This window comes from Microtus pennsylvanicus, chromosome 8 (genome assembly GCF_037038515.1).
Source record: "Microtus pennsylvanicus isolate mMicPen1 chromosome 8, mMicPen1.hap1, whole genome shotgun sequence".
NCBI classification, from domain to species: domain Eukaryota; kingdom Metazoa; phylum Chordata; class Mammalia; order Rodentia; family Cricetidae; genus Microtus; species Microtus pennsylvanicus.
Genome location: NC_134586.1, coordinates 31,354,648 through 31,494,220, shown reverse-complemented (window position 1 = coordinate 31,494,220; position 139,573 = coordinate 31,354,648). Strand labels below are relative to the sequence as shown.

The 139,573-nt window shown below is 49.4% G+C and overlaps 5 protein-coding genes and 1 non-coding gene across 16 annotated transcripts in view; 2 read left to right on the top strand and 4 right to left on the bottom strand.

Moving 5' to 3' along the window:
- The window catches only part of Cand2 (cullin associated and neddylation dissociated 2 (putative)), a 29,552-nt gene extending 10,317 nt beyond the window's left edge, over window positions 1-19,235 (top strand). Inside the window, exons 6-15 of the mRNA XM_075983091.1 lie at window positions 1,375-1,480; window positions 1,653-1,795; window positions 4,114-4,406; window positions 5,883-6,024; window positions 6,355-7,857; window positions 10,777-10,872; window positions 12,551-12,720; window positions 14,523-14,687; window positions 16,010-16,117; window positions 18,183-19,235. Coding sequence (XP_075839206.1) covers window positions 1,375-1,480; window positions 1,653-1,795; window positions 4,114-4,406; window positions 5,883-6,024; window positions 6,355-7,857; window positions 10,777-10,872; window positions 12,551-12,720; window positions 14,523-14,687; window positions 16,010-16,117; window positions 18,183-18,410 — 2,954 coding nt within the window. The 3' untranslated portion in view covers window positions 18,411-19,235. The remainder of the gene's footprint in view (window positions 1-1,374; window positions 1,481-1,652; window positions 1,796-4,113; window positions 4,407-5,882; window positions 6,025-6,354; window positions 7,858-10,776; window positions 10,873-12,550; window positions 12,721-14,522; window positions 14,688-16,009; window positions 16,118-18,182) is intronic.
- A 1,293-nt stretch (window positions 19,236-20,528) lies between these two features.
- Rpl32 (ribosomal protein L32) lies at window positions 20,529-24,338 on the bottom strand. Of its 3 annotated transcripts, none has more exons than XM_075983092.1 (4): window positions 24,206-24,338; window positions 23,332-23,432; window positions 21,958-22,139; window positions 20,529-20,724 (listed from the first exon to the last, which is right to left on the bottom strand). In XM_075983092.1, the coding sequence occupies exons 2-4, from the start codon at window positions 23,425-23,427 to the stop codon at window positions 20,595-20,597; spliced, it is 408 nt and encodes a 135-aa protein (XP_075839207.1). In that variant the 5' UTR covers window positions 23,428-23,432; window positions 24,206-24,338; the 3' UTR covers window positions 20,529-20,594. The 3 variants fall into 3 exon arrangements, with proteins under 3 accessions (XP_075839207.1, XP_075839209.1, XP_075839208.1); XM_075983094.1 differs by lacking the exon at window positions 24,206-24,338 and adding an exon at window positions 24,123-24,197; XM_075983093.1 differs by lacking the exon at window positions 24,206-24,338 and adding an exon at window positions 23,562-23,684.
- Window positions 23,501-23,640, bottom strand: LOC142856616 (small nucleolar RNA SNORA7). Its single transcript, XR_012911664.1, has one exon. It is a non-coding gene; the product is annotated as a small nucleolar RNA SNORA7 (small nucleolar RNA).
- Window positions 24,339-26,270: 1,932 nt separating the features above from the next.
- Efcab12 (EF-hand calcium binding domain 12) lies at window positions 26,271-47,316 on the bottom strand. Its single transcript, XM_075983101.1, has 9 exons — window positions 46,671-47,316; window positions 42,368-42,819; window positions 40,727-40,912; window positions 35,406-35,562; window positions 32,212-32,408; window positions 31,217-31,430; window positions 29,279-29,435; window positions 27,611-27,667; window positions 26,271-26,735 (listed from the first exon to the last, which is right to left on the bottom strand). Exons 1-9 carry the CDS (start codon window positions 47,023-47,025, stop codon window positions 26,477-26,479), a joined length of 2,034 nt encoding a protein of 677 aa, XP_075839216.1. The 5' UTR covers window positions 47,026-47,316; the 3' UTR covers window positions 26,271-26,476.
- Window positions 47,317-51,923: 4,607 nt separating this feature from the next.
- Mbd4 (methyl-CpG binding domain 4, DNA glycosylase) lies at window positions 51,924-62,010 on the bottom strand. 5 transcript variants are annotated; one of them, XM_075983087.1, is made up of 8 exons: window positions 61,743-62,010; window positions 59,489-59,710; window positions 57,980-58,758; window positions 54,936-55,010; window positions 54,718-54,852; window positions 53,979-54,128; window positions 53,509-53,612; window positions 51,924-52,290 (listed from the first exon to the last, which is right to left on the bottom strand). In XM_075983087.1, exons 1-8 carry the CDS (start codon window positions 61,826-61,828, stop codon window positions 52,213-52,215), a joined length of 1,629 nt encoding a protein of 542 aa, XP_075839202.1. In that variant the 5' UTR covers window positions 61,829-62,010; the 3' UTR covers window positions 51,924-52,212. The 5 variants fall into 5 exon arrangements, with proteins under 5 accessions (XP_075839202.1, XP_075839205.1, XP_075839204.1 ...); XM_075983090.1 differs by having other exon boundaries at window positions 61,295-61,996; XM_075983089.1 differs by having other exon boundaries at window positions 54,936-55,007; window positions 61,743-61,996.
- A 71-nt stretch (window positions 62,011-62,081) lies between these two features.
- Ift122 (intraflagellar transport 122) lies at window positions 62,082-135,516 on the top strand. Of its 5 annotated transcripts, none has more exons than XM_075983081.1 (30): window positions 62,191-62,333; window positions 71,998-72,064; window positions 73,611-73,695; window positions 81,102-81,180; window positions 82,932-83,008; window positions 87,696-87,762; window positions 88,562-88,708; window positions 89,742-89,918; window positions 91,674-91,749; window positions 94,600-94,791; window positions 94,934-95,072; window positions 97,289-97,491; window positions 98,761-98,898; window positions 100,169-100,333; window positions 102,549-102,746; window positions 108,472-108,612; window positions 111,738-111,791; window positions 115,367-115,528; window positions 120,871-121,037; window positions 123,114-123,285; window positions 124,560-124,662; window positions 126,512-126,652; window positions 127,788-127,882; window positions 130,324-130,424; window positions 131,953-132,118; window positions 132,783-132,894; window positions 133,253-133,378; window positions 134,307-134,386; window positions 134,665-134,829; window positions 135,059-135,516. In XM_075983081.1, the coding sequence occupies exons 1-30, from the start codon at window positions 62,293-62,295 to the stop codon at window positions 135,146-135,148; spliced, it is 3,726 nt and encodes a 1,241-aa protein (XP_075839196.1). In that variant the 5' UTR covers window positions 62,191-62,292; the 3' UTR covers window positions 135,149-135,516. The 5 variants fall into 5 exon arrangements, with proteins under 5 accessions (XP_075839200.1, XP_075839198.1, XP_075839196.1 ...); XM_075983080.1 differs by having other exon boundaries at window positions 127,785-127,882; XM_075983085.1 differs by lacking the exon at window positions 89,742-89,918 and having other exon boundaries at window positions 62,082-62,333.
- Window positions 135,517-139,573: the final 4,057 nt, after the last annotated feature.

Below are 139,573 nucleotides of genomic sequence, written 5' to 3'. Positions count from 1 at the left end.
AGAATGTGTTCGAGCCTCTACTTTGACAGGCACACCTCAACCTGTGAGCCAGATTTAGAATCTTTAAGCTTTTATTGAGAATAATAGATCTAGAGTTAGCCACACTGTTTAAAGTGTACGCCAGCACACACTTGTGAGCCCACGTCTCTGTCAAAACTCTCAGCATTCCCACCATTTCCGTCCCTGCCCCTGCTTTGCCCTCAGGCAACCACCTCGGGCTTCACCTGGAATAAGACAGTGTGTAGAGCGTGAGTCAGCGCCTCCCAACTCCTGGCTCTCTCCAGGAGGGTCCAAGCTACTCCTTGGCTTCCCTCAGGAGCACTGTTTTGGGAAATAGGCGGAATAGGCCTAGACTAGGGCCCATGTTTGGTTTGGCAGGAAACTGAGGTCCCATGGACCCCCCAAAAAGTCTAAAGGAGTGTGCAAAGAGTTGGAGAGATGGCTCAGCAGTTAAGTGTGTTTGCTGCTCAGTCATGAGGACAGGGGTTCAGATTCCAACACTGGCATCAGGTTGCAACAAATGCCTAGAATTCCAGCTCCAAGGGATCTGATGCCCTCTTTTGGCTTCTCAAGGCAATGTATGTGTGCACACACATAAATAATAAAATTAATTTAACATGGATGTTTAGGGGTCTCTAGCTTAGCATGTTCCTTCTTGCACTGTGGGAAGGTTATGGCTGGAAAAGAGCTAGTGTAGCCTCGAAAGCAGTGGTCCTTTTTTTGTTTTGTTTGTTTGTTTGTTTTTTGAGATAGGGTTTCTTTGTATAGCTTTGGAGCCTGTCCTGGAACTCACTCTGTAGACCAGGCTGGCTTTGAACTCACAACTCACAGAGCTCCATCTGCCTCTGCCTTCCAGGTGCTGGGATTAAAGGCGTGCGCCCCCACCCACCGCCTGGCAAAGCAGCGGTTCTTAACATATGGGTCGAGACTACTGGAAAACAGATGTTTACATTACAGTTCATAATAGTAGCAGAACTTTAATTATGAAGTAGCAATGAAAATAATTTTATGGCTGGAGTCCCCACACCATGAGGAACTGACAGTATTAAAGGGTTGAAGCATTAGGAAGGCTGAGAACCACTGCTCTAAAGCTTTGGTCCCTCTTGTTCTCCCGTCTGCAGCTCACACTCTAGTGTAGGAATAAGGCACAGCCGTGACGGAGCTAAGCTCTGCTTGCATCATTGTTCATTGATGTCCACACTGTGATGGTCAGTAGCCTGAGTCAGGAAGTCTTCCAAGTGGCCCACAGCCCCGGTCAGCTTACCTCAGAAGCCTCAAAGTTGAATTTGCCCTGCAAGGGAGGAGTTGGGCTGAGGCTGTGGGCTGGTGACTGAGGGAAGATGTGGCGACTTCAGTGACCCTTTGGCTCTATAGGGGCCCACCTGGCTCGCCTGGTGCCCTTGGTGGAGGAGTTCTGCAACTTGGATGATGATGAGCTGAGAGAGTCCTGCCTCCAGGCCTTCGAGGCCTTCCTTAGGAAGTAAGTACAGCAGCTGCACGAGAAAGCAGGCCTGGGAGCTGCATGGGGGGTTCGTAGGGCTCAGGGACAGCTTGCCTGCCTCAGAACAGCCAGCTCTTGGCACTTGTTTTTGGGTCCCACCCTTGCTCTGTTACACTGGATTCCAGTGAAGCCTCCTTTCCTTGTCCCTCAGGTGCCCCAAGGAGATGGACCCTCACGTACCCAATGTGACCAGCCTCTGCCTCCGGTACATGAAGCATGACCCCAACTACAACCATGACAGTGACGAGGATGAGGAGCAGATGGAGATTGATGACAGTGAATTCAGTGAGGCAGGTAGGTGGACGGCCTGGTGTGAGGGACAGCAGGGCACGGCAGCCAAAGCAGGGGCCTAATCTGGCCTGCCGGGCTGCATGCTCTTTTCTAGCTAAACAACCAGGATGAAGAATACTTGGGAAAGACATTTGCCCGTACTCACCATGTAGACAGTGATGTAGTAACTGGCATTAGGACATTTGTAGTATATCAGGTGTTATAAGTGTTTAAGACGTGAGTGGGGTGTGAAGTGCGTGTGACTACCCTCAGATGCTGGTATCCTGGCTCCCACAGGGAGCATTGCTAATCATTGCTTCCTGAGCATCCACTGGTGTTTCAAGCTCTTACCTCGCATTCCTCATAGTGACCCTGAAAACCTAGGGGTGATCATCCTCATATTCCAGACAGGGAAAATGAGGAAACACCAAGAGGCCTAGCCAGAACATGGGCTAGCTCTGACAGACGCTCCACCTCCAAGCTATCATTTTTATGAATGGTTTTCACAATGATGCTTTTAGCCCAGTGCCAAAGCTAGAGGAAGGATGATGGGCACTTGGAGGGGACAAGTCTAGGTGGTGGCTCAGTGGCCTCTTCCCTCTGGGCCTACAGTCCTGTCCATCACTCAGATTTCCTAAAGGCAGAGTGAAAATGGAGACTATTGACTTTGGGCCTCATGGGGTCTTGAAACAAAATCAGACAGGCCTGATAGAGCCTTGAATGCTAAGCCAGGAGCTGGGGCATGTTCTAGCTGGTCATAGAGGGCTCGGGCTATTTCTTGAGGGGTGGCACAGGGTCCATTAAAAGAGGTGTCAGCTGAACTGACCAGGGGGCCCACTGTTGTTTATCTGGACTTCTTTTAAAAAAAAAATATTTATTTATTTATTTATTATGTATACAATATTCTGTCTGTATGCCTGAAGGCCAGAAGAGGGCACCAGACCCCATTACAGATGGTTGTGAGCCACCATGTGGTTGCTGGGAATTGAACTCAGGACCTTTGGGAGAGCAGGCAATGCTCTTAACCTCTGAGCTGATGGAGGTGGGTCTTGTATCTTATCTGTTGCTTTCACTGGTTAACTAATAAAGAAAACTGCTTGGCCTGATAGGACAGAAAATTAGGTAGGTGGAGTAGACAGAACAGAATGCTGGGAGAAAGAAGCAGAGTCAGGCAGTCGCAATGATTCTCCCACTCCAGACAGACACAGGTTAAGATCTTCCTTGGTAAGACACCTCGTGGTGTTACAGGGATATTAGAATGGGTTAGATCAATATGTAAGAGCTAGCCAATAAGAGGTTATAACTAATGGGCCAGGCAGTGTTTAAAAGAATACAATTTCCGTGTAATTATTTTGGGTAAAGCTAGCCGTGCGGGTAGCGGGGCGCCAAAATCACAGCCCGCTGCTCCACACAACAGAGTGGCGCCGCAGCTCCTACTACACTGAGCCATCTCTCCAGCCCCTTATCTGGACTGCTTTGCTGTATGAGTCTTAGTTGTCAGCAGAGAGGCACAGTGGGCACACGTAGTCTCAGATTCAAGATAAAGGGGTGCTCCTTGTCACCTCTGACCCTTCCATTCTGCCCAGTGAGATGGATGGGATTGAATCTCTGAGATCTCTCACCCTCTCTGAGTCTTGGTCTTGGCATCTATAAAATGGGCCATTAGCTCCTTTTCCTAGCAGTGTTGTGGTCTGCTGACTCTCAGGCCTATAGAACAGAAGGTCACACATACCCATTCTTTCTTTGGTGTTTGTCTCCCTTGAACACCTTTGAGATCTGGGCCTTTAATTGACAGGGACTGGGTTAGCACCAAAGAGAAAGGAGGCCACCCTTTCTCTTTGGAAATGGCTAGACCTGAAGCCAGAGGATGGGCCTGAACCCCAGAAAGCTTTTCCATGTCTCCATTGCAGATTGAGTCCATGTCATTCTTTCTTGGAGGAGGGCAGAGTCTCACTAAGTGTTCTAGGCTGGCCTTGGACTCACGATCCTCCACCCCATCTCTCAATGCTGGGCTTACAGGCCTATGCCAGCCTATCAGCACGTTTCTTCCTTGATGTGGTCAGACAAGGAGCTGGAGGCAGGAAGGGCTGTGGCTGAAGTGTAGACGTTTGTACATTGGGTCTCTAGGTCCTAGTTCTGTTCTCTGCGGATGATCCTTGCCCCACAGGAGAGACTGTGATAGAAGGGCATGGTACCATCCTGGGCATACCACAGAGGTTCACAGAGTGTGGTGGCATGCTCAGTAGGCTGTGAATACTGATCAGAAGGTAAAGCCCAGGGTAGGGCTTCCACTGTCTTCTTCCCTGAGTTGCACATGGCTGTGTGTCTCACTCCTGCCCCAGAGAGTGAGGACGAGTACAGCGACGATGACGACATGAGCTGGAAGGTGCGCCGAGCAGCCGCCAAGTGCATGGCAGCCCTCATCAGCTCTCGTCCTGACCTCTTGCCCGACTTCCACTGCACGCTGGCGCCAGCGCTCATCCGCCGCTTCAAGGAACGGGAGGAGAACGTCAAGGCGGACATCTTCGGAGCTTACATCGTGTTGCTGCGACATACGCGGCCCCCAAAGGGATGGCTAGAGGCGGTGGAGGAGCCCACCCAAACTGGCAGCAATCTCAATATGCTGCGAGCGCAGGTGGGCTGTGTCCATCCCTACTCCCTCCTTCTGTTCCTCCTCCCCATCTCTGCGCTGGCTGAGGGGTGTTCAGATGGAGCCCTGCCTCACCTTGGTCTGTGTGGTGCAGGCTTGGGACACACGGGAGGCAGCACGAGAAGGGCTTCATTTCATTCCAGGAGTGTGCAGCTACAGGAAGGGGGTGGCAGAGTTTGCTTCACTTGAAAAAATTCTGAGCTGGGCAGTGGTGGTACACGCCTTTAATCCCAGCACTCGGGAGGCAGAGGAAGGCAGATCTCTGTGAGTTCAAGGCCAGCCTGGTCTACAGATGAGTTCCAGGACAGCTAGGGCTGTTACACAGAGGAATCCTGTGTAACAAAACAGCAAAAACAAAACAGAAGTTCTTCTGGCTGCCGGGTGGGGAATGGACTGTGACAGGAAAAGCGTCATGGCCAGGAACCAACAGGAGGGCATTGCAGCTGTGTTCAGGTGACAAGAGATGCTGCCTTCAGCTCAGTAGAAACAGAGTGATTGCCTGGCCTTGCAGCCTGAGAAGTGGGTTTTAGATTGAACCAGTGGACCTTACTGATAGATTGCTTGTGTCTGAGATAGGCAGGTATCAGTTGATCTCTTAGCCTCCTGGGATAGGGAACACTGAGGAGGAGGGGACATCTGCATCTCTGTACATTTGTGCTTGAAGTCCTCACTGGCTTTAAGTAGTGAATTTTCTGTGTGTGTGTGTGTGTGTACACACACACACACACACACACACACACACACACACATATATATATATACACACATAATGCCAGAGGCTGGGTTCCTACTAAGAAAAGAGGCTTATTTAATTCGGGTTTGAAGAGTCCAAAAGAGCATGGTCCCTGCCTCGGTGTGGATTGCCCTGACTCTGTGGCAGCTTTGCAGATAGCATGACTATCCAGATAGAAGACATCCCATGGTAAGACAGGAAGCCAGAAAGATGAGACTAAGCCCTTATTTTATAATAAACCTGTCCTAACACTGCCACCTTTTAAAGGGCCCTCCTCTTCCTAGTACCACCACTATACTGGAGACCAAGCTTCCAACACATAAGTCCTCATGGGACACAAACTTTATCCAGACCGTAGCAGATTCCTAGGTTGAGCTACTAGGGAAGCAGAGAATGTGCAAGCTGGATCGGAGATGCAGATCAGAGTAGCAGTAGTGCCGCTGGATTCAGGAATACATGGGGAGTATATCTAGGCAAAGAAGAGAAGGGGCCATATGCTGAAGACAGCTAGGCCTCTGCTCCCTAGAGACAGATGACAGCCAGGCTTCTGGCTCACCTTGAGCCAGTTCCTTGTCTGCATCTGCAAGAGGGAGGCAGCCATCACTCTGTTTGCAGAGTCTGAATCAGGTGACTAGTAGAGACTGGTGGGCACTGGGTGTCCTGTCTGTGTTGGAGTCCTCCTTGGGGAGGCCTCCTGGCTGGCTCCTGAGCTCTCCACCTGCCCGCAGGTGCCCCTGGTGATGAAGGCCCTGCAGCGACAACTTAAAGATCGGAATGTTCGGACCCGCCAGGGCTGCTTCAACCTCCTCACCGAGCTGGCAGGCGTCCTCCCTGGCAGCCTGGCAGATCACATGCCCGCATTGGTATCAGGTACGCTGGGCTACAGCTGGCTGTCTACTCTTGGGTCTCTTCTAGAACACAGATCCCTACCCTCTCTGAGCCCTCAATCCCTGAGGGCCCAGGCATTATTTCTGGGCAGAGCTGTGTGCAATGATAGCCCACGGAGGTTCCCCTCTGGCCACAGGGAGAAAGGCTGCTTCCAAGCCTTCTTTGTGGCTTCAAGTGACTTTTGGCCTTGTTTCCCTCAGCTCTGGTGACCTCTGGGAGCTTTGGATACTTTGGTTCAGTGGCCTTCCTTGGTCACTACATCCCCAGACTGAACCACACAGAAGGGCTCCTAACCTTCGTTCCCACCCACAGGAATCGTCTTTTCACTGGCTGACCACTCCAACTCCTCCACCGTTCGTATGGATGCCCTGGCCTTCCTGCAGGGGCTTCTGGGTACAGAGCCATCAGAGGCCTTCCACCCACACCTGCCTACCCTCCTACCACCTGTGATGGCCTGCGTGGCTGACCCTTTCTACAAGGTGGCAGCTGAGGCCCTACTGGTGCTCCAGGAGCTGGTGCGGACCCTGTGGCCACTAGATAGGCCTCGTATGCTGGACCCTGAGCCATATGTTGGAGAGATGTCCACGGCTACCCTGGCACGACTGCGTGCTACTGACCTTGACCAGGAGGTGAAGGAGCGGGCCATCTCTTGTGTAGGCCACCTTGTGGGTCACCTTGGTGACCGACTTGGGGATGACCTAGAGCCCACGCTTCTGCTTCTTTTGGACCGCCTCCGGAATGAGATCACCCGATTGCCTGCTGTCAAGGCGCTGACGCTGGTGGCTGTGTCCCCATTGCGACTTGACCTGCAGCCCATCCTGGCTGAAGCACTGCCCATCTTGGCTTCGTTTCTGCGCAAGAATCAGCGGGCATTGCGGCTGGCCACGCTGGCCGCCCTGGATGCTCTGGCTCAGAGTCAGGGCCTTGGCCTGCCTCCACCTGCCGTGCGGGCTGTGCTGGCTGAGCTGCCGGCTCTGGTCAGCGAGAATGATATGCATGTGGCCCAGCTGGCTGTCGACTTCCTCGCCACTGTGACCCAGGCCCAGCCCTCCTCTCTGGTGGAAGTCAGTGGACCTGTTCTGGAGGAGCTGATGCGCTTGCTGCACTCACCCTTGCTGCCTGCTGGGGTACTGGCAGCCACAGAAGGCTTCTTGCAGGCGCTGGTGGGAACCCGCCCCCCATGTGTGGAGTACTCTGAGCTCATTAGCCTGCTTACTGCCCCTGTTTACAACCAGGCAGAAGATGGAGGGCCTGGCCTGCACAAGCAGGTGTTCCACTCACTGGCCCGGTGTGTGGCTGCCCTCTCAGCCGCCTGTCCCCAGGAGGCAGCAGGCACTGCCAGCCGCCTGGTCAGCGATGCCAAGTCGCCCCACTCAAGCACAGGGGTCAAAGTCTTGGCGTTCCTATCACTGGCTGAGGTGGGCCAAGTGGCTGGGCCAGGCCCCCAGAGAGAGCTGAAGACCGTGCTTCTGGAAGCCTTGGGGTCTCCCAGTGAGGACGTGAGGGCTGCAGCTGCTTATGCCCTAGGCCGTGTGGGTGCTGGCAACCTGCCTGACTTCCTGCCGTTCCTGCTGGCACAGATCGAGGCAGAGCCCCGGCGACAGTACCTGCTGCTGCATGCACTCAGAGAGGCCTTGGGGGCCACCCAGCCTGACAACCTGAAGCCCTATGTTGAAGATGTCTGGGCTCTGCTCTTCCAGCGCTGTGAGAGCCCTGAGGAAGGCACTCGGTGTGTGGTGGCTGAGTGCATTGGGAAGCTAGTGCTTGTGAACCCTCCCTTTCTCCTGCCTCGGTTCCGGAAACAGCTTGCTGTAGGTAAGGGCGCAAGGGTCCAAGTTAGCCCAGCACGAGGTGGGCACTCGGTCTCCAAGCATCGACACAACTTTGCACATGACAGGAGATGAGAGTCACATGTCTGTTAGTCCAGGAAAAGAAGCCAGATAGAAACATGCTTTTCAGAGGTACAGGCTTCCTCCTGCATGGTCTCCGGGGGAAGAGGGACAAGGTCTTTTGTCTTTCTTCAAGATTTATTTGTTTTACTTTATGTGTATGGATGGGTATTTTGCCTGCATATATGTGCGTGCATATACATGCAATGCCCTCAGAAGCCAGAAAAAGGCATCAGATGTCCTGGATCTGGGATTACAGATGGCTTTGAGCTGCCACATGGGTGCTTGGAAACAAACTCGGGTCTTCTGCAAGAGTGGCCAGTGCTTTTAACTGCTGAGCCACGTCTCCAGCCCAAGGGTTTTTGAGTGCCCTTACCTCAAACAAATCTCTCATCCAAGGGGTCTGCACCATAGATTCAACTCACATGGATCAAAAATGTTCTGGGAGGGGCTGGAGAAATGGCTCAGTGGTTAAGAGCACTGACTGCTCTTCCAGAGGACCCGGGTTCAATTCCCAGCACCCACATGGCAGCTCACAACCGTCTGAAGATCCAGTTGCAGGGGATCTGACACCTTCACACCAATGCACACAAAATAAAGTTAAATAAACCATAAAAAATATTTTTAAAAAAAATGTTCTGGGAAAATAATGCATCTGTACTGAACATGTGCAAATTTTCCTTGTTCTTATTTTTTTAAAAAACGGCATTGAAGCCGGGCGGTGGTGGCACACGTCTTTAATCCCAGCACTTGGGAGGCAGAGGCAGGTGGTTCTCTGTGAGTTCGAGGCCAGCCTGGTCTACAAGAGCTAGTTCCAGGACAGGAACCAAAAACTACGGAGAAATCCTGTCTCGAAAAATCCAAAAAAAAAAAAAAAACAAAGCAAAAAATGACATTGACCAGGCAGTGGTGGTGCACGCCTTTAGTCCCAGCACTCAGGAGGTAGAGGCAGAGGCAGAGGGATTTCTATGAGTTCAAGGCTAGCCAGGTCTATGTGAGCTCATTCCAGGATAGGATCCAAAATTACAGACAGAGAAACCCTGTCTCAAAAAACAAAAAACCACATTAGTGTGTATGTATGCACGCATGTGTTGCTGTGGCATGCATGTAGAGTCACAGGACAACTTTTGGGAGTCAGTTCTCTCCTTCTGTCATATAGACCCCAAGGACTGAACTCAGGTCATCAGGCTTGGTAACAAGTGCCTTTATAGCAAGAGCCATTTTACAAGCTCCTTTTCCTAAACAGTATAGATTGATTAGTATTGACATGTTTCATGTAAACAACATAGAAAAGATTGGCAGTACATGGGAGGGTGTGCCTAGCTTCTGTGTGGGCACCATGCTGTTTTGTGGAAGGGGCTTGGTGTCCTTGGACTTAGTATCCAAGGAGATCCTAGATCCTGTCCTCTGAAGATACTAAGGGGGTGAAAATACAATTTAAAGTTTCATGATGGCATTAAGCATATGGGATTATAAATATGTAACTCCGTAACTAGGAATGTATCCTAGCTACTTGGGAGGCTGGGACGGGATTATGACTTCGAGGCTTACCTGCTTATGGAAGTTGAAGGCCTTCCTGTGCAATTTAGTGAGACTTACTCAAGAAAAGGAAAGAAATAAGGGGCTGAGGCTGTGACTGTCACTAGGTGGTCCTGGGGTTCTATTCCTAGCACCTCACACAAATGCTAAGTAAATAAGAGTGAAATAGTTGTGTACACCTTGATCCTGGCACTCAGGAGGCAGAGACAGGAAGATCTCTGTGAAATCTAGATCAGCCTGGCCTGCATACTCAGTTCCAGGGCTGCATCGAGAGACCCCCGTCTTTAAAAACACCATCATCAAAATAAAACCATATGATGTCATTTTATAACCCCTGCTGTGGACATGCACCATAGGAGTTACCCTTCTCACTGCTGTGAGAAAATACCTGATGGAGGGCGGCTTCAGAGAGGACCCCCATTAGGAGGGGAGGGCATGGTGTGAGGAGTCATGGCGGAGGAGCTTGCGGAGTGGCTCGTTCACATCTTGGTGGATCAGGAAACAGCCTGCTTTCAAAGGCAGTGTAACCATCAAGGCTTACCATCAGCACCCTGCTTCTACCAACTGGGCCCCAGTCCCAAAGATCACACAACCAATTCGCAGCTGGGGACCAAGCTGGTCTGTGAGCCATGTCCTGTCCTGGTGTTACCCTCCATCCTTAGGGATCTGTGTGAACCCTCATTTCTCCAGCTGCTTTACTCAGCAGCAAGAGTGAAATAAAATGAGTCCTTCATGACTTCATGTTTAGGGGACTTGAGTTCTATGGGAACCCATTGGCCTCCAGCCTGCCAAAAGCTCCCCTGACCTCTGCCCTGTGGCCTTAAATGTGAGCCTCTCTGAGACCATCTTTCCTGTGTGAAACACAGACTGATAGTCATTCATAATTCTGTTTTTGAGACCGAGACTGACTTTGTAGCCAAGGCTGACCTCACACTCCTGGAGATAGTCCTGGGCCCTCGAATGGCAGGTCAGCACTACCACACCGGCTTCGTTATTTTAATTAACATTCTGTCATTATGTGAGTTTGGATGGAGAGGGTGTCAGAAAAATGCAGTGTAGTGTTGGCCCGAGACAGGACTTTCCCGGGTCCCAGTGTTGCATTTGCACCTGCAGCGTGGTATCCAGACCCAGCCACTTAATGTCCTAGCTGCAGGAGGAAGAACTGGGCAGGTTCAAGGCTGCAACAGGGACTACTCACACGGACTTTCTAGGAGGAGGGTATTTCTCAAATAGGGAGAAGGTGTACTGTGTTTCGCTACCATAGGCCTACAGGGTCCCCCACCTCACACTGTCACCTCTCTTGCAGGTCAGCCATACACCCGGAGCACAGTCATCACTGCGGTCAAGTTCCTCATTTCAGACCAGCCACACTCCATCGACCCCCTCCTGAAGAGCTACATTGGTATGTGTCCCCCATTCCCTGTCTCGGCTGCAGCTAGTCCCCACACCCAGGGTCTGGAGCTTGGTAGGACGTCTTACAAATTAGGCAGCTCTCTCTGTGATGGGCATCAGGGGCAGACTCTTGAGTGAGGAGATCTGCTTTTGGATCCCTTTGCCACCAGCAGGCTCTAGTTGTCCTCACACGCCCCTTCTTCCTGACAAACCTTGTTTCTGTATCTGTCGAGTGGCTATGAGAAGTTTCTGAGAAAGGTTTCCTTGAAAACAGCTTACTGGGGTGGGAAGTGCCCTCTCCATGGCTCTGAGGATAAAACATAAGTCTGAGCTGGTGCGCCCCCCACGTGACCAAGTCTGAGGGTGCCATTGCTGGAGGATCCTTGGTGGGGTAGGTCAGGCCCTCCCTTGGAACCTCCTGCAGGACCAGATTTCTTGCCTTCAAAGCCCAGTGCTTGCACCTTCTCAGGGGGCACAGCAGCATCCCAGCCCTCCTCACCCAGAGTCAGCTCCACGGAATGTAGAGGGAGATGAATTCCCCAGCGTTGGCTGTGAATACTGACTTATGTGGGCAGGCCGTTTCAATCTCAACTATAAAATGGGGTGCTGTGGCAGACCAAAGGGCCAATGGCATGACCTCTTGAGTAGAGAATGTATCCTTGTCTCAATCATCTCATGGCCTGACCTGGATGCCAGCCTTGGTGAGGTGCTGTGGTTGCATGGCCAGAGGCCACCAGTGGTGTCTCTGTTTTGCCTGATTATGGTTTGTTTTGTTTTGATTTTTATTAGTTGGTGTGTGTGTGTGTGTGTGTGTGTGTCTGTGTGTGTGTGTGTCTGTGTGTGTGTGTGTCTGTGTGTGTGTGTGTGTCTGTGTGTGTGTGTGTCTGTGTGTGTGTGTGTCTGTGTGTGTGTGTCTGTGTAAGATTGATTTGTTTTATGTGTAGTGTTTCACTTGTACATATCTGTGCACCATGTGTGTGCCTGGTGCCTGTGGAGATCAGAAGAGGGCATTGGATCCCCTGGAATTAAAGTTCCTCCCATTGGGATACATCAGGGGTCCCATGACAGCAGCATGCCTGCCCACGTGGCTGGTGATTTTCTCTCGGGTCACGTGGCTGCAGTGGAGACTATCACGTTTCTGTATTCCTGTTTTTCTGGATGAGGATGTAGCACGTGTGCTCAGCATGTGCCAGGGTCCTGGGTTCCATCCATACTATCCATACTATCCCAAATAAGTAAAACATCGTCCAAATTCCCAAATTAAACCTCTCCAAAAGACCTAGTCAGAGGAGGCTGGAGTCCAGGTAAGCTCCTGTAGCCACGTCAGTTTAGCACTTCAGATCCTGTCCTCTAGGTGGCGCTCACTTGTCATCTGCACTCAGAGGCCAAGGCAGGAAGATGATGGAACTGGAACTATCCAGTGAGGACCTGTCTCAAAACAAACCGTCCTTCTGTGCCAGCCTCAGCCCTGTGTTCCGAAGCTGCTGCCATCTCATTCCTAAAAATCCTGCTAAGGGGAAGCCACGCATTCAAATGTGTCCTGTGAGGGTGGCTGTGTGTCTGGCTTAGGTAGATGTCCAGGACGTGACTGCCCTCCAGCCTGCACAACTCACGGTGCCTGGGTCACCAGGTATAGCATGGAGGTGGCTTTGTGTCCTGCTTCTATGTCCTTCTTTGTCCCTCTGCAGCAGAGTTCATGGAAAGCCTACAGGACCCAGACCTGAACGTGCGCCGGGCCACACTCACCTTCTTCAACTCGGCCGTGCACAATAAACCATCACTAGTCCGGGACCTCTTGGATGACATCCTACCCCTTCTCTACCAGGAGACTAAGATCCGCCGGGACCTCATCCGAGAGGTACAGGGCCCGTGGACACCTGGCATGACCTAGCCCCTTGTTTGCTGTCCCTTGAGTCTCCTGTGCCTCGCTGTCAAGGTTCACTGAGTTCTAGGAGTGAAGCTCACACAGGCGTCAGGGTCACATGACTCCCCAGCTGTGACCTAGACAGGGCAACCCAGTGCCCCCCGAGCATCAGTTTCCTCTGGAGCTAAGTGAGGACAACCACCATGCCTGTACCACAGGAATGTGCCCGAAGCACTTGGCGCAAGCTCTGGTGCTTAGTGGGGCATGGTCAGCATGAGCATCCTAGTCCCCAAATGTGCTGCCTCCCGTGACATCCTGTGACAGGTTCTAATTAAAGTGTAGGCACCCTACAAATATTATCTGAAACTGTCTTCAGGCATACGAAGAGGGGCTTATTAGACATAAATAGATAGAGTGTGTGTTTAGATTCAGGTCCCTTCTCCAGGGTGTCTCTTTGAATGAGCAAACGTTCTGAAATCCACAATCTAACCAAACCCAAGCTCCTGAACCTCAGGTGTCAAGCATGTAGGATTATTGGGTTGTAATGTCAGCAACTGTTGTCAATCCACCAGAGTCTCAAGTTCCAGGACTCAGACAGCTACCCTGTAGTTGGCTTCTGCCACCATGGTGCTCAGCTTGGCCTCCAGTAGAGAGGGGGTTAGAAGGGCCAGACTGGTGGAGAGAGCTAAAGGGGTAGGGAGTTGAGGTGATTGACAGCCAAGTCATCCCACAGCACACTGTGGAGGGCTGAGAAGGAAGCAGTGCTCTCGAGAGGGGTTGGAGAAAGTTTCTATAAGAAGGGCATTTCAGTGGGGTTTAAGGCAGAAACTTTACTGTCAGAAGCCAGATCTCCTGGTTAAATCTTCAGAGGACTTGGTTCTTTGAGTCTGGTTCTGATTCACCAGCTGTGTGTCTTTGAGGACATCGGTTACCTCTCTGAACCTAGTTTCCATGTCTGTTGAGTGGGATTGTTAACAGCATCTTCTTCCTAAGGTTTTCACTATGTTCTGGAGACAGAGTCTTATGTAGCCTAGGCAGAGAATGGCCCTGCACTTCTGCTCCTCCTGCTTCCACCTCCTGAGTGCTGAGTTCCAGACGTGTGCCATCATGTTCTGTTTACTCAGTGCTGGGGATCAAACCTGGGTCTTTGTGTGCTAGGCAAGCCTTATCCCCAGACCTTCCTAAGACATCCTTAGGACTCGAGTAAGATGTCATCTGTCAGGCAAAAGTTGCAGCTCAGTTGCAGAACATGTGCTCAGTGTACTTGAGGTCCTATGCCGCACACCGTGGCCCCTGTCTGCGCTCTATGCGCTAGAACCCAGTTCGTGAGCTTGGGGCAAAGGGCTGGAGGTTGAGAGTACACACACAGAGACAGACCGACACACAGACCTTCAAACACTGGTACCAAAAGCTCCTCTTTAATAGCACCATGGAGGCTTAAATACCCTGCAGTCAATGGCCAACAGGTGAAAATCCCATCCTCTGATCATCTAGGCAAAGCACAGCTTTTAGTAACTTCCATTAGAAGGCTCTAGACAGGGAAGAGCAGCTGAAGGCCAGGACTCCAATTGGTCCCAACAGTCTACACACACATGCACACCCCACAGGACCTGACTGCCTGCTCAGGGGTATGGCCTTTGGGAGAAGGGATGCTACAAGCTGAGCTGATTCCTGAAACTCGCTAGCGTGAGGCATGACTTGGGGCCAAGACACAATGCTGAGCAGGTGGGGTGAGTTGCAGAAATTAGGAAAGGGGCTTTGCACCCCCAAAACCTCTGTGTCCTTCCTTGCTACAGGTGGAGATGGGGCCCTTTAAGCATACGGTGGATGACGGACTGGACGTGAGGAAGGCAGCCTTCGAGTGCATGTACTCGCTGCTGGAGAGCTGCCTGGGCCAGCTGGACATCTGCGAGTTCCTGAACCACGTGGAAGATGGGCTGAAGGACCACTATGACATTCGAGTAAGTTGTGCCCTTCTAGATGCAGGCCCAGCTCAGAGCAAGGGGAGCCAGGCACCATTGGGCCCCTGCCTGTTTGTCCCTCCTGCTGGCACCCCATGAGAACACCACTTCCTGTCAAGAACAAGGAACCAGGTTGTAGATGTTTCTCAGGGTGTGCACTCTGGGTACACTAGATCCAAATCTGCTAGTATTGAAATGGCTTATGCCATTTTTGCTTTGTATCGTTTCAGTTGTTACCAACATTTAAAAATTAAGGAATTTTACATGAAAAATGGTTGTTCCTTTTGAAAACAATCCTTAATGCTAGGTAAATTCCCAGATTTCCATTGGACTAGTCTGTTTTCTGGTTTTTATTACTTAGTTTGTTTTTTTTGTGGGTTTTTGTTGTTGTTGTTGTTGTTTTCCAAGAAAGGATTTCACTGTGTAGCCCTGGCTGTCCTGAAACTCGCTCTGTACATCAGGTTGGCCTTGGACTCAGAGATCCCCCTGCCTCTGCCTCCGGAGTTCTGGGATCAGAGGTGTGCACCACCACAGCTGACTGTTCTCTGTTACTATAGAGAAGAAATAAGCTGTGACTGGGTCTTCTTAAGAAAAGGAGGCTCAGAGCCTGGTATTGGATCTGCTTGACTCTGGTGATGTCACAGGGCAGGCAACTGAGTCGGGCATGAGGATGCTCATTTTATCATTCACTTTCGTGAGAACCCAGGTCCTCTGAGACCCAAATTAACGCCTTCCAACAGTACCATCTCCAGTAACGTAGCCACTGCTGAACTCCTCTCAGCATTGCTGTGCTGGGGATCGAGCTTCCAGCACACAGGCTTTTGTGATGCACACTCGAGCTGTATCTAAATGCAGCACATCCAAGCTAGTGTCAGTGGGAGCTGAGGAGCTGCCGTGGTCCATGCCAGAGGCTTGTGAGCATGGGAACTGCCCCTCCCTGTGTCTTTTGTTATTCAGTCATCCTCACATGGCTAAGAGTGACTGGCAAGATTCAGCATCACCATTTATATCTTTTTTTTTGTTGTTTTTGTTTTTCAAGACAGGGTTTCTCTGTGGCTTTGGAGCCTGTCCTGGAACTAGCTCTTGTAGACCAGGCTGGCCTTGAACTCACAGAGATCCGCCTGCCTCTGCCTCCCGAGTGCTGGGATTAAAGGCGTGCGCCACCATCGCCCAGCACCATTTATATCTTCTAAGACCCAAAGAGTGGGAGTCTTGAGCAGGGCCCTGGAAGGACTTAGTTGTGGGTTTGTGGGGTGCAAGCCTGCTCTTCCCTTGGGTCTGGAGTCTATCTCACTAAGAGTTCCTTCTGCTTCCTTGGGCAGATGCTGACCTTCATCATGCTGGCCCGGCTGGCCACCCTCTGTCCTGCACCAGTCCTGCAGAGGGTGGACCGGCTCATCGAGCCACTCAGAGCCACCTGTACTGCCAAGGTATGCCTTGCCCCACCCTGCCTGGGCCCTGAAGTGCCTGGCAGGTCTAGTCCCTACTCACTGTGCCATGCGTACTGAAGTGGTATGCTACTGCTTCCATCACCCCTGAGGCTCAAGAATGTTCTCCTGTTATCAAGGGCTAGACAGCTTCACAGGCTCAGAGTCCTTCGTTAAAACCTCCTGGGTGCTGGCTGCACATGATCCCAGCTGGGGAGCTGGGCCTGACCCCTGTGAATGATCCATTGATTTGATTGATTGGCTGGCTGCTCCAGGGCAGAGCCATTCCTTATAGGGAGTATCTCGGGTCTTGAGGGGAATCTGGGGTGAAGGTGTCGTGGAAAGTTGTAATGTTGGTAACATCCTGGCACATTCAGGGTCCAAATAAGAACTTGGGTGTGTGTGTGACTTGTTTCTAGGAGTTGTATGTCTAGAGGTCAGAGGTTGACTTCAGTTGTCTTCCTTGATCTTGCCACATTTTTTTTTCATGTGGTTTCACTTTGTAACCCTGGCTGTCCTGGAACCATGTAGACCATGGCCTAGAACTCGAGATCCACCTTCTCCGCCTCCCAAGCGCTGGATTAAAGGTGTTTGCTACCACACCCAGCATTTTGTTTTTGTCTTTTGAGACAGGGTCTCTTGCTGAGCTTCTGGGTGTCCATGAGCTGCAGGGATCTGCTTGCATCAGCTCCTATGTGGGATCTGAACTCAGGTCCTCTAGCTTGTACAGCAACTACTCTGCCAACTGAACCATCTCCCTAACCCCACCCTTTGAGTTTTGAAAGAATAAGATTTAGCCAGGAAGAGGGCCAAGAATTTCAGTTTTAAGAAGAAACTCAAGAGTAGTGGTTTTGTTTTCCTTAAAAAACAAAAAACAAATTAAAATCTGAAAAAGGGGGGGGGGCTGGAGAGATGGCTCAGTGGTTAAGAGCATTGTCTGCTCTTCCAAAGGTCCTGAGTTTAATTCCTGGCAACCACATGGTGACTCACAACCATCTGTAATGAGGTCTGGTGCCCTCTTCTGGCCTGCAGGCATACACACAGACAGAATGTTGTATACATAACAAATAAATGATTTTTTTTTTTTAAAAAAAACAACAATCAAAAAAAACTATGATCCGTAGGTAGACCTCAAAGCGATTCCTTCCTCCACTCTTGTCTTCCATGTAGCTGGGACTACAGGCCTGTGCCACCAGGCCCGTTATTTTTGTTATTTTTATCATTTTCTTTTCTTTCTTTCTTTCTTTCTTTCTTTCTTTCTTTCTTTCTTTCTTTCTTTCTTTCTTTCTTTCTTTGTTTTGGTTTTTCGAGAAAGAGTTTCTCTGTAGCTTTAGAGCCTGTTCTGGAACTAGCTCTGTAGACCAGGCTGGCCTCGAACTCACAGAGATCCGCCTGCCTCTGCCTCCCGAGTGCTGGGATTAAAATTATGTGCCACGGGCTGGAGAGATGGCTCAGTGGTTAAGAGGATTGCCTGCTCTTCCAAAGGTCCTGGGTTCAATTCCCGGCAACCACATGGTGGCTTACAGCACTCTGTAGTGAGGTCTGGTGCCCTCTTCTGGCCTGTAGACATACACACAGAATATTGTGTATATAATAAATAAATATAAAATCATGTGCCACCACCGCCCGGCTATTTTTCATTTTCTTTGTGCGGGTGGGGAAGGGGAAGGCAGAGGAAGGGGAAAGGACAAGAGACGAAGAGGGGAGACAAAACACAGACACTCCTGTAGCCCAGGCTGGCCTTGAGCTCAACATAGAGCCAAAGATGACCTGACTTGTTCCTCCAGCCCGTGCCCCCACTGTTGGGCTTACCTGCTGTGTACCACTAACCAGATTTATGTGGTGCAGGGACAGGTCCCTTTTTCATCAAACCTGGAGCTTTGTGCATGCCAGGTAAAGCACTCTGTCAACAAAGCCACATATCCAGCCCCAAAGTTGTGATTTTTTTCATGTAACACATTAGCAGATAAAGATGAAATCTGTGTCAATCAGACTGAAATCAGGCCTTCATTAACCTGAAACCTGTGTGTTTCCAATGGCTCAGTGAGGACGCTGTCTCCCTCTGCAGGTCAAGGCTGGTTCTGTGAAGCAGGAGCTGGAGAAGCAGGACGAGTTGAAGCGCTCAGCAATGCGGGCAGTGGCTGCCCTGCTGACCAACCCCGAGGTCCGGAAGAGCCCCAGTATGGCTGACTTCTCTACCCAGATTCGATCCAACCCAGAGCTCACTACCCTCTTCGAGAGCATCCAGAAAGACTCAGCCTCTGGCCCCAGCATGGATTCTATGGAGCTCAGCTAGCTGTCCCCACCACCAACCTCCCCTCCCACCCCAAGGGCCTCGGCCTCTCTTGTCCTTCCCAGCCAGCCTCAGTGCCTTCTAGGGCCCAGTGCCAGAGCTGGGCCCACTAACTCAGGACAGTCACTCACGCTGGGGTGATGCTCCACCACTTTTACACTGCACTCCACCCCCCAGTTCAGAGGCGAGCATCCGACTGTAGGGGTTGGCTTCCTACTTCACTTTGGACTCCAAATGCCAGAAATTAGCACCCTGGCCAAGCACAGGGCTGTGTAGAGCCAGGCAATGGGCCCGAGAAACTCAGAATGCCTCATTTCTAGTTAGTAAGAATTGTTTCGCTGGGCAGTGGTGGCGCACGCCTTTAATCCCAGCACTCGGGAGGCAGAGGCAGGCGGATCTCTGTGAGTTCGAGACCAGCCTGGTCTACAGAGCTAGTTCCAGGACAGGCTCCAAAGCCACAGAGAAACCCTGTCTCAAAAAAAAAAAAAAAATTATTTCCAGGGAAGATGGCGTGATCACTAGACAGGCTTGGGCCCACTGTTTGAAACACCTCTCACCTCACCAACTAAGGTGTGTAATGGTTTGTGTTCTTCCTGGGTGTGTAGTATTTGTACTGAAAATTCGAGCCTGACAGGCCAGAACCACCCCTAACACCCCCCACCCCACCCCCAGGGCAGCATTTCTGTGTAACCCAGGCTGTTGTGGAACTCACTCTGTAATCAAGCTGGCCTAGAGATCCGCCAGCTTCTGCCTGGGATTAAAGGTGTGTGCCACTACCAGCTGAGGCCAAGTTTTGTGATTTGAATTAAAGAACAGATGTAAAATTCTCACATGATTTTTTTTTTGAGACAGGGTTTCCCTATGCAACAGCCCTAGGCATCCTGGAACCCACTTCATAGACCAGGCTGGCCTCAAACTCACAAGAAACCCACCTGCCTCTGGTATGGACCACCATGCCCTGCTTCCTCATGATTATTTCTGTTTCAATAGTTTCCAGGCTGACTTGGTCCTGAAAATGCAAGAGCAAATGCTCCAGACCCATTACACCAGCTGTTTAGGAGGCTGAGGCAGGATTCCAAGCTCAAGGTCATAATGAGCAAGTTAGTAAGACCATGTGTAAAAGCTACAGTCAGAAGAAATGGCTGTCACAGGAAGAACCCTTCCATAGGACCTAGGTTCAATCCCCAGTCCCCATGGCAATAACTCCTGTCCCAAGGGATCTGAAGTCATCTCAGGGAACAGACATCCAGGCAGGCAAAGCAGATTAAAATATCTCAATGGAGCTGGGTGGTGGTGGTACACGCCTTTAATCCCAGGCAGAAACTGGCAGATCTCTAGGCAAGGCCAGCCTGGTCTACAAGAGCTAGTTCCAGGACAGGCTCCAAAGCTACAGAGAAACCGTCTCGAAAAACCAAAACAAAAAACCAGCTCAATGGTGGAGCACTTGTCTGCCATGCACACTACCTTAGGCTCAACCCAGACTACAGCACGGGGAAAAGTCCTTAAAACAACCAGTTCACGCCACAGCTGTTTGTGGGGATTAATAGAGCTGCTAGTACACTGGGCTCTCAAAGGAGTTGTAAGGCATTTTCAGTGGACAGGGTCTAATCTAGAGCAGCCTTTCTAAAGGTGACAGAAGAGAGGCTACAATGCATTTCTGTGTCCCTTGCCACACCCCTTAACAGTGGAGGACTGGAGACACTGTGTTATGGAACATCACCTTAAATCAAAACCAGATTACCCCGTGACTGCCCCTCTCCAGCGTCTCATGTGGCAGAAATACACCTGCCAGTTTCATGAATTCTCAATCACTTTGGCTGTCAATCCCGAGTGAGGAGCCCTGTTCCACAAAGCTTCCTCAATCACATCTTAGGACATGCTAACAACTGGGATGGTGAGAGCAGAGGGGGGGTCGGCCCCCAGACTCCTCACTCCACAGTTTCATTGGCTCTGAATTCCCAAATGTCGCAGACCCACAGCTTGCCAAGCCCTTTCCCCTATTCCTCACACCATCTTTGAGCAACCAAGGCTAGTATGGGATTTCCTGAGCCCCGCTTGACTGTGCACAAATTGGAGGTCCCACCGGGGACTAAGAAGGAAAGACCAATCTCCAAACAGGCAGAAAATACCAAGTCGGCAGTTTTTGTGGTTTTATTTAAACACAAATAAAACGTGCACGCAAGCCATTTACTCATTCTCTTCGCTGCGCAGCCTGGCGTTGGGATTGGTGACTCTGATGGCCAGCTGCGCTGCTCTTTCCACGATGGCTTTTCGGTTCTTGGAGGAAACATTGTGAGCAATCTCAGCACAGTAAGACCTGAAAGAGAAGCATGCCAGTGAGCAGGGAGCACACCAGAAAAGGTCACCAGGGAGACAGTGACCTGCCCCTTGCCCCCCACTCCTCCGCCAGGCAGAGAGGCCCTGGCAAATGGCTCAATGAGCCCTGAAGGCACCAAGGCTTCTGCCATGGTCTATGGCAGTGACAAGACTTAACTGGTCCTGAGGGGAAGCTGGATCCTCACCAGCCTGCGGTTCTTCCCCACACCTGCGCGACTAACCCACAATTCTTCCACCAGGAGCCCAAAGGCTTCCATTGCAACCACTGGGAGGAACACAGGTTCAAGTAGAGTGAGCAATAAACCCTGCCTGTGTTACCCCAGAGTGCCCACAAACTGTCCTGATGAGCACATTCCCAGTAATGGAGGTGACCACGAAATCCCAGACAGGCAGCTGGACAGCAAACCCTGAGTCCAGATAGACCCCTCACTTCGCAGAGATACAACACTGGAGGTTGTATCTGGGGGGACAGAGCCAATTACCCCTTTGATCATGAAGCCCATGTACCTTGCTTCTTGCATCCATAACCATAAGCAGCACACACCCACCATGACTCTACCATCCAGAAACTTTGTTTTCAGTGGGTTTTTCTATTGCAACTGCCTTTCAACTTCCCCTTCTCATTTACACGGGGAAATGCCCGGAGTATGCAGTGAGCAGGTGCACCTGCTGGCTTTGATAAACAATGCCAAGCTGCTCTCAGGCAGATGAGGTGTATCCACAGGAAATGCAGCACCAACAGCTGCACCCACCGAGACAGAACACTGCCACCAACCTGCCTTCTGTACACAACTCCAAATGCTGATTCCCTTCATCTGCCTTCCAACCACCTCAGAGAACAGATCCTTATTGTCTGCATATCTCTATGGTCGGTCCTTTTCTCAGCTCCAACATACCTGCATCACTGTGCAAATGCCCTTATCACAGCAGAGCCAAGCAAGGCTAGACTCCTCCCTCATCTCACACCACTACAGCTGGGTTCCAGACAGGACCATAAAGCATGCGGAACACCCACTGCATCAAGGGAGCCCCTCCCTCTTCTCTTGTCTCAGGTCTCAAACCTGAGCACACATGCCCCACTCTCAACCAAGGCAACATTTGGACTCCCTAACGAGCATCCTCTAAGCTCCCACAAAGAGCATGCCCACTCCAGTGCCTCCACGGGCCTCTCGGAAGGCAGGCGCACTCCTACCCAGGCCAGAGCCCAACTCACTTGTTGCACATCAGCAGCACCTCCAGCTCCTTGACGTTGTGGACTAGAAACTTCCGGAAGCCGCTAGGCAGCATGTGCTTGGTTTTCTTGTTGCTCCCATAACCAATGTTGGGCATCAGGATCTGGCCCTTGAATCTTCTCCGCACCCTGTTGTCAATACCTCTGGGTTTCCGCCAGTTTCGCTGAAGACACACAGGCAAGTTAGTCTCTGCGAACTGCCAGCTCTTACTTGGCAGAAGGGGGCTAAATTCAAAGGGGACATGCCATACAGAGGGCACACTTGGTAACATTGCCTTCCTACTTCTTTATACACTTTAACATGCATGGGGTCTCTGTGTAGCCTGGCTGTCCTGGAACTCGCTCTTTAAACCAGGCTGGACTTGAACACAGAGATCCACCTGCCTCTGCCTCCTCAGTGCTGGGATTAAAGGCGTGCGCTTCTTTACACACTTTTAACAAAAAACCCTAAAAGCTCCCAAGGCTGTGGCTCAGCCAAACTCAGACACACACGGGTCAAAATAGGACAGGACTGTGTGCAGTACAATGACTGCACACTCTTCTAAAGACCCAAGTTTTCTTCCCCACAAAACACACACACCAAAGGCTGAGGGTGTGACTCAGTTGGTACAACTTTGTCTGGCATGCATGAAGCCCTGCTCTTCACCCCTAGCACTCAGACCGGAATTCAGCAGAGCTTTCCTTTTGTGATTGTTTCAAAGAAAAAAAAAGGCGGGGCCCTGCCTAAGACAGACGCATCAGGTAAGCGTCGGCTGTGTGAGCCCATCCAGCCAGCGACTGGCGACCCCTGGGCCCAGTGAGATGTCCTGCCTCATAAAATAAGATAGATATGGGGCTGGAGAGATGGCTCAGCAATTAAGAGCACTGGCTGACCTTCCAGAGGACCCAGGTTCAATTACCAGCACCCACATGGCAGTTCATAACTGCCTGCAACTCCAGTTCCAGAGGACCTGACACCCTGACATAGGCACACATGAGGAAAAAGAACAATGCAATTAAAAGGTTTACAAGAAAAAAAAAGACACTGACTGCTCTTCCAGAGGTCCTGGGTTCAATTCCCAGCACTGCCATCTGATATGCAGGCAAACACCCATTCGCATAAAATATATACATAGACAAATATATCTTAAAAAAAAAAGTCAGGTGCAGAGATGGTTCAGAAGTGCCTGCTGCCAAGCCGAAAACCCAAATCCGATCACATGATGGAAAGGAGACAATCCCCGGACCGTCACACACAGGAAAAATGTCATTTTAAAAGCAACTTTAATCAATAGACTGCCCAGAACAGGCGACACCAGAAATGTGTGCTTAAAACTTAACCTCCGCACTCTTTTTCCCCACAGAACGCACACATACCTTAATCTTGACATATCGGTCTGACTGGTGCCGGATGAACTTCTTGGTCCTCTTTTTGACGATCTTGGGCTTCACCAGAGGCCGGAGGGCAGCCATGATGCCTATAAGAAGAGGCAGATCCACGTTATCGAAGAACCAGGGAGGGAGAGCTGCTTGTCCAAGGCCGGAGTGATGTTGCAGAGTGTCTTCCAATCACCAGCTACTGAGCCAACTGGGAATGGAATGGGTACCTCTGCTAGGCTTGTTCTCCCTCCTGTTTCCGAAGCTGGCAGAATACTAGTCACTCTCCAGACGCGATCTCAAGAGGTCGGGGTCACCTCAGTCACTTTGGCCTCAATGAATGGCAGCAGCTGACCTATCACCTACAGCAAGCCACTCTGGTGGGCAAGGGGCAGCAAATCCCACCCCACTAAAGCCCCACAACCAAGCGGTCGTTAAGCTAGACCACCCTTCCTACACACCACCAGTGCGTCCCTCCCGGATCGCCTCGGGGCGCCAACAGAAAGGTTCCTTCTCTGTTCCCTCCACAGCCTGCTTGGTCAGGCACGTACTAAATACCCAGCGAAAACACGCTCAGCCGTCATCTCTGCTCCCTGGCACCTCGGAGGCCGGAGAGCGGCGGGGAAACGGCGTGCGGCACCCCAAGTCCACCGGCCGCATGGCGCAAACCGGTCCCCGCTGCTGCCTGGCCCTAGGCGGACTCCGTAGCAGCGCGAGCGGCCAGTAGGCCCGGCCCGTGCGCGCTCGCCTCTGCGGCGCCAGCGCCGAGTCCGACGCCGAGGCTGCCCCACCTAGCGATGCTAAGGCCTCTCCTCCCGCCGACCGGGCCGTGCCGAGTCCACAGACGGGCGGATGGCCGGCGATGCAGACTCACCGCAAAGGAGATGGCAGCCACCTCACAGGTAGCGCCGAGGAAGAAGGAAGGGGCGGTGACGCGCAAGGGGTGATGGGAAGGAGCCTCAGGTCCTGGAAGGGAAAAGTGAGGCACTTCCGGCTCTGGGTTCGCCAAAGGACCCTAAGATGTCTCTCAGAAGTAATGCTGGACAAAGCAAACCAATGTACTAGAGTTCTGTAGTAGACATTAACATCTTGGAATGAACTAAAAATGTACCTTTCTCTTGGGACTACTTAAGAAATGTGGAATTCTTTCTGAGATAAGACCTGCGTGGTGAGCACCTACTTCCGCCCGAAGTGGCAGCTCACTCGGTTTTTAATATGTTTACTTTGGAGTGCGCCTCTTAGTGGCTAGGAGGTCGCAAGCAGATACTTCTTTGACGGGTTCCCCAGGGGCTGGTTGAGCAACCTAAGACCTCAGAATATATAAATGCTCAAACTTCTGGACTGTGAAGTGCTACGGAGCCTGCCCGCATCTTTCATATGTTTTAAATTATCTCTCATTATGGTACGTACCTAGGGAAATGTATTAATAAGTGCTAGATTGATATATTGCTTAGGAAATAATGACAAGAGAAGCACCTGGGAGGCAGAGGCAGGCCGATCTCTTTTAATTCAACACCTTGGGAGTTCCAGGCCAGCCAGAGGTACACACACACACACACACACACACACACACACACAGAGTCTGTGTATTTAATACAGATGCGGTTTTACTTTCAATTATTCTCATTCTTCAGTTGGTTGAACTGTGAAGGCACCTGCGGGACTTCGGCTAGGGAGGGCCAACTTTACATCTAAAATGAAGCTCTGATAGCTAGCCCTCCACGGCAGCGTATGTCCTTGCCACGGCTGTACGCGGAGACTCCGGTCTTTCCTTCGGAGACTCCGGTCTTTCCTTCGTTTGTTATGCAGGAGAAGTGATTCTGGGAGACGTGGCTCCAAGATCCATGCCTCCAACCATTCAGCTGCCTTGCTTTAAAATTGTTCCTGGTCTATTTTGCTTAGTTTTTGTTTTTCAGATCACTGTGAAAAATCTAATTTTAGGAGGATAGAAAAGCAAACCAAGGGCTGGAGAGATGGTTCAGTGGTTAAGAGCACTGACTGCTCTTGCAGAGGACACGGGTTCAGTTCCCAGTGCCTACATGTTGCCTCATAAACGTGTAACTCCAATCCCAGGGGATCTAGTGCCCTCTTCTGTAAGAACTGCATGCATGTGCACATACACATACATACAGGCAAAACACTCAAGCACATAGAATAAATGTTTCTCTGTATAGCCCTGGCTGTTCTGGAACTCACTCTGTAGACCAGGCTGGCCTTGAACTCAGAGATCTGCTTGCCTCTGCCTCCTGAGTGCTGGGATTAAAGGCGTGCGCCACCACCACCCATCAAGAATAAATCTTTTTTTAAAAAGTTAAAACAACCTTGATTGTACAACAGAACAGATGTCACTGGTGATCTTGACAGGAGATGGGAACAGATGCTAGATTGGATGTTTGGCCCCGACAGAAAGTCGGGATGAGAGCGGGAATGCTGACCACTCACTCCGAGGTGCTGCCTGGAAAGGAGAGCAGAGACCCAGAGAAGTAAAGTATCTTTACTTCTGAGACGCCCAGCTAGCAAGAAGCTGGGTGGGACTGGAGCTTTCCTGTGCCGGTGGCTCTCCACCCCTTCCAAGAGCTGCTTGTCCTACAGGCTGCTAAAGTCAGTGGCTCTTGGAACATGGAAGTGCATAGCCGATGGCAGCTTACAGAATACATTTCACAAAGCGGAGAGTCTAGCGAGTGAATCGTAGGGAAGGCCCATGAGCCAGAGTATGGCTCTGATTTCTGAAGACCCACAGGGTTTGGGGGCCTCGATCTCATGGGGAGGTGAGAGCTGCTGCTGCCTCATTTTACGGAGGATACTCTGTCTGTTGCACCCATGTGGGCACTAATGTCCCAGGATGAGAGGTGGGAGGTGTCCTGGGGAATCTGTGTCTCGCATACACCTTCAAGTTTCCCAGCCCTGTAGTTGGAAATCAGTTCAGCTAGGCTACAGGTCAGCTCTAACCTGGTTTATTTCAGAAGGGCAGAGGTCATGACAGGGTAGACACACCCACACTCCCAGGCACTGGACACTGGCATCAGGGGACACAGCTCCAGACCGTCCCTGGGAATGTTTCTTTTGTATGGCTCTTTGATCTCTCACGTCTGCAGCTGTGGGCCCCTAGCTGCCCGTCTTCTGGCTCAGCAGCCCCCAGGCCACTCTAATCGATGGAGTACACCTTGTTTGCATCGTAATTAGCAGGGGTCATATAAGCCCAGTCCTTCATGGGCCACCAGTCTTTAGAGTGGTACTTGGCCGGGTAAGCATGGCGCGTATGATCCACACAGCTGAAGATTGCCTGGCTCTGGTCCCTGGCCACAGTGGGCAGGTAGAGCCGCAGCTTGTCCACAAGGTGACCAGGCCAGAAGTAATTGGGGTGGGTGTATGAGGGACCACTGATGCTCTTGGCCTTCAGCTTCCTGGAAAAGGAAGACACAGGGAAGGTTGCTGTGACAGGGAGACCAGGCAGGACTCCTTCTCAGCAGATCACATGGGCTGTGAGCATCCTCTGCAGTGTGGAAAGCACTGCACACCTCAGGTCTCCTCACAGTGAGGACCCAGAGGTCTGGAGGTCAAGGTCACACATCCAGTGAGTGGCTAAGTTCAGGCCCCAGTCATTGCTTCTTAAATCCAAACTTAATGTGCACGGTTCTTGTGCTAGATCAGTGGTTCTCAACCTTCCTAAGGATGCGACCCTTTAATACAGTTCCTCATCTTGTGGTGACCCCCCAACCATTAAATTATTTTTGTTGCTACTTTGTAACTAAAATTTTGCTACTGTTATGAATCATAATGTAAGCAAGCATCTGTGTTTTCCAATGTTCTTAGGTGACCCCTGTGAAAGAGTCGTTTGATCCTCTAAGGGGTCACAGGCTACAAGTTGAGAACCACTGTTCTAGAGGATTTGCCCCTCCCCCATCCCTCCACCTCACCTGTCCCATGCAGTGCTGGGCATAAAACCCAGGGCCTCATATGCTCTGGTACCCAGCAGCTAAGCTACACCCAGCCCCAGCCAGAAGCATTTGGATATCATGTCTGAAATCTAGCCTCAGGAAGCAGCCTCGCTGGGTTCAGCTTCACATGTGGGACGTCCAGAGCAACTCAGGCTTGTTGATGACAACGTAGATAAGTTCACTCATAGGAGGCCCCAGCACAGCCCTGCCTGATGGCCCACAACAGTCCTAGGATCTCGTCCCATGTGCACAGGTCTCATGGCTGCCTCTGGTGGGAGGGGAGGCCAGCCCTCTCCTCTTCACCCCTGCCCTCCTAGCAGACACACAGGACCACTACAAACCCCGTAAATTCCTCGAACTCCTCGAAGTGCATTTTCTTGAGTTTCTTTGATGTTTTCCTAGCGGGGAATAGAGAGAGGCATTATTAGGAGAGAGAAACTCCAGGAGCTGGGCAGTGGTGGCACAGACACCTTTAATCCCAGCACTTGGGAGGAAGAGGCAGACGGATCTCTGAATTCGAGGCCAGCCTGGTCTACAGAGTGAGTTCCAGGACAGTCAGAGCTACACAGAGAAACCCTGTCTTCAAACAAAAAACAAACAAAAAAAAGAAACTCCAGGAATAGTCAGCTTTGGGGAGCAGATGGGGGCCAATAAGGCGTGTGTTTCTAAGTCTCAGACCAGAGCGCTGAACTTCTTTGTTTTCTGGGGAGGCCCTAGCCATGCCTCCATACACCAAGGCATTGGGCTTAGCCAGGTCGGTGGAGGGTGGAAAACCTTGACCTCTTCATCTGTGGGAGGGAGGCCTCCGAAATAGCTGATATGTTCAGCAACTGGTAGACACTAAAACCCAACTCCCACTCCCCTTTCCAGAGACCAAGCTTAGTGAGACAAGCGTGGTAAAGACTCACCCTCCATACCTTTCCCAGCATGCATCACTAACTGATCACCGATTCCTTCCCAAGCCCACATCTGGCTCAGAATCTCTGGGGTTTTTTTTTCTTCTGTTGCAAAGGATTGAACTCTGTTCCTTGTATACTCTCTACCCCTAGTGCCTGGCCTTGGGATCTTTTACAGTCTGCCCCCTAGTGGTGAGAGAGAGCCAATGTCTCTCCTTTAGCGAGGGATCACTCTCTTTTATACCTGTGGCTGGCCAAATACAACCAAAAATCTCTTTCCTGGGTAGCCACGCACTTCCTGGATTCATGGCTTAGGAATTGGTGACAGTCAGCCACAGGCTAGAAGGGACACCTCAGAGGCTCTCGAAGCTACTGCCAGCCTGGGTCACGCTCAGCACTTTGCAGGCCACAACTGTCGTGGGCAGACTGCCCCAGTACTCAGAAAACCACTAGAAGTGCAGCGTGACTCATCAGCCGCCCTGTGGCCCTTGTCTGACCCTCGAGGTGTGAGATAGTCTGCATCCACTTTGTACATGGAGACGCTAGGGCTCAGGGCGCAGTAACCTGGCTATTGACTGGAAGCACTGGAGTCTGCCCCAGGCATTCTGCCACACCACCCCATCCCTCTGCAGGGTGCCGTCTCATTCTCCCCTCTGCAGGCACGACTGATGTTAGCCACAGTAGTTGCCCCCTGCTTAGTCCACATCTGATGGGAGCGGAGGGGGACCTGACTTGGGCTCACTTCAAAGGAAGTTAATTTCAGAGAACTCAGGCTAGTCTAAGGGTCAGGGCAGCCTTTCTTCCCCCCAGGGCTACCAGCCTATCTCTTGTTGGAGTGTGCCTGCCACAGGGTGGCAGCGCAGGGAAGGAATTAGTTTCAGCTGCCACCGGGTAGGCTGAACACCCCCTTTTGGTCTTTCCCACTGACCTTATGAGTGTATAAGCCTGTGGTCAGGAGGGTAGCCTGCGGTCCTAAGACATGCACTAAGGGTGACATTTGGGACTGGTGAGTCAGAAGTGACTAGAGAGGGGCACAGACACTGGCGCTACATGACACCACATGCGTGCCCGTGTCCTAGTCCCTGCTGCTGAAGGGACAGCCTGAGACTCAGCTTGTCTGTCTTCTTTGCCCCGAGCTTGTGGAGGCTCCGGGTCCCAAATCCAGGTCGGCTGTGGACAATCATCTCGTCTATATAGTAGCCTCCAGGCTGCCGGATCGGGCGGACTTCTTCTTTCAGAGTAATTATCTTGTCTCCTGGATATAGTAGCGCTGTGGGCAGCAAGGAAGACAGCAGGCCCATTAGCCAAAGTTGCCTACTTTGGGGTCACATGGGAATGACTAAAAAAAAAACAAATCACACTTCTATTTAAAGATTATTTTTTCTGAGCCATCAAGATGGCTTGGCGAGTAGAGAGGCAAAGTGCGTGTGTGGGGGCCCGTTCTCTCTCCATTTCTGTGAGTCTGGGTACTGAACTTGGTCATGAGACTTGACGACAAGCGCCTTTGCTCACTGAGCTGTCTCACTGGCTCTCAGCTTTGTAACATTACACACATTTGCTTATTTATTCTCTGTGTGTATGTGTCTATGAGAGAGAGGAGGGAGAAGGAGAGGGAGAGAGAGAAAAAGAGAGAGAGGACAACTTGTGGAGTTGGAGGAGCTGGCTCTCTCTTCCCACTAAATGAGTCCCAAGAATTGGACCTGGGTCATGAGACTTCCCATCAGAGGCCTTTGCCGGCTAGGCTATCTTGCCAGCCCAACTTTTTATTTTTGGATGTTTGTGGGCTCATTGGGAATTGCAAAACACAACAGGGTATAGAGTTCCCCCAAACTCTCCCTCCTACAGCTCCCTGTAATAATCCAGTTCAGTATCAGAAGGGACCTTAGACAACCCTGCTCACCAGGGGACAGAGCGAAACCAGTCTGTAACAGCAAATTCGGGTGGTATTACTTAGCAAGCCTAGGTTGGAGGCAGGAAGATTCAACCAGCCTTCACTAGGTTAATTGGATCTACTTATGTGTAAGTGTGCTTGCATGAATGTGTGTGTTCGAGTATGTGTGTGTGTGTGGGGGGGGTAAGTAAGCAATCTACCACTAAGCTCCATTCCCAGACCTTAGAACTACTTTGTTAACTTTTTTTTCCCTTGGATTTTCCAAGACAGGTTTTCTCTGTGTAGCTTTGGCCGTCCTGGAGCTTGCTCTGTAAACCAGGCTGGCCTCGAACTCTCAGAGATCCATCCACCTGCTTCTGCCTCGGGAGTACTAGGATTAAATGTTGTAATAGGAGCGGCTGGGCTGCATCCCCAGCACCCCGGCCGCCTGCTAGCTTATGCCCTGAAATAATTACACGGACACTGTATTCTTTTAAACACTGCTTGGCCCATTATATCTAGCCTCTTCTCAGCTAACTCTCGCACCTGGACTAGCCCATTTCTAATAATGTGTAGCACCGAGGTGCGCTTACCGGGAAGATTCTAGCCTACGTCCATCCTGGGTCGGAGCTTCATCGTGTGTGTCTGCCTGGGAGCGGGGAGCATGGCGTCTCTCAGCTCACTTCCTCTTCCTCCCAGCATTCTGTTCTGTTTACTCCTCCCACCTATGTTTTAACCTATCAGGGCCAAGCAGTTTCTTTATTGCTTAACCAATGAAATCAACAGATTGATATAGGACACTCCCACATCAATTAAAGGTGTGCACCACCACTGCCTGCCTGGCCTTTGTTAACTATTTTGATGGAGGTTTTCTCATGGTTTTGAGTTTGTCGTGTGTGTGTGTGTGTGTGTGTGTGTGTGTGTGTGTCTACATTTCATATGGGTGCATGTACAAGTGTGTGGAGGCAGAGCTCCGAACCCAAATCCTCCCCAATCGCATCTCACCTAATGAGCCCATGTGTTTCAGAACCCAGCAGTCAGGCCATCTGCCTTCCCTCCTCCTCCCCAGTGTTCCCACCAAAGGCCACAGTGGTTTGGCATGTATGGGGAAGCCAGTGTCAGGCCAACGCTACATTAGCCATGGCTCAGGCCTCCGGCTCTCCCTCGAAGCAAGCCCCTACCTCTCATGAGGATGTCCTCAGTCAGGGAGAGACCGTAGGACTCACAGAGTTCCCAGCACTGCAGGTAGACCAGGAAGTTATTCGTGCGGGTCATATTAATCAGCTCCTCCATCTCCCCAGAAACGGTGGACGGTAGGCAGTGATCATCAAAGGACTTTGTCCCAGAACGAACCAGGCGGCATCTCTCCATGTATTGGATAGAGGGGAGACAAAGCTGCAGGAGAGGAGAGGATGTCTCTGTGACCTTCATCCTGGCTGCAAGGCAGCAGCACCTCCTCTGCCTCCGTCTGAGAGACCCCCCTCCCCCGCGAGGCTGCAGCTCAGGTTCAAAGGCAGCAGCTTAAAGGTCAAGGTTACCCCTCTGAGGTAACCCCCGAGGGGCTCTGAGCACTTGGCACCAGAGTCCTGGGAATACTGCCTCATACCGGATGTGCCCACATGGCTATAATAGCTGTAGCAGTAGAGCCCCAGAAGTGTCCTGTTGAAAAATAGCCTGAGTCTCTGGGGACTCTAAATCAGGTCTAGCCACTTGTGTGTGTGTAATCCTGAGGTAGAAGCCACCTTGCAGTGCGGAGGGGCTGAGAAGTGTTACCCACTGGCTGTCTTTTCCTTCTCTTTTGCTTGTTTTTTTTAAAGACAGATTCTCAATATGTGGCTCTAGCTGGCCTGGAACTCACTGTGTAGACCAGGTTGGCCTCAAACTCACAAAGATCTGCCTGCCTCTGCCTCCCAAGTACTGGGATTAAAGGCGTGTATGTCATTTGCTTTTTTTTTTTTGAGACAGGGTCCTTCTATGTAGTCCAGGCTGGTCTCAAATTTATAATCCTTTGACTGGACTTCCTGGGTGCTGGGATTATAGGGGTGTTTCATTACACCCAGCTGCATACTGCACAGATGACAGACAAGGGCTGAGGGGAGGTGAGACCCTCACCTCAGTCAGTGCCAAGTCTTGAACCCTGGCCTGCCCAGCCCCTAAGCCTGTGCTAAAGAGGTACCTTGTTTTGCCTCCGCCTCTCTCGGTACCGCTTGCCCACATCCTCCATGTCCTCGTCTGTCATGGGCCGCCCCTCCATCTTTGTATCAACCTCAGGTACCTTTAGCAGGTCCATCTTGGGGGGCTGTGGGGCTGTGACAGCCCGCTGCTTTGGGGGGTAACGCTTCAGGAATGCTCTCTTCCTAGTCAAACTGAAATCTAGAATTGGAAGGAAAGATGGAAGGACTAAGAGGGTGCCCAGCGGAGGAATTCAACCTAATGCCATCGAGCAGATGCCAGCAAGCTCTTCTGCCCCCTTCCCATATGTCCAGCCGGTGCCCACCTGAATTTGTCCCCTCCACTGCTATGAAGTCCCCCATCTGCCTACCCCACACCCCTTCCTGCCCCTTTCTCACTCATTCTTGCCACCTTGTTCCTACCAAGTGGCAAACCGTTATATCATGGTAGCCAGGCATGGTGGCACACGCCTTAATCTCAGCACTGGGGAGGCAGAGGCAGGCAGATCTCTGTGAGTTTAATGCCAGCCTGGTCTACAAAGCGAGTTCTAGGACAGCTAAGACTGTGACACAGGGGAAAAAAATATGTCTCCAAAAACAAAAGCAACAACAACAAAAATGTAAACAAGATCAACTCACGATCCTGTCTTCCCAGGGAACTCAGACTCATTTCCCTGGACCACAAAGACCTGCTGGAACCTGCTTCAGCTGCCATCCCTCATCCCCTGGTCACCCCTCACCCATGCCACACTCACCTCCTGTACCCCTTGGTCTCAGGCCCTTGACCTGGGCAGTTCTTCCAGCCTTGGGTCCCTTTGCAGACACTGACGGTGTAGACTGACACCTACCATTCAGGGGCTTTGTCTGACTACCATCCTGGCCCTCCCTCCAGTTGTCTCCCAGGCATCCATCCCTGTGGACATCACCTTGTCACGTGCCAGCGGATGGCGGCAGGGTCTGGGCTAGTCCACTGCAGTCTCCCAGTTCCCACAAGTGGGCCTAGCTTTTGGAAGATACTTCCAAAGCGGGGACCAATGAAAGGATTTGGACACCATGCCATCACCCTGGTGGCAGCCTCATGCTCAGGTGAAATCCTGGCCTCAGCTCCTCCTGACACTCCAGACAAGAAGTTCAGACTCTCTAGACGTTTGCTTATGCAATGGAAACCAAGCATATCGACCTTAACCTCCAGACAGGCAGGATACTGTGTTGTGCAAATGTGACCAGCCCATATGGTGCCCGGGAAATGCAGGTTCCTCCTCTTCTTTGAGTCTAGGTGCCCAGAGGCTTGTTCTTTTTGATAAACCGAGAGACCACTAAGTCCACCTGTCTTGCCCACTGCCACCCTCCAGAAGCATGTGTTCTGACTATACTGAAGCAGCACCAGCCAATAGATAAATGCTGCCCGCCTTCAAGTCAGGATAAGGGGGATTTTTTTAATATTTATTTATTATGTATACAATATTCTGTCTGTATGTATGTCTGCAGGCCAGAAGAGGGCACCAGACCTCATTACAGATGGTTGTGAGCCACCATGTGGTTGCCGGGAATTGAACTCAGGACCTTTGGAAGAGCAGGCAATGCTCTTAACCACTGAGCCATCTCTCTAGCCCCAGGGGGATTTTTTTTTATAAGCATGGTGGGAGGGTCATCTGTGTGTTGACATCCTTTGACTATAGACAGCTATTATTGCTGAGCGCTGTGCTCCAGTGACTCCAGCTAGCTGTGAGATCACAGCCGCTCTGGACATTCATAAGATTGGGAGGAGAGGGGGTAGGGGAGTGCAACCCAGAGGAGGTGCTGACCCTGGGCCATCAAAGCTGTGGAGGTGGGGGCTGGAGAGATGGCTCAGAGGTTAAGAGCATTGAAAAAAGCTGTGGGGGTGCTTGGGTTTCCTGGGTTCTCATGGGCCAGGGACCCTCCTAGGAGTGGAGGTGGGGTTGGGTGCCAGTGTGTCCACAGGACAGCCTTAGACGGGAAGTCTGAGATCAGAACTGGGGCATTCTCACTATGCAGGAGCCACCCAAGGGGTACCACACTAGGGAGGGCACTGCTTATCTTTGGTATGGCCATTCACCCCAGCTCTAGAAATCTCGCTTCAACTTGACACCCCTGCAAGGAAGACCCCCGCTTCCTCAAGGCTTTAGTCCATCTCAAAAGGAACAGAAAAAAACCCACCCCTCCCTAAAATATGTCTGATGTTAATTTCCTGCCAGCCTGGTGGAGAGGAACAGAGTGAGACCCATTCCGCTTAAAGAAATGATGATGTTGCTCTATTTGAAAGGAGCTGGAAGCTGGGATAAGGAGTGTTGCAGTTGTCAGTGGTTCCCCGGCCTCCATCCTACAATAATAAACTAAAAAAGAAGAGGACCTGAGGGGTATCAATTAGTTGGTAAAGTGCTCACCTAATGCACCAGTCTCTGAGTTTAGCACCAGCACCACATAAAAACCAGGCATGGTGGCATATACCTGTATCCTGGCATTTGGGAGGCAGAGGCAGGCAGATCTCTGTGAGTTCCAGGCCAGTCAGAGCTGTGTAGAGAGACTGTGTCACAAAATGAGCAAAAAGATACAGGCATGTGTTGTAAATTCGTGGCCCACATATTAGAGAGTCCTTTCTCGTTTGCCTCTTGCTGCTTTTGGACAGAGGTTGCCCACAAGCACGTGAGGGTGAATGGGACGAGCACGGCATCCCTGCTTACAACATCCGTGATGACAGAAAGCCCACACCAGCTAACTCCAAATGTCTTCGTTCAGTTTCCAAGCAAGACATTTTAGTTAACCTTTCCTTTTTTGTTCCTTTACTTTCTCAGATAAGGTCTCCTGCATCGCACACTAACCTCAACCGCTCTACCAAAGCCAAGGATGACCTTGAACTTCTGATTCTCCCACCCTACCCGACTGCTAGAATTGTGGATGTGTGTCACCATGCTTGGTGTATGCAGTGCTGGGGATGGCATCCAGGGCTTTGAACATGCTAGACAAGCACTCTGCCAACTGCCCTGCATTCCCAATCCTGTTTTGTTTTAAATCAATCATTCATGTCCCTCTAAGGACAGAGGCTGGGCCCTTGAGAAAATGTCTGCTTCCTCATTGACAAAGCTTGGCAAACCTATGGCAAGCCAGAGGAGGAGGTGCGCCTGAGGATGTAAATGCTGGGGAGAGCCAGCCTGACTCTGAGGGCAGAGAGGACACGCACACTCCCTGGCAGTGGTCATGGTACTTTTCTGCTGGGACAGTGACCACTGCTTGTAGGTGCTGGCCAGGGCATCGGTGGTGATGGCGTTCTGCTTCCCGAGAGAGCCGAGGTAGATGACGATGTCCTCCAGCTCCTGGTTCTTCAGAGGAACTCCCATCTGAGGAGGCACAAGAGCGTACTGAGGCCCACCTCACCCTTACCGACAGGCTTGGCCAACCGGCTCAACCTCCAACTCCTTGCTGCCACAGGAGTGCAGAGCCCTTGCCAGGTCCTCAAGTGTACTCTGCAATTTATCACGTCCTGGTTTTGCCCACGCAGCTCCCTCCTTCTGCCTCAAAAACTCCTATCCCTCCTTTAACACCCAGGCCAGATAGGCCTCCATTTTTACAAAGTCTTTTTCAGTTGATTAACATACTAGATAGGATAAAAGTCATACACCCATCTTTCTCCATGGGGAACAAGTATGCCTGCCCCGACTGAAGTATCAGAGACCTATACATCTTTTTCTTTTGAGGATGTGATGGCTATTCTTGTTGTCAACTTGACTACATCTGGAATTAACTTGAGTTTACCCCAAGTGGCTGGGTACACCTGTGAGGGATTTTTATTAATTGAATCATTTGATGTGGGAGGATACACAACCCCAATCCAGACCTTTTGAGGTAGGAAGATCCACCTTTAATCTGGGCCACACCTTCCCTGACAGCCTATATAAAGGACATAGAAGAAGGAAGCTTGCTCTCTCTCTGCCTGCTTTCCCTTGCTCTCACTGGCAGGTCCATTCCTTCACTGACTTTAGAGGCTACTTCATTTTTTGGAATTCTGGCATATACTGAAGACCAGCTGAGATGCCCAGCCTTGCGGACTGAACAACCACTGGATTACTGGACCTTCCATCGGGAGACTATTGGAATAGCTGGACTATAACCTGTAAGCTGCTCTAACAGATACCGTACATACATATATATTGCTCAGTTCTGTTTCTCTAGAGAACCCTGACTAATACAAAGGATAATAGACAACCCTGGAGGGATGCAGTGCCTACCAGAAACACCAAAGGTTCAGAAAGAAAAGTTTGAAAGGAAACGTAATTGTGAGTATGATTTTGTCTCGTTATTCTCTTTAGACAATAGTTAGTCATTGTTGAACTGTCCTTGGTCCAGCTCAGAACTGTCCTAGTGCTAAGGGACTTCATCTTTAAACATTTGAAAAAGATTAGCCAGGTGTGATGGCTCATACATTTATTTTATTTTTTTTAATATTTATTTATTTACTATGTATACAGCTAGCCAGAAGAGGGTACCAGATCTCATTACAGATGGTTGTGAGCCACCATGTGGTTGCTGGGAATCGAACTCAGGACCTTTGGAAGAGCAGGCAATGCTCTTAACCACTGAGCCATCTCTCCAGCCCCTGGCTCATACATTTAATCCCAGTATATGGGAGACAGAGACGGGAAGATCTCTGTGAGTTCAAGGCCAAGGCTACAGTGAGTTCCAGAACAGCCAGGGCTACACAGAGAAACCCTGTCTTGAAAAAAAAATATTTATTTTATGTATAGAGTGTTTTGCCTGTATGGATGTAAGTGCACCATATGCATGCCCAGTGTCCAAAGAGGTTCAACAAGGGTATCAGATACCTGGAACTGGAGTTACAGGGGATTGTGAGCTGTTGTGTGGGTGTTGGAAACCAAACCTCGGTCCTTTGAAAGAGCAGTAAATGGTCTTAACTGCTAAGCCATCTCTCCCAGCCCAGGATTTAATATTATACTGATTTTTTTGTTTTGGTAGTTGAAGACATTTACTTTTAAAAAAATGTTTTGGATGTTCATATAATTGTATTTCATAAAAATGTTTGAACATTGGTTAATTGAAACAGTAAGTCAGGATATATTGTTCAGTAGTAGCAAGCTTGCTAGGATATGCAAGGTGCTGAGTTCACGCCCCAGCTGGAGAGACCAAAGAAGGCCTAGAGAAATAGCTCAGCAGGTAAGAATGTGTGCTGCTCTTGCAGAGGACTTGGGTTTGGCTCCTAACACCCACATCTGGCTGGCTGTTCACAGACATCTGTAACTTCAGCTCCAAGGACCTGATACCCTCTTTTGACTCCTGCAGGCTCCAACACACATGTGCACATGTTCTCACACAGACGCACACGTACACATAATCAAAAATAAGAAAAAAATGGGATCTGGCCAGTGGTAGCAAACACCTTTAATACCGGTACTTGGGAGGCAGAGGCAGACGAATCTCTGTGAGTTAAGAAGAGGCCAGGGGGCTGGAGAGATGGCTCAGCGGTTAAGAGCATTGCCTGCTCTTCCAAAGGTCCTGAGTTCAATTCCCAGCAACCACATGGTGGCTCACAACCATCTGTAATGAGGTCTGGTGCCCTCTTCAGGCCTGCACACAGACAGAATATTGTATGCATAATAAATAAATAAATATTTAAAAAAAAAAAAAAAGAAGAGGCCAGCCTGGTCTACAGAGTGAATTCCAGGACAGCCAGGGCTGTTACACAGAAAAACCCCAAACAAGCAAACAAATAAATAAATGAATAAAATTTAAAAGAGGGCAGGAGAGTTGGCAGCAGTTAAGAGGGCTCACTGCTCTTGCAGAGGACCTCAGTTCTGTTCCTAGCTCCTATGTGGTGGCTCACAACCATCTGTAACTCCAGTTCTAGGGGATCTGATGCCCTCTTCTGGCCTCTGAGGTCACTGTATCCATATGGTGTGAATTAGGCAGAAGTTCATATGCAGGAAATACATGTGAATAAATCAATTAAAAAAGATATAGGTGCTGGGTTGTGGTGGTGCATGCCTTTAATCCCAGCACTCAGAAGGCAGAGGCAGGTGGATCTCTCTGTGAGTTCAAGGCCAGCCTGGTCTACAGAGTGAGTTCTGGGACAGTCTCCAAGGCTACAGAGAAACTCTGTCTCAAAAACAAAAAAACAAAAATAATAAAAAATAAAATGTAACAATGTCTGCTTTTTAAGGGCATTGATGTGAGCCACAGTATTATACAGTAAATGTACAGCTGACAGATTCACCGACAAACCCGCAAGTGTACACTTATGGGGAACCCGATTTGCAGAGCTTCGGGAACACCTGTCTTTTGGATAGTAACTGTCTGTAAAAATCTTGTGAAAGCATAACATTTCTCCCTTCCATAGTGGAATTCATCCCACAATATCCCAGCAGTATTTAAATCATTCTTTAAATTGGACTTTTCCTGTATTGGCAACTGTATACCTTACCCCACACTGTGGGGCCCTGGCGTGAAAGCATTCACTCAGCCAAACCTTTGTTTGCAGCCAAATCTACATAAAGCTGGTCCCCCACAATTATCCTTATTGACAGGACTCACTGACAAGAAAGGAGCCCTAAGCAGAGAGACAGTATGTCTGCTCTCACTGATAAACAGGTCTGAGTGGCCCTAAATTCTCTGGCAGCCAACTCAGGAGAGTATCGCCTACTGGTCTCTGCTCCCCCTTAACACTCTATTAATATTCTGTATTTATTCAGCTTTCATTTGACATAAAGTCTTTTTTTTAAAGATTTATTTATTTATTATGTATACAGTGTTCTGCCTGCATGTGTACCTGCACTCTCCAGAAGAGGGCACCAGACCTCATTACAGATGGTTGTGAGCCTCCATGTGGTTGCTGAGAATTGAACTCAGGACCTCTGGAAAAACAGTCAGTGAGAGCTCTTAACCTCTGAGCCATTGCTCCAGCCCCCCTGACATAAGGCCTCAGTCTAGGAAATTAACTGTTTGTACTTTTACCCCTAAAATATACAGGAAAAAAGTTTGGGTGGCTAACCAGCCCCAGAGGAAAAATTCCTTCTCACCTGGGTGCCAGTGGATACAGCACCCCAGGGCTAAACTCCATCCTTATCCTCCTGGTATCTGCCGGGGAGCTTCACAACCACGCCCCTCCTGAGACATAAGGTGCCTACCTTGTCAGTCTTTTATCCATCCTGTTAGCAATAACAGGATGTGTGCTTGGTATCATTGTTATTTACCGGAAAATGGCTAACTGTCTATGTGGATATAAAAACTGGAAACCCTGTGGAATGGGAAGCACATCGAGGAGGAACATCGAAAGGGAAACATCAAGAGAGCATCGGAGAGAGCATAACAAGAATAAGTGGGACATGCTAAAAAGACCTCCATGGGCTAGTTTATTCCACTTCCACTCAGATCCTATTAGTCAGCTTTCACCCGCTACAGTGATCCTTCTGAGTCCTTAGAGGCTTAGGGGGTTAACTCCCCAGCATAAACGTCAACAGCACATCTTGATTTGAAGATACACATTTAATTCATCTAAGCTGGCAAGCTTTTTCTAGAAGAATCTAGACACGTTTTAGGCTTTGTGAGTCACAGGGCCTCTGCCATTGTAACCTGAAAGTATCCATAGCTGTGCATAGATGAATGAGGGTGACTGTGTTCAATAAAAGTATATTTTTGTTTTTCCAAAGAGGCAGGCTGGAGTTAACGCACGGGCCCAGATCCTGCATTACACTAACAGAACTTTCAAAGATGACAGAAATTTCTACCCTAACTGGTCCAGTCAAGGAGCCACTTACCACATATGGCAGGATGGTTAATATTGAATGTCAGTGTGACGGGATGTGGGATTGTCTAGGAGACAAACCTTCAGGCACACTTGTGAAGGGTTATTTAGATTAAGGTAGCCTAGGGGGCATACCCGTGGGGTATTGTCTTGATTAGCTTAATTAAAGTGGAAACACACACCCTGGAGAGGGAAGCATCAGAAAAGGGTCCTAGAGTTACAAGTGGTTGTGGGCCCCCTGATGTGGGTGTTGGGAATTGCACTCCACTGAGCCATCTCTCTATCGCCAGGTATGGTACTGGCTTTTGCTTGTCACTAGTGGTGCCATGACAGGGCCATGTACATGCTGAACACAGGCTCTACCACTGAGCTGCACCCCGGAGCATCACAGAGGGTTTTGTTGTTTGTCTTCTGTGTGCTTGTGTGTATATTTGTGCGCCACGTGCATGCAGTTCACGTAGAAGTCAGAAGAGGGCATCAGATCCTCAGGCAGTGGGGTTAAGGTGATTGTGAGCTGCTATGTGGGTGCTGGAAATGGAACCCTGGAACTCCACAAGAGCCATCTCTCCCGTTAGCCTGGTGCAGAGGTGGTTTTAAGGCTGTAATCTGACTGTGGCTGTGCCATGTTTCCCAGTGTGGCTCTGCAAGTATAAGGCTGGTCGTGTGGAGCCCTGTGTTTGCCCCTCAGGACCCTAGAGCCTCACGGAGGGAGGACACACCCCAGGCCCAGCTGAGAAGTTCATACTTACTGCCTTTAGAGCCATGATAAATTCCTCCCTGGAGATGCGCTGGTTCTCACCCCGCTCCACCTTGCTAAATACCTCCAGGATCTTGATCTTTCGGGTCCTCAGGTAGGCGTACAAGTCCGCCAGGGTAGAAGGCTTGGGCAGTCGCAGCTGGGGTATAGGTTGATAAATAGGTTTGGGAACTTTGCCCTGAAAGAGGGAAGAACGAGACAGATAATGGGACTGCTTAGATGTACATATTCCTAGCCCTCTAGTTAAACTTTTTTTTTTTTATTTTTCGAGACAGCGTTTCTCCGTAGCTTTTGGTTCCTGTCCTGGAACTAGCTCCTGTAGACCAGGCTGGCCTCGAACTCACAGAGATCCGCCTGCCTCTGCCTCCCGAGTGCTGGGATTAAAGGCGTGCGCCACCACCGCCTGGCCCTCTAGTTAAACTTTAATCTCATTTCACAACCCAAAGAGGGACTGAAGGGGAGGATGTGTTATGTCTTTGTCCTTGTTTTCAGTGTGGCTACATTGAATAAATCTCCTTTATCATGTTCTTTATCATTATGATATTCTTTTTTAAAATATTTATTTATTATGTATACAATAATATTCTGTCTGTATGTTTGCAAGTCAGAAGAGGGCACCAGACCTCATTCCAGATGGTTGTGAGCTACCATGTGGTTGCTGGGAATTGAACTCAGGACCTTTGGAAGAGCAGGCAGTGCTCTTAACCACTGAGCCATCTCTCCAGCCCTCATCATTATGATGTTCTTTATCATTAATCAGGCTTCTTTAATTGACCTATTGAGGATGGGTGACTGAACCTTGCCTCTCAGGGTACAAGTGACTCCGAGTGATTTAATAAATACAGTTTCTGTGTGGTTATTATTTCAGGTCTAAGCTAGCCAGGTGGCTAGGAAGGACAAGGGACCCTTCCTCCTACAGGTAATGACATCAACAAGATGGTCCTCTTCACCCTCACCTCAGTTGTGTCCTCAAACTAGCCCACAAGGACTGGTTAGTACGGCCTCTCCAGCAGACAGGTCAAGACTGACTGCTAGTGTGCCCTAGCTGGGGTGCTTATAAACCCCTTCATGTGTTCTCAGACAGAATCCCTTTCCCATCCCATGGTGCAGGCAGTCCTCAGCAGCTCATTCTGACACGGTGCAATGCCGAGACCAGGGCTTAAGGCACTAGGCCTCCCTGGCTCTCTATTCCGGAAGGCTCACTCTGGGGGCAGCCAGCCTTCTTATTGTGAGGGCTTGTCTGCAGCCTCTGGGAGGTCCCTAAGGGAGGCAGTGAAGCATCTGCACAATAGCCCTTTGAACAAGCTTAGAAGGCAGTCTGTCTTCCTGGACTGGTCAAGTCTGAAGCTGTCTTCAGGTCCACAGTCTCATGATATAGAGACAAAGCCTCCCAGCTCGATTGCACTGAGATTCCAGAGTGACAGACATAGCTGTCTGAAATAATAGTATTTCTTTAAGTCCCACTGGAGTATTGGCTGTGCAGCGACAGGGAACTCATACACCTTCCTTTGGGGACTTGCTTTTGCTCCTTTGAAGAAAAAGGGCAAAGCACCTCGTCCTGTCTAATAAAAGGAAGCAAAATGACAACAGACTCCCAAAGCCTCAGCATCTTCTGGCCATCGGAGCTTCTCACCTTGGGTGTCCCGATTGAAATGAAGGTATCTTCGGAGGCTTTTTGCTCATGGCGGATCATGAGCAGAACCTTGGCCTCTGATGGTGTGATGCTGGGCTTATTCTGCAGCCATGTCTTGACATCACCAAACGACTCCAGCTGCCTCCGGAGCCTTGCCCTCTGGCTCAACCAGACCTTTCTGTCCACAGGTGGCTCTTGGATGTCTTCAATATCCAGAGCTTTGAAGCTAGGTATAGGTGAAGGGGGAGCTTGAGGAGGCCTTGCGGCATGGGCTGGCACCTGGTCCTTGGTCCCAGGCACAATGATGATCCGCCTGCGGCTCTGTGGCAGGTGGAAGTCTTTCTCTTTCAACTGCCTGAAGCAGTGGGCAATGACCAGCTCAGGATTGAAGACAGGATGGCGGCTAGTTTCATAGATGTCCTCATCTATGGAGGTGTAAGACGAGAAGGCCCCTTGGGAGAAGAGGGTTGCAAGTGAGTTCCTTTTAGGAAGAGGACTAACAGGAGCCAGGGAAAGGGAAACTGTGGTAGGTGCTGGCTGTGTATCAGGGTGTCTGGTCCCTGCCTGGCTCTATCACTGCGTCACTATGGTGAAGAAAACAGTGTGTTAGCTAATGTGACCTGCATGCCAACAGATGGAACAAAGACTTCTCACTGTCTCCGACTCTTACTATACTCTGCTTGAGCTCAGAAGATTTGGAACTGGTCTGACCAGCCTAGGCACCACAGCGCCCTCTGGTGGGAGCAAAAGATCTGATTTAGAGAGCTTGGGTCTTAGTGCAGCTGGCCGGCTTTCTGCTCAATCTGCGGCTCACTTTCTTCTGTAAGATGGGGATAATGGATACCTAATTTATTAGGCGATGGAGGTGTTTATTAGAGTTGATTTGTACATAAGTGTGCTGCTATCTATGCATCTATTATGCACACATACATACACACATCTTTGTTCACTACATACAAGTTCTCGTCTTCGTGGTGCTAAGACTTGAACCCAGGGCCTAATGCTTGCTGAAGAAGTGCTGTGCCACCGCTCCACATCCCTAAGCCCCTAACTTGTAATGTCATGGCAGGTGGGTAGGTGAGATTGCTCAGTGGATAAAGGCGCTGGTTGCCAAGTTGGACAGCCTGTGTTCAATCCCTGGAACCCACATGGTAGAAGAACACAGACTCCCACAAATTGTCCTTTGACCACACCTGCACCATGGCCCAAGCCGTCCTATGCCTGTTGAAATAAATAAGTGTGAAAAAACAATTAGGGAGTTGGAGAGATGGCTCAGTGGTTAAAAGCACTGGCCGCTCTTCCAGAGGATCAGGTTCAGTTCCCAGCACCTACATGGTAGCACACAACCATCTGCAACTCCAGTTCCAGAGGGTCCGTCACCCTTTTTTGGCCCCTAAGAGCACGGCACACACACTGTTCTCTGACACACATGCAGGCAAAACACCCATATGCATAAAAGTTATAGCAGCCCCTCTGCTATGGTTAATGGAGACGGTTACATCCTGGGGCCGAGTCATCTTCTTTCCAAGAACGGACTGTCAGAACTGTCTCACGAACCTGCCTTCTGCCGTATGCTTTTCTAGAACCTGGCCTGTGGGGAAGTCTGTAGTGTGTTTTCTTGGTTGATGATTGACATGGGAGGGCCCCAGTTCACTGTGGGTGGTGCTATCTCTGGGCTGGTGGTCCTGGGTTCTATAAGAAAGCAGGCTGAGCAAGCTGTAAGGAGCAAGACAGTAAGCAGCACTCCTTCATGGCCTCTGCATCAGCTCCTGCCCTGACTTCCCAGAGTGATGATCTATAAGCTGTAACTTCTCAAGTTGCTCTTGGTCATGATGTTTAACCATGGCAATAGAACAGTAATCAAGACACCATTGCAAGCACTCAGAGCTACACACTGGTGGCCCTCATACTGTTGGACACTCTACTTAGGAGCCTGGCCTCTCCAGCTTGCAGTGCCTCCCCCCATTTCCTCTCAGCTCAGTTCATTTAATAACTGCTTGAGGGGGGCCTTCCTGTTTGAGAATCCTGATGCAAACGCCTTGCTGTTTTTCTAGTAAACAGCTCCACAAAGACCATGACCTTGTCCGTTGTCTGCACTGTTCTCTGCTGGAGTCTTGGCTCCGCCACAGGCTTACCTGTAAAGGGAACTTAGTAAACAGTTCCTGGATGACAGATGTAGACATGGGTTTGGTGCTATGACTGGCCACATTTTTCAGGTAGAGATACTAAAGCCCACAGAGACCCCAAGTCCCCGGGTTGATTACTAACAGAGCTCAATTAGCCTGACAGACAAGTTCTTTTGTTTCAGGATTTCTTTTCAATTTATGGGTATGAATGTTTTGTGTGAACATATATATATGTGTTCCGCAGGAGTGCAGGGCCAACAGAGGCCAGAAGAAGGTGTTTGGATCCCTGGAACTGGAGTTATAACTGATTGTGAACCTCCATGTGGGTGTTGGGAACTGAACTCGGGGTCCTCTGCAAGAGCAAGTGCTCTTAACCACTGTACCGTCTCTCAGGCCCCAGAGTCAAGCTCTTAGCTAGTTCCTGTTACCCAGCTGTCACTTGATCCTCATATCTCAAGACTTTCATTTCTAAATGGTTTATGCCACCCCCATCCCCCACAACCCGGTGCTAGGGATTCGATACAGAGCACTCTCACTGCCCCCTCGCCTGTATCTGTATCAGCAGATCTGACTGGCTCACGGCACAGGCAGCCCAGCTTACACACGTGTGCCCCCACCCTGCCCCACTCCTCCACCTCATTATCTCTCACTTGCTTTTCAGCCTCCTCAGCTCTTCTTTCCCACTCCCTCGGGTTCCCTCCAGCCCCCACATTTAGTCTCACCACAGCATGGTGTGGGCCAGGGTCTCACCAGGTAGACCAGGATGCCCCACTTTCCCAGATGCTGGGATGGCAGGCTTTCCTCACCAAGGCTGGCTTTCTAGTGCTCTTGGAGTTAACACCCCTCCTGCCATGGCCTAAAGCTTTCACCCCTCTTCTCCACATCATCCCCTTGTCTACACTGCTCCTTTCTGCTAAGCCATGTCTCCTTGCTCCTTGCCTGGCCCCTGGGTTCCATTTATCAAGTTGCTGTGTTCCCCAAAGGGCGTAGCATTCCTTGAGGCTTCCCGCCCTGTGGTTCACCGTATGGGTGTGGTGGTTTAATTAAGGATGGCCCCCATAGGCTCGTATATCTGAATACTCAGTCACCAGGGAATGGAACTGTTTGAAAGGACTGGGAGGTGTGGTCTTGTTGGAGGAACTGTGTCACTGGAGGTGGGCTTTGAGGTTTTTGTTTTGTTTGGAGAAAGGGTTTCTTTGTGTGGCCCTGGCTGTCCTGGAGCTCTGTCGACCAGGCTGGCCCCAGACTCACAGAGATCTGCCTGCCTCTGCCTCCTGAGTGCTGGGATTAAAGGCGTGTGCCACCACTGCTGGGTGGCATTGAGGTTTTAAAAGCCCACACTAGGTCCAGTCTCTCTGCTCGTCCATCAGGGTATGGCTCTTAGCTACTTTTCCAGCATCTTGGCTGCCGGCCGCCATGAGCCCTACCATGATGATAACGGACTAAGCCTCTGAAACGGTTAGCCAGCCCCACTAAATGCCTTCTTTTCTAAGAGCTGCCTTACGAGCTGTGTCTCTCCTGCACTAGAACAGCCACTAAGAGGACAGGTACCAGCCCAGACGCTCACTGCCCATTCTTAATGGCACTTCTTCCTAGTGTTCTTCTGGGCGGTGACCATCCACAGGAGGTGGTCCCTGCAGTGACAGGGTGAGGCTGCCATCTTGTCAAGATGGGGATGGGAAAGCACTGAGTTCCAGCTCCTGCCCAGGTCAAGTGTGCTCTCTGACGTCAATGGCTGTCACTGACTGACTTTGCTTCTGTTTGTACATTCCCAGGGATACAAAAACTTCACCGTGGACCCCGAATGGTGGAAAAGACTCCGTTCGCTGACCCAAATGTGTTTCCCGGGAGCGCCTGCCTGAGGGTCCTAACTGGTCTCAGAAAACACACTCCTTCTTAATGGCTCGCATCTCTCAGCTGCTGCCTCCCTTTCTGGCCACCATCCTGGGCTCCTGTTGTCCTGCTCACTCCGAAGCATCAACGCATTCCACTGGACAGCCACTTTCTCCCACTCACTCTGCACTGAGGACCCCCGTTCCAGCACAGCCATGCATCTAGCTGCTCCGAAAACATCCCACTCCAATAGTTTACAGGGTCGTGGGTGTCCCCTGGTTCCAGTGCCATCTAATCAGGTCCCCCAGACACTCTGTATCTCTATGAAAAGTACCCTCACTTACCAAAGTCTGAGGGTGTCAAGCTGAATGTCACCCGACTGTACCTTTTCTCCTCGGCTTTCTGGGGCTCTCCTAGCCTGGCTCCTCTCTTTTGCTTTCCAGTGTATTTGATCAGGGTTTCTGCCAGACCCTGACTATGTGCCGGGGAAAGATGGCCAGGAGAATCAGCATTACTCTTTGAAGCTTTAGACAGGTCGGGAGGAGGCTTGCTGAGGACTTGGGTCTTCAGGCCCACCTGCCTCACATCTCTTCTCGTCTGTCTGTGTCCTCCACTTTTCAAATTGCAGCTCTTTGCCGAGAACTTTCCTGGGAACTGACAGCCAACTTCTCCAGGTCTCTTCTTCAATATAGGACGCATTGTTGCTCAACCCAGAAATATGCAGGATCCCAGGTACAAAAGCCCCGGCTCTGATTCCAAGCCAGGGGACTCGGCTGCTCCTCGAGCTAAGTCCGGGCATGGGAATCCTGGAAGAGTTAATGACCTTCTCCAGAACTCCTGGCAACCCTTCTGGCAGAGCTGAGACGGCACAATGAGGCTTCCAGCCTTTCCTAATGGCTCTGCTGCAGGGAGTCAGAGGGTTCCTGCAGATGGCGCTGTGGAGCAGGCTACAGGTTTAGCCATTTGGTGCATATCAGTTTCAAGTTTTGCAAAAGGTAATCCAAGTTGCTGAGTAAGCCCCGTTGTCATAACTACAGATGCTGTGAGCCGATTGGCTGAGCGCTTCCACGTGCTGGAAGCAGGCGGGGGAGAAAACCCGGAAGCTGGGAATGTTAAAGACGACTTAGCTCCAGGTTGGCACCTTGTGTGAGGAATCACACCTATACCCCATTCTTCCTGAGGCTCCTGAATCTGAAGTGAAAATTCCCCTATTTTCCTGTTTTCTGACAGATTTTCCCATCTTTAGGCTTCATTTTTCACATTTAAAAAGAACGCTACACTCCCACAGTCCCGGAGGGCTGAGAACCCTAACCAGTCAAGGTCTAATGAGAGACTATTTGGTATTACAACTGGGTGCTATGGTCCGGAACCACAGTTATGGCGGCACACGCCTATATCCCAACGCTCAGAAGCAGGCAGGAGGGTAGACAAAAGTTTGAGGCCAGTTTGTGTTACATGACGAGTTCCAGGCCAGCCAGAGGTACACAGTGAGAACCTATCTTTAAAAATCAAAGCTGGGCAGTGGTGGCACACACCTTTAATTCTAGCAGAATTAATTCAGGAGGGGCTGGTGGATCTCTGTGAGTTCGGGGCCAGCCTGGGCTACAAGAGCTAGTTCCAGGACAGGCTCCAAAGCTATAGAGAAACCTTGTCTCAAAAAATCAAAATAAATAAATAATGATAAAAAGTCAAAACCGGAAACAGAGACTGGGAACCAGTCCTAATAATAAATCTTTGAAATGTCCACCCACACACGGGTGAAATACGGGGTGTGCATTTAAAGACACATGAAATACTTACACGTGCTGCATGGAGGGCTCCTGGTAATGAAAGGAGCCAGATTTAAGAGGCCTCATCCTGCAGGGTTCTATTTATATGGAATGGCCAGAATAGGCAAGTCTCCAGACAGTCAGCTCCTAGTGACCAGGGATGAGTGGGGAGAAAGGATTAGCTGTTAACTACAATGGCGTTTCCTTTTGGGTGATGGGAAGGTTCTGGGATTAGCTAGTGACAGCAACTGTACAGCACCGCAGATGTTCTAAAAACAAAACAAAACCACTTACCTGAACACTTATAATTTTATTTTGGCCAAGTATGAGACACACAGGAGGGTCTCTGTGAGTTGGAGGCCTGTCTGGTCTACATGGAAAGATCATATCAAATAACAAAATTATTTTGCACTGCTGGGCACTGAGCCCTAGGCCTTGTGCAAAACTCCAGGGAAACACAACTGTTGAATTACATCTCTGACCCTAAGTCATTTCTTTCTTATTTATTTATTATGTATACAATATTTTGTCTGTGTGTCTGCCTGCAGGCCAGAAGAGGGCATCAGATCTCATTTCAGATGGTTGTGAGCCACCATGTGGTATTTCATGTTGTATAAGCATCTGGGTAGTCGGAATAATGTTGTGGCCTGATAGTTGCTGGGACTTGAACTCAGGACCTTTGGAAGAGCAGGCAATGCTCTTAACCGCTGAGCCATCTCTCCAGCCCCCCTAAGTCATTTCTAAACTTTATGCTAAAAAAACAAAGACCAATATTTGAACAAAGTTCTCTGTGCTGGGGCCCACCTTCACCAGATGTAACATCTTCTTAACCCTCTACAACTGAGGCACTCACATCATTTAGACTTACAAAGCCACAAAAACAAGGCAGCAGGGTTTCTGAAATATGAGAAAAGGCATGGAAGCCCGGTGATCTTATCTGCTGAAAGGGGAGAGGCAGGCCTGGAACCCTAGCAACCAACCAGGCAGAGCTCCCCTCCAACGAGACCAGGGAGGGGGCCTCTAAATGGCCTTGCCCTGCAGCCTTCCTTTCCAGCCGACTTCTGGGAATTTTGCTTTTCCACCCAACCTGAGCTGTGGCCTAGGAATGTCAAGGTTTCTCCATACTTTGAGCTGCTTGTGCTCACACTTAGCCTTTCTCTTCTCTTCCATTGCTGTCTGCACCTCTCTCACCCTGGGAGGTCTCCACAGAGCCTTTTCATCTTTTTGCCTCTCTCTCCCCGGCACAGGACTCTGTACTTGTCTGTGCTGCTGTGATGGGTTATTGTGAAGTGGAAGGGGAGGTGTGGCCAGCTTTCCTGTTCTTCAGTCAAACTGCATCTCTCTTTACACTTTGTGTCATTATTTTCATGTATGTATACACACTGCCTGTGTGCCCGGCGTCAGAGGGCAACAGATCCCCTCCTTCCTGTGCTCCTTTGTGAGGATGCTGGGAACTGAACCTGACTACTGCCATGGCTGAGTCAGCGCTCCAGCCCCAGCATCCCTCGTAACAGCTGCCGCTTGTTCACCAGAGGGGAAAATCAACTAGTCTGCATCATAGCACATCTGCCTGGGCACATGCTAGCCTGCGACAAACAGCTTCTGACAGCTGGTGTACTTTGCCTTCATCGGATTCAATTTTCAAGCTAAACCTTAGAATGGCAATTGGCAATTAAGAGTTAATAATTTAGGACTTCATTTGGTGATTTCTAAGGCAAATGTTTCGAGGTTAGAACCACGATACTACACCATCTGTTATGGAAATGGCATTAAACATAAAAAGGTCCCATTCTTAACTGGGAGAGGAGATGAAGTTTTACAAAGGACCAGGGTTAAGGGAATGAGTTGCAATAGAGCCACAAGCAGACAGATGTTTACATCCTCACAGGGCTGCTAAGGTCAAATCCAAAGTTCCTAAGAGCCAGTGTGAGTGGTCAAGAACACATGATGCCCAAGGGACCTTTTTAATAAAAATATTTTTATTAATTACCTAATATACAATATACTGTGAAACCTATTTGTACATCAGGTCTGAAGAATTCCATTAAACAGGCATGGGAGCCAGGTGGTGGGGGCGCACACCTTTAATCCCAGCACTCAGGAGGCAGTGGCAGGCGGATCTCTGTGAGTTCGAGGCCAGCCTGGTCTGCAAGAGCTAAATCCAGGACAGGCTCCAAAGCTACAGAGAAACCCTGTCTCAGAAAAAAACAAAACAAAACAAAAACAGGGATGAAAGGTGGTGGTGCACATCTTTAATCCCAGCATTTGGGAGAGGAAGCAGGTGGATCTCTGTGAGTCTAAGGCCAATCTGGTCTACAAGAGCCAGTTCCAGGACAGCCAAGGCTACCCAAAGAAACCCTTTCTCAAACAAAACAAAACAAAACCAGGGATGGGAGGTGGTGGTGCACACCTTTAATCCCAGCACTTGGGAGAAGCAGGTGGATCTCTGTGTGCCTAAGGCCAGTCTGGTCTACAGAGCTGGTTTCAGGACAGCCGAGGCTACCCAAAGAAACCCTTTCTCAAAAAACAAACAACTCCCCCCCCCAAAAAAAAACCCTCAAAGAATTCCATTAAAGAGGTCCACCAGCCACTTATCCAAACATAGTTTTATTTAGTCTAACAACTTTAGTTTGTATTTTTCTTATACAGGGTTTGGATGTACAGCCAAAGCTGCTATCACACATAAGCCAGGCTGCCTTGAATTCAGTGGTCCTCCTGCCTCAGCATTACAAGTGCTAGGAATACATATATGTGTGTGTGTGTGCATACATATACATATTCTTACTGTGTGTGCCACTGGTGGATTTTTAGGTTTTGGTTTTTTTTGTTTTGTTTTGAGACAGGACGTCACCATATAGCCCAAGTTGTCCTGGAAACTACAAAGTAGACCAGGTTGACCTTGAACTTGATCATGACCCTCTCCAAACTCCCACACGTTAGGATTATAGTAGTGTACCACCATGATTAGTATAGGTGAATCTCTGGTACTGAATATATCATAACACAATTTGTTAATGAAAAATGGGATGCAATATTATGCATTATGAGCGGATGTTTGCTGTGAGAAGGGAGAGGCATAATTTGATTTTCAAATTACATCTTAAAATAGTGTTTAATAATCAGGACTTAATTTTTCCATTAGGTTTTCATGTATATGCACATACATGCCACACGTGCGAAGGCACCAATGAAGCTGGAAGAGGGCGTCAGATTCCTAGCAGCTGTTGTGAGCTGCCCGATGAGGGTGCTAAAAACTGAACTCTGGGTCCTCTGGAAGAGCAGCAAGCACACTAAGCTATTGAGCCATCTCTCTCCAGACCATTTCTTAAAAATTTTCTTATGTATGTGATATGTATATGTGAGTTCAAGTGAAGGTCAGAGGTCAACCCACAGGAGTTGTCCCAGGGATGGGACTCAGGTCATAAGGCTTAGCACAAGTGACTTTATTTAATGAACCACTTTACTACCCTGCCCTGTTTGGTTTTTTTCCTCTCTATGTAGTATAGGCTGGCCCTCAACTTTTCATCCTTCTGCCTTAGTCTCCTGAGTGCCAGGATTACAGTGGGTACCACTATGTGTTGGTCGATTTAGTTTTTATTTTCTAAGGTAAATGCGTCACTATTTAAACTATGACACTGTGATATCCATAAGAATGGCAGGTTCTTTCTTCATATGACAGTCGTATACCTTACTACCACTTTGTACAGGAAGAGAAAACATGTTCAGTCTCTCCTCAGCAGGAGTGCGGAAAATTGGCTCTCAGCACCAACACACTGTACATCACTGGAAAAACAAAATGCACTTTTAGGGTCATTTCCCATCAGTTGCTTTTTCTTTTCTTTAAAAAGATTTATTTATTATGTATACAGTGTTCTGCCTTATGTGTGATTGCACACCAGAAGAGGGTACAGATGGTTTGTGAGCCACCGACTTGAACTCAAGACCTCTGGACAACCGCTGAGCCATCTCTCCAGCTCCCAACAGTTACTTTTTCACATTAAGAATATGTCTACAACACTAATTGACTAAGATCAACTTGTGGGAGGGAGCTCACTGTACACAGTGCTCTTAGGGATGGAAGCACAAAGCAGTGCATAGAAAACTCCAGACAGCTGGCTTAAGACAGACTTAATTTCTCATGATTTTCCCACAGCCAGTCATGGTATTTGTTTAACTTGTGGTCTTCAGGGTGCACCTGGAAGAAAAGAAACATATCAGCCATAGACACATTTAAAGGTTGGTGAGGGAGTTTACCATGATAATGTATCTGACTTAAACGGAGAACTTGAACCCAGTAGCAACCATGACTGTCTACAATTATGCCTTACATAACAGGAATCCTTCATTGTTTACAAAGTACTTTCCAGTTCAGAGCTACCCCAGCCCTGGAGCAGAAGGCAGCGATGCCATGAGTCAAGTGTTAGCTCCCTGCTTTTGGAACGTCACAGACCCTGGGAGGCTTCATGGACGGCTCTGGTAGCGTGGCCCTGCAGCGTGGGTTTCTCCAGACCTCACGGATTTAATGTTAGGGCAAGAGGGCAGTGTGCCTGGGTATCCTCCAGTTGCAGGCTGCCATCAGAACACACCAGTTCCGGGCACAAATAATAGGACTCAGATGCCACCCTCCAGTATGAGATACGAGGAGATACTGGTCAACTAGACACTCTAAACCCGACCATTTCCTATGGAGCGTACTGTTTCTGGTGTGTGTACAGGCATGAGACTCAGGCACCTTCTACCTTCAGGAAAGTTGAAATTTTATTAGTTGTGCCATGAGGCATGCCTATGAAGGTCAGAGTAGAAATTAGAGTTACTTCTTTATTTTCACCCTTATGTGGGTTCCAGGGATGGAGCACAGGCTGCCAGGCTTTATAAAACACATTTACCCACTAAGCCATGTCTCTGGTCTACCTTCCACTTTTTGTTTGGGAAAGGCTCTCTCACTGGCTATCTCATCTACGACCTTTGACTGTGCCATCCGGGAGTTTCCAGGCACCCTCCTGTTTCTGACCCCACAGTGCTGGGACTGCAGTTGCATGCCGCCATGCCTGGCTTTTACCTAAGTTATGGGGATCTGAATTTGTTCTTCATGGCAAGCACTTTACCAGCTGAGCTATCTCTTCCCAGCACTAGGGGCTCCTTTTAACAGGAAGAAACCCTGTCAGTGTTAGAGACAGAACACGCCAGGAAAAGACAGCAATAGGGTCAGGAGTGACAGACTGCTCAAGTCAGCAGAGGCCACAGCAAAGGGACTTGGGCGGGACCTGAGGAGTCCCTCCTACAGTTTATAACCTCATGCCCCTGCTGCTCCTTAAACTGAGGGCAAATCCGGTAGGGACGACAGCAGGGCTCCTGTCTCGTCCGTCTTGGACACACTCGTGGACTTACGTGCTATGGCTGGCAGTGGGCTTACCTGCTTCCACTCATTGACACAAAAGATCCGGTACGAGTCGTTGCCGTATTTACCAATCCCGTGGAGCTCAATCGGATACCTCCACTGCTTCGTCAGATATTCATCTGAAGATACACACCCCACACACGTGGTCAGCCCCGGGGAAAACTTGTAACGGGGCAGGACGACCCCTCCCTCTGGACCAGCATCCTTATCACTTGCCTCCTCCCAACCACTCTCTTTGCTTTGCCAGCTAGCCAGAGGAAATGACTTCCTGCTTCTACGCAGAGGGCTACTTTGGTGTTGGGCAAACATTTATGGTTTAGGTCAGCAGGAGTCTGTGGTGTGGGGCAAGCAGGCTGTTTTAAATGTCTTTAGTGCTTGAGCTAAATGACCTCAATTAATAGAGCATCCGGGGGCATTAAAGTTTAAGGTGTGGCTGCCTTCAGTGGGCACAATTTGCTTCTTCCTTTGGGGCCACGGGAACATACCTGAAAACTTGACAATGGTTTTTGCACGGAGATCATAGAGACCGAGAGGCTTAAGAAGTTCTGACACGTCCCTCCAGTCAGCAGTTCGGGCCACCTCGGCTGAAGGGTACTTCTCTAGAAACTCCCAAAGCACAGGGATGGCCATCTTGCCTGGCAAGCAAATCACAGCAGACATGTCTGGGAAGGGCTGACTTAGTGTCCAGGTAGTTCCTCATCTGGGGACTTCAGGCAGGGGCTTCCCTGTTACAGCTTTCTTGTTGAGCACGCTGGGAAGGTTCCACGGACCTCTATCCCCAGCCTTGCTTGTTAATACTGTCAAATCATGACCTGAACCAGTAGCCACTTACAGAGTCAAATACCAACACTGTTAATCTCCTTGATTACCAGTCCAAATTATACCAAAATAAGCCTATTTTTAAAGTAATCAGATCACCAGATAACCACTATATGCATTCAATGAATACAAGCTGGATAGAAGGCGGGAAAATATTAACTGCTCCTTCACTGAAGACCCAAGCTAATCTAGAAGTAGGAAACCAATGACCACCTGGCCCTCAGTATTAAAAAGGATGCTGGCTGTCATTCAGTCTAATGTACCCATAGGTGAAGAGTTCTGTGGGCTAAAAGGGAAAGGCCTTGTCCAACATCATAAACTCAAAACGGACCTTGAACTTGGGCCTCTTAACCAGTTTGGTTCTCTCCCTCCTCACCAAGACACAGATGACAATGACCCACAAACCTGAGGTCCGATTGAGAAATATAGTCGCAATGAGGAGCTTCCAGGGATCATGGAAAAGTGTTTCTTGAACAAGATTAAAAGGTGACCGAGGAGGAGTCCATTTCTTGAAGGCTTTTCGTCGTGGGGGGCTAAGAGCTACAGAAACATAGGGGTGTCAAAGTTGTACTCATGAAAGACTTGGGTTGCCCCCTCCATACTGCATGGGGAAGGGTGGGTACCTTCTTTGTTGTACTTGCTGGAAAAATACAGGCTTGTTTTCCTTTTTTCTACTTGTGTTCGTGGGCTGCTGTCTTCTGAAAAGAAAAAGCAGTTTAGAGAATCTATGTTTATGGAAGGGTGAGGCAGAATAGAGTTTGTGGTTAGCCTGGGTTACATAATAAGCACTTACACAAATTAGTCTACTTCTCTTAAACACCCGGGCAGCTGGGCCTTATCTATCTTATCTCCTTCCCTTTATACATAAGGAGATTGAGGCACAAAGATGCTAAATAAGCCCCAGGGCACTCAGCTAGTGTGAGAGCAACAATGGAAAGCCAGGCAGTCTAGCTCAAGGGCCCGTGCCCTTTACTGATGCCCTGTGACTTACGTGGCCAACTCACAGTAGGGGAAACTGCAACAGTGTGAATATACTAGTCTATTTGTATGATATGGCCATTAAAATGCTTTTGAGATTTTATCACGAATATTTTCCACTGACATTTACTTCTAAATGAAAAAAAGTCAAGATTCTAAAAATGATCCCAATTTTATAAACATGGACTCATATGTCTATGTATGAACACAGACACTGAGAATAGAATTAAATGGTACAGTGGTTGTTAGAAAGACTATTCAAGGTTCTGCGGCTGTATTTACCAAAAAGGCGGATCCAGGAGAGCCTGAGGAAGAGCTGTGAGCTCAAGGCCCAGCCTGGCTTCTGTCTCAAAAAAACCAAACTAGGGCTGGAGAGATGGTTCAACAGCTAAGACTACTTGCTGCTCTTCCAGAAGGCCAGAGTTCAGTTCATAGTACCAATGTTGAGTGGCTCACAACTTCCTGTAACTCCAGCTTTAGGGGACCTAATATCCTCTTCTGGCCTCTGTGGGTACCCACACATATGTGGAATTCGCACTCACCCACATCAATACAAAATAAAAATCTTAGCCAATGTGATCAGACCTCTGGAGTTTCTACAACTGTCACTTAGTTTAAATGGTCATACTTCATACTCCTTTGGCTACACCTTCTGAGCATCAGTTAATAACATCTTACTTACATTTGTATATTAAAAAAACATCTTTTTTCACTTCCCATTTTTACCCCACAGTTATTATTGTTTTGATACAGTGTCTCATGTAGTCCAGGCTCACCTCAATCTGCCACATAGCTGAGGATGGCCTTGAACTCCTGATCTTTCTACACCTAATGCCCAAGTGCTTGGATTACAGACATGTAACACCACAGCTACCTTGTATTATTTATTTTTCATTTATGTGTGGAGGCCAGTAGAGGGCATCAGATCCCTTGGAGCTGGAGTTCCAGGCAGTTAGGAGCTACGTGACATGGGTGCTGGGAACTGAACTCAGGTCCTCTGGAAGAGCAGGAATTGCTCTGAACTGCTGAGTCATCTCACTAGCTAGCTGCCTTCTCTTGTCTTGATGTGAAAAAATGAGACTAGTTAGGCTTATTCCTTAAATTTTCAGAAACTAAGGCTTAACAATTAAATAGTTGCCAGAAAATGATACTGGGGTTGACTAAACACCGCAACAAACATCCAGGTCTCCACATAATGATGTCTGTGCCTTCTGCTACTCTAGTCTGGGCAGGTAAAGCCCAGAAGAAACTATGAAACAGAACAAAGGAAGCTGATCTTAATGGAAACTTGATATTCTTCATGGGTTCCCACACATCACTACCCAGCCTCCTTTACTGTTGTCTTGATATTTCTAGCCAAGCAATTATTGTTCCACTGGGCACCTGGTAACCCAATGGTACTTCCCCTTACACTGAGAACTAGACTTCAGTAGAGGAGGAGCTGAATATATCCATATTTGTCAAGGGGGGATGCTTCTAATATTTAACCTGCCCATTATAATAGCAGTAAATTCATATGACCCGATGCTTCCTTTATGAAGCTCAAAGGACACAGACTGAGGAGTCTCATCCATTCCCTAGGTACATGTGGCATCCCCTGTTAAAGACACGGCAGTCCCAGGCACAGAGAAGGTGCACCATTATGGAGAGGACAGAAATGCAAGCAGAAATCAAGTGTTACCCTGGTTCCACCAATCTGTGCAGCCTGTTTCCCCAACGGAGTCTCAGTAAAATTAAAATTACTGTTCTTTAAGGGATTATTCATTATTGCTGCTGTGGCATAATGAATAACCCAGAGATGCTCAGATCTTTTTATCTATTATTCACTGAGGCATTGTATAGGCAAAACTGCCAAGCCCCGACTCTGTGGGAAAAGCACAGAACAAATAATACATGAACTAAAAGCAATTACACTTTTGAATTATTGAGAGCTCCCAGGCCTTTTAGAGAAGCATCAGGCCGTAACAGGAGATAAAAAGACTGTGATATAAGATGGGATTAAATTGGAGTCACACATCAGCAGTACAGGAGGGGCGGGAGGATGCTGACCACTCTTGGTCAGTTTATGTATAAAAGGAGTCTTACCTACATTCTCCAGAGAAGCCTTTTAATTTTCCTTACAGTCTAGAGATTGCTGTCTAGAAAGAGGAAGGCAAGTGGAGAAAGCTCCGTCTCCCAGCTGCTGCCCAGGAGAGGTGGGAGCAGCCACGTCCTGCCACTGTCCTGCCTTTGCTGGGCACCGTGGTTGTAGCCAGTCGCGTCCCTCTCTGCCATAATAAGGGCTCGATGACCAGACCAGCTAGCTCAAAGACCAGTTAGGGAAGGTGATGTGGCTCAGCTGATAGAGTGCTTGACTACCATGCATCAGGCCTGGGGCCCATGCCCAGCACTGCATTAAAATAGTAGCATCGGGACACACGCCTTTAATCCTAGCACCCACCAGGCAGAGACAAGAAGATACAATTTCAAAGTTATCTTCAGCTACAGTGAGACCCAAGCTAGCCTGGGAGTCATGGAACCCTGTGCCCAAAAATCCCTTAGAGAGGGCAGAGTTGGGATCAACTGGGAGAATGTATCGGCTCTTCTTCACTACAGTCTCTATCTCACCCACACCCAGGGAAAGGAGTACAAGCTCCGGGAAGGTAAACTGGTTACCACACAGCTAACAGCACTTTCATGTGCCAAGTACCTCGGAGTGTCTCAGAAGTAAGGCGTTTCTTGGCTTGGGAGCAGCCGGGCATTTCAGAGTCACCCTGTAAGACGTCGATATGCAAATGCGCCTCCCCCTCTCGGTCTCCCTTCGATCTGATTTCCTCTGCTTCTAAAAAAGTTTGCTCACGGTTCGTATCACCTGCTTCTTCCGTTGAATGCAATTTGTTTGTGATGCCAGAAGCTACTTGTGTGGGATGAAGATCTGACCCTGGACTCGGTGGCTTTTCTGTACCCAGGCCCTTCTCTTCCCCAGCCACGCTGACAGTCCCTTGGCTGGAGCAGGCATCTGCAGGGCACAGACATTCCGGTGGAACTAGCTCACTTTCAGCGCCTGCTTTCTGAACCACAGATTCTCTTTTTCTGGTACTTCGTGCAGAATCCGAGAGACTCTTCCTGCACCTTTGTTTGGTTTTCTCACTTCCAATTCCTTTCAAAACAGCCGCCTTTCTTTTGGGCTTTCTGGAGTTGGACAGTCTGCTGCTACCTGGGGTCTCTGAATTACCACTGGGTGAAGGCAACACATGGGTTTGCAACTTGCTTCGTGTCCTGAGGTTATGGTGTGAGATGCTGCTTTCCTCTGGCTGCTGTGACTGCTGCGAAGTCAGAGCTACCAAGCTTTGGTCTTTATAATCGGATCTGATGTCCCCTTTAGACGGCACAGTAAAATCAAAATCTTCAGGCTTAAGAAAAGTCTCTCCATTTTTGAGAAGATAATTAGCAAGTGAACGCTTCGATCTGAACTTCAGTCCTTGTGGGCTAAAAAAAAAAAGAAAGGAAACTTATGCTAATAAATAGGAGTGACTTTTAAAAAGAACTGAACCACATTTCGGATTTCCAATTAATAGTTTCTAAATGTCACCAAAGCTGTTTGCCATTTTAAAGTAACAAAAAGTGATCAATGGCCCTTTTTCAATATATTTTTCTCTATGACAATATAAAATCAACATACAAATATAGCTTAAATCCAAATGTATCATTAGCCATTGGGAACAGGATCAACAACATGTATATGTAACTGTTCCCAAATCACGTGATAAAGCTAACCAGTAACACTGAAGGAACAATAATGGTTTATAACAAGCTTTTAAAAATGTATGTGAGTGTGGCGTATGTGTGTGTGTCTGAGCATTTTCATGTGTACCTGTGCATGTGGAAGCCTAAAGTTAAAACTAGGTGTCTGTGCTCACTCTCCACTTTGAGACAGTCTTTCTCAATGAACCCAGAGCTCACCAATCCCAGTTAGTCTAGCTGGTCAGCTTTCCCTGAGGATCCATTCTCTGGCCCTGAGGGCTGGGGTTACAGGCAGCTGCTACACCTACTCAGCCTTTTAGATGGGTTCTGGGGATCTGAACCCAGGACTCATGCATGCTTGGCAAGTGCCTCATTCCCTGAGCCATTCCCCAGTTCATAAACCCAAGATTCTTACTAATGTTCCTATTACGGACAAAACCCATTGGGCTGTACTTGTTTCCTCCTGAGTGCTCACCTGATGAAGTATACGTCATATCTGCCTGCAGTTTTCCCAGACAGCCTTTGCTTCACAATTCTCTCCCATCCACACACGAGGGGCTCATGGCGTTCTGTCTCTGCAAGACCGTTAAACTGAGTAGCAGCAGCAGGTTCCTGGGGAAGGGGGCTACCCTCGCTGCTTATCACTGGTTCCTTTCCGTCTTCTGTTCTTCCCAGTCCAGCGGCTACATCCTCCTTGCTGGAAAAACAAAGCCCAAGTGATGAACTCATTTCAAATATCTTTTATGCCAGGTGGTGGCCTTTAATCCCAGCACTTGGGAGGCAGAGTCAGGCAGATCTCAGTGAGTTTGAGGCCAGCCTGGTCTACAGATCCAAAGGACTCTCTGCACATTAACAGTTGAAGAAGATAACACTTTTTTTTAATTGTTTGGTAATCATGCAGCAGGGCTACTATAAAAGGTTTCTGATAACAGCTGGTACCTGACATTCACCTGAGATCAGCACTGCTTAAACTGATCGGCCCTCTCCTGCCAACAAGTAAGAAGAGCACTTCACTGACGTGTGCAACTTTCATGAAACAGTGTTAACCCGCCCCACCCCACCCCCAGGCATATGACTTCTGGCAAGAACTTCCAAATCTTTTGGTCTTGATTCTCATCACTTTGTGAGGTTAAAACTTAGTCTTATTGACAAATTGTGTGATAATGAAATCCAATCACTTGCAGAACTAATACCAGAACCCATGCCTGCAGAACTGTGATCAAGTACTTCTCCCCATGCTATTATGGGGGGGGGGGGGATACGTACAAAACCTTCAGTACAGTGTATCGCTCCCCCCTTTAGAGGAGGATATGGGCACCATGTCCAGGCAGGTGCTGAGGCCAGAGGGGGCTGGAGCCCTTGGAGCTGGGTTACAGGTGGTTGTGAGCCTGGGCTGTGGGTGCTGGGAACAAACCCAGGTCCCATGGAAGAGCAGTAAGGGCTCTTAACCACTGAGCTCTATCTCCAGCCTTGAGAACATGGTATCTTAATCACTAAACTACACATTTTAAAAGGAGAGGGAGGGTCTGGAGAGATGGCTCAGTGGTGACGAGCATTTTCCAGAGGACTCCAGTTCAGTCCCAGCAGCCACATCAGGCAGCTCCTCACAGCCTGCAACTCTAGGTCTGACCCTCTCCTCTGGTCTCCACCAACACCTGTGTACATATTCAAAGACACACGTGAATAAAAATAAATCTTTAAAAAAGAAAGTGAATGAGTCTCTAGGGAGACCATTTAACCTAATTTGCCTCCTTTAAACAGGGAAACTAAGCAAGAACTAATGACTGACCACGGTTAGAACAATGGCACCTGATGGAATTTGGGGTTAATAGCAGTTAGAGAATTTTTTTTTTTTTTTTTTTTTTTTTTTTAGCTTTTTGAGACAGGGAGTCTCCGAGTGTCTCTGGCTGTCCTGGAACTCACTCTGTAGACCAGGCTGGTCTCGGGTCTCGAACTCACAGAGATTGGCCTGCCTCTGCCTCCCTGAGTGCTGGGATTAAAGTCGTGCACCACCACTGCCTGGCTCAGCTAGAAAGATCTTAGAGAGAGTAACTGAAATATGGAGGAATCACCACAAACTCTTAGGTTAACAAACTGGGTGGAAAAGCCAGCTCTGCCATTTATTATCAGCTGACCTTCCAAGAGAAAGACTCTTTGGGCTCAAAATCTCCTTTCTCCATCTGTTAAAAGGAATAATTTTTTAAAAAAGGTTTTGCTGCTGTTGTTTGCTTTTAAGACAGAATCTTATGCACCCCAGGCTGGCCTTGAACCCACCACGTACCAGAGACTCATCTTCTACTTCTGATCCTCCTGCCTCCACTGGCCTGCACCACCACGTCCGGGTATTCGGTGCTGCCGATCCAACCCACGGCTTCGTGTATACTAGGTAAGCACTCTACCAAGTTAGTTAAATGCCCAGACCTCAAGACTGTTTTGAGAGGCCAACATTTAAGACATGCAAATTTTAGCCCCGATACAATAGCTGCTTCCTTTGCGACTTTTCCTACGACCGTTTCTGAGGCTCCCACTTCCGACCTAGGCTAACTAACCTGCTTGCATCACAAAACATCCCTTGTCCTCCAAGTTCCCCGGTCAATTCGGCCAAGGAATCGGGGACGGGGACACCCAAGGGTTCCCACAGTGGGGTAGAAACACCCACACAAGAGCGATTCTCCTGTTTCCATTCTACAGATGGTGAAACTGAGGCTCGAGAGGGGTTAACAACTTGCCAGAGGTCCCAAGGCGGGTCTGGAACTAGGCTCTCTCTGGGGGTGCTGGAGGGGGCTGAGCTGTCCCCAAGGTTTGGGGTCTCCATCCTTGTTGCTCTGGTCCACCGAGCTGCAGCTGCAGCTCCAGGCCGAGAGGCGGGGTGGAACTTGAACACAGCACAAAACACTGGGCGGAATCCAAAGATGGACGGGAGAATCCGTCAGTCCCCACTGCTGCTTTCCCGCCAGCCGCCATGGCCAGGGCCCCGCCAATCAAACCCTCCGGTTTGGCTAAACGCCCCGCCCCACTCATCTTCCGTGACCGGTCACCAGCGTCATACTTCCGCTTTCGCCTCCTGCGTCCGCCTCCTGCGTCCCTGCGCGCTGCGCGCTTCAGCTGAGGAGCCAGCCTCCCTTTTGGACTTGCGCACTTGGAGCTCTGTGAACTCACGAGCGGTCCATCGCGCATGTGCGTTGCTAAGGGTAGCGCAGGTAGCCAGAGTGGTTTGCTGAGAGAAGCCTGTTGCTGTCGAGTCAGGGAGGAGGGGCCCGAGGCGTGGGGGAAGCCGCGATGAGGGCTGTGTTGACGTGGAGAGACAAAGTGGAGCAGTGGTGAGGAGCGGGACGCTCGGGGATGGTGGGGGAGGCGGCGGGAGCCGGCGTGTTGCTATGGCAACGGGCCTGCGGCCTGGGCCCAGCATTCTGATGCTGCACCTTCAACTCCCCAAAGGTCTTTCTCCTTGAAACAGAGATTCCTGGAGTGGGCTTGGGGACCACCTGAGGGTGGCAGTCTGCTGGAGCGGTTTATAAGTCCTCACCGTCTAGTCTTGCTCCTCTCTTCTCAAAATCCCTCCGAACTTTTCTCACCAGTGTGTTTTCTAAACTTCCTAACCTTTGATACATTTTCCAAGTGCCCAAATTTTGGTTACATGATATATTTTTTGGTTTTTTCACTTGTTTTTTTTTTTTTTCTCGAGACAGGGTTTCTCTGTGGCTTTGGAGCCTGTCCTGGAACTAGCTCTTGTAGACCAGGCTGGTCTCGAACTCATAGAGATCTGCCTTCCTCTGCCTCCCGAGTGCTGGGATTAAAGGCGTGCACCACCACTGCCCGGCTTCTTCACTTGTTTTTTGAGATAAGGTCTCACTTTAAAGCTCTAGCTGACCTGCAATTCACTATGTTGACCAGACTGGCATTGATCTCACAGTGATCTGTCTGCTTCTGCCTCCCCAGTACTGGGATTAAAGGAGTGCGCCACCATGTTTAGCCTACCGCACTTTTATTTAAACATGGTTTTATGCAGAAAATTATTCCATATATGAAAAATCATTATCATTTGTCCCAGGTGCAATAACTATAACGTTTGAGCAGAGACAAACGTAACAGTGTGAGTAGCTTGCATCTAGGTACTGTTAAAAGGGAGTGTTTCTGCCTGAGCTGAACTGTTTACGCTGATCCACTGTGTCTCAAGTGGGACATTCCCATGTAAGGTCAGAGAGGCCTGTAAGATGAGCATCACAAAAGACATTGTCCTGATTAGAAAGTATGAAAAGGGACTTAGCAGTTTAGAACGAGTACTTCCTACACAAGCATGAGGACCAGAGTTCTAATCCTAGCATCTCCATAAAAGCCAGGTGTGGTCCTATGCAAGCCAGTACTGCTGCAGAGGGGAATCAAGACAGGATGATTGATGGGGTTTGCTAGCTACCAGCTTAGCTGGGGAAGGGGCCTGCAGGTTAAGGGAAGAAGAGAGGACACCTGATACCGGCTGGCCTCTGCAGACCACATGCACACATGTGTGTTTATTCATGCATTTATATACTGACACACACACATTACACACGGGCAAATACAAATAGTTTGAAAAAGGATGAAAGAAAGTTGGACCGAAGCCTGTAACCCCAGCACTTCTGGGGGTGGAAGCAGGAGGATTGGGAGTTTAAGGTCATTCTCAGCTACACAGCGAGTTCAAGGCCAGCCTGGACTTTATGAGATTTATTCTTAAAAGACAAAAGAAATTGGATTGGGAAAATGCCTCATCGGCACAGGCACTCGCTGCCCAGGGATGAAACCTGGTGGAAGGAGAGAACCAGCTCTCCAAAGTTGTTCCTTGACCTCCACACCAGCGCCGTGACATGTGTACCCCTCAGCATCTGCACACACACACTATTACACATGAATAGTGAAAATGCCCGGGTGCAGTGGTGCACACCTTTAATCCCCTGAAGGCAGAGGCAGGCAGATCTCGGAGTTCGAGGCCAGCCTTGTCTATAGAGTAAGTTCTAGGACAGCCAGGGCTACACAGAGAAACCCTGTCTTGAAAACCAAAATAGATAAATAGTAAAAAAATGTTCTATAGACGAGAATGACAGTAGAGCGACTTTGCCACCTTCATAATTCAATGCTGCTTGCTGTCTACTCTATTTTCGCACCAAAATTCGTCAGCCAGGAAAGCACTTTGGGAAATCCTGGCTTATTTGACTAGTTCTCAGCCGGAATCAGATTCTTCCTAGAGGGTCTGTTCATCATCACACCACGCTGTCTGTCCTGAGGCCTTGCTGTGTGTGACACCGAGGTCCTAAACCTCCCCCAGGGCTCGCTTTGGAGGAGCTTGCACACGGAGCAGCTAATGCTGACTGCTTCCAGGCACTACCGAAGAACTTTGTATCCTTTACCTCGTTTTTCTCTTCACAGCGGCTCTGAGGGAGGCAACTGGAATTACCTCCAGTTTGCAGCAAGAAGCCTGAAGGGAGGGTAGGGAGATGAGTGTGAGATGGAGCCAGCTTGCCAGCTCAGGCAGTTCTTTTTTTTTTAATATTTATTGATTTATTATGTATACAATATTCTGTCTGTGTGTATGCATGAAGGCCAGAAGAGGGCACCAGACCTCCTCACAGATGGTTGTGAGCCACCATGTGGTTGCTGGGAATTGAACTCAGGACCTTTGGAAGAGCAGGCAATGCTCTTAACCTCTGAGCCATCTCTCCAGCCCCCAAGCCAGTTCTTTCAGCCTCTACCTTTAATTCAGCCTGGCAAGTATGTGAACAGGCTTACTTCTTTACATCTTAAATAGAAGGAACTTCTATTGCTTGTGGGCCTTTCTGCACCCGGCTTGAAACATGTCACCTTGCCAGTGTCTTTCATTTGAATAAAACCCTTTTGGAGGTGAGCAGCAGGGTGCTCGCAGTGGAAGGTGCTTGCTGCCAAGCCTAATGGTCTGACTTTGACCCCTAGAGCTCATATGGTAAAAGGAGAGAACCAACTCCTGCTAGGTGTCCCTTTGGCCTCCAGAAGCTCTTGGTACTACACATGCCCCCAATTAAATAGAATTTTAAACATTAAACAAATGCTTTTGGTCTTGCTTTTTTGAGACAGGGTCTCTTGTAGTCCAGGCTGGTCCTGGGTTTCTGGGCAGCCTCAGCAGTGCTGGGGTAATAGCATAGTTTATTACTTTCTCTTCCCTCTAGTAAGAGGGAACCCACAGCCAGGGTGGTGGTGGCGCACACCTTTAATCCCAGCACTCAGGAGGCAAAGGCTGGTGGATCTCTGTGAGTTTGAAGCCAGCCTGGTCCACAGAGTGAGTTCCAGGACAACCAGGGCTACGTAGTGAGACCCTATAGTGGCTTTCTCAAAAAACAAAAGCCAGTACACAGAAAAGAGCACCCACAGCACAAACTGGCAATAATTGGCAGCCAAGCACTTGGCTTCTGTGTCAGAGAGCAATAGGGAGTGGCAGGGACTATGGCAAACTGGAAGGCTCCCGTTCTGCACGGAAGGGGCAGCTGCTGCTCTGCTCCTGCCAATTACCACTGCGTAGGAATTTGGCCTGGTGTGTGCAGATCTTCCTATTTTTACCAGAAGCTCGGAATCTGCGTTTTAAATGTGAAATGTCCTAATTTTTAGATGTTGGCACCTAATTAGAAAAAACAAAGTAAAACACCATGTGGGCCAAACAAAACATTTGCTGGTCAAATGCAGTCTGATCTGCTCTGTTCCCAACCCCTGGCACAGAATTTGGTTCATTCTGCTCTTGTGGTACTTAGAGTCTGTTGGGTGTGAGAGTCATTTTTTAATCTGTTTAGCCCAGAAGTCTAGAAACTGTGTAAAAGCAATGGCTGTATTTCATTTCCTAATGTTTCTGGAGCCTGTTACTGTTTGGTGAATAGATGTGTGTGTGCATGAATGACTAACCAAGTGAGTGATTGACCTGTGAAGACTGCTTATCTGGCTATTACAGGTTTGAAACAATCTATCAGAATAGGAGGTACAGAGGTTCTGTAGACCAGCAGCCTGATGATGACTACATTGCCAGCCAGTGGAATGGAAGGAAACAGAACAAAACTATCACCTAGATAGGGAATCCAGCAGTTCCAGATGCCCTTGATTCGCTGCCCCCTCCCAGGTCCCCCTCCCCCCCCCCCCCCCCCCCCGCCTGCCATAGGCTCCTGCTCTGCGTTTTTGCTTCTGGTCGGACTTTGACCCAGCAGCAGAACTCAATCAGGACCTGTTGCTGTGATTCTGTGGCTCTGATCCACATGAACCCAGAGTGACCCCTTTCATGTCCAACTGTGCATTTTGCTGGGTGGTCCCCTGGCCTCCTTCCCTCTAGGCTTGCTAACATTCAGATTTGTGTTTTGGAGCTGAGCCAAAGATTCCATTTCCCTACCCAAAGACCCTTCTCAACTGATTCTCTCCACCTCCTCCCTCTCTCCCTCCCTCTTTCTCTTTCTTCATGTATGTGGTATGTGTGTGCACGTGTGTATGCAGATGCCCTTGCCTGGGTGTGCACATGAAGAGGTCAGAGGTTGACATTGGGTATTTTCTTCTATTTTTTCCACCTTATTTTTATTTATTATTTATTTTCTATGTTATGTATGTGGATATTCTGCCTGTGTGCATGTCTGTGCACCACCTAAGTGCCTGGCATCTGCAGAGACCAGAAGAGGGCAGCAGAGCCCCTGGAACTGGAGTTACAGACAGTTGTGAGCCACCATGTGGGTGCTGGGAATCCATGTCTTCTGCAAAAGCAGTGAGTGCTCTTAAATACCGAGCTCTCTCTCCAGCCCCCAACCTCCTCCTCCTCATTATTATTTTGAGATAAAATATCATCACTGACTCTGAAGTGAACCATTTAAGCTAAACTAGCTAGCTATCAGGCCCCAGGATCTGCCTGTTTCCATGTCTCCATTGCTGGGGTTACAAGTATTGGTTTGTCATGCTCAGGTTTTACATGGAATATTGGGGACCTGAACTCACGTCCCCAGGCTTGCTCAGCAAGTGCTTTACCAAATGAATTATCTTCCAACCTTTAAATTCTCTCTTATCTTTTATTTCTGAACTTCTATTCTTAAATATGCTACTTTAGGTTCGTCTCAACCACAATCCTTCTATAGGCTAGCCCATCTTATTCTAGCTAGCATTGAGAGCTATTGAGACTGAGGAAGCAGGGGGTTCAGTGGTAGAGAGCTTGCGCAGCATGTGTGAGGCCAAGCATTCTTAGCACCACATTAGAAATGTAATGAAGTGATATAATTTGTCTGAGATTGCAAATTCCTGCTACTCAGATCTCCAGCCCAGTAGAGAGCTTGTCTCAAAAAAGTGAAGGGAAACCTTGAGTTTCATCTAGGCACAACAAATAAACAAAAATAAAAGCAACCCCAAAGCAGTAAACAAGGTAGCGTGTGTGGCTTGTGTGGCTCTGAAGAGCACCTTGGGACTTGAGTCCGTAGAGGACAGTTGGCAGGGCTCCCCTCCCATCTCTCAGCAGTGAAATCTCATCATGCAGATTTGACAGTTTATCTGTTTCATACAGGAGGACATGTTGGGAGAGAGGCTGCCATGGTGGCACCAGAGCACCAATGGACAGCAAGCCTCCAAACCCTAGAGTGTACTGGCTAAGGCTAGGTGGCCATGTGGAGAGAACATTTGTCCTGGGTGGGCGTTAGATTCCACGACAAAGTCTGAGTGCTTTCCAATTTGGGGGATTCTGTGATGTTGTGATATCATTAAATCCTGGGGGTGGCTCAAACATAAAATCCAGGCAGGTTGCCAATTGCGATCAGTGTATTTAGAACTTGTCAGGCCCCCAGATCTAACATATTACGTAAAACTTGGTCATTGCCCTCGAGTTGTAGCTGACTGTGTTAAGGAGACACATATGACACAGTCAGCCACAGAAGACTGTGCTTGAGAATGACACTGGAATGTTTAGGCTCCAAGGACAGCAGAAGTCACATCGGACTGGAGAGCTGGCTCAGCCGTCACGACGATTGCTGCTCTTCCTTCCAGTGGCCCTAACAGCACCCATGTTGGGTGACTCATAATCACAAATTAGGTGTGTATGATGTAACTTAAGAAAGTACATTTTAGGATCTGAGGGGATTGTTTCAGCTTAGCCCAAATGAGTCACACTTGCAACTGAGATGGCTCAGTAGGTAAAGGTGCTTGCTGCTAAGTCAGATGACCCGAGTTTCATCCCAGCTACCAACGTGATAGGACCAACTCCTATTAGTGGTCCTCTGACCACACACGAACCATGGACTGCATTTGTGTGCCTCCCCAAATGAATTAATAAATGTAATAAAAATGATCTGAAGCCAAGAGTGGTGGCACATACCGCTAATCCTAGCACTTGAGTAGTGGAGGCAGGAAGATCAGAAGTTATAGGTCAGGCTGGAGAGATGGCTCAGTGATTAAGAACACTGGCTGCTCTTCTAGAGTTCAATTCCCAGCGACCACATGGTGGCTCGCAACCATCTGTAGTGGGGTCTGATGCCCTCTTCTGGCATAAAGTTGTCCATGCAGATAGAACACTCATATACATAAAATAAATAAGTCTTAAAAAAAAAGAGTTGAGGTCTCATTCTCAGCCACATTAACTGAACAGTGAATTTGGAACCAGACTGAGCTATATGAGGCTATTTCAAAAACAACAACAAAAATGCCAGGTGAGGTGGCTCACACCTACAAATCCAGCATTTGGGAGGAGGAGCACCATAAGTTCAAGGCTAGCTTAGGCTACAAAGGACAGAGTAATAAGACCCTGCCCCCACAAACAAACAAGACAAACAAATAAAACTAATCCAAGCACGGATAATCCTTGGAGAAGAGGTATAAGAATCATTATGACTGGCTCAGGTGTATACAGGCAGAAAGGGAGCCCCACCAAGGACTAGATGAAAGGTGCCGTTCAAGCTAATGTCTCATCAAAAGACACGCAGATGCTAGGCACTTTATATGAGGCTAGCCCATGACCCCTGGTGTTAGGAGGATAGCCCTCTGCCTTGTTTTACAGCTGAGAGTGACATTCAGATAGGTTCAGCTTTCTTGGTTCCAGTTCCCCTCTGCTTTTCAGTCTAGCACTTACTTCTCTGAATGTGAAACCCGTCAAGAACATTAGGAACAAGGAAGCCCAGGCCTGTATGTAACAGTGAGGAAGAACAATGTAGAACTTGGGCCAGGATTTAATTCTACACAGTATGCCAGACAGGCTTACCTTTGCTCAGCCTCTGTCGGGCAGCTGTGCAGCAGAAGACAGCTCCTCCACATATGTTTCCAGTTCCTCCGTGGGCTCGCCCTGTCTGCTCTGTTGTACTATGGTGTGTGCAGGTGGGGTAACATTCCCTGTCCCGACTTTCAACTGCAAGTGTAAAGAGTTTTTATTCAAGGAGTCTTCCAGGAGTCAGTAGCCTGTGGTGTATGATGTTGTGTGTGGACAGACACATAGAAAGGGTACTCACTGCACATGTGTAGAAGGGAAGAGTCCAGAGCCGAGGGTATAAAGCTAGCTGCATTGTTGCCTGTCTGCCTATAATTCCAGTCCTTCCTAGTCTGAGATGGGAGGATTGCCTGACATTTGAGGCCAGCTTGAGCTAAGTAGCTAGCACGAGGTCACCCAGGGATATAGAGATCGATGTCTCAAAAAAAAAAAAAACAATAAACAAAAAAAATCCCCCAAAAACAAATAAGGGCTGGTAAGATGGTTCACAGATGGAAGTGCTCACTACGCAAGCCTGATGACCTGCGTTTGATCCCTGGAGTCCATGTAAAGAATTTGGTTATATACGTCTGTAATCCCAGAGCTTCTGAGGGGAGACGGAAGGTGAGACCAGGGCAGTCACCTAAAGTTCACAGGCCTGGAGTATACCACATGGTGTAACACATCCCATGGTGTGATACACCACACGGCAGAAATAAGAGAACCTCTGCCTCAACACGGCAGAAGGTGAGAACCGATTCTGGAAAGGTGTTCTCTGACTCACTTGCCCCCACACTCAAAGACACAAGAAGTAAATAAAATAATACCAAAACTGCAGACGAGGGTGGGGAAAGGAGGTGGTGGCCAAAGAACACGAGGGGAAGGATACATTTTTAATGTCTTTGTGGTAAACGATAAGACACATTAATTAACTTTCTGCAATACAGACTACATATTTATATATTATATAAATATATTGTACCATATATACAGTTATTATTTGTAAGTTACTTTCCAAATTCTACATGGATTGCCTTCAGTAAATGATAATGCTTTTGAGGGGGGCTTCTGAGAAGGCAAGAAAACCTTGTGAATTACTTCATCGACCATGATACATACTAACAGCAATAGTGAAGACTGAGGAAAGGTTGACACATGGGTTTTAAGGCTGGGCTGCTGGGATGGGAACCCTGGCTTCACCTCTCCCCTGCAGCACTTCGCTTTCAGGCAAGTCATTTAACTTTGCAGTTTTCTTATCTGCAGGGTAGGCTTAGGGTTGTGAGGTTGAGAGAACTTAAACAATTGAGCATTTAAACTGTATCCTGTACACAGCAACACATGTGCTCAATAAATGTCAGCTGCTGGGAAAACATTCAGGGAAGCATTTGACATGCTTGGCAGTCATCCAGGCCAGTAGAGGCAGTGCAGTACGATGGTTAGGAGCCCAGGCTTCAGAGGCCCTGGTTGGTTGTGTTCAGCTCCTGCCCAGCTAAACCGTGGTGTTACCTGTAAGCAGAGTCGTTTGTCCTTTCATTCCCATGGCAGAGTTGTTTAAGGAACCCCAAAGGTACCAAACTGACAGGTGCTCCAAGTCTCCCTTTCATACAGCGTGATGTCTGCGTGGGAACTTTGAGAGGACCTAGAGCTACCATTATGCTGTAAATCACCTCTAGCTGACATGGGAATGCTGTGGAAATCTCTACTCCTCTGTCAGGGAATACTGATAAGGAAAAAAAGGACCTGTGTTCACTACAGACTTGATTTCTTTTCCCTCTGAATGTGTGCATGTGTGTGTGTGTGTTTCTTTCATTTATTTTTAAGACTTATTTTATTATGTATAGTGTTCTGCCTGCATGCATGCCTGCAGGCCAGAAGAGGGCACCAGATCTCATTACAGATGATTGTGAGCCACCATGTGATAGCTGGGAATTGAACTCCATCTCTGGAAGAACAGCAGTGCTCTTTAACCTCTGAGCCATGACTCCAACCCTGATTTCTTTTTGTTTTTAATTGTTTTTTTGAGACAGAATTTCTCTGTTTAGCAGCCCTGGCTGTCCTAGACCTTGCTTTGTAGACCAGGCTGGCCTCGAACTCACAGAGATCCACCTATCTCTGCCTCCCGAGTGCTGGGATTAAAGGCGTGTGCTGGCACTTCTGGCTACAGTACAGTTTCTGTGCAGTTCCTCCTGCCCTCACAGTATCCCTTACCATCTCACCCACTCTCAGGGGGCCTTGGTTATAAAATACCTTTGCATGCTTGTCAGTATGAAGGCAAAAAGTGCCATACTTCCTGACATGTCATCACTTAGAAAAGCATATTCTTTGAAGCTGGTGCCACAGGAATTCTTGTCCAATGTGTCTGCTTCATACATTCCCATTCAAGTAGAAATTCTTGGGGGGAACTCTGCCAAGCTCCCCTGTGTCTGTTGGTGCCCCATGCCTAACGTGTACTTGGTAATGTCTGGGTAGCTGTCGTGCCTCACACTTTAGCTGGAGTGTCCCGCCTTTCCATGGAATGCTTGAAAGAGCCTGTGCCCTCAGCTGTTGACCCTTTGAATCATTTCTGGCTTCTGGAAGAGAGGAAACGAGGACAGAGCTGACTGCCGAGCAGATTGTGATTGAATGGGCTGCCAAGGTGTGGTTGTTGAGTGGAATTTGCAGCCAGATGCAATTGTTAGCTATTATTTTCTACCCCAGCACACACACATTATTTCATAATGGAAATAAAGCTTGCTTTCCTGGCCATTAGCAGACCTCATCGTTTCGGTTCTTAATTGTCTTTTTGTCTTGCCTCCTGTTAGTATCTACGACCTCGCGTTCAAGCCTGATGGAACGCAACTGATTCTGGCTGCAGGAAACAGATTGCTGGTAGGGTTTCGTCTTGAGTTTCCATTCCCAGTGCTTTCTTTCCCCACCCTCTTGTAAGTACTCTGAAATTTGACCCCCTTTTTTTGAGATAAAAAAGGCAAGGGCGGAAAACCCAGCCATTCCTTTTTAATAAGGAAGGAAATGGTGTATTTAAAACAGGTAGGTGGACTGTCTATCAGATAGGAACTCATGAACAATGCCTCCTTTGGAGTCATTTGTCTTTCCCCTTTGAGACGCCCATGAAATGGTTGCAAACAATCAAAATGTCTTTGAAACTGGGTGGGTGTCAGGTCATATTTTGTTGGACCAAAGTGAAATAACAAGGCTAAAGGCTATCTATCCTTCCACGAGAAGTCAGAAAGCTCACCCCGACTAAACAGTTCCATATGAATGCTGTCCTATTGTTCATAGTTTGAAAGGATGCAGGCTCCCTCTGGAACCTATCCTTGTACCTAAGAGTAATCTTCAGAGACCCCAAACCTCTGTAATAGACCTTCTTCCTGTAAGCTGTGACCTCTCTGCTGTGTCTCGGTACACAGACCCATGGTGTCCATGTTCTGTGTGCCAACTGCATTAGTCTCACGACTGTGGTTGAGTTGTTCTGCAGACTTCTTTCCAGAGTAAACAGCATAGATCCTTTTCACTTCCCTTCATGGACTTCCTTCTCAGTGTTCTGCCTGTGTGGGAGAGCTCTGTCCTCATTTCTCAGATGCTCTGTTTTTTACATCACATATTTAGCCATGTTGCACAACTATAAAATACCCTAAATGCACATTACAGCTGGGTTTTATAGCACTCCCTCCCACTTGCAAACCCCACGTTTGTTAGATCTGTGACTTTCAGACGTGGTAGTAAGTATGATGCATCTGTGTGTGCTGACATTAGCGGCAGTGTTGGCCCTGACAGTTAAACATGTTGTCCACCAGCTCTTTGCGAGTGCTGGCTTTGTTAACGAGGGCCTGCCTTGATGGGTCATTTATCCAAGCCCATGTAAGAATGAGGGAAATTGACTCAGGTCTGGTTGTGCAAGTTTATAATCTCAGATCCTTGGGAGGTGGAGGCAGGAGGATCAGAGATTCAGTGCCGGCCTGTGCTGCAGAGGAAGTTCAGAGCCAGCCTGAGCAACTCGGTCAAACCCTGTTTCAAACTAAAAACTAGAAGAGAAGTCTGGGAATCTAGCTCAGAGGCAGAGGGCTTGTCTGGGATTGTACAGCGCCCCAGGTTCAGTCCTGGTACTGGGTGGGGAGGTGGGGAGAACAGGTGAAGTTTGTGGAGCTTTCCCTCAAGTGAAAATGAGTGTAGTCACTGTTTCTTCACCATTGGTGGAGTGTGTCTGGCCACACAGAGCATAGAGCTGGACCTCCACTTCCTGCTTGCCTTGCATAAGACATATTCATTCTTGCTATGCAGTGCTGTCTCTACTTGATACTAATTTAGGAAATCAACAACTGTTGTGTTATAAAAACAAAAATAGCAGTAGCACCCTGCAGGAATTTTGAATAATGGATGTCACACAGATAATCGATATTTTTATTTCTTCTGACAGGTTTATGACACCTCCGATGGCACCTTACTTCAGCCCCTCAAGGGACACAAAGACACTGTGTACTGCGTGGCATACGCAAAGGATGGTAAGAATACTCTTTACCTCTGCATGGCCTTGTGCTGCTCATCTTCCTCCTTAGGAACTCTGTAATTATCTTTAAAATGCAACCTGCATGCTCAGAGGCTAGGCAGTAGCTTAGACTTTAGCTACCCATGGAAACAGGTAGTTTTGCTTGCCTTTTGTGGTGCTGGGACTGAGCCCAGGGCCTTGTGCACACCAGGTCGGTGCTCTGTCATGGAGTCAAGACTCTAGTCTAGCTAGCCACATGTCAGGCACTGCCAAGTACTTGTCTTACTTCAGAGAACAAAGGAGAAGAAGGGATTGTTGGGAGCCAGGAGGAAGGGAGGGATCAGGGAACATGATCATAGTCCATAAGATAATGAAGTGTGAGGCTGGCAGGTGGTAAGGCGGGCAGAATACATGGTCAGAGTGTTGAGTGGAGAAGTCTGGTGCATTATCTGATAAGTCTGTGAGATGGGCCCCTTCAGAGAAGGCAACTGAGCAAAGACTTGCAGGTCTGAGATGGAGAGATTTTGGATTAGGCATTTGTGGAAGGAGCTTCTTTTTTCAGGATTTGGGGGGATTTCAAGATAGGATTCCTCTGTAACTTTAGAGTTTGTCCTGGAACTCACTCTGTAGACAAGACTGGCCTCGAACTCATAGAGATCTGCCTGCCTCTGCCTTCCGAGTGCTAGGATTAAAGGCGTGCGCCACCACAGCTTGGCTGAAAGGAGAACTTGAAGATGGAAGAGCCACTGCAGCAGCCCTTGGGTTGGAGCTGGGGCAGAAAGAATGGGAGAGGGGATAGAAAAGAGCAGCTGTTGGGTCGCCAGATGGTGTCAACACCATCAGAGCCCTCAGTGAAGGAGTGAAGACAGCATCATTGTTAAAGGGGTCTGAGTGGACCAGGGGTCTGATCTGATTTCTATTTTATATGGAAGCCTTGGGAACAGCTTACCAAGATGAGGGGAAATAGGGAGCTGAGTGACAAGCATCTTCTAGGACGGGTTTCAGTGTTTCCGTGGGGGCCAAAGAAGTGGTAAGAAGTGATCGGGTTCTGGATAGCTTTGAGGACAGAGCGGACGGGATTTTCTGGCAGGCTGGGTGAACATTGCGGGCAGCTTCACCACCCTTGACTGAATGACTGGATGGTAGAAGTGCCCTCCTCCGATGTGGGTGGTGCTGTCTTGAGGGCAGCCGCAGTGGAAGACCCAGAGTTCAGGCGTGCACATTTGCACTCTGGAAACTTGGTGGGAGAGAGGGAGAAGATGGCTGGGATGCAAGCGTCCAGTGGTAAGGATATGGGACCTACGACACAGGTAGTAGGGCTTTGCTTCTGGAAGGGGCATGCAGGCAGGGCCTGTGATAGTAGGGATCTAAAGGACATTCTTTCATGGTTTTAGTGTAATGGGAAGCCACCGGGACTGAGAGTGAGGACTGGGAAGAAGTGTTAGAGAGTTGAAGAGAAAGGAAAAAGTAATTTGCAGGTTTGGAGAGTGGGAGAATGAATGGATTTGGGAGTGCAGTGGGACCCCCAGAGCCGGAAGGATATACTTGAAGCTGGCGGTCATGAGTTGCAAGTGACAGCCCTTTGTGTGGTTTGTCTTCACCAGCCTCTTTGAGCTTCATAGCAGCAGGAGAAGGAGGGATGGCTTTAGTCAGAGTGCAGTTTACAGGCAAGGTGAAGTGAGAGCAGAGCAGAGAGGATGACTTGAAACACGTGGAGAGGCTGCAAGGGAAGAAGGGCAATGGAGAAGAGGTGGGGTCTGAGCTCCAGAGATTATTATACTGCAGCACCTGGATGGTTGGAACAGAGAGAAGGTGGTTGGAGAATTGATGTGAAGTTGAGATTGTGAGCAAAAAGTAAATTCTTGTGGGCTGGGGACGTAGCTCAGTGGTGGGACACTTGCCTAGCATCCTAGCATTCTCTGGCCCAAGGCTCTGAGTGTCTTCCACAGCATTGCAAACACTACAGTAAAATGAAGAGACATAGATGGTAGACATCGATGAGTAGGTGTGACTTTTGTTAATTTATTGGAATGGGCAGGTGGCTAAACGGGTTAAGTCATTTGTACCAAGTCTGATTTGAGTTGGTTCCCTGATATCCAGTTGGTGGAAAGAGAATCTACTTCTGCAGGTTGTCCTCTGACCTCCAAATATGTACTGTGGCATGCACAAGCCCCCTCCCCCCCAGAAAATAAATGAAACTTTTATGTCTTACTGAGTGTGTGCACACATGGGCATGTTTTGAAGGATAACTTCAAGAGAGACTGTTCTCTCCGTCTACCTTTACTTGGGTTCTGGGGACCGAGCTCAGGCTGCCAAGCTTGTGTGGCCAATGCCTTTACCTGATGAACCAGCTTCTGGCCCAAGCCCTGACTCTGAGCTGGTTATTGTCCCTGTCACTTCCTGGGTCACATGTAGCACTGGAGATGATGCTCTGACCACAGTTGGATTCCATATATCAAAGGCTACATAGCATAGATGAGCCTAAGACCCAGGTACACAATTTCTTTGGATGGCAGACTTCTTTGAGAATTAGATGAAAGCTGTAGGCCACTCTGTAGGTAAATGCACGAACTTCTTGTATATGCAGTGTCTTCAGCTCCAGCCTGCCTTAGCCTAGTCGTGTAGTAGTGGGAGCAGCGGGGCTGCTTCCTGCCACCCGGCTAGCTTTACCCAAAATAATTACACAGAAACTGTATTCTTTTAAACACTGCCTGGCCCATTAGTTATAACCTCTAATTGGCTAGCTCTTACATATTGATCTAACCCATTTCTAATATCCGTATTACCACTTGTGTGGATTACCGGGACAAGTCTAACGGGCATCCATCTCGGAGCGGAGAATCATGGCAACTAACTGACTCGGCTTCTTTCTCCCAGCATTCTGTTCTGTCTACTCCACCTACCTAATTTTCTGTCCTATCAAAGGGCCAAGGCAGTTTCTTTATTTAACCAATGAAAACAACTCAAAACAGAAGAAAGACTCTCCCCTATCATAGTCGCTTGCTTCACTCTGGGAGAACGGACCTGCTAGGTCCTGGCAGATTAGTGAGAGCACACATTTCTTGCTTCATGGTCAGGTGGTTTGAATTCAAGTTGATGCTCCAAGGAGACGAGTGGCAGGCAGCCTAGGTAGCTGAATTATTTGTGCATAGGTGCAGGGGCTGCTGGGTATCCTGCATGTGTGAGAGAAGCCTTGTGGCCTGTAGCCCTGTGAGCAGTGGCATTAGTTAGCACTCTGCAGAACTCTGTCCACATGGTCCCATGTGACCCTTCCTCTAGCCCTCCGACGCTTGCAGCAAGGGTACTTTTTACTTCCTCTGGCTGAAGGACAAACAGGGCTGGAGCATTTATAGAGGCTGATTGATATCCTCTGCCTATGATGCCTGGGTTTTCCTGGTGTATTACACTTTTTTTAAAAAGAATTTTTTCAGTTATTTTTAAAAATATTTATTTATTTATTTATTTATTTATTTATTTATTTATTTATTGTGTATACACTATTCTGTCTGTGTGTATGCCTGAAGGCCAGAAGAGGGCACCAGACCCCATTACAGATGGTTGTGAGCCACCATGTGGTTGCTGGGAATTGAACTCAGGACCTTTGGAAGAGCAGGCAATGCTCTTAACCTCTGAGCCATCTCTCCAGACCTGTATCACACTTTTTGTGACACGTGATGATTAGGAGGTCTTAGTTCCTCCAAACTTATCTGTGCCCTTATTTCTGAAAGTAGAGATGTGCAGATTACGGTTTACTCATTACTGCTTGTTTCTGACTTCTGAAAGCTTCCTAAGTAATTAATGAGCCACCATGATTAAAAGTGTGTAACACATAGTTCCCTTTTCAAGAACAATATAAACCAGTGTGAAGAAAGAATAGCCGTAGTTATGTTTTTAGCACAGTTATATTCCAGGCATTGTTCTGAACTTTTTTTTTTTTTTTGAGATAGGGTTTCTCTGTGTAGCCCTGGCTATCTTAGAACTTACTCTGTAGACTGGCCTCAAACTCGAAAATCTACCTGTCTCTGTCTTCCAAGTGCTGGGATTAAAGGTGTACACCACCACTGCTCAGATGTTCTGAACATTTTATGTGTGTGTGTGCATGTGTGCACATGCATGCCCTTTTTTCCCATCAAGTATGAGGTCAATTCTATTACTGTCCATTTTCACATGAGGAACTAAAAGCCTGCAGGTATCCTGTAGCCAGTTCCAGTCACACAGCTGCTCGGTGACATCACTTGGGATTCTGACGCAGGCTTCTGGGCCTGGAGCCCATACTTGTCATCTCCTGATGTTCTCCAGGTCAGGGAGGTGGCGGGAGGGGACACCTGACAGCAGAGTATCTCTCTGATCAGCATTTGCTGCAGCGCCACGTGCCGCACCTGCAGTCTCCCGTGTGAACTGACTGCGGAAGGAACTGACTCTCACAGAGCCTCTGAGGAAGGACTTCCACTCCCTGTCTGTTTGACATGGGTACCCTGAGGCTCTGGAAATAAAGTCTGAAAATCTGCAACAGGTTAGGCTGGAGAGATGGAGCAGCAGGTAAAGGCACTAGCGTTTGTCACCAAGCCTGAAAATCTGAGTTTGATCAGTGAGACACATGTGTGTGAGGAAAGAACTCCCAGAGTCATCCCAATGTGCACCATGGTGTCTTTTGTAATAAAAATGTGCAGGTGGGTGTGCAAACCCTGACCCGTGCTTGTCTTGAAGCCTTCCTTTCACAAGAGCAAATGAAGGCTCCTGGGGTTTGCTGCCGGGTACTGTTGTAAGGAGGCTGCTTATTTGTTTCCTGGCAGCTCAGACCTAAAATAATCATACAGAAATTATATTATTTAAAATACTTCTTGGCCCATTCAGCTCTAGCTTCTTACTGGCTAACACTTAATATCTTAATTTAACCCATTTTTAGTAATCTGTGTATCACCACATGGCAGTGGCTTACCGGGTAAAGTTTTGGCACCTGTCTCTGGTGGGGCTTCATGACTTCTCTCTGACTCCACCTCCTTTCTCCCAGCATTCAGTTTAGTTTTCTCCACCTACCTAAGTTCTGCCCTATCAACAGGCCAAGGCAGTTTCTTTATTCACCAATGGTATTCACAGCATAGAGAGGGGAATCCCACATCAAGGTACCCCACTCTCCATATGCTAGTAAGTTGGTATCCATGGAGTAAATCAGGAATTATTTGGTATATGTTGCCTCTTTCTAGCCTGTTCTTACTTAAAGCCCAAGCAGTGTGGAAATGCAGGTCACATCTGTCACTCTTCTATTCATGCCTTCCCCTGGCTTCTCACTGCTTGGGATTTAAAGGCAAGACCTCTGCTATGGCCCTGAAGGCCCTAGAGATTCCCTCAGTTACCTGCTTCATTCCTTGCCACCTGCTCTAAGCTGGTACCTCTTAGCCATGCCAGCATTTTGGTGCCTCAAGGCCTTTGAGAATGTTTTATCCATGTGCAGAAATTGCTGTTTCTTTGTACTTGGATCAGCTCTGCTTATCCTTTAGATCTCCACTGAAGGATCTCATCTAACTTTGGTCCTCCAGGTCAGTGGTTCTCAGCCTTCCTAACGCTGCGACCCTTTAATACATTTCCTCATGTTGTGGTGACCTCCAACCATGAAATTATTTTCATTGATATTTCATAACTGTAATTTTGCTACTTTTATGAATAATAATATAAATATCTCATGCACAGGATATCTGATATGTGGCCCTTGTAAAAGGGTCAGACAAACCCAGGAGGGGTTTGAGAACTGCTGACTCAAGACCACAGTTTCAGTCAGGCAGGATGGGTAGGGTTTTGAGATCTGTTGCATGGTGTGGTTAGCATAATTAACAATAATATATATTTTAAAGCTGCAAAAAGAACAGATTTTAATGTTCTCATTGTTAAAAATATAAGTATCTAAGGTGATAAATATGATAATTTGCTTGATATAATTATTTGACTAAATATATCAAACACAGTACTGTACTTCATAAATATGTATAACTTTGGGGACTGAGGGGACGGCTCAGTGGGTAAGTGCCCGTGACACAAGCATGAAGACTTGAGTTTGCATCCCCTGCACCCACAAAAAAAAAACCGGGCACAGTTCTGTGTGCCTGCTCTCCCGGCACTAGGGAGGTGGGGACAGAAGAGCTCATTGAACAGCTAGTCAGGCTAAGTCTGTGAGCTCCAGGTTTAGTGAGAGAATCAAAGATAAGGTGGAGAGCAGGAGTGGAGGATACCTGACATCATGTGAACACATGTATACCCACATACACCACACAAACACATGTATAGCTGTAAAAACAAACAAAAGGAATTAGGAGGCTGGAGAGGTGCCTCAGCAGTCAAGAGCACTGGATGCTCTTCCAGAGGATCCATGTTTATTTCCCAGCACCCCCATGGTAGCTCACAAACACCTGTAACTCTAGTTTCAGGGAATCTGCTGCCATCTTGTGGCCTATGTAGGCACCAGGCATGTACATGGTATACAGACATACATGTAGGCAAACACCCATAAACATAAAATAAAAATAGGTAAAACCTTTTAAAAATATAAAGTTTAATGTTAGTTTTCCCAGCTACTCTCTTTCTGTACAGGACTCACCCTCCCATATTGTTATTTGTATTGAATAAGTTTAATATCTGCTTCTTGGACGAGGCCCTACGGAAGTGAAGCTTAGGTGTTTAATAACTGCTCAGCCCTTGTTGCAGAACACGGTACACAGATGTAGCCAAGCCTCAGTGAGTCTGGGATACTTGGTGCCAGGAGAAGTCCCACCTGCAGATCCTTGCCTTTCCATGGTTGATGAGAAGCAGCAGAAGGGCTGGGTTTACAACTTTGTGGGGCAAGTGCTCAGTATGTGTAGGTCCTAGATCCTGCCCCCATCCAAAAACAGCAGTAGAGAATAAAAGGCCACTTATTACCCTTTTTAAAAAAAATATTTGTTTATTTGTTATGTATACAATATTCTGTCTGTGTGTATGCCTGCAGGCCAGAAGAGGGCACCAGACACCATTACAGATGGTTGTGAGCCACCATGTGGTTGCCGGGAATTGAACTCAGGACCTTTGGAAGAGCAGGCAATGCTCTTAACCTCTGAGCTGTCTCTCCAGCCCCACTTATTACCCTTTAAAGGTGTTTTTAGACAGGGTCTTTTGTAGTCCAGGCTGGCTTCAAACTTACTGTGTAGCCAGGATGACTCTGAACCTCTGATTTCTTGCCACTGCAAGTGCTGGGTGATAGGAATACACTAACTACACTCCCAGTTTCTGCAGTGCTGGGATTTGAACCTGTGGCCTCATACATACTAGACTCTGTCAACTGAACTACATTCCTACCCAATTAGGTGCTTTGAAGATTAGTTTTCTTGGACATGCTGTCTGGAAAATGCTGGTTTAAAATACATGTGATGATTTTTCTTTTTAAAAACCTTGCAGGCAAGCGCTTTGCATCTGGATCTGCTGACAAGAGCATCATTATCTGGACCTCAAAACTGGAAGGCATTCTGAAGTACACGTAGGTGACTTCGTGGGGAACAGTATTATAGTTTAACTCTTACTGTTTTGCTTGCTTGAGACAGGGCCTCCCTCTGAGAAGCAAGCATCAAGCTTATGCCCTCCCTGCACACCAACCACACCTAACTCTGTTCTGATTGCTGTTCATTGTGGCCACAGCCTTGTGGAAACACTCTATGGAGAAATCTCCCCAAGATGAATTTGAGTTCAGCACAGGGCGGGTGGGGAGTGCATGATCACTGACTGGATTAGCCAGCACTGAGCCGTGTTCCATGTAATGTATTTCAGCTAATCCTGACAGCGTAGATTCCTGTCTCCCCTCTCACCCAGCATGTCCTCTTCAGTGTCTCTGCCTCCAGGGATGGCTTTGCCTCTACCCAGTGTCAAAGCTAGAAGGCCAGCGTGCTCTAAGCTTCCTACCCCTTAGGGGCTGTGCTCAGATCTCTCCCTTTCCTAGCCAGGCCCCCATCCCCCCACCATGACTCCCACGTGCATCCTACAGGTCTCAGGTGCACAGGAGGGCTGCCCTGAGCATTTCTTACAGCTGCGGCCTTACATATTCTGACCACTGATTGATGACACTCTGTGGGCTCTGGAAGGTAGACACCACCCCTACTTTTATGTGCTTGTATTTCTGGCTTCTAGCCTGGTCCACTTTTGTAAGTACTTGACAGATAACTTCTGTTATTTTTAGTTGGAGAGAAATACCCCAAACGTGAACTGTGCCGTCACCACCAGGTGCTATGTACATTGACACTGTTGTGCAACCAAACTTTGGCAAATACAGCCTTGAACTTAAACTTGGCGCTTAACAGCTTCCCTTCTGCCCCATCTTAGCCCAGCAACTGTCATTCTCCTATCTGACTCTGGGAGTTTGACTCCTCTAGGTGCCTCATAGAAGTGGGATCATAGAGCGTTTGGTGTTCTGTAATTGGCTTATTTCATGTAATGTCCTCATGGCCCATGCCTTCCTCTTTAAGGCTGAGTAATACTCCATTGTGTATCTATATCCCATTTGGATTGCTCAACAGCTGATGGACACTTGCGTTGCTCCCACCTGGTACCTACTGTGAACGATCCTGCTCTGAACACAACAAACAATGTTGGTTGAACATTGAGTCAGGTCATGCATACGATGTCCTCAGAAAGCGAAGGACTAGAACTGGGCCGAGATGCCATGGAGTGCACCTGGCCTGCACTGTCTTCATCACATCTACCCAGAGATGGTCGATCAGAGCCACAAATAAAGCATGCTGTCTGCACTGGCACTGAGCTGGTTCTCGGTGTCTTTATCTCAGTCACCCACCGGAAGTGTCAGAAGGAGAGCCCTGGAGGAGGAGGAACTTGAGTTGGGTGCGATGCAGGGTGGGTTCAAACTGGTAGTGATGACAGTCCTGTGAAGGAGTTCCTGAGCTGGCTGTTGGTCCCTCAGGGAGGGGCTTGCAGTGTGTCACCCAAGGCTTCAATCCTGTTTTTCTATAATTTATTTATTTTTAATTTAATTTATGTATGTACATATTTTACTTAGAAGCTAGAAGAGGGCATCATATCCTTTGGAACTGGAGGTACAGACAGCTGTGAGCTGCCATGTGTGTACTAGTAACCAAATCCTGGTTCTCTGGAAGAGTAGTAAGTGCTCTTACCTGCTGAGCCATCTCTCCAGCCCCTTCTAACCTGCTTTGAATCTCCAGGTGTAGCCACCGAGACATTTGTGGTTTGCTGTGGAATAATCCTCCGTTCTTCACCTTGCAGGCACAATGACTCTATACAGTGTGTCTCCTACAACCCTATCACCCACCAGCTGGCATCCTGTTCCTCCAGTGACTTCGGTAAGTTTCAGTTCCCAGCATCCCCAGTGGAGAATGCTGAGACTCACACAGAACCTGCTGACCTGTCCTGAGCGAGAGGCCTCTTTTCCACCTCCAAGAGCCAGGAGAGGTTCATAGATGTCCTTTAAATTTGCAGAATGAGAGACAGTGAGAGATGATGTCCTTGGGGTTGTAAGACATCTGAGACAGATGAGCAGTAGGAGCCTAGGGAGGAAATGGCGTGATGGACCGGAGAGCAGGCACAGAAGACTCCAGCCCCCATAAAAGGACCGTGTCTCTGTCCCCACTTTGGTATCCATCCACACTCACCCTTTCAACTGTGCTGCTGACTCAGTGTGTCCTTATTCTTGTCTCTGTGGCACTGATGTGTGTATAAAGGGAGGAGGGAGGCTTCTGGAACATGAAGCATTGATGCTGGCTTCCAGCTCCGTGCCAAAGGACCCACAGGACAGCCATGGGTCTAGGAATGGAGACCTAAGCCTTCTCGGTACCTCAATGTCCTTATCCGAAAGGGATGTGTTCCCTACCTCGTCTGTCCCACTCATGTAGTTTTAGCTTCTGAAGAGAGTGCAAAACAACACAGTTTATCAACAGTGGAAGCACTGCCATTTGCTTAAAAAGTTTAGCTTATCTTCTTGTGGGCTGCTCATCTGTGCTTGTTTGGGGGCAGTTAAAATACCCCTGCTCTCAAGCTTGTGGTACGAGGAAGGTAGGATTTGTAAAAATATCTTAGGTAAAATGAGTTGGGCTGGGGAGATGGCTCAGTGGGTAAAGTGCTTGCAGCACAAGGACCAGAGTTCAGATCCCAGGTTCCCGTGTACAAGCCAGCTTCTGTGGTGGCTTCTGCCTGTAACCCCAGTGCTGGGAGCAAGACGGCCAGATCCCAGGAACTTGCTGGACAGACAGACTAGCCAAAATGGAGAGTACTAGGTTCAGTGTTAAAAAAACAGAGCGATAGAGAAGACATTTCCATGTCAGCTTCTGCTTCCCAGGGCAAGCGTCCCCACACACGGCCGTCACTGTACATACACATGCAGTATGTATACACACACATGCAGTATGTATACACACATGCGGTATGTATACACACACATGCAGTATGTATACACACATGCGGTATGTATACACACATGCGGTATGTATACACACACATGCGGTATGTATACACACACATGCGGTATGTATACACACACATGCGGTATGTATACACACACATGCGGTATGTATACACACATGCGGTATGTATACACACACATGCGGTATGTATACACACATGCGGTATGTATACACACATGCGGTATGTATACACACACATGCGGTATGTATACACACACATGCGGTATGTATACACACACATGCGGTATGTATACACACATGCGGTATGTATACACACATGCGGTATGTATACACACACATGTGGTATGTATACACACATGCGGTATATACACACACATGCAGTATGTATACACACACATGCAGTATGTATACACACACATACGGTATGTATACACACACATGCGGTATGTATACACACATGCGGTATGTATACACACATGCGGTATGTATACACACACATGCGGTATGTATACACACATGCGGTATATACACACACATGCAGTATGTATACACACACATGCAGTATGTATACACACACATGCGGTATGTATACACACACATGCAGTATGTATACACACACATGCGGTATGTATACACACATGCGGTATGTATACACACACATGCGGTATGTATACACACATGTGGTATGTATACACACACATGCGGTATGTATACACACATGCAGTATATACACACACATGCAGTATGTATACACACACATGCAGTATGTATACACATATGCAGTATATATACACACATGCAGTATGTACACACACACATGCAGTATATATACATACACATTCAGTATCTATACATACACATGCAGTACGTATACACATATGCAGTATATATACACACATGCAGTATATACACACACATGCAGTATATACACACACATGCAGTATGTATACACACACATGCAGTATGTATACACATATGCAGTATATATACACACATGCAGTATGTACACACACATGCAGTATATATACATACACATTCAGTATCTATACATACACATGCAGTAGTATACACATATGCAGTATATATACATACACATGCAGTATGTATACATACACATGCAGTATATATACACACACTTGCAGTATGTATACACACATACAGTATGTATACATACACATGCAGTATATATACACACACATGCAGTATGTATACACACATACAGTATATATACACACATACAGTATGTATACATACACATGCAGTATATATACACACATGCAGTATATATACACATACATGCGGTATGTATACACACATGCGGTATGTATACACACATGCAGTAGTACCTACAGGATGTTTATAGTGGGGGAGGCACTGTGCTGATGGTTTACAACAATTTTTTTAAGAAGGGAATTCCTATGGCTTGAGAACTATTTAAAAAAAGTTCTGAGTTCCAAGTCCTGTGGCTGAGGTCAAGTGTTTCACTTATTCCCGTCCTCATGCTGAAGGAGAAAACACAGGGGCTCAATTTAGTTCTGGAGTCACTGGCAGTTACTTAGCCAGCACTGCAGGAGGAGAGTTGGGGCCCAGGTTAGGCAACTATGTGCAGAGCTTGAGGGGATCTAGAAAGAAGAGGCTCCTGTAGCTGAAGGCCCTGTGCATTTTCAGGGGAGCGCAGATAACATGCGCAGCTGGGGTAGAAATGCTTGGCAGAAGGGAGGGGAAGATTCAGTCATTTGGCATGCATTCCCAAAGCCTTTCTCTTCTCCAGGGACTCTCACGACTGCGGCAGCAGGGTATGAAGAAAAGATAAGACACAGATATAAAACTGGGACCAGGTGGACCACAGCATCCTGGAAGCCCAGTGTGCTTATTATATAGAGTTGAACAGTGAGGCAGGGTTACTGCCTGCAGCTGAGACAAGGAGGCAGGGTCATCACAGATAAATACAGAGGCAGGGTCATCACAGATAAATACAGAGGCAGGGTTATATACGGCTGGACCAAGGAGACAGGCTTAGCTAATCTCTGTCCAAGCAGTCTCCTAGGGAACAGTCTTTAGGCCATAAATACTGTGTTGGACATTTTCTGAATATATTGTCAACATCTACACAAGGACCAGAAAGGGAAGTCTTTGCCATTTCCCTCACTTTCACCCCCAGGGAGAAGGCTTTGCCTTTCTTGGGGTCTGAGGCTACTGGGTCCTTGACATGGCTGTGGATATGACTCAGAACTTTATACTCATTCGGGGCTTCCTCTGCTCTCTACCCATGCACATGGCTGTGTAAAGTTATTTGTGCCGTTTATTTCATGTGGCCACACTTCACAGCTCAGGCAGAGTAGAGTTTGCTTTTGTTGTCTGTTGTTGAGGGCATTGCACCACATCTGGGGATTGGTGGGAGCAAACCTAAAATGACCAGTGAGCCATGCCCAGTGCATGGCTCAGATAGAGCCATGAGCAGTGATGGAGGCCTAGAAACTGGACTCTCCAAAAAGGTCATTTGTGACTTATTTTATTTTTATTAGCTTAACGAAGGAATAGGTTTTGCCATGACATTTTAGAACAAAATTTGTTTTTGTTTCTTCCCACCCTTCCAGCCCCATTCTTCCCCATCCACACTCTTTCCCTGGTGTCCTTTCACCCCAGGAGCCCAGGAGCCTGCTTTCCGCTTCCATGTCCTATGTGACCCCCAAACCTCTTGTTCCTTCTGATGGTTTCCTACTAAATTCGTTGTCTATACCCACTATCACACCCCTTGCTTACAAATATTAAGATTGAGACATGAGAACACATGATGTTTGTCTTTCTGGGACTGGGTCAGCTCACTTAATGTGAAACTTGACAGGTTCATTCCTGCCCATTCTATTTCATTAACATTTTATTTGTTTGTTTGTTTTTTAATCCTTTGGTTTTTGAGACAGGGTTTCTCTGTATAGTCCCTACTGTCCTAGGCCAGTCTGTCTTCAAATTCACAGAGATCCTCTTCCCTCTGCCTCCCAAGTGCTGAGGTTAAAGGCGTGCACCACCACTGCCCAGCTTAAGTCATTATTTTAATGCTGAGTTGTTCTCTGACTGCCATGTGCTAGCTATGAGTAGCTAAGTTGTCCTTTTCTTTAGATTTAAATCCTGGAGAAGTTGACTAGAACTTTACCATCTACCTTTTTAAAAAAATAATTCCCAGTGCATTGCAAGGACAGTACAGAGAAACCTCATGTATTCTTCCCCCGCTTTCTTATACACCTTGGACAGCTATTGGGCCATGCAGGAGCCAGGGCAGGAGGGCACAGTGTGTCTGTGGTTCTGTCATTTCCTCATGTGTCGCAATATACTGCCACTGCATTGCAGGATCCCATTCCCACACCAAAGCCCCGCCCCCCGCTGCCACCTGAGATCCCAGTAGCCATAGATCTGTTCTGCAGGCTGTGATTAGTGTTTAGTATTTTGGATACATAGACTTACTTTGTACTAAACTTTTGTATGTTGGCTTTTTCCTCCATTATCATAAGATTCCAGAGATTTGAGTTTTGTTGAAATGAATAGTTTATTCCTCTCTATTGCTGAGTAGTCTTACTGTGTTTTTTTTTTGTTTGTTTTTTGCCCGATACTGAAGGACTGTGGTCTCCTGAGCAGAAATCTGTCTCCAAGCATAAATCCAGCAGCAAGATCACCTGCTGCAGGTAAGCTAGGGGCGCTCTGATGACAGGCCTATGTTCCTTTCTCTCCCCAAAAGATTCACACAAACCACCAATTTTGCACTACAGAGAAAGTGTGATGTCTATTAGTTGGGATAGGCTTCTGTGTTCTCTTTCTTCTCTTGTCTCCTTGATGGGAGTGACTTGTGCCTTTGATCACTTTCACTTGGTGAGACTTCTTCATCAGGATTGACAGTCAGGAACCTCTGACTTTGGTACTAGACCCAGACCAAAGTCTGGATCTTGTGATTGACAGGTCTGTGACCTTGGGAAAGTTACAAAGTCAGAGCTGGAGCCTCAGGGTCCTCATGGCCCAGTGGTGATAGCACCGTCATTGTTGGGAACGCATGTAAGCCAGGCTAGGCACTCTAAAACTGAGCAGCTTCTGGGGGGACTCTGAGATTCAGTATTTGTTGAGTGACATGTCAAGCCCTCTTCTAGGGCTAAAAAGACACAAGACCGTGTGTTTACTGGGAGCCTCTGAATTGGGAGGGGGTTGAAATGCAAAGCAGAAAATGGGAGCTGGTCTAGAGTGCAGGGGTAGGCTGTCATGGAGATGCATGCAGAGAGCCAGGGGATAGATCCTTCTGAAATGGATGCCACTGCCTTAAGGTCTCACTGTTCCAGATGTGAGTGGCAGTTCAAGCTGGTGTCTAATTCCATGTCGGAAGTGAGCGGGGTGATGAGAGTGTAGCCCAGCTGCCGCCGCCTTCCGCTGAGCTTTCCTGGCTTCACTGTATGTGCCCTTTCCATCTCCCGTGTTCTTCATTGGTTGTGTGTGCAGCTGGACAAATGACGGTCAGTACCTGGCTCTGGGGATGTCCAATGGGGTCATCAGCATCCGGAACAAAAATGGCGAAGAGAAAGTGAAGATTGAGCGGCCAGGGGGCTCCTTCTCCCCAATATGGTCCATCTGCTGGAACCCTTCAAGGTACCCATGGCTGTCTTTCTTCTGGCTGGCACTCTTAGAAGAAAGGCTTTCTCAGCCCTCTGAGCTCTTTTTCTCTTTATGACATCTTCGTAGTCTAAAGTCCTCTCTCCCCACTTGCCTGGTCTTTTGGAACCTGTTCTTTATAAATGGAGTTTTAAAAGAGCCTATATTGAGTTTTGGAATGAATCCCAGAGATTTAGCTAAGCAGACAAACTATCTAGGCCAGCGGGGGGTGGGGTGAGGGGGAGAGAGAGAGAGAGAGAGAGAGAGAGAGAAAGAGAGAGAGAGAGGCTTCTTCATGAAACAGTGGTTGTGATCCTCCCTGGGTTTCTTTTCTTGCTTCCTCGTTCTTCCTCCACGTCCTGGAATATGCACCACCACCCCACCTGTTAACACAATGAACAGAACAGCGATTTCTTGACTGCTTTTTAAAAAAATTTTCCTTGTCAAAAAGTTAAAATTAAGTCTACAAATATCCCTAGAACCTAAAGGTCTGCAGACAGTTGGCACCTACCTGCTCAGACCTTACACACACTTTACTTTTATGGCCATGTGACTTTGAGGGTGGACTGAAAGCTTTCTTAACTCTTTGCATAATCCTATAATATGCCAAGCCTATCCCCACAGAGTTCTCTGAGGGTCAATTAAAGGATTCAATTGTTTTCCGTCCCAGTGTTATTTTACAGGTGGGCGCCTGCTTGATTTAGGAGGCTGTTTAATTCCTTTGCATTTCTTACAACAGGTTATTATAATTCTTCCTGAATAATTCTGTCCAGCGGAGGCCCTGCATGTGTATATAGTGCCTTCAAAGGCCATTAGCCTACCCCAGAGTTCCTGCTGTTTGATTTTGTGGCCACAGATGACTTTGTGGCTTCAGGCTACCATTTTTAATTCATGAGAAGCAGGATGCCCAGTGTACCTGGTGGCTGTCCTCTTCCGGGCAGGGTCCAGGGGCTCCTTGGCAGGTTTTGAAATTATAGCTTCAGTGTAGTCCTAGGCAATGTGATTGTGAACATCCGCTTACTGTCTACAGCCGATGGGAGAATATCTGGATGAGCAGAGAGAACGAGGATGCTGAGGATGTCATTGTCAACAGATATTTTCAGGAAATCCCTTCCATTCTGAAGTCAACAGTGTACAGTAGTCAGGGTAGTGAGGCAGAGGAGGAAGAGCAAGAGGAAGAGGACGACAGTCCCAGGGACGGCAACTCGTGAGTGTGTCCCGGAGTGAGGACCCTCCTTGGGAGGGCCCAGGCCCCCCGCACAGACCTGCTGAAGCAGATGCTGCCGAGAAGCTCCTTGGCCAAGGGCAGCAGAGCAGGGGCCGGGGGATTGTTGGTGTGCCCCCGCACTCACAGGGAAGCTCCCCTGAGAAGCATGTGTGGGCGGCAGATAGTGCAATCCTCTGGGAAGGGAGGAGACACCTCTGTAAACTGCCATCTCTGAAAAGGCCCCAGACCTCTGTCCCCTCTGACTTCCATGTGTGAGTATCATAACCATGCCTGCTTCTTAACCTCTGAGTAAGCCCCTTCCAGCAACACTAGACATTCTCTGAGAAGTGGGGTTACCTAAGGGCCTGTGTAGGACCACCAGTCATTGGTTACTGGGTGTGTTTTCTTGGCCTATTCCCACACCACTTCACTTTGCATTGGCTAGGACGTATGTAAAGGAGAAGCCCTTAGCTTTTATCCCCTCCCACACCCACAGTCCTGGCTACTGGGCAGTCTGTCTTCTCCCAGTTGAGATGACTGGAAGGGAGTGGGAAAAGCTGAGGCAGCCAGGATGTTGTGATTGGGTAATCATGTTCCAGCTTGGGACCCTCCTCACTGCAGCCCTGACACCTAAGATTCATTAGAGGAATCCAGGTGTGGGGGATGGGAAGTGGGGACAAAAAAAAAAAAAGGAGGAAGGGCGGCTTTCAGGTTCCCATCTGAGTTTCAACCTGTTTTTATTATTTAACATGGGTGTTTTGGTAGAGCTCCACTGCCCACCAATATGGGTGGTTGGGTTGGAAACTCCTAGACTAGTGTCTAGCCCAGTACCACACATAGCCTCTCCACTGGGTTTCACTGGTGGCTAGGGTTTGGACTTCAGCGACAGTCATCACAGTTCATAGCAAGCCTTCTGCCAACATCTTCTCTACTTTTCCCCTTTGTCTTAATTCTGAGTTAGTGTCTATGGCATTTTCCTCACTGCTCCCCCTGGCTGGGTTTTACAGACCATGCTGCATAGGGCTACTTATATGGCTAGCGGGGTTAACAAAGACTCAGCCACCTGGGGAGGCTGATGGTCCAGCCTTGATGCTGAGAAGCCTCTCTCTGTCTACATTCTGAGTGGCTGGCTTCCCATTTGAGTCTCAGAGGCCTTCCTGGGTTCTGGTCCTGAAGTCCCATCCCAAGACACAAATCTACAAATTTTGTTATATTGGCAGTTGTTCATTTTCAAAAACTTCAAAAGCTGGCCATCTTCATTCAGATGCCATTTCACCTCTTTGAGAAGCCTAACAGCAAGAGAACTTGGGCGTGGGTACCATTCTTCCCTTGTAGGAAAACGGAGCAGTTTCCCATGTTCTGGAACAGTCTAGCCTCTTCACTGTAAGCTGTGTCTCCTGGCTACTCCCCACATTTTACGCATGGGAAGGGTACACTTGGATTTGCAGCCATGCTCATCCTTCAAGTTGCTCCTCAGGAACCCTGAAATAAGGGGTTTACCTTCTGCTACTGCTGTTCACAACTCAGACTCAGTGCAATAGCAGATCCCAGGAGGGCCAAACCTGTCTCTGCTTTAGTCTCAGGACTGATTGATGCTTGGCCTGATTGTAATGCTGGCCCCAATACGGCTGTGTAGCACTTGGCTCCCTGACAGCCTGGCCAGGACTTTCTTTTTCCTGTTGTTTGTTAAGCCCCTAGCCACACTCATCAGCAGGCTGTGCCCCCTTATAACCTCTTTTGTCTTCTGTTGATTAGAGAGGAACATAATGACATCCTGGCTGTAGCTGACTGGGGACAGAAACTTTCCTTCTACCAGCTGAGTGGAAAACAGGTATGTAGTACCATGCAAGCCCAGTTACCCATGTCAGCTGTAGTGACTACACACGGTCATGTGACTGTTTGCTGTGGCTCTGGGTCCTGGACCCAAGGCTTTGCCATCTTTTCTTCAGCTCTTCAATCCAGTACTTTATGTACCTTAGAAATGGGAGACCAAGACCAGCGCAGTAAGTCCCACGCAGTTGGAAAGTGGTGGAACCTGGGATTGAAACCCAGATCAGATTAATTTACTAGTTCTTTGAGAATTTCCAGTGTGTTTTTGAGAGGATGTGCCCAGTGACATGTTTCTCTCAGCTAGATTCCGCCCCCTAAATGTTACCCCTTCTCTATAATACATTGACTGACACAGAGGTTCTGAGATTTGCTTAGGGTCCAAACCATGGTACAGATGGCAACTCCAGCTCGTTTGGGACAGTGAAGTTATTCTTTTGGTTTTGAAGTATCTTTTCAACTCTGGAGTGATTTGGGATTAAATATAGGACAAGGATTGGTAAAACACAGTCAAATTTTTTATCAGGCTGATAACATTTGTATAATTTTAGCCTTTTAGGCATACGTAATGCTTGATGAGTCCTGGCCTAGTAGCCAGCGCTGGTATTCCCTGGTCCAGACATTGCTATGCTGCTTTTCATCCTCCACCCCTCTGGAGGAACTGCTACCAACATTGCTGTACATGTAAGAAAATTGAGGCCTTGAGATGTTCTTGGCCACACCCAGATTGGACTTGGCCAGAAGGATGCTAGAAATATGTATCTACATATCTGCCAGATTGGTCTAGTGATGATTACTGTAAAAATACAATTGAATTAAAAACTGATTTTTGTACAACTTATTTTCAATGAAAAGACAAGAATTTTTCATTAAGTACCTAAGCAATATTGGACTTTAAAGAGACTCATTGTATTTTCCTTCTTGGGATTCACTAGGCTTAAAAGCAAAAAACAAAAAAACCCCTATGTGTTGCGGGAGGTCCTTCTGCTCCTCCAGCCTATAGCCGCTGTCGTGGTATCTCAGCGGCTATAGGCTGAAGGAGCGGAAGGACCTCCCACAACACTTATATATATATATTTATTCTTTTAAAAAGCATGATGAAGGGAGGGTGAAGAAATTAAGACAGCAATACTCTAGCCATCAGCTCCTGAGATGCCTTTTCTACTGCCTTTCCATTCCTTCAGAGCCCAGTCGCTTCCCTGACTCTCCATGTCAGAGAGCTGTTTTAGTCACTACATTCTTCAGTTCCACGTGGGTGCTGGGAACCCAGGTCTGCAAGAACAGTACATTCTCTTAACCACTGAGTCATCTCTCCAGCGCCTTCCTTAGTATTTTGAACCATGTTATCACAGATGTTTTAAGTTTTTCATCTGCTTATTCTAATATCTGTGTCATCTGGGTCTGGCTTTGTTGATTGTCTTTTATATGGATGGATGGTTTGCCTGCTTGTGTATGTACCACGTGTGCAGTGCCCACAGTGACCAGCAGAGGGTATCAGACCCCCACCCCCCAGAACTGGAGTTACAGTGATTCCATTGAGCCACCATGTGGGTGCTGGGAACCAAACCCAGGTCCTCTGCAAGAGCAGCCAATGCTCTTAACCTCTGAGCATCCCTCTAGGCCCCCATTTTCTACTTTTTGAACATTTGGATTATATTCTGGGCCTTACAAATGGTACCTCATAGACACTCATTTTTCTCCTGTTCCTCTGAAGGTGTGTGCATGTGCACGGGGGGGGGGGGGGATGAGAGTATGGGGTGAGGGGACACACCTGGGGACGGTGTTGTTGGTCTTGCTGTGCTCTGTTCCATATTTTCAGTGGGCAGCAGCTGAGATCTCAGGACAGTTCTTTGGCGTCACCTGTGAGTCACATGCTTGGGTAGCTCAGGGTTTCCAGAGTGGCAGAGCTCGTGTGCAGAATGGACTTCCTTCCAGCCCTCCTTTCTGCAGCATCCCTCCTGACTGTTCAGCTCTCAGATGCTGTGCCCACCTAGAAAGGAGCTTCCAGGCCAGTGCTCAGAGAAGCTTGCCTGAGGCTGTTTCTCTGCCTAGTTTCTGCCTGCTTTGGGTGCCTGCTTCAGTTGGTCCTTATAGTTGGTCCTGAGCTAATGGTTGTTGCTTGCAAGAAGTCCTAAGCCCCAGCCCACAGTTGTCAGCCCTGGGAGTTTTCTTGTTAGATTTTGTAGCATTGGGAGGTAGGAGGGAAGCTTTTGGTTGTTAGGCATTTGAAATTCCTATAAAGGAAAGGAAAAGTGAACGTACTAAATTTATAATTGTAGTTGAAATTAGTTGAAGGGAATTAACTAAGTTGAAATTGGAGCTATTTCAGTGGTTTTATGTTTAAATTGCGTTCATTAAATCGTCAGCGCCAACTGATTGTTCACTTTTACTAGATTTATACATAGGAAAACATTTGTAAATTGACCCTAAGCCTTAAAGCAAGAACCAGGATTTTCCTTAAACTGAATAAAGAATAAAGGGCAGTCTTTTCAAGTGAATAAGCACAGAAAATAAACAGAGAAAAGGAGTTGAAGTGAGCTGCTGGCTCTGTGTGAGGCAGTGAACAAGGGAAAGACTCCCTGGCCTCCAGGTTGGCTGAGGAGGTCGGGCCCACTTTGCAACAGTTAGGTCAGGCATTGCTGATTTTAGGAGCCAAGGATTTGGGTGGGTTGAGGGGAAGGTGTGGGTGTTCCAGAGGTGGAGAGGCCTGTGTAGGTAATGGGCTAACTTAGGAGGTAAGGCTAGGTAGCCCCCTGCCTTCCCACCACTCCCCCTTCCTCACTTATGATGGTGGGGAAGCCCTTACTGGGGTCCAGGAGTGGTCTTTCACTTGGTGTATCCTCTCTTTTCTCAGATTGGAAAGGATCGGCCACTGAACTTTGACCCCTGCTGCATCAGCTACTTCACCAAAGGAGAGTACATTTTGGTGGGGGGTTCAGACAAGCAGGTATCTCTTTTCACCAAGGATGGAGTACGACTGGGGACCGTTGGGGAGCAGAACTCCTGGGTGTGGACCTGTAGAGTGAAACCTGACTCCAACTATGTGGTAAGTGGAGGAAGTTCTTCCTGCAGAGCCTCTCGAGCAGGCCCTGAGCATCAGGTCAGCCAGGCAGAGCTTGGCCATTGCTCCTCATGGAGGTGGGCTGCTTCCCCTCCCAGCCTGAGACTGACAGCTGTCTTCTGAACAGGTGGTGGGCTGCCAGGATGGCACCATTTCCTTCTACCAGCTCATCTTCAGCACAGTCCACGGCCTCTACAAGGATCGGTACGCCTACAGGGACAGCATGACAGATGTCATCGTCCAACACCTGATCACGGAGCAGAAAGGTAAGGGGCAGGCTTGCCTCTTCTTATACACTAGCCAAGGGGTGGGCATGGGCTGATGATAGGACACACAAAATAATAGGAAATGTCTCCCCTGGCATTTGGTGGTTTGTTTTTGTTTTTCGAAGCAAGGTTTCTCTGTGTAGCTCTGCCAGTCCTGGAACTCACTCTGTAGACCAGGCTGGCCTCAAACTCACAGAGATCTGCCTGCCTCTGCCTTCTGAGTGTTGGGATTAAAGGCGTGCGCCACCACTGCCTGGCATCTCTCCTGGTCTTGCTTTAGCTTTTAGCGGTGGAAAGAGGATGCAGATCTCTTTGAGGATCTAGCAAAAGCAGTAAAACCTGTCAAAACAAAACAAAAGCACCTCCCTCCCCCAAAATACCAACTAACATTTTACAAATAATTCCAAGGTATAAATGGACAAATGGACTCCTTGAGGCACAGAAGCTGACAAATTGGAGCTGTGGTGACTGACCTGCATGGGGCTTTGTGGACCGTTACCTGTAGATGGAGGCTGCTCATTCATTCCTGGCCGCCCAGACCCAAAATAATCACACAGAAACAAGATTATTTGCAATACTGTTTGTCCTATAGCTTAAGCATATTTCTAACTAGCTCTTACATCTTAAATTAACCCATTTCTAGTATTTTATATTTCACCACGAGGCTTGTGGTTTACCGGCAAGGTTCCGGCTGGCAGCTCATGTCTTTCTCCTCTGGCGGCTACATAGGGCCTTCTTTCTTCCAGCATTCAGTTTAGTTTATCCACCTAGCTCTATTCTGCCCTGCCACAGGCCAAAGAACTTCTTTATTCATTGACCAATAAAAGCAACACATATATAGAAGGTCTTCCCACACCCTTTACCCTTTCTGGTCGGAGCCATCTTGGCATAGTTTCCCTCAGCCTCTGTTTGTTTCTTGGTAGGTTCTTCTGCTGGATAAACAGGGCGGTGGATAGGCTCAGGCTTGGTCAGAGATCAGGGCTGTCTTAGTTAGGGTTTCTGTTGCTGTGAAGAGATGCCATGACCACAGCATCTCTTATAAAACATTTAATTGGGGCTGGGTTTCAGGTTCAGAGCTTCAGTTCATTATCATTGTGGTGGGAATCTTGGTGGTGTGCAAGCAGATATGGCACTGGAGGAGAGGCTAAGAGTTCTACGTTGGATCAGCAGGCAGCAGGAAAAAAGTGATACTGGGTCTAGCTTGAGTATCTGAAATCTCAAAGCCCACCTCCTGTGGCACACTTTGTCCATCAAGGCCACACCTCCAATTATGTTACTCCCTATGAGTCTGTGGGGGCCATTTTCATTTGAACCGCCCCTGGGATTCAGCTCACATGGTCTAAACTCTGACAGTCCCCCTCTGTTCAGCTGAGTAGCTCTGCTGGTCAGTAGTTCCATCCTGCGGCATTCTTATGTGGATGTGCTGACCACATGTGCTGTCTGGATGCGGCTAGTCAGATATGGCCAGGTGGCTTTGCAGAGAGGTCCCGTTTGGGGCCATCCTGCACTTTCAGTTTGGCTTCTTTTGTCCCTGCCTGGGTAGTTCTGTGTTTTGAAAATTCCTTCTAGGTGGTGGGACTGTAGCCACTGAGACTGCTCAGCAGTGTCCTGTTTGGGTTGTTTACCCCAGTTGGTCTGTAGAGAGGCAGGGCCTACCTCATGGAAGTCTCCCTGTGGTCAGAAGGTTGCAGGGGTGTTGTCAGCTGTGAAATTGTCATTATGGTGGGCTTCTGATCAGTAGGAGCCTTGAGTGTGCAGGGGACATGAGCAAGTGGAGGTGGCACTCATTGCTCAGCTGCGGGCAACACAGATTGTACCATATGCAGCTCCGGACCCCATGCACACAGCAGGGGTTCTGGGAAGATTTTTAAAGATTTATTTACTTTTACCTTATGTGTATGTCTGAGTGCCTGCACATGGCCATGTACCTTCTATGTGCAGTGCCAGAGGAGGCCAGAGGAGGGCAAAAGATCGCCAGGAGTTGAAGTTACAGGTGCAGCTCCATGTGGGACTGTGAACCAAACTCTAATCTCCTTGAGAGCAGCAGTGCTCCAACCCTGAGCTGCCTTTCCAGCCCAGGGAGAGACTTTTTAATGAGAGTGTCTCACTTTAATTGTCAGAAGCATTAAATAAATAAATGATGGCTTTTAATTTCTCTGCCTTTCACCTTACTTAACAACCTTTTGCTAGAGTCTTTTCCCCCCGCCCTTTGACAGTTCGGATTAAGTGCAGAGAGCTTGTCAAGAAAATCGCCATCTACAAAAATCGATTAGCTATCCAGCTGCCAGAGAAGATCCTCATCTATGAGCTGTACTCAGACGACTCAGTGGACATGCACTACCGGGTGAAGGAGAAAATCGTCAAGAAGTTTGAGTGCAACCTGCTGGTGGTGTGTACTGACCACATCATCCTGTGCCAGGTGGGCAGCTGGCCCCTCCCCAGGGCAGGTGCCCACTGCAGAGCTGTAGAGCTGGTCACAACCAAGTAGCTGTCTGTTGGCGTCTACTGTATTGATATCTAGGTGAATCAGTTTTTAGAGAGATGAAGTCCATAGCTGTAGTGATTTTGTACTGTGGAGCATTTTGTTTTGTACTGGGATTAGCTGTATTGTAAGTTTTCCTACACGATGAAGGTTTATTTGTTTTTGTTTTGCGAGATTGTGTTTTACTAAGTTGCTCAAGCTAGCTTCAAATTTTTGATCCCCACATCTTCCTCCTGAGTGTTGAGTTGAAGATGTATCACACCTATCTAGGATAAATTTTTACAAGCAGAAGTTTTACCTCCTGAGAGATTTCTTTCCTTTTTTTTTTCCTCTTGAGGAATTAGGAATTGAACCCAGGGCCTTGGCTACAGTAGGTAAGTCCTCTACAATTAGGCCACATCCCCAGTCTCTTCTCTCCCCACCACCTTTATAAAATAGATATATATACACACATATTGATATTGATTTTTTGAGACAGGGTTTCTCTGTGGTTTTGGAGCCTGTCCTGGAACTAGCTCTTGTAGACCAGGCTGGCTTTGAACTCACAGAGATCCACCTGCTTCTGCCTCCCAAGCACTGGGATTAAAGGCGTGCGCCACCACCGTCCTGCCCTCATCTCAGCAAGTTTACCATGGTGGCCTTGAACTCAGCCTGTAGCCTGGGCAAACCTTGAACTTGCAGTGCTCTTGCCCAGCCTCAAGAGTCCCTGAACTGCAGATCTGTGCCATCCCCCCAAAGTCTCTAAGAGTTTTTTTTTTCCCCCTAAGAAAATTCTTTTCTTAGTGTGGATTTCTAAAAGTCTCTAGGTCAGTGCCAAGAGGAGTTTTGGAAAGAAGTTGAGAAAAACCCTACTGTAGGTGGACCTAATCTTGCCCAGACCCGTTGGAAACTATAAAAAGGAAGAAATCCTTTAGGAGCCAATGTAAAACTAGTATCAAAACTATGCGAGAATCTCGAGCCGCCTGCCACTTAGGGCTACCCCAAGTTGGAGAATAGTTGTGGCAAGTCAGTGTTCCGCTGCCTCCGACTCCAAGCCTCTGGTCCATGTTGAAGGTGGCTCCCAGGGAAGCCATCCTGGTGAAGATGAGCTCACAGCATGGGGGAGAGTTGGGTCAGATGGCTCCTGATGGTGTTGGAAGGTTTTCCCAAGAGGGCTGGGCGCAGGCATTCTCTGACCCTCCATGCTGAGCCTGGGTTGCTTCCTAGGAGAAACGGCTGCAGTGCCTGTCCTTCAGCGGAGTGAAGGAAAGGGAGTGGCAGATGGAGTCTCTCATTCGGTACATCAAGGTGATCGGTGGCCCTGCTGGAAGGGAAGGTCTGTTGGTGGGCCTGAAAAACGGCCAGGTGAGTCTTCCCAGGCTACCATCCAGCTTCTTATCCAAGACAGGCTCAGGTTTCCTGTCAGGATGACCTGAGCTGGGCTGTGGACAGCTTGGAATTTACTTCCACGCAGATAGCTTCAGTCTGTGGGCTTCAGCCTCGCAGCATGCTCGCACCTGGCAGTGGCGCCGCAGCTGCACGTAGCAGGGATTAGTGGGTTTAAGGTCACCCCGAAGGTGGGATTTGTTGGAGCCACAGCTTTAGTGGATTGCTGGAGAGGCAGGCAGAGATTGTTCATGAGGTCAGAGCCCTATTAGGCAGTGTGTGGATTAACCAGTACCCCACCTGGGTCCTAGATAGTCCTAGTCCTTACGCTGTTACTAGAAGCTAAAAGATAAATGAAGTGTTTGGACAAATGGATTAGGAAATCTAGGCTATATGAAAGTTGAACAGATTTGTGTGTGTGTGTGTGTGTGTGTGTGTGCGTGTGTGTGTTCATCTGCATTCTTTGCTCAAAATAAGAAAAGTTCTATGTGGGCTACATAGAAATTTGAAAGTGAAAATATGACTGCATTAGCCTGAGAGCCAAGCTGTGTAGCAGATGGCTCGTGGCTGAGGCTTGTCAGGTCTTTGCTGGGGACGGAAGTTGCGGAGCATGAGATCAGTGGGAGCTGTCAAGCAGTAGTGCCCAAGTGGGGGCAGTCTGTCCCCCTCAGTCATCTGTCAGGTCTCATGTCAGGCTGGGAGCATGACTTGGGGTCAGGTTAACCTGGGACCACAATCTTTCTTAGCTTCTCACTGGCTCTATGGCACTGGGCAGATCAGTTTGCTCTCTGGGCTCAACTATGTGTCTTCCCAGGGCTGTCAAGAACAGGACAGGGGTGTCAGTGAATGGCAGCTGTCAGCATCAGCGTCATTATTACTCTATACCAGATGTCTCGCCTGTGTTTACAGTAGCCCTTCCTGTGTTTGTGGATGGTCCCCTACCCGGCAGTTTGAGCGGTGTCATTAAAAAATGTCCCCAGTCCACACAGACATTAGAGTGAGTTTGGCATGTCTCAGGCCTGTTGTTGCTTCAGTGACCTCCGATGAACCATTCTTCTGGTCTCTTAAGGATGGCACCCCCTTCCCCCACACACCCTGCTTTATTTAATGAGTCTTTTCTCTGCACACAGCTTCTGGAGGAGTTAGTGGGTGTTGTTCTTGTAGAACACATGGGACGCCAACAGCCTGGCAGTGGTCCAGGGTCTGGTTGCCATGGTGACTCACACTTATTTCTCTGAAATTTCGCCAGATCCTGAAGATCTTCGTGGACAATCTCTTTGCCATTGTCCTGCTGAAGCAGGCCACAGCCGTGCGCTGCTTGGATATGAGTGCCTCCCGGAACAAGTTGGCTGTGGTGGATGAAAATGACACGTGCTTGGTGTATGACATCCACACGAAGGAGCTGCTCTTTCAGGTGAAGTCCTAGATTGAGACATGGTCCTTAGAACAGGCCTGAGCTTCCCAGTTGTGCAAGAAGGTACCCAGCCCCACCTGGGAGGACCAGCAAGGGGCAGGAACCCAGCACAGGTGTAGCTTCTGGAAGCTCCAGGGAGCCGGTGTCCAGGTCAACCTCCTTAGCACCTGTTTCCTTGCCAGTAACACATTTTTCACAGAAGAGTAAACAGTATCTGAGGTGTTGGTGATGAGTCTGGTGGCCAGGTTAATGTGTGGTGGTGATTCTTTTGATGAAGTCTGTGACTCCCTTACCCTGGATCGCCAGTTCCTTCCAGTGCCTAGGGCACACTAGGAAGGGCAGGCGGAGGCTCACCCTCAGCTTATTCCACAGGGTGCTGTAGCACAGTGGATCATTGGGATGGGTTGTTTCCACACCCTGGTCCTATGCCTGGAAAATGTGTGTCAGTGAGTACTCCGAAGACTACCCAACACCTAGTGGGCTTCCTGCCAAGCCACGGCTGGTCTTGGCCTCTTTGGGGCATTGCAAGTGGCCAGAGCTTATTTATGTGAAGTGAGGACCCCTGAGTCTGGAGCCTCTGCTCTCTGGTTTCTCCTTGCAGGGTTTCCCAATGCCATGGGTATACATGGATGCTCTTCCAAGGCCCTCCTTGTTCTTGGCAACAGAACCAGCAGGGTAGAAGTGCTTGACTTTCCTCAATCAGTTAGAGAGGGATACTTGGCTGCCATTAGCCCCCAAAATGACTTCAATTATTAGCACTTCATGTCACAGAGGAAGCAGAGGGTTTAGGGAAAGAACACATGTCCATTGTCTTTGGACTGAGCTGGGTTCATGTACCTCTGTGAGTCTCAGTTTCACCTGTGACTAACATGAAACTTTAAGCTCAGGCTTGCCTCTAGCTCTCTTTATATAGAGCTGGAGATAAACTTGAGGAAGATCCTCCATGTCCTTAGTACTGGGGCTAGCGATGTGCACCACCACACCTGACTTCTGCTGTGTTGAGATCAGACCCACGGCCCATGCGTGCTGTGTCACATTCCCTGCCATGCTAACATGAAGCTGGAAGTTCCCTTCTCATAGAATTACCTCAGAAACACACAAGATGCCATTATGTGCTTAGTGCTGGTCACGACTAGGCCTATATGATGCCCTTCTCCCCAAAGTCAGTACTGCTTCTGTCTGGACCTGGAGGTGGTTAGCAGACCTCTCAGTGTGTCCTGTGTAGAGACTGGAAAGGTGCATGGCTCTTTGCCCTTATTGTGGTTTTTCTGGGGGACTAATGAAGGTGGCTCTTGGGTCTTGCCAGGAGACATACAGTTCCTAGTACTTTACCCACTGCATTTGTCTCTTCATGTGAAAGCTCCCAACTTCTCTCATTAAGAGAAGAGTGTAGGCCAGTGGTTCTCAACCATCCTAATGCTGTGACCCTTTAATACAGTTCTTCATGTTGTGGTCACCCCCAACATAACATTATTCTTGTTGCTACTTCATAACTCTAATTTTGTTAGTGTTATAGATCGTAATGTAAATATTTTTTTGGAGATAGCTTGCCAAAGGGGTCTCAAGTACCACTGTTCTAGGCAGAGGAATGAGCCTCTGCTTGACCCAGGCTTCCGGCTGAGTAGAACAGTGGTGACTGTTTTTAGTGTGAGAATGTTAATGCAGAGACAGTTTATTATTTTCTAATTTTGAAAAGAACTCCCCATTCTTTTGCTTTATTATAAAAAACAATGGATGTGCATGACCAAAGAAATGAGACAAGCAGTGGAGGGAGGCAGAGAAAATAGAAATCCCTCCCAATTCCGTTCATTCAAAAGCAGTCACTGTCTTAATCTCCAGGGGTAATCCTTTCGGGCCCCTTCCTGGGTAGGTAGGGTTGTCTGTGGGTGAGTGTGTGAGTGTGTGTGTGTCTGTGTGTGCTGGGGAATCACTGCCACAGAGCAGCACCCCACCTCTTCCTTTAATAGAAATGGAATCCTACCTTGTTGAATTTCTACTTATTGTGGACTGATTAAAATAGGGAAGGGATAATAATTTTGAAAATAGCGTATGTCAAAAAATTCTATCACACCAGCAGTATGTCTAGGGGTTTGCCTCACCCCTTCTCTTCTGGTCGCCTTGCCTTTTCTCATCCTGCTGTCAGAACCTCAGTGCAACTCAGGCTGTAAGATGGGGGTGGGAGTGTGCCAGAGCCTAACAGGCCTTTGTCCCTCAGGAACCAAATGCCAACAGTGTGGCCTGGAACACCCAGTGTGAGGACATGCTTTGCTTCTCTGGAGGAGGCTACCTCAACATCAAAGCCAGCACCTTCCCGGTGCACCAGCAGAAGCTGCAAGGGTTCGTGGTTGGCTACAATGGCTCCAAGATCTTCTGCCTTCATGTCTTCTCTATGTCTGCCGTGGAGGTGCCACAGGTAACTTGTCGTTTTTTTCAAGCTGTAGGACACACAAAACACAATGGTCAGACTGGTGCTAAGAGCCACAAAGAGAGGGAGGAGGGAAGTGTGGAATTAGTGATGTCACAGGTGCTGTAGTCTTGGATGTGTTGTGCCCTGTGTAGCCATGTGTTTCTGGACAAAGAGCTCAGCCCTATTGTCTTAATTTGGGTTTTTGTTGCTGTGACAATGCCATGACCAAAAAGCAAGTTGGGGAGGAGAGGGTTTATTTGGTTTACATATCTACATGTGGTGTATCACTGAAGGAAGCCAGGACAGGAACTCAAAAAAGGGCAGGAACCTAGAGGCAAGAGCTGATGTAGAAGCCATGGAGGGGTACTGCTTACTGGCTTGCTTCACGTGGCTTCCTCAGCCTATTTTCTTAGAGAACTCAGGACCACCAGCCCAGGGATGAGGTTATCCACAATGGGCTGATCCCTCCCTCATCAATCACTAATTAAGAAAAACACTCTACAGGCTGGCCTACAGCCGGATCTTATGGAGACATTTTTTTCTTTTTCTTTTATTTTCAGTGTGTCTAAATGTTGCTAGGACTTCATTTGACTCTTTAGATCTGTATCTATTTTGAGATTATTTTCCATTCTTCTCTCCCTCCCTCTCTCCCCTCCTTTAGGTCCCCCCCCATCACCTTCCCTCTCCCCCAAATCTACTGTTTCTCCATTTCCCTTCAGAAAAGAGCAGGCTTCCTAGAGGTTTAACCAAACTCAGTGTAACAAGATGCAATAAGACTAAACATAGACCCCCATATCAAAGCTGGATAAGGCAACCAGTAAGAGAAAAAAGGTCCCAAGAGTAGACAAAAGAGTCAGAGACACCCCCACTCCCATTGTTAGGAGCCTAACAAAAAACCCAAGCTAAAGAACCACATATACATGCAGAGGGCCTGGTGCCAACCCATGCAGACTCTGAGCCCCTATGAGCCCTGCTTAGTTGATTTTGTGTTCTCTTGGTGTCCTCAACCCTCTGGCTCCCATGATCATCCCTCCCTCTTCTGTGGAGTTCCCCAAGCTCCATCTAATGTTTGCCTGTGAGTCTCTGTACTCCCATCAGTTGCCAGAGGAAACCTCTCTGATGATGATAGGGCTAGGCACCGATACTGTGAGTACAGCAGGAGATCATGAGGAATCATTTCATTGATCTTTTCTTTTGTCCTCTCGGATGACCATAAATCTGACCAGCACACCCGTTGGCACTCTTTTTCCCTTCCTGCTGCTTTGTTAGTAGTATTCAGTATTATGTTAGTGGCAAGTCCAATAGGGTGGACGCCTAAGTGCATGAGTGGTAATGCGGTGTATGAGAGGAGACTAGGTAGAGTAGGAACTGAGGACTGTGGACCAGAGGGGCACATGGGACCCTGCATAGTCCCCTGCATCCAGAGCAGGTCAGCTAGAGACAGGGGTGAAAGTATGGAGTTATAGAATTGGGAGGGCAGAAACAGACTGAAGAATCCAGGCAGCCCATCTGGTGGCTGACCTAGTTACCACTGCCCTAGCTGCCTGTCTGCTTGTCCCTGAAGTGAGTGACACTCCTTATAGAACAATCATAAAACCAGGACAAACACTAAGGAGAAACTTGGACCACAGCATCCCATCTGCAAGAGAATATTTGCTTTTGTGTGTGTGTGTATGTGTGTGTGTGCATGTGTGCATGCATATATAAACACGAGTGTGCTGGGCCCTCTCTGAACCACTGAGCCCTCTCACGAGACCCCAGCCATATTATTGTGTGTACTATACTGATTATGGACCATTAGCAAGAGAATGGAGCTTTTAATCACTCTATGCCATCTTGTGTTTTAAAATGTTGAGACGTTTGTTAGTGTGTGCGTCTACATGTGTGAGGGCCTGTGCCTGTGAAGGTCCCAGGACAACTTTTGGGAGTTGTTTCTCTCATTGTTGGCCCTGGAAATTGGACTCAGGTTGTCACATGTGTGCAGCAAGTCCTTTTACTTTTTGAGCCATCTTGCCAGCCTCATGCCATCCTCTTTTAACCTGACATTCAGTTATTCCAGATACATCCCTTTGATGAATTATTGGCTGTAAACTAGCAATCTCACCTAGCATAGTAGCTTATGCCTATAATCTCAGGCTTTGAGGCTGGGGCAGTAGGATTTCAAGTTTAGGGGCAGCCTAGGGCGCACACAACACATTTTCTTAAAACAAAACAAAAAACCACTAACAATAAAACACAATTGCCAAAATCAAAGGCCCTACTTACTAATCCTTTAGTGAGATTTTGCTCAGCAGCTGCTGGAAACGTTGTGCCATGTCAGTGAATGTATTTCACTAGGATTTTTAAACAGATGATCGTAGGCTCACGTATCTGTGTGAGAAATGACAACTGATTCCTTGTGTTTGTTTCTCAGTTCCCCATAGGTGCATGACTGTAAGGCAGTTTGTGTGCAGCCTGAGCACCTTCCTGCCCCAAGCTCCTGTGCTCTCTGCTGTGTGCCCAGCGTCGTTGGTAATGGACGCAGCACTTGTCGCATGGATGGGCCACAGCTGCTCCACCAGCACTGCTGTGACATTTGTACTATCCACAGCCTTTTGCTTTCTTTTTGCTTTTGGGAGACAGGGTCTCATTATTGGCCATGGCTGCCCTGGAACTATGTAGACCAGGCTGGTCTCAAACCCACAGGGTTCCACCTGTCTTTGCCTCTGAGTGCTGAGATTAAAGGAGTGCGCCACCACACCTGGCTGCGCAAAGCTGCTGCTTTTGTGAATAGTGGGTGTCTTCCTAGTGTCTGTTCTGACTTCGTATAAATTTCGAAAGTGCATTGCTGGGCCAAAGGCCCCGTACACTGAAAGATGTTCAGACATTCTAGACTGCCTTTCTTTTTGACTCTGTTAGACTGCCTGCCTACACACACCTGGCCTACACCTGCAAACTCCGCCTACTTCTTCTCTAAAGCCAGGAAGGCCCTTGTTAGCTTGCTGCTTCAGGGGTTATAGCAGCAGTATCCACAGCAGCCTGATCATAGCGTGTATTCAAGCAATGGCAGTGAATTCTGATGTGAATCAGCAGCAGAAAAGAGGAAGCAGGGGGACTGTGGGAGCAGATGAGGCCTGCTGGACTTTTTCCTTGCCGTCCTTCCCTGCTCCCCAACAGCACCCCAGACTCCAGCACCACATGTACAAGGCCCCATTCTTCCTCATCTGTGCCAAACAGACCTTGCTTCTTCAAAGGTTTTCTCTTCAGACTGCCATCTTAATCTCAAAAGTAAATGCAGTTGCTGCTCACAGATTCTGGCCAGCCAAGAGGAGTGGAGGGGCTGCCGGGCTCCCTCTACCAGGGCCTCAAGATTCAGTAGCCAAAGACTCTGTAGGTTTCAGCCAGCCTTCCTGCTGATGCAGCAGGCCAGAGCTGCCAAGCATTGGGAAAGGCGATCTGAGACAAAGGCTGTTTATCTGTCGCCTCTGCCTCCAGTCATCTTGCGGTTTGGGCCTCCAGACCAGGCAGAAAGCCCCATTTTTGCTCTTGGGATTTTTTCCTTGGTTTCTTTTCGAAATTTGTATCATCTTGTGCAAGAACTGCTGTGTCCGAGCTGCCAAGTAGGACAGCAAGCCCAGTTGTGCTCCGTCACGTCATGCTTGGAGCGCAGCAGCCAGATAAGGGGTGCTCAGAGGGGACTGACCATTAGGAAGTTTCTCGAACCCTCACTCGGGTTGTGCCTCCCTGCCCGTGCGACCCGCCCATCAGCTCATCCCGTGCTGTGTTTTCATGTCTCCTTGTCATGGGGCAGTCAGCACAGCAGAAGTTCTGCAGCTTGGGAAAAAGAACCGTGGCTTTGGGTTCTGGTCCTGAAGCCTGGCCCAAATGCATCTGAACCCCTTTATATCTCTCTCTGGTGTCTCATTTCTTTTCTATATAATGGGGTATTGTTTTTGTGTGTGTGTGTGTGTGTGTGTGCGCGCGCACGTGCACGTGTTTGTGTCTGTATGTGTGTATTTGTTTGTTTTGTTTTACTTGAGACAGATGCTTGCCTTGTTGCCCAGGCTGGACTTGAACTCCAGGGCTAAAGCAATCCTCCCACCTCTACCTCCAGAGCAGCCGAGACTGCAGGCTTTGCCACTGTGAAATGGGGTTAATTACAGCCATTTTCAGGTTTTGCCTGTCCCAATTCCTGTTATTATTCCTTTTTATTACAGACAGTCATGAAACAGCAAAAGCCACAAAACAGAACTAAAGTGGACCAGAGAGTATGAGGAGTCTAGAAAATGAGCTCATTGTGGGGGCAGAGTGTGTGGGGGTTGAGAAAGCTTCACGGAGGTACGAAAGCTGTGTCCCGGGAGCTGGGCGCCTCGTCAGCCCACAGGAGTGTGAGTGGGCAGAGTCTCTAAATAGAAGGTAGCATGTTTCCTAGGGGGCACCTGGCTAGGATGTGGCTGGGCCAGGCTCTGTGGCCAGCTGCTTCCCTACAGTAAGGGGAAGTGGATAGTGTGGTACACAGGAAAAATACCCCTCCCCCCCCGGGAACAGTTGTATCTTGCTGTCAAAGGGTAGACTGGCTTGAAAGGAAAAAGGTTTCTTTTAATTTTGAAGTTAAAAAAAAAAGAGGACCGGAAATGTCAAAGATAAAGACCCCAAATGGAGAAAATAGCATTTCCAAGTTCACATTTGGAAATGTGCACATTAGCACAAAGGCACTGGCTGATTGATCCCTACTGCCCAGGAACCCAGAAGGGAGGTGTGGGTCCCTGAAGCGTATTGATAGCTTCGTATCAAGACAGGATCTTTTATTGCCAAAGATGCTAAGCCTAACTTAGCTTTAGTGTGATGTGTGTAAATGCATGTGCATGCATATATAGACACACACACACACACACACACACACACACGCACGCACGCACACACGGCAGGAAGGAGCACAAGACCAGGAATATCAGATCACCTATTGCTCTAGCATCTAGCTTTTAATTTGCTAGGTCTGTGACCTCAGGCAAGTTAAGTGTCCTGCAGGGCCTGCCTGTCCTAGGTGTCCTTACTCTGGGCTGTTTAGAGAACTGCAAAGCTTTTTTAACCTTGAAAAAAAGAAGTCATTAGGGCTTGCTTGTAAATATTCTTAACTGGGCACTTGGTCTTCAGAACCAGAGAACTCAGCATCTTGTCTGGAGCAAATTCCATATTTGCATCCTTTTCAGATTCAGTTCCTCTGAGAAGAGGCCACCCCAGATGTATCCCTTCCAGTCACATGACTCATTCCTCTGGCCTGGGATGGAGGGCCTGCTGCCGCCACAGGGAGTGCAGGGCTTCACCTCAGAGCCACATGGAATTAGGATGCAGTCCACAGAAGCCAGGGCCAGCTCAGACAGTTCTCTTGGGACACGAGAAAGCAGGGAAGAGTTTCCGGGAGGGACCTGCTAGCCGAGCTTTACAAGACCAACTAGGCATTTCCTGATGGGGGTGGATAGATCCTTCCCAGAGAAGGTAACATGTTATGGTCAGGTAAACTCAGGGAAGGGGTGGGCAGATGGCAGCCAGAAGTGTGTGTTGGGAGTGCTGACTCAGCAGGAGAGGGTGGCGGAAAGGAGGGCACCCAGATGGGCCAGGCAAAAGTGCAGACTGATGGCTGGGGCTTGAGGTAGGCACTTCCCGCGATAATACTCTGAACATCTGGAAGTAGGCCTTCTTGGAACCCGACTCTTTCCAGTGCTCTGAACAGATTTTTAACTTTCTCCCACAGTCTGCTCCGATGTACCAATACCTCGATAGGAAAATGTTCAGAGAAGCCTACCAGATCGCCTGTTTGGGAGTGACAGACGCCGACTGGCGTGAACTGGCCATGGAAGCTCTAGAAGGACTTGAGTTTGAAACTGCAAAGAAGGTACCCATCTTGTCGGTGTGCCAGTTTGTCCTTGGAGGCTCTCTCCTCAGTCACCCCTTCACTGTGGGCCTGGCAGGAACAACCTTCCCAAGGTTCTTTCTCTGGAGGACCAGGCCCTGTCCTCACGGAAGTTGGGAAGATCTCAAGCAGATAATGCAGTAAAACATGTGGTTGGCTCTGGCTGTTAGTCTTGGTAGCGATCATTTATATAAAGATAAAAGCCTGGGTCTGAACAGCAGCCACTTATCACCCCACCATTGTTGTTAGCACCGGCTTAGTGCAAACGAGGTGGTCAGCCTCTGATTCCCACGGCCTCCCCTAGTGACTCAGACGGTCACTTCCGGTCTAGTCGATTAAAGCAGTTAACCTTGTCTAGGCACATGAAGGCTCCCAGATGTGTTTCCATCTGAAGACTGAGGGAGAAAGACTGACTTCCAGCCTCTCTCTCATCCTCTTTCCCTGCCTCTTCTCCCATAGCCAAGTTGAGAGCCTCCTTCTGCCCAGGCTGCCGGTGTTGAGGGACCCGTGGACATATGTGGTACCTGCCTCCTGTTAAACAGGACAGTGGAGCCAGCCCATGTGTCAGAGCTGTTCCTACCCTTTTCTCTTGGCCCGGCCTCCCTGCCTCTGTTCTAAAATGGGGTGTGAAAATGCATAGTCTCCTTCATTTTGAACTCACTCTTGAGGTCTCCATAGGCCTGGTAAAGGGCAGTTTGGAGTAGCTGCGCAAATGCCAATCATACACAGAGAGCTGGAGGCAGAGCATTGGGGAACATGTACAAGGCCCTGGTTCAGTACACAGCATGTAAGGAAAAATAAGCCTACTCAATAATTGCCTACGTGTTTGTAGATCAGATAAGCATCCGGGGACTCGGGAGAGGCGAGGCTCCTCCTGCCCCTCTCAGAAATGCCAGCATATGAAGATGTCTGCTCTTTGTGACCAGGAAGGAATTGTCTCCCTCTAGGCTGTCCCCTTTCATGTAGTACTGCCCTGCACCACCCAGCACATGGCCCCTTCAGTGGCAGAGCAGATGTCTAAGTAAAGGGAACCGAAACTGGGCCATACCCTTTGATCCAGTTCCTACCTACCCTGCGTCCCAGAACACAGAACAGACACGATCGTTTCAGAGCACCGGGCTCTTCGTTAGAGTGGTTGGCAAAGGACAGTTGTGTGCACACTGCTTGTGGGCAGCCTGCTGTGTAGGAAAGGTGTACGACTCTGACCACAGACCTCGACCAGTGTTTTATCTTAACCCTGAATCCCTGACTGTCCTCTCCCCAGGTGCCAGTCACTCAGTACTTAGACTTGTGGACGGAAGGGCCTGGCCTAGAGAGATGTCCCCACTAGATGGCACCGAAGAGCTGCTTAGTGCTGCCAGCTGCCTATGTTCCCTGCTCCCCACTTCCCTCTGTGGAAGTTGTTCACAGTCTTGTGACTGACCACTCCGAGGAGCACCGTGACTCTGCGGTATATCAGGGCTGAAGGATGTCAGTGGCAGATTTATCAAGTTCACGGATACAGTGGCCAGAACCACAAAGACTCTTGGAGAGGGCCTCGCTTGCCTGACCATAACGAAGATAGCTGGAGCCAAAAGGCAAGAAGGAAATAGGCTCAAGGTCCTGCCTGGGCTCAAAACTTGGCTGAGACTTGAGTCTCCTTTTTCTACTCTGCCCAGCACCAGGGACTGATTTCTGTGCTAGTTTCAGGAAATACAGATGAGGAAGGCAGCTTGTCAGACCTTTGGATAGTCCTGCTGGACCTTTATCCACTGCTGCCTGAGACACCTTTATCCTGTTAGTTCTTCAGGAAAAGCCAACTGCTGGGCACTGTGTAATGTGCCTGCCACCCCAGCATCTCAGGGCTGAGACAGGAAGATCCCCTGAGTGCAGGAGATCAAGGCCAGCCTATGCAACAAAATAAGCCCCTATTTCAGAAAGAACACCACTTGCCAGATCCCTCCTGGGCTGTGCTTTGCCTAATCCTGCAGTCTGCCACTGCCGTGCTCAGACAGGAAGTGTCATCTCTAGGGTATCTCCTCCCGCTTGTGTAGCTCTTGGCTCAGGGAGATTTAGCTCTCTATTTAATCTGTCCAGCTTACCCTTTCCACTGTGAACCCCTGAACTAGGGAGGGGACAGAAGCCAAGTGAAATCCTGTGTCCCCAGCCTTTGAATAGATTCTGGCCCTATAGGGTGAGAGGGTGAAATCGCACTGTGGTCATCTGCAAGGCAGCCAGAAGCCGGATGACTTGATCACTCCCCCCAGTTCTTCTAGCACAGAGGGTGCCTTGCAGGAGCCAAGGGCTGTCATGCATTCTAAACCATAATGGCTCAGGAGTTGCTGCTCAGGGCATGTGTCCGTCCATTTCACGTGGACAGCACAGAAAGCACAGCTGGGTAGAAATGTTGCCGGCAGAGCACATGAAGGTCAGCTCCCCCAAGCCCCTTGTGGTACCTGAAAGCAGCAAAAGGCGCTTCACCGGCACCGCTCTGCCTGACCCTCACAGCCTTCCAGAAATGCACGCATTAGAAGTCTGCCTCTACCGTGAGTCTAAGCAGACAGTGCACATTCAGGTTTAACACGCAAGCTTGCTTTCTAGAGACTGGAAGATCATTCCTGCTGTCCCCCTACAAAGCCATTCTTCCCTGGGCTTTCTCCTCCTCCTCTCCCTGTGTACCCTGTGTGCCCCGTGTGTGAAGCGCCATTGGGTTAGCAGAGCTGTCTGCTGCTCCCCATCCAAGTCACAGGTATAAGCGTGCAGGCTCTTGTCTCTGTCTTGCCTTCTCTGCAGACACCATTGACTGGAATCAGCCCAGCCTGCCTTTCCATTATGAGCAGTGTCTGGCAAGGGGTTCCACTGCAGACTACAGGATCATAGTTCTGTTTTACCTAATCCCAAAATGATTGATGCTCCCAGGACTTCTTTACAGTTCTTTGTAAGGACTAATCCTCGAGATGAAGACAGGCTGCGCCTCGCTGGGTGGCACACCTCCCAAGCACACAATGATGAATCAGGCTCCCCTCCCCTGCTTGCTGGCTCTCTTTCTAGAGCTCGATGTGCTCCCACCCCCACCAGCCTGTGGAGAACAAGAAGGCAGCTGACTCTGTTCTTTTCTCTTCCCATAGGCCTTTACCAGGGTCCAGGACCTTCGATACCTGGAACTGATCAGCAGTATTGAGGTAACGTCTTCTCAGGATTCAGTGGCCAGTAGCCCTGAGGACATGGGAGCACAGGCCTTCTGATCTGTTCTGGGGGATAGAGTGCCCAGTTACTTGGTAGTTGAATGAGGCAGAAGGATTTGGTTTCTTTTAATCTTTGATTCCTTGTTCCTAAAATGGGGTCTATGCACTGGCAATGGTGGTACTCACCTTTAATCCCAGCACCTGGGAGGCAGAGGCAGGCAGATCTCTGAGTTCGAGGCCAGCTTGGTCTACAGAGTGAGTTCTAGGACAGCCAGGGTTACACAGAGAAACCCTGTCTTGAAAAACCAAGATGGTGGTCTATCATTCCCTGGTGTGTCTGTGAGGCAGAGTCAGGCTCTTGTGATGTGATATGCCTCTCTGGGCATGACTGTTGCCGTATTCCTGGACTCGAGCAATCTGCCAGTGAATGAAGCATTTCCCAGATGCTCCTAAGCTGCTTTGAGACCTACCAAGCCATCCTCCTGCCCAGACGGCCTGTGATGGGCTGAAGAATCTGGTTCTGACTGCACCATTTATGGGTGATGGAAGACACTATTTTTAATTTCTGTGTATTCCATTGCTGTCTGACTATCTGTAAAAAGGCATACATATTTTTTCTCCTGAACAGATTTATTGTGAGGCTAAGGGAATGGGAGACACATTTGAGCTCTCAGTTGGAAGCAGTGATGAAATTGCAAATGTCTTGCCCCTTTAACTCGGTTCAGCAGAGGAAATACTTGATGTGGCCCCAGCCTTGTGCAGGACCCAACATTGTGCAGAGCCCAGCCTTCTACAGGGGTGGGGGTGGGAACCAGCAAGCAGAGCTGAGACAAGAGGTGTGACGTTACGCACGAGGTCCTTAGTACAGTGAGGCAGGTGCTAGCGTCGCCAGCCCTGTTCAGTGGGCGAAGAAAGGGAAGTTAGGAGAGGATGGGACATATCCTTGAGGGGATGTGTTCAAAAACTTAGCTGAAACTCAGACTTGGTCCCCACTTTTCCCCGAGCTCTGCCACTTTGTGAACCTTCCCTGCCCCCTTCTACCCAGCAGGTTGTCTACTGTCTATCCTCTCACATAGGTGGACAAGGTCTGGCTGGGTGCCATTGTCCCGAGCTGCTGGCTCAGGGCTGGTCCTTGGAATTTCATGCAAAGCTTTCTTTGCACAAAGACAGCTGGCCTCTGTGAGAGTGGGCTCTTTTCCTTGTGATGCCTTACTTAGTTGAAAAGGTCTAACCTCTGCCAGTGACCTCAGAGCTGAGAAGTGTGCTGATAGACTGTCTCTGGGGAAGAGCAGAGTGTGTTCAGGTGATCTGTTGTGACTGTCCTGAGGCCTTGGCTTCCGGCTTCTGGGTAGCCAGCATTGACCAGGGAGCTGTGTACCTCAGTGGGTACCTGTTGAATAACTGGGTGATAGCATGGTGGCAGAATAATCTGCCCTTGTTGACAGTCCTCTGTGGCCGTGTGGCCCCCACCCCACACTGGCTGACACCTACCTCCCTATAAGAGTTTAAGTCACTCACAAGTTTTAGATGTCAGCGTATTCGGTTGATTAGCCTGCACCGTGCGAAGGTTTAAAAAATTATTTCTGGGGCTGGAGAAATGGCTCAGTGGTTAAGAGCATTGCCTGCTCTTCCAAAGGTCCTGAGTTCAATTCCCAGCAACCACATGGTAGCTCACAACCATCTGTAATGAGGTCTGGTGCCCTATTCTGACCTACAGATATACACACAGACAGAATATTGTATACATAATAAATAAATAAATATTTTTAAAAAATTATTTCTGTTACTGGTGAGGCATGTTGTCTCCAGCTGCTGAGACTTCTACCAGCTTGTCTAGGAGTTTGATTCCCTGTCTCATCTTCCTCCTGTGATACACTTGATAGAAAACAAGCAAAAGCAACTGCTGGGGCTGAGGGGCCGAGTGCTGGCAAGTGTTGACAAATACTGGCGCTGTAGACTAATGATTGTCCCCACACAGGGAAGGTGTGTGGATGCCTCTCTCCAGCCTCAGCACTGCTCAGCGCGCATGCTCTCACATGTACACGTGTGTGTTCACACAGGGGTGTGTTAGGGTGGAAGCTTTGTGTGACCTTGACCGTGCCTGGCTCAACTCGCATCTCCCTTTCCTTCACTCCAGTGTTTGGTGGTGCTAGGGTCACTGAGAGCAGTAGAGGTTTCCTGTGTTAAGTGGACATTAGCAGACAGTGTCCTAGTCAGGGCTTCTGTGCCCTGATAAGACGCCCTAAACAAAAGCAACTTGGAAAGGAAAGGGTTTATTTCAGCCTATGGCTCCATCTGCATCCCAGTCCATCACTGAGGGCAGTAGGGCTGGACTCAAATAGATCAGGGCCTTGGTGATAGGAGCTGAAACAAAGACCGCAAAAGAGAACTACTTATAGCTTGCTCAGCAGCTGCTTTCTTTCTTTCTTTCTTTCTTTCTTTCTTTCTTTCTTTCTTTCTTTCTGTCTGTCTGTCTGTCTGTCTGTCTGTCTGTCTGTCTTGTTTTGCTTTTAAGACAGGGTCTGTCTGTGCAGCCTTGGCTGTCCTGAAACTTGCTCTGTAGACCAGGCTGGCCTCCAACTCACAGAGATCCACCTGCTTCTGCCTCCCAAGTGCTGGGATTAAAGGTGTGTGCCACCACTGCCTGGCTCTTAGCCTGCTTTCTTATAGCACTCAGAAGCACAGCCCTGGGGTGGCACCACCCAGAGAGGGCTATACCCCCCTACACTCACACATCAACCATGAAAATATACCCCAGTCTTGCCTACAGGCCAATCTAATGGGTTATTCTCTGTCTGTCTCTGTCTGTCTCTGTCTCTCTGTCTCTGTCTCTCTGTCTCTGTCTCTCTGTCTCTGTCTCTGTCTCTGTCTCTGTCTCTCTCTCTCTCTCTCTCTCTCTCTCTCTCTCTCTCTCTCTCTAATAGCCCTGGCTGTCCTAGACTTTCCCTGTAGACCAGGCTGGACTCAAACTCACAGAGCTGCCAGCCTCTGCCTCCCAAGTGCTGGGATTAAAGGCGTGAGCCATCACACCTGGTTAGGGTCATTTTCTCAACTGAGGAACTTGTTGACATACATGCAGCCAACACACAGTGTCTCCTCTTCTCTTAGAAACAGTAGCCTAACCAGATTTGTAATCCTACTTTATGGCCTCCATCTTGGTTGAAAATCCCATGAAAATCCCACACTTTGTTCTTGCCACCCAGGTGTCTGGGGCTTGGTGGGGGGGGGTCTTAGGAATGCAACACTGTCCCCGACTGGCTAGTGCACACTGTCCAAGCTATCCTGCGGTTGCCTTGGGCAAGCATCCAGGAAAGCCGTCCTGTGGAATTTCCACTGAGCAAACAAAGGTTTGCCTTTTGTTTGATCTTCAGTGGTCTGAAAAAAAGAGTCTGCTTTTGTTGTTGAATGTCCCCAGTAGAGACGTAGGTGAGAGACATGGCAGCCCAGGAGCCAAGTGTGGGCTCAGTAGGAAGACCCAAGGGCTTAGCCCGAAATAGCAGCAGCTAGCCTTTGTACAGGCTGCTTCCTGCCATGACTGTGGAAGCCATTTCCCGTGCTTCTAATTTTTCCAGGAGAGGAAGAAGCGGGGCGAGACCAACAATGACCTGTTTCTGGCAGACGTGTTTTCCTACCAGGGGAAGTTCCACGAGGCTGCCAAACTGTACAAGAGGAGCGGGCATGAGAACCTCGCACTCGACATGTATACTGACCTCTGCATGTTCGAGTACGCCAAGGTAAGCCCACCACATCCTGGGTCCAGCCTGCCACCAGGAGTATCTTAGGCCATGTGTCCAAGCAATGATACAGACAGAAAAAGGTGGTGACCTCAGAAAAAGGATAGGTAGATTAATAAAAGGGGACCTGCAGGGCCCCTGGTTGAAACTGAAAGCTGACCCTGAAGGTAGCTGTCAAAGGGACAGCCCGTTCAAGGTACCTGCCAGCATACCAACATGTCACCAGATACTGAGGGCTTAGGACAGTCTCTACAGATTCCTTCAGACCTGGGTCAGGAGCCACCAAGATTGGTGACAAGCTGGGCCTACCACGTGGTCCTACCTCAGAGTCAGTCCTGAGGTACTCTAGACTTTTGAAGGAGCGTCCTAGACACATGGACTTTTGTGAGAATGAGCCCCACTAAAGAGCCAGAGCCCTCCACGCATTGCAGCTCAGCCTCCAGCAAGCCCTAAACTTGGGTGTGGTACAGTAAGGCGCTTCCACGGAGGGCTTCTGTATCCCTGCCTTTCTGGGTAGTGGCAGAAGAGGCTCTCAAAATCCTATTGAGTCCTCAAGCCCTAGCCACAGCTATTCAGTGACTGTTAATGCTAATCTCTTAGCTCATGAGTCCCAGGGAGAACGGCTTCCCCCTTCATCTCTGTCTGTGCCTAACCAATGCTGGGTTCTTTTCCTACCCGTCTGTTAGACCGGTGGCTGCTTCATACAGGCATGAACCCCTGGACCACTCCTGGGGCTTCTTCCTTCACACCTCAGATCTGGGCTCTAGGCTTCCCCTGCCCTTTCATCTTTCTTAGCCCCCTCTAAGTTCCTACCCATATCCCTCCAGTACTACATGAATGCTCTTTCCATTGGGGCAAAAGCATTAAACTTAAAAGGCACCAGATCCTAGGGTTAGAATTTGGGCACCAGAGAGCCAGTCATCCCTGGTTGTTCTTTGGGACATTGATGCCTTCCTTGGAGCTGCTGGTGGGTAACTTATGGCATGGCTGAAAATGCCTGCTTGACATCTGCAGTGCAGTGTGACTGTGGGGTCCATGCCATCTGCAGTGCAGTGTGACTGTGGGGTCCATGCCATCTGCAGTGCAGTGTGACTGTGGGGTCCATGCCATCTGCAGTGCAGTGTGACTGTGGGGTCCATGCCATCTGCAGTGCAGTGTGACTGTGGGGTCCACCATTCGCAGTGCAGTGTGACTGTGGGGTCCATGCCATCTGCAGTGCAGTGTGACTGTGGGGTCCACCATTCGCAGTGCAGTGTGACTGTGGGGTCCATGCCATCTGCAGTGCAGTGTGACTGTGGGGTCCATGCCATCTGCAGTGCAGTGTGACTGTGGGGTCCATGCCATCTGCAGTGCAGTGTGACTGTGGGGTCCATGCCATCTGCAGTGCAGTGTGACTGTGGGGTCCACGTCATCCTCAGTGCAGTGTGACTGTGGGGTCCACGTCATCCTCAGTGCAGTGTGACTGTGGGGTCCACCATTCGCAGTGCAGTGTGACTGTGGGGTCCACCATTCGCAGTGCAGTGTGACTGTGGGTTCTACCATTCGCAGTGCAGTGTGACTGTGGGGTCCACCATTCGCAGTGCAGTGTGACTGTGGGTTCTACCATTCGCAGTGCAGTGTGACTGTGGGGTCCACCATTCGCAGTGCAGTGTGACTGTGGGGTCCACGTCATCCTCAGTGCAGTGTGACTGTGGGGTCCATGCCATCTGCAGTGCAGTGTGACTGTGGGGTCCACGTCATCCTCAGTGCAGTGTGACTGTGGGTTCTACCATTCGCAGTGCAGTGTGACTGTGGGGTCCACCATTCGCAGTGCAGTGTGACTGGGGTCCATGCCATCTGCAGTGCAGTGTGACTGTGGGGTCCACCATTCGCAGTGCAATGTGACTGTGGGGTCCATGCCATCTACAGTGCAGTGTGACTGTGGGGTCCACGTCATCCTCAGTGCAGTGTGACTGTGGGGTCCACGTCATCCTCAGTGCAGTGTGACTGTGGGGTTCACATCATCCAAAGTGCGTGTGACTATGGGGTTGCACTAGTGGGTGAAAACTCACATAGCTCAGCCTTTGCTTCTTTCTCAGCATAGCATAGCATAGCTACAGATCAATGTAGTTCTGAGAACTGCACAGAACAATGCATAAAACCCTAACGCGCGGGGGCTGGAGAGATGGCTCAGCAGTTAAGAGCATTGCCTGCTCTTCCAAAGGTCCTGAGTTCAATTCCCAGCAACCACATGGTGGCTCACAACCATCTGTAATGAGGTCTGGTGCCCTCTTCTGGCCTGCAGGCATACACATAGAAAGAATATTGTATACATAATAAATAAATAAATATTAAAAAAAAGAAAAACAATAAAACCCTAACGCGCTGAGCTGTAGGAGGAGTAGCCAAGCACACACCTTTAATCCCAGCACTCAGGAGGGAGAGGTGGGTGGATCTCTGTGAGTTCAAGGCCAGCCTAGTCTACAGAGCTAATGCTAGGACAGGACAACATTGGATAGACTCTGTCAGAGAGAAAGAGAGGAGAGATATGAGGAGTGTGACTGAATTAAAAGTCCACATCCAGGGATGTGCCTTGGTAGTAGAGCAGGTGCTTAGCATGAGAGAAGCCCCTGTTTAATCTCAGCATTTCATGCAGTCACACACACAAAATTTAAGAGAGTAGAAGGGCCACAGATGGCCTCTCCCTGGCCACCCTCCTCCTGCTTTGGCCTCCTTTTTTTTTTTAAGATTTATTTATTTATTTGTTTGTTTGTTATGTATAGAGTATTCTGCCTGCATGTATGCCTGCAGGTCAGAAGAGGGCACCAGATCTCATTGCGGATGGCTGTGAGCTATCATGTGGTTGCTGGGAACTGAACTCAGGTCCTCTGGAAGAGCAGTCAGTGCTCTTAACCACTGAGCCATCTCTCCAGCCCCTGCTTTGGTCTCTTCCCATGGTTCACTTGCACTCTGTGCGCATGGCCTCCCACCCAGCAGTGCAGCTACTCATACACCCCATCTGGTGTGGCTCTCCGTGAAGGTAAATACTCGGGGCTTGTTTTGACTCTAATTTTTGATCACAGTTCTGAGTATGTTGGTTTCATCTCACACGCACGCACACACACACCCCACCCTGGCTTGCTAGTCTGCATTTGGAAATATGCACACACACACACACACACACACACACACACACACACACACGTGCACACACACACACCCCACCCTGGCTTGCTAGTCTGCATTTGGAAATGTGTGCACACATACACATTGTGTTGGGGGTAGGAGATACTGTGCTTATTAACATGGCATGTTTTTGTTTACTCGAAAATTGCTTCCCAAGATTCAATCTGGTTTTTGGAAAATTTTTAAATTACATTCCCACGTACAAATAAATTGTATGTTTTCCGGACAAGTGACATGTTTATGTGGTGATAAAGGGATTATAATGCTCTTAACTCTGTGTAGTGAGTCCTTATCAGAAGCCCCGAGCCTGAGAACCCCGTTCAGTCTCATTCATCACTCAGCACGGCCTCTTTCTGTCCACTCCAGGACAAAGTCTCTGCTGTGGTCCCAGATAACGTGTAAACTGGCTTCAGAGACCCAAAAGGCCTTTGAAAACCACTTGGTTGAGCTTTGGAGGAACTCTTTAGACTCAGCTTGAATTAAGTCACAGTTGACTGCTGGGATTGAGGAGGTGTGCCTCCTGTCAGGGAGGTTGTGCAAGCTTTGTGCCCGCGTGGTCTTCTTGGGGAGACGCCTCACATTGTAGCCCCTCTTAGCTTCTGACCTTTCCCTTTGCTATCTCACTGAGCGCTGGCTTGCCAGAGTCCCTCTGAAGGACGCGTCTCTGCTTTCACAACGCCTGTGTCTGCTGCTAACCTCAGGCAGCTAGCTGAGCGGGACAGCTCTGTGTACATGAAGAGCTGATGTCATCACAGTGCCGAGAGGAAAGTGTGTCTATAATGGCCCAAGCCAGGTACCCTTGGTGGCTGGTCCCTAGCCCTTTCTCTGTGTGCCCCAAGGGGAAGCAGAGGCCAGCATTAGGTGACCCTGTCTTTACTTGGTCCTTAACAGGTAAAATGATGCCCTTCCTGAATTATTTGGTTGTCTTAGGCCAACCTAATATATGGTTTTAGGGTCTACATATTACCCTGAAAGCAAATGGAAAAAGAAATGAGCTAATTGTTCAAGTGGGTTTCAGCATACATTGCCTGCACTTTCCTGACAGATGAGTGTTAATTGCGAGGAAAGGAGTGCTTTTTTTGTACTTTGTGAGGTTGGCACAGAGCACTCTATGCAGGGTACGTTCTCTGAAGACAAACCACTCCTCACTAGCAATGCAGATCTGGGTTTCTTGCCTCTCAATTCCCTCTTTTGAAAAGCCCCACCTTAAAAAATGTCAGCACTGAGGCAGCTTCAATAGTGGCAGCACTGTCCTGAAAAAAGGTGATATTCTGAGGCTGTTTCTGCTGTATTTGGGGGATAACCCGGGAGAGCTGGTCATGGCCCTCAGGGACCACCCCCACATGGGGTAAAGGAACTCAGACCCTGCCCAACCCCTGAATCTTTAGACTATTTCATCTGTGGCTCCTGCTGTCCCTCCATGGGCCATATTCCTACTTGTGCAGTCCTGATCTCAAGACAAGATCTGGTGTCACTCAATTAAGAAGTGGACAGCACTGGGAGGCAGAGGCAGGCAGATCTCTATGAGTTCAAGAGTTGCCAGTCTAGTCTATATAGCAAGTTCTAGGCCAGCCAGACTGTGTTTGGGAGAAGAAGAAAAAAGGAGGAGGAGGAATGAACCAGAGTGTTTTGCTGGTTGTCTGCCATAGACATATCTCAGGAGCAAAGCCAACAGAATGATCTGAGTTTAGGCCATAGAGCAATTGAGAAAAGACATGATGCCACTTCAGTGTGGCAGCCAAAGGAGGGCACAAGGGACTAATCCCAGAGCTCTGTGCATCATTGTGCGGTCTGGGGCCTCTGCTGTCACCCCAGGGTGTGACTAGTGATGGCAGAACCAGTATTTATAGTTTCGCAGCCATTCGCAGCCAGTCGTGTTTCTGTCAAACTGTGTGGAGGTCGCGGAGTAACTCGCAGTCCATGAGGTGTTTAGAACAGGTGTGAAGGGAAGGAAACATGAAGGCTGCAGTTCCCGACACGTCCCTGTGGCCCCAGCAGCACTTGTGGGTGGTCCATGCACACTCCCTTCCTGGACACCTGGGACTGCCCCGCTCAGTTGCATCCTGCTCCTGTGCACAGCCACGTGGAGCTCTTCCCTGCTCTGCTTTCAGGAGCTGATGTAATGCTGGCACAGGAAGTCCTAATCCGGAGTGTTTTTGTTTGTTGTGCTTCCTCAGGATTTCCTTGGATCTGGAGACCCTAAAGAAACAAAGATGCTCATCAGCAAGCAGGCCGACTGGGCGAGAAACATCAACGAGCCCAAAGCTGCGGTGGAGATGTACATCTCAGCGGGGGAGCACACCAAGGCCATAGACATCAGCGGCAGCCACGGCTGGGTTGACATGTGCGTTTCAGCCCCTGCCCCGGAGCTCTTGGCAGTGTGTCAACTCTGAGTTTTGATTGACAAGGGAAAAACTGTTTCTCTAAATATCTGAACCAAACATGCAAGTGACTAGGCTCTCTAGAAGAGGAAGAGCTTGAACAAGGTAGCACTGCCTTTGAGGAGCTTGAAGAGTGGGTAGTAGGACCTAAGGACACACACAGATGTCCCTCAGGTACTGTGTTGACCTTACAGGCATCTGACTCTCCCGGCACCAAATCGGTATCTTTACGTTCATCTAGCAAATGAAGAAATGAAGGCAGAAGGGACTCTTGTGTCCTCAAAGGCCAAGCACTTGGCGAGTCGTAGGGCTAAGCTTCAGACTTTGACATGGGTGGTTTTAGTACCCCTAACACTGAGCATGAGAGTTCTGAGTGTACAGAAGAGCCCTCTGTCCATCAGGGAAGGGGACTATCTGGGAGGAACCAGGGTGTCTTTCTTTTTCTTGAGTCCTTCCATAAAGAGACAATTAGAAGGAAAACTAATATAGATAAGAGACTAGTAGGCCAGCAGGGACTGCGGTGGCTTGAAGCCCCAAGGGAGAGTAGAGGAGCTGTAACAGAGGAATAGAAGCTAGCTAGATACAAGGGAATGGAGGAGGGGGAACAGGCCGGAGCTGTAACTACATAACTATGTGCCACATGATGCTTCCGTCTTAGGACTTGGCACCCACCCTCCAGGTGCCTTTTCAGAAGACTATGCTAAAGGCCACTACTGGTTGTTCAGGTGGCAACAGTGTGGCCCACAGATAGAAGCCAGTGGCATAGTTAGGCCCTGAGGAGGACAACAGGTTGGTGTGTGGGTCCTTCACCAGAGGACCTTGTGGGTAACCTACCCCCAACCTTTCTTCCCTTGTCTAGGAACAGTATCTCAAAGATGCAGGCTTAGATCTTAGACTCTGCCCCAAGAATTCTCTACAAAAAGGGTGATGCTGATGGGAGCCAAGCAGGCTTATGTCCTCTACTTCCCCCACTAGTTTCTCATATGTCACTTTGATTTGCAAGTGCTATGTATTAAGTTCCCCTGGGGACACTTAACTAGCTCAAGGAAGAGACATTAGTGTGTTCTGTCCCTCTTCTGGGTCTGGCTGTAACAGGCACCTTTCCCCTAGGAATGCTGGTTTGGTGGGTGGGGCTCTTGGGCTCTGGGGGGCTGCCTGTTCTACCTTTCCCTAAAAACACGTCCTTTTGCTACTGAGCAGTGTTATTTTTAGATGCCATTATTATTCTGAGCGCAGACTGACAGGCCTCCCTGAGCCTGCCTGTCTGAAATTCGGTTTTGTTACAGCCTCTTCTTTCTCACACAAAGGAGACTGGGCAGAGCCCTCTCCCTGAGAGCTGCTTTACTGGGCTGCCTAGATCCCAGACCACTGAATCCAGCACACGCCCTGATGGGTAGGAGGAGGACCGGTCACTACTGGGAAGACATGAGTGACTTGGGGACCTCCCTGCAGTCAACACATTAGCCACGAGGACCCTGCCAGGGCTTCTAATCTTCCTTCTGGCCTAGGACAGGCTTCACACTTGCCACTTCCTCCAGAGTGTCAGTTGCTGAGACAGTCTCATGCCCCAGCAGCTGCTTTTCCTGTGGGAATTCCTGACAGTGCTGGAATGAGCCCTCTGCCACTTCCTGCTGTGGAGTCTTAGGTACAGGGCTTCCCCTCTGTGTAGGTCAAACTTGAGCCAGCTCACTACAAAGTGGGGTTCTTATATGCTTATACCTCCCTCTCAGGGCAGGAAAGTGATTCTGTGAGACCACATCTGGAAGGTCCCATGGGTCCTTCTCGACATCTGGCAGAGGATCCCCAGATGTCACTGGTAAGAGGCATGTGAGGTATGGGTAGTGTCTTGAGTGGCAGCCACTCTTGGACCCTATCATTGCTTCTGGAGTGTGCATCCATTCTTCTTATAACTGCTTGTGAGTTATGAGACCCCAGGGTCCACAGCTCCATTGTTAGCGTGGTGCATAGCAGGAGCCGGCCCAGAGCCTCCCACCTCGTCCTCCCTCAGACCCTCACAGATGTCCTCCCTTCCTTTCCAGGTTGATTGACATTGCTCGAAAGCTGGACAAGGCTGAGCGGGAGCCCCTGCTCATGTGTGCTCGGTACTTCAAGAAGCTGGACAGTCCTGGCTATGCTGCCGAGACCTACCTAAAGGTCGGTGACCTCAAGTCTCTGGTGCAGCTGTATGTGGACACCAAGCGCTGGGACGAGGTGAGAGAGTGAGTGCACTCACTGTGTTGGGACTCTTAAGTGAGCCCCTGGCTGCAGGCCAGTGAGTACTGAGCAGCTGGGGCTAGGATGGAGAGAAGCGGCCCTCAGAAGAGAAGGGCCGTTGCCTGACAGTCAGGTTTTTCCTCAAAGTCCTTGAGCCAAAATGTCTTGGAGGGCCTTTTCACCATAACTTGCCATTTGTCCTTATATTCATTCACTCAGTCAGAAAACTGTGACTGGCTGCCTGCTCTGGGCCAGCCCTGTGACAGGCACTAGGGCCGTGAGGATCAGTGTGAGGAGCTCCAGTACCTGCTGCTGGCCTGAGCCATCTCTCACCATCTCCACAGTCTCGGGCTCACCTCTGAAGCAGGGACACACAGAATGGCATTTAAAACCTGTATGGCATTTGGCAGAAAATGCCAACCATGTATTTCAGATACAAGCTAGCAAAACTGTTTCAAGGGCAGCTGTCCCTGCCCTCGCCCCTCTTCCCAGTCATGGCTCCTGTGGGGTAAGAGGATCAGTAAGGAGAATGAGCCAGGCTGTCCTAGAGCCAAGGCTGGCGAGGCAGCCAGGGCAGAGCGTCTCTGTGTCTGTGCCCTGGAGAGTGTCACCTGGAGAGATTAGTGGTGTCTCTTACGGAGCACAGCAAGGCTCTACCTGAGTAAGAGCAGCCTGCCTCCTGCCTGTCCTCCAAGTGGCTCCACTTCCTGAGGGGACAGGCTGGGATGAAGCAGTAATGGCTCCGTGAGATAAATGTTACTCGGCAGCAGCGTTAGCTCATCTTAGCTCTCCCGTGCTCCTCTGCTGCTCTCCTGGCCTGGCAGGTGGTTTGGGCTTTAATGAAGCCGTCACCGGGTCCCATAGAGCACTGTGTCCGCAGTCCCCTGACAGCGAGTAAGCAGCGATGGAGATAATGTCAATCAGTTTCCTTAGGTGTCGCCTGCAATTAAAAGAAATCTGTTTGCAGCGCTACGGGAGCCCACGCAAACCCTCAAAATAAAATGTTTCCGATTCTGTGCTGCTTCTGTGGTCCAGAAGCAGACTGTGTTGTTACTGAATCCAGTCGGTTGCATATTGCCGTTAATTGCCTTTTGTTTTCAGAGAGCTGGTTTGTTTTTGTGTTGCTGGGGGTGGTTGGAGGGGGAGACACTCTCCCCCTCTGAGTTGTCAGGCTGGCAAAATATGACATCCCTAACAGATTCAGTCAAGTGCCACATTTTCAGGGGCTGCGGGGGCCGCTTCATTAAGAATGCCTCAACTCCTCCCTCTAGGCCTTTGCTTTGGGTGAGAAGCACCCTGAGTTCAAGGATGACATCTACGTGCCCTATGCACAGTGGCTAGCAGAGAATGACCGCTTTGAGGAAGCCCAGAAAGGTAGGCCACACAGACTGCACTGTGTAGAAGGGGTGGGGAGGGCTGCTGAGACTTGGGACAGAGGCTGCCTAGCCCCTCCCTCAGCAGGTCCCAGGACAGGTGCCTTCATCCTGGCTCAGGATGTGTTTGCTGGTGAAAGACTTCAGAACAAGGACATGGACGGTGAAGCCACGCCCCCTGGGTCCGTTGCTTCTCTGTCCAGTGCCCCAGACAGGCCCTAGATCTTTAGCAGTTTTCTGTTAACTTGCACAGCACCTTTCAGTCTTAAGGTTGCTCTCTGGTATGGGCAACAATGTTAAGTACATTTTGTGGATGAGGGAGCTGAGAATGAAGGAGGCAAAGGCATTTGCCTGTAGTCCACTAGCTGGGAAGCTGCAGAGGACATGAGCCAAAGCATCCGTAGTCAGGACAAAAGAGAGAACTGCCCTTACTGGTGGGCATAGTTTCACCTTCCTTTTCCTCTACCGAGATAGAAACGGACGGTGATTCTGGCTCGGGCAAGCCAAGCAATCTCTCTGCCCCTTGGTGCTTCTGTTGGTGAAATGAGCCATACCAGGGTGTGAGGGCATCTGAAATAGAGGCACATTAACTGATAACACTCATCATTGGTTAGCCATGTGACTGCCTTCACTATGGCAGGTGCTAGCTGGGCACTTAACCTGCATAACCTTGAATCTTGCCAACAGCCCTGCTGAGACGCAGAGGCTATGTGTGCTAGCGAGCGGCAGAGCTGGAATTGGATCGGGATCTGTCCAACTGGGAGCCTAATTCTTACGCCTGTTTAGAAAGTCTCCTAATTGAAGTGGGCGGGCCGTATTCCATAGCATCTCATTTACACTTCTATATGGTAGCAGTTGCCACCTCCTGACTCACTGCAGAACAAATGTCCCCCTGTTGGAGCTCCGGGGTTAAAAGCCCCTGTGAAGGACAGCATGTTCTCTACCCCTCAGCATTTCCAGAGCACCCAGTTGCTGAAGTATCTGCATGTTTGGGCAAAACACATCAACCTATCCATCTGTCTGTGTCGCCCTTCCAAGAATCCATCGCCATAGTAACTTGGTACTCAGACAAGAGACGGGAGATGAGAACGAACCAAGGCCAGACCTTTTCCTTCTCTGCAGACGGAGGATATGGGTCATAAGGATGCCCACGCGTGTGCAGGTGTCAGAGGTCCTAGTCTTTCTCTGGCAGGCCCAAGGTCCCCAGAAGTTGGTCACATGGTAGTGAGGGGCCCAGGAAATTTCTGTTAAACAGACATAGGCATGATTAAGGAATTCTTCACTTGTTTTCACAAATGCCTGGGTTGTGAGCTGAGCCAGATCTTTCAAGGTTGGTATCTGAAAGTGCACAGCTAATGATGGGTTCAGGACTGGACTGGCTTCTCTTCCCTGACCAGAGCATGATGCTCTGCCCCTACCTGCCAAAGCCCATCATATTCTTTAGAAAGGGGTTGGTTTTCTTCTTTAGAAGTTTGTCCTGAGGATTTAATGCAGTAATCAACAGTGGAGGTGTTTTGTGAACCACCAAGCTCCACAGAGTAGCAGGTCCTGATAGTACCACCTAAGAGTTTCAGAGTCTCATTCTCTGTGTGCATTGCCAGGCTTTGGTGCCTCAGGTTTTCTCTCTGCCATGCCTTGCTAAAGTAGGTTGCCATTTCCCAGCCAAAAGGAGTGTATCTCCCTGTGCTTATTTCAGGATGTAGCCTTGGTTATTTATAGCCTGAGGCCTGAGAGGCGCATCTCAGCAACCAGGCACCACAGATGCTGCAACTAGTGGCCTGCCTCCCCAGCACAGTCTTCCTGCTTTATGTCTGACTCCCCGTGACATGCATATGCTTTCATGGCCCTAGCATTCCACAAGGCCGGGAGGCAAGGGGAAGCAGTTCGCGTGCTAGAGCAGCTCACGCACAATGCCGTGGTGGAGAGCAGGTTTAACGACGCTGCCTATTATTACTGGATGCTGTCCATGCAATGCCTCGACATGGCGCAAGGTGAGTGAGTGACAGCCGGCTGGCCTCTTCCCTGGCCCTTCTCTGGCACCAGATAAAATCAGAAGAGCAGGGCTGTTTCATTAAAGCCCTGGGCTTGTTTATTGAGTGTGTTGTTCCTGAGCATGCTTTGCAGTGCCACAATCTGGCCTGTCATCTCTTTCAAGTTTGCCTGTAAGTAGGTCTGGCTGGCAGTCTGTCTTCTGGGTGGGAGGTCCCACCCTGCATTGCTAATTCAGAGCATCTCCTTCTCTTGCTACCTGGGAGCCTGGAGCTGGGCCCACATGAGCCCTGGCTTTAAAAAAATTTTTAATTAAATGAAAAGATGAAGAGATCACCTTACAATAACCTACTCCAGAGTCTCCCTCATCCCAGGCAGGAGGACAGTTTCAGAGTCGCTTTCGGTGGTTTCCCATGGTGCCCTGAGGCATTCTGAAGTGGAGGGGAGGGAGGTAACTGTGCCCAAGGCCGTGTGTGGTGGTGAGAGGAGTGCTGGAGACAGAGTCTGCAGGGTGGCAGTGCCTTCCTTAATGCTCAGCCCCATGCCGCTTCCTTCAGGTCACCCTGAGGCACAGCTGTCAGCTCCCAGTCAGAACATCAGGCCCAGGTGTGAGCTGGGGTTTTTCTGTCCTGGCCCTTGATGTGCACTTCAGATAAATAGCTGACAAGCGGAGGTGCAACATGGACACAGCTAGCCAGTGAAGGCACCATCTGCCCACCCTTGTCCTGCCAGGCTCCTCTGGTGTGACCCAGTGGACAGAGCTGGGAGGGTACAGTGTGTTGCCTGGGAGAGGTCTGTCTTCAGGTGCTTCCTGGCCCGGAGCTCTGCCCAGCCAAGATTCTTATCATCCTAGATAAGATGGACCACTCCTAAGCGAGCACCTGTCCATCACTGCCCTCTGAGCAGCATAGGAAGAAGCAATACTATTTGACACATTTCCCCCTCCTGCCCTCCTCCCCTCCCATCCTCCTCTCCTTCTGCCCTCCCCCTTCTCCTCCTCCCCTCCTCTGCTCCTGCCCTCCTCCCCTCTTTTCCCCTCCTGTCTTTCTCCTCTCCTCTCCTGTCCTCATACCCCCCTCCCCGCCCCTCTTCTCTCCTTCTCATCTCCTCCTCTGCTCCCCTCCTCTCTCCCAGCAGATCCTGCCCAGAAGGATGTGATGCTTGACAAATTCCACCATTTCCAGCACCTGGCTGAGCTGTACCATGGCTACCAAACCATTCATCGCTACACGGTAAGGTGTCTGGGAGACTGAGGGATAGGCGCCTTGGGCCTCACATGTTCAGCAAGGGTCTCTGAAGAAGGGTCTGGAGATGTGGTGACTGCCCAGAAACCCTGCTTTCCTTGGCAAGTGCAGGTGCTTCTCCATCACCTGCCACTTCTTTGCCATGAAGCAAATCTTGGGGCTCAGAGTTATAGTCCAGAGCTGGGACCAGCCGTTCCAGTTTCTAGCTCATTCTCCATCACCTGCCACTTCTTTGCCATGAAGCAAATCTTGGGGCTCAGAGTTATAGTCCAGAGCTGGGACCAGCCGTTCCAGTTTCTAGCTCAGTCTTTGAAGCCTGTCTAGATAAGTGAAGGCTCAAACTCTCTCTCTGGCCCTCAGTTTCCTCCATAAAACGAGAGGGTTGCCCTGATCTCCAGACACCCACAATTGGTTGCGGTCCTTCCCTGATTCTTGTGATGAGGCCAGGTTGAATGAGTCGCCATCTGCCTCATCCCATGCCTCCTCAGCACTCCAATCTTGATTAACCCACGATGTGAGCGTATTCTGTGGCAGCAGCTGGGCCACACCAGTGACCCCTGTCAGTGAGTCCCTGCTCGGTGTTGGACACTGTAGCTGTCATCGTGCGCTCCCTTCGATCTTCAGCCACACTGTGACATAAGTATATCCCTCATCTGCAGATGCAGAAGCCTAGGTGCCACACAGAGAAGAACCGCCATTAGCAATGGCAGAGCCTGGGTTAGAGTCCTTACTGACTGCTTCTGCACTCTCAGCCTCTGGGATGTAGCTTCAGAAGTGATTCTGGATGCCTCATGTCCTTCTGGGCTTGTGTGACTGTGGCAAGTCCCGCACCTTCTCTGTACCCATGTCAATGGAATGGAGATGCTAGACAGGGTGCCTGAGAGGACTCTGAGTTTACTTGGGAAATGTGGCTTTGGTTCCTGAATTCCCAGTGTTCCTGCTTCTCTGTGTCTATGCAGGAGTCTCCTCACCTAACAGCTGGGCTCTGTTCATAATGCATGCAGTGCTGGGCTAGGGCCACACTTGGGACCCAGGCTGGCCTCCAGGCCATTCCTCCAAACAGTGCCTGCATGAGGCAGTACCTGTGATGAGGCCTGGAACACAGTGGTGAGCAAGACATAGTCTCTGCCGTAAGGAACTCACAGTGTAGTAAGCAGCACGGCCTCTCAAGGGAAAAGCTCTGAGGAGGCTCTTTGTAGAGGTGGTCCTGCCACCAAGGAGGGGACAAGTGAAGAGGAGCAGGGGGAAGAGTTTGTGGAAGGCAGGCTGTGGCCAAGGCAGTTGAGGATTGGCACTGGGCCGTGCAACCCTGGGTGAGAAAGGATCATAAGATGGCAAAGAGAAACACAGACCCTTAGAGGCTCAGGGCTTCCTTCCCAGAGAAGCAGCGCTGATCTGGACGGTTGCTCACCTAGTGCCTGGCTCCTCACGCTCACGCCCAGGAGAGTATGTGTCTTGGGTTTCCCTCCAGTCCTGGAGCCAACAGAAGCTACAGAAATGTAAGTGGGTAAAGCAGTATGGTAGCACATGCCTGAATCCCAGCACTCAGGAGGTGGAGGCAGCACGATCATCCTTTCTCAAAATATAACCAAACAGAAAGGAGGGCGTGGAAGGACAAAAGAAAATAGGAAGAAAGAAATGTAATTAGGAATTCAGAAGTTGCTGGAGAGAAGTCGTGAAGAGAAGTCGCTGGACAGAAGTCACTGGGCTCTGAACCAAAGAAGTAGGAAACCACTTCTCACAGCTCTGGGCCTCACCAAAGCCGAGCCTGGTGGCTGTAATGAGAGAGCCTAGTCAGACCCTTAGGGAGAGCTCTGGGTGGGAGGGGAGCTGGCCAGCCTGTTACTATCTGAAGTGTGGTTTGCGCTTGTAGCTGGATGGCAGTGTCAGCCTCCCTCAAGCAGGTCTTTGCCATGCACAAGCCCTGTGGAGAGAATCTCCCTGATGACATGGCTGTACTGGCACCCCTGGAAGCAGGAGGTCTGATCACTCCACCAGTGGTCATGGAGACTACCTGTTAGAGCCTGGGCCAGCCTGGGCACGGCGAGCATTTGGTGACACATTGCAGCTGTTGAGGAACAAAGAAGAGGTTCCCTGTGTCCTGCAGGAAGGGTTAAGCATCCCACTAAGTCATGCCCTCACTCCCATAAAGGTCTTGAGCTCAGGGACACTGCAGCTGGGAGAAGAACATTCTCTGGGGTTGGGGGTTAAGTTCTAGGTTCGAATCTCATCTCTCTCCCATTCTGGCAGGTGACGTGGGCTGACCTTTGGTAGGGCATCACTTCCCTCCCTGGTACAATGTGACTGAAACTGCATAGCCCACAAGCTTGTGTTAATGCTGTGGGGCCAACTGCGATGGCCTGCACACAGTAGGTGCTCAGAGTGCCCCTCCTCCCAGTGGGGATGTTACTCCCTTTCTTTTGCTGCAGGAGGAGCCATTCAGCTTCGATCTCCCCGAAACCCTCTTCAACATCTCCAAGTTCTTGCTGCACAGCCTGACCAAGGCCACCCCCTTGGGCATCTCCAAAGTGTATCCTCCCCACCCTCTGTCTAATGGCCCCACTTCTCCACAGAGCACTTAACTGGCAGAAGCGACCTCCCTCCGCAGCCACTGGGGAGTGGGGAGAGGCTCAGCTGGGCAGCTGAGCGGCCAGTGGCAAGATTTAGCTTTCAGGGCTGACTAGCGGCCCCTGGCCTGTGAGTCTGGCCAGCACCTTGTCCCAGGCCTCCCAGAACTCACAAAGAAGGATGGGGCTGGGACCAGGAAGCCCAGGCAGGTCTTTCTGCTGGAATCAGGAGCCATGTCAGCCCAAGTGACAAAGCTGCCATCTAGTAGAGGTGGTGACAAGAGACAAGACCTGTTTCAGAGTACACTGCCCACAAGTAAAATGGAGGCAAGGCCTAGTCAGAGGCAGCTGCCCAGAGGAGGTGACTAAGGCAGCGGGGAAGACTATCGAGAGGGTGGGTGATGTAGAGAGGTGGGTGTGGACAGGCCCAGCTCCTGTGTGGGGTGCTGCTAGTCTCTGTGAGTCTGCTTCTCCACTGCCAAGGAGAGCTGCAGAGGGGAAATGGTCCAGCCTTTCTCACGTCAGCTCCCTGCCCTCTTCTGGCTGGCCCGCCTGCCTCCCGTAGGAGCCCTTCCCAGAAAAGCACCCTCAGCTCCCTGTTCGGAACCCATTTCCTGGAGGGTCCAGACTCATTGTTTACTTCAGGGGAAACATCCCAAACAAATGGCCTTCGCTGTGACAACCCCTTTACCTTTCAGGTCAGCCTTACCACAGGCGCCACAGCCATTCCCGCTACCTCAGTACCTGAATCTAACTTGTCTTGAAATTTCTGTTGATCCAGCATCTTGTTAACTTGAGTGCTGAGCCTTCCCTGGTGTTGTCCAGTAGAAACACAGAAGCGGCTGCTGACACGGTCTGTGACGTGGAGGCATTAGAGTGGAATAAACAGGGAGATCTGCACCTCAGGTTGCTGGAACGATGTTGGGTCCCGCTGAGGAGAGTGAGGGCCATGCGACTTGGGGTGCCAGGGACAGCTGCTTTCCAGGGAGGCAGGGAGGATGAGGAGGGCTTGGGCACAGCCAGAATTAGAGGTGACCTCGCGTGGCATGCAGAGGTTTGTTGTCCTCAGATGAGGGGCTCAGAGGGACCCCAGAGAGCAGGGGAGTTTTCAGTGCTGTGTGGCCCCTCTGAGGCAGTCTACACCAGCTGGTAGGGCTAGGGCAGGGGACCACCTGGTGCCAGGAGGCCCAATAATCTTAAGTCAGGTTATGACTGTTACCTCACTACCAAAAGATTGAGGCTGGCCTAGACTACATAGTGAGACCATGATACCCCTTCCCCCTGCAAAAAAAAAAAAAAAAAAAGAGGCCAAAAAGACCCTGTAGTACTTTTGTCTATTCCCAGGCCTTGCCATCCTAGAGATACAGATCTCAAAATGAACAAATATCTCTTCGGTTCCTGAATGTGGTCTGCTACCAGCACAAGATGCCCAGGGTGGGTGGTATTAGCTCCCGGTCACACTTCTGCTGTCCTTAACCTTGCCGATGTCAGGAATACCCTCTTCACACTGGCCAAGCAGAGCAAGGCCCTGGGTGCCTACAAGCTGGCCCGGCACGCCTATGACAAGCTTCGGGGGCTGCAGATCCCCGCCAGGATCCAGAAGTCCATTGAACTGGGCACCCTGACCATCCGCTCCAAGCCTTTCCACGACAGTGAGGTGAGGGTGTGCCTTTGAGCCTGGTCTTGGTTCTGTTTGAAAGATGGCTGCTGTGTTCTCGGGGCTTCCCGCCCGAGTGCTGGCTTGTCCTCTCCTGCTTAGCTGTCCTCTGCCCCCTGCTCTCCGTTTAGCCTGCTGTGTTTCAACCCTTTGTGCCTAGAGACTGTCTCTTCCCTCAAGCCTTGTTCAGGGCTGACCCTCTTCCTGGGTGTCCCTGTGCTCCCCAGGCCCCACCAACACCCCAGATCTATAGAGTCCTGATTTTAAGCTCAAGCAGGAACTTGTCATCAATAGGCCTGGGTTCTGATCCTAGGTCTACCCCTTCCAAGCTGTGCCTTAGGCTTCCAGTACCTCAGTTGGCTGCCTGTCAGGTGGGTGTTTATAGACCCTTCCCCACAGGTGGCAGGAGGCCACTGTGCCGCATAAAAAAATGTGCCTGACAGTGCCTAGAGCCTGGGGAGTGGCAGGAAGTGACAGTGGATGCATTTGCTCCCATGAAGACAGTGTCCTGCTGAGGTGTGGGTTAGTGGGCTTCAGGTGTGGGCTTCAGGTGTGTCTGTAGCCTTGGCCAGCCTCCCCACAGCACACGGTCCTTTGCCCTGGGAGGAAGTGGCCGGGTGTGTACTTCTGGTTCAGTCTGGGCAGACATGAGCTTGTTTTGTAGGAACTGGTGCCCTTGTGCTACCGCTGTTCCACCAACAACCCGCTGCTGAACAACCTGGGCAACGTGTGCATCAACTGCCGCCAGCCATTTATCTTCTCCGCCTCGTCCTATGGTGAGGCACGCCATTGCTTAAAGGCATGTGACATTGTGCACAAGGAGCTGCCACCATGCCCTACATACAGAATTGCTGTCAGGATCTACAGAGACAGGACCCAGCATGTCCCCAACCCAAAGCCCCACTCTTATTATAATGCCAAGCTGGGGTCCAATGTTCAGTCTGGGAGACCAGTAGGAGCTGTCCTGGCCTCCGTCCTTCAAAGCAGCTGCTATGGGAGGGGTTACTGGAGGCCTGGTCCTCCTCTCCCATGGGGAAGGGGCATCTCTGACCATTCCACCTGCTCACACACTGTCTGGGGTGATAGTCCCAAGCTCCCCTGAGGTCATCCTCTAGTCCCTTCCTGTCCCCCCAGAGGTGCTGCACCTGGTGGAATTCTACCTGGAAGAGGGAATCACTGACGAAGAAGCTGTTGCCCTCATCGACCTGGAGGCCCCAAGACACAAAAGGGAGGGCAAATGGCAGGAGATTGCAAGCAACAGTATCCTGTACTCTGGGCTGAGCAGGGTAGGGTCTCAGCATGGGCTATGCCCACAGGTAGGGATAGAAGGAATAGATCCAAAAAGACTGGGGAGGTCCCCACGTAGTGAGGACTGACATCAGAGGTGGGTAGAGAGTTGGCCAGAGCCTGCAGACACAAGGAGAGTGGCACCTTCATCTTCCTGTGAGGTCCCCTACCCTGCTCCTAAAGGCACCCATCCTGTGTCTGGTCCACAGCTAGGCAGAAGATGTGGTGTGTGTCCTTGAGGGACCCCAGCTTTCGACTTGGATAGCCTTTTCATGTAGTGGTAGCAATCATTACTCAGGCTGAAGCTCCTGGGTGTCACCCCATTCTCGTGGGTGACAGGAGGCCTCTCGGTCTCTGGTTCTACTGTCCAAGTGCTTCATCCTTAGGTAGTTAGAGAGATGGCTGCCAGAAGTGTGGCTGAGGACCCAGGACAGCTTGGTGCTACTCATTGGAATCGTTGACCACACCTAACCAATCCCTGCATACGGCTCTCCTGCCTGTACCAACGGGCAGAGGGAAGGCTGGTGGAACTGGGTTCTGTGAGAGTTTTTGTCCTTTACTCCATGGCTGTGACTGCTGAGTTTCTCAAGCTGCACTGGGCCTGTCTCCACCCACTCAGGGCCCTTGAATGGCCCCTCCCTGCAGCCATCATGTGACTAGAGGACAGGGGAAGCAGATGACCCCACTGGGGCCCCTTCTCTCTCTGGCCTGTGCCCTCCTCCCCATCTTCCACCTGGAGGCCTCTCCGAGCCACTGTATGGTGGAAGCCCCATCTTCCACCTGGAGGCCTCTCCGAGTCACTCCCCAAGGCTGACCTAGCCCCTAGAAGTGAATGTGGGCTGGAGGGTGGTGCCTGAGCCTCCCTGGGCCTCCAGCTCCATCCTTGACCAGAACCCTCCAGACTCCCAGACGCTGAGACTGGATGAGGCTATGGATGCCATAGGAGACGATGACCCGTTCACAGCCAAGCTGAGCTTTGAGGTGAGATGCCTCAAGAGTGGAAGGTGCAGAGAGGCCTGGTGGAGAGCCATCAGTACTTTCCCCAGACACTCAGGGTCCCTCTGTTAGTGTGGCAGTGGGAAAGAGAGCTGGACAGCTTCCTGCGGTGACTGGGTGGTTCCGAGGCCGCTTCAGGGCTGCCGTGGGGAGAATGTCTCTGTCAGGGATGCCTGGAGTTGAGATGTGGTGATGTCCCTTTGGCCACCAAGGATCCTGGGATCAGGCCAAGGGTGTAACACCCATGTACATCTTCCTCACAGCAAGGTGGCTCTGAGTTCGTGCCTGTGGTAGTGAACCGGTCAGTGCTGCGCTCCATGAGCCGAAGGGATGTTCTCATCAAGCGCTGGCCCCCACCGCTGCAGTGGCAGTACTTCCGCTCACTGCTGCCCGATGCCTCCATCACCATGTGCCCCTCCTGCTTTCAGGTACCAGCCTCCCATGGCTGTTTCTCCTGCTGGGCGTGTAGGGGAGGATCGTGAGCTGGCCATAGCCTGCCCCTGCAGCGGGCCTCACGCCAGCACACTGCAGTTCTGCTGTGGCTGGCAACAACTTACGACTTAGCCGCTTCCCCTCAGGGCAACATATCCCGGCCCAGGCTCAGGGCTTACGGGGCACCTGTCTTGCTTCCCTGTGTCATGGGCTGTCTCTCCTTAGATGTTCCATTCGGAGGACTACGAGCTGCTGGTTCTCCAGCATGCCTGCTGCCCCTACTGCCGGAGACGCATCGACGATACTGGCCCGTGAACACTGGCTGGCCTCAGGGACAACCTGCTCCCCAGGCCTCCTTGCTGTCCCCAGACTGTCGGGAGAAAGAATTAAACCTTCAGAACATGTCTCCTGCCCAGATGAAGTTTGTATGCTGGGGAGGGCCCTTGCCTCGTGTAACCACGGGTTTCCTATTTATGGCATTCCGTGCCTTGTAAATAGCGCCAGGAGATGGAGAAGAGTACGTACATATATTTTCTAAGAAAAAAAAATCTGTTACTTTTAGAAGGGCTCAAGTGTTCACGGCAGCCTGCTGGAGCCCACAGATCTGTCAGCCCGTTACTGTGTGCACTTAGCCAACAGATTGCCCCAATAACGACAAATAAAAGGGCTGCTCGTTTCCATCAGCGTCTGCGTCTTAGAAATCCTCATATTGTCTGCAACTTAATTTCCTTATGCAAAAGTGCACCTGTTTCTAATTTGATCTGAAAGGAACATTGCTTTCGCGTGCTCTTAAAAACGTAATCTAATGAAAAGACAGCATGGGAAGGGGCGGGGACATGGGTGTTTGTTGTTGTTTATTCATTTCGTTTCAACGAGGATCCATTTTGACAAGAAAAGAAGATACCTGGCTCCAAAGAATAGTCTTGTCCTTGGAGCTGCCCTGGAGACCAGTCATGAGGTCCGCTTCCACAGGGTGCTCAGCCTCCTGGCTCCTTCCCTTCCTTCTGGGGCATGAAGCTGGAGGTTCCAGCTGGGATCCGTAGGGTGTTGTGGGAAGAAGAACTCACACACACGGGGTACCTCTGCAGCCGCAGCCCCCGTGCAGGCCATCATCAGAAGAGCAGCAGGTGATAGGGCCCTCGGGCTTCCAGCCATGAGTGGGCACCTAGAGGTGTAATCTCGGAAGTCCTCCTGCATGCCACCTGCCCAGGGACAGGCAGCAACACCCCCACACTACCACATACGCAGTATCTTAACAAGTGGGAGCAGGGAGACTGAGCAGCTGGGAGACACACTGAAGACCCCCTGTGAGGCTGGTGGTAGTGTGCCCCCTTGCTGGGATGAAGAGATGAGAGTAGAGCGGGTGGCAGAGGTTAGGCCAGGTCCAGGCCCTCCCCACCCCCTCTGCCTCTGTGGAGATGATGGAGCGAGTGAAGGAGGGAGCCAGACAGTTGTGCCAACACAACTCCTCCGTCGAGTGTCTAATTGCTTATGATCATGCATGCTCTCTCTCGCACTAAACATTTATTAATGTGTTAGGATTTCCATTAGCGCGTGCCTTGAACTGAAATCATTTGCATATGGCTGAGAAAAAAGTGGGGTGAGGGAGGAAACAGTGCCAGCTACCCAACAGGCGTCAATCACAGTGACAGATCAGATGGTCTATGGCTGGAGGTGCGGGGGGGGGGGGAGGTGCTGGAGGCTGTCTGAGATGCCGGCATGCATCCTCTCAGCCCGTAACACACAAGTTCAGGAGAGTCCTTCTGGGAGCCAAGCCCCTGAGGCAGTGCATCATCGTGTCTGGTCTGAGCAGTCTCGAGGGGTGCCCGCACACAGAAAGTGGAACTGAGGCCCAGAGGCACTCCCTGATTGAACAAACATACCTGCCGAGCCAAAGTTGGACCCATCCCATATGTAGCCTTTGCCCTGAGTGCCGTGATCTGCTCTCTTCCCTACTTGGATTCCGTTTCCTCCTCAGGACACTTCCTCAGCTTGAATACGGAGTTTTCAGTGATAGCCAGCATCTATAAATGGAACTCACAGGGGCCCTGACTGGAGGAAGCTAGGACAGGGAGCTGGAAGTGATGGTTTTGTCAGAAAGAGGGTGAGAACAGGGAGGGGTGACTGCTGGAGCCCCACAACTTGATAAGACTGTCAGGGCTTGTGCCCTGATGCTGTGTGCCGCGTCCACAGCAGGGAATCTGTGGGTCTCCATTCCCTGACCTTTCCCTCTACATGGCTCTGCCTCACAGGTTTGCTGTCCTCCATTGTGCCTCTTCCCTGGCCTGGGGTTTACGTAGCAATGGCAAAAGTGATTGGGCCACTGAGGCCTCCACCAGGCAAGGCTCCTACATTGAGACAGGACTTAACCCCTGGGACTGCTCCTTCCCTGTGACCCAGGCTTGTGGGCCTGCCCCAGGTTCTGAGGCTACCTCCTCTGAGGTCTGCAGGGGCCCTCCTGGCCACTTGTGCTCCTGTGGGACTTACATTTCTATAGATTCTGTCTGAAAGGCTGCTAACGCCAGAAACACACACACACACAAACACCATGGCTCTGCCTCAGAATTCCTCCATTATGCCTCTTTACTGGCTCCAGTTTACACAGTGAAGGCAGAGCTGAGCAGGGCAGGTGGGGCTAGGAGCAGATTGTTGCTTCTCCCTGTCAGTTCATCTGTCTGTAGACGCGTGCATTCAACACAATAGACTGAAGCAGACACCAGGAAAGGAGTGAAAGCCTCTCTTTCCAGGTTCCCTTGACATGCTCAGTAAGGCCTTGGTGACGCAGCCAGAGGACTGGTGAGAGGAAAAGGAGGGGCCTGCTGACCCAGCAGCACTTTTTCCTTCCAAGGCCTAAGAGCTATTAGCACTGGTGGCTAAGCCCCTAATCCTCCATTCAGTGCCCCGCAACTGCCCATACTTCTGAGCCACCAAACATGGCTGTAGCTAGCTTCCGCAATAGCTTCCCAGGGCCCTGACATCCAAGTACCTCACGGTTCTTAACAGCCCAGCCCCAGTAACTCACACCCCTGTGTAGCACTAGTCTTTCCAATACCCTTCACTTGAGAGGGCAAGAAACCAGAGCCGGACTGCATACTTACCTCTGCTGAGGGGTCCTGACCTACAGGGACGACGTGTCTTTAAACTGTGGGCCAAGAGCTGAACGCCCAGAAACAGGCTCGGCTGACCTGCATTTCAGATATGCTAGTGAGTTTGGTTCAGTAGGACAAGATGGTTTAGGTCGGTGGTTCTCAACCTTCCAAATGCTGCGACCCTTTAATACAGCTCCTCATGTTATGGTGACCCCAACCATAAAGTTATTTTGTTGCTACTTCATAACTGTAATTTTGCTACTGCTGTGAATCATAGTGTAAATATCTGATATGCGCCCCTCAAAGAGTTTGTGATTCACAGGTTGGGAGCCATTGGTCTCTGTGGTGACAGTGCAGATAGTAGACAGGACACTCAGTGGGGATGGCCCCTGCTGCGGAGTGTGGTGGTGTTGACTCTCCTTGGGACCGGAGGGAGGAGCAGAAGCCTGTAGAAGCGGGCGTTCAGGAAGGAGTGCCACTGCGCTGGCTCAGGGCCTGATTGGGACATCAGAGGAGCCAGGGCACATCAGTCGTGCTGGTGGGGACAGTTGTCGTGCCCCAGGTTTCCCAGACCCAGCAAACAGAGGCCCAGAGGGGGAGGTGAGATTTCCCAGGGTATCCTGGTGACTCAGAGACACGGGCTAGAATCCGTGTCTACTCTAGAGTAACCATTGCTCCATCTGCGTCCGTGTGACTCAGTGCAGGCCCCTTCCTCTGGTGACCGCTTGAATGAGCCTCTCCTACGAAGGAACCCACAGAATTCTGCAGACTGTGTGGTCATAGCCCTGGCTGTTGCTAGCCAATCACGTGACCTCGGTGGCCCACTTTGGAGTTTAGGCTCTGCAAGTGAAGATGCAGTAGGTCAGTCAGAGCTGGTGACTTCTAATGGCCGTCTCAACTCACTCTGAACTAACACACAGTATAGACTCCAGTGTCCCCTCATCTGCGCCTGCTAACCCAGCTTAGGGTGGGACAGCCCTTCCAGAGGAGCCTTGCCCGCCCACTCACTCACTGGGTCAGCAGGTGTTTACCAAGCTCCCTTTGTGTGCCCAGCCCACCCTGCAGGTTCACATCAGAGCCTGGGGGATGGGCAAAGTCCCTGTGAGATGGTAGAGAAGCTTCCTAGTCAGCCCCAGCAAGAGTTGGCTGCCAAGGCTTCTGAGGTGCTGCTGAGCTGGATGGGGGTCAGGGTAGATCTGGGGGTGCCCACCAGGGTCATATCAGAATCAAAACCTCCACCTTGACCTTATTCATATTGCTCTTAATCACCAAGCCAAGCTCCTTAAATGTCTAGAGGCCAACTCCAACCCCCTGACGCATGTACCAGTCCTGTGTTCCTTTTCTCAGTCGGGACCTGCCGGGAAGGGGGTTGCTTTTTTGAGCACACAGATCTGGGAATCCCAGGTGTGAAGAGACTGAACAAGAGAGAGAGCTGAAGGGCCCTGAGGCTCAGAGGTGAACACTTCCCTGGCCAGCCTCCTCTCCAAGCTCCACAGTCTGGATACCTGTGTGGCAAGTAGCATGGTGTTTTCTCCCATAATTGGCTCCTAACTCAACCCCCACAGTCTCAGAGAGGTCTTCATACATTGTAGGGTGTAGCTTCTGCATAGTGGGAGCTCCCCTTCTGTTCCTTGTCTACCCCTTGTGACTG

Excerpts from the sequence above, each read along its gene's own strand:
- Rpl32 (XM_075983092.1), bottom strand. The coding sequence starts at position 23,427 with ATGGCTGCCCTCCGGCCTCTGGTGAAGCCCAAGATCGTCAAAAAGAGG. Across the intron at positions 22,140-23,331 it reads ACCGATATGTCAAGATTAAG|CGAAACTGGCGGAAACCCAG; the intron begins GTATGTGTGCGT and ends GTGTGTCTTCAG. Across the intron at positions 20,725-21,957 it reads GTGCTGCTGATGTGCAACAA|GTCTTACTGTGCTGAGATTG; the intron begins GTGAGTTGGGCT and ends CTTCTCTTTCAG.
- Efcab12 (XM_075983101.1), bottom strand. The coding sequence starts at position 47,025 with ATGCGTCCTATATTGAAGAAGAGACCTGGAGAAGTTGGCTGTCAGTTC. Across the intron at positions 32,409-35,405 it reads CATGACCACTGCCAGGGAGT|ATTTCAGTTTGACTAGGAAG; the intron begins GTGCGTGTCCTC and ends TTCCAATTCTAG. Across the intron at positions 31,431-32,211 it reads AGAGGCGGAGGCAAAACAAG|CTTTGTCTCCCCTCTATCCA; the intron begins GTACCTCTTTAG and ends CCTCTCCTGCAG.
- Mbd4 (XM_075983087.1), bottom strand. The coding sequence starts at position 61,828 with ATGGAGACCCCAAACCTTGGGGACAGCTCAGCCCCCTCCAGCACCCCC. Across the intron at positions 58,759-59,488 it reads TATGACGTATACTTCATCAG|CCCACAAGGACTGAAGTTCA; the intron begins GTGAGCACTCAG and ends TTTTTTTTTTAG. Across the intron at positions 55,011-57,979 it reads TACTTCTGAGACACTCCGAG|AAGACAGCAGCCCACGAACA; the intron begins GTACTTGGCACA and ends TTTTCTTTTCAG.
- Ift122 (XM_075983080.1), top strand. The coding sequence starts at position 62,293 with ATGAGGGCTGTGTTGACGTGGAGAGACAAAGTGGAGCAGTG. Across the intron at positions 73,696-81,101 it reads CGTGGCATACGCAAAGGATG|GCAAGCGCTTTGCATCTGGA; the intron begins GTAAGAATACTC and ends AAAACCTTGCAG. Across the intron at positions 108,613-111,737 it reads AGTTTGAAACTGCAAAGAAG|GCCTTTACCAGGGTCCAGGA; the intron begins GTACCCATCTTG and ends CTCTTCCCATAG.